The sequence below is a fragment of the Cololabis saira genome, chromosome 19 (genome assembly GCF_033807715.1).
Source record: "Cololabis saira isolate AMF1-May2022 chromosome 19, fColSai1.1, whole genome shotgun sequence".
In the NCBI taxonomy this organism is placed as follows: Eukaryota; Metazoa; Chordata; class Actinopteri; order Beloniformes; family Belonidae; genus Cololabis; species Cololabis saira.
Window position 1 is genome coordinate 24627624 of NC_084605.1, and position 116084 is coordinate 24743707.

The 116084-nt window shown below is 41.1% G+C and overlaps 6 protein-coding genes across 7 annotated transcripts; 5 read left to right on the forward strand and 1 right to left on the reverse strand.

Moving 5' to 3' along the window:
• The first annotated feature begins 13651 nt into the window (after nt 1-13651).
• Nucleotides 13652-56870, forward strand: shisa8b (shisa family member 8b). The gene is made up of 5 exons (XM_061708040.1): nt 13652-13936; nt 14480-15158; nt 38558-38682; nt 49656-49769; nt 53850-56870. The coding sequence occupies exons 2-5, from the start codon at nt 14521-14523 to the stop codon at nt 54371-54373; spliced, it is 1401 nt and encodes a 466-aa protein (XP_061564024.1). The 5' UTR covers nt 13652-13936; nt 14480-14520; the 3' UTR covers nt 54374-56870.
• Nucleotides 56871-60583: 3713 nt separating this feature from the next.
• On the reverse strand, nt 60584-64185 carry LOC133419196 (desumoylating isopeptidase 1-like). Its single transcript, XM_061708230.1, has 6 exons — nt 63901-64185; nt 63703-63724; nt 63540-63609; nt 62575-62684; nt 61827-61949; nt 60584-61720 (listed from the first exon to the last, which is right to left on the reverse strand). Exons 1-6 carry the CDS (start codon nt 63986-63988, stop codon nt 61639-61641), a joined length of 495 nt encoding a protein of 164 aa, XP_061564214.1. The 5' UTR covers nt 63989-64185; the 3' UTR covers nt 60584-61638.
• Nucleotides 64186-64358: 173 nt separating this feature from the next.
• Nucleotides 64359-72936, forward strand: xrcc6 (X-ray repair complementing defective repair in Chinese hamster cells 6). The gene is made up of 13 exons (XM_061708169.1): nt 64359-64427; nt 64763-64846; nt 66034-66146; nt 67624-67765; nt 68030-68281; nt 68368-68554; nt 68699-68885; nt 68974-69142; nt 69231-69392; nt 70648-70777; nt 70944-71044; nt 71144-71257; nt 72486-72936. The coding sequence occupies exons 2-13, from the start codon at nt 64777-64779 to the stop codon at nt 72683-72685; spliced, it is 1827 nt and encodes a 608-aa protein (XP_061564153.1). The 5' UTR covers nt 64359-64427; nt 64763-64776; the 3' UTR covers nt 72686-72936.
• A 77-nt stretch (nt 72937-73013) lies between these two features.
• Nucleotides 73014-77432, forward strand: LOC133419156 (GTPase IMAP family member 4-like). Of its 2 annotated transcripts, XM_061708172.1 has the most exons (7): nt 73016-73248; nt 73427-73476; nt 73879-73956; nt 74681-74731; nt 74876-74926; nt 75009-75059; nt 75722-77432. In XM_061708172.1, exons 2-7 carry the CDS (start codon nt 73431-73433, stop codon nt 76483-76485), a joined length of 1041 nt encoding a protein of 346 aa, XP_061564156.1. In that variant the 5' UTR covers nt 73016-73248; nt 73427-73430; the 3' UTR covers nt 76486-77432. The 2 variants fall into 2 exon arrangements, with proteins under 2 accessions (XP_061564154.1, XP_061564156.1); XM_061708170.1 differs by having other exon boundaries at nt 73014-73476.
• A 1790-nt stretch (nt 77433-79222) lies between these two features.
• On the forward strand, nt 79223-90021 carry josd1 (Josephin domain containing 1). The gene is made up of 5 exons (XM_061708366.1): nt 79223-79370; nt 79886-80836; nt 80941-81069; nt 85326-85520; nt 87472-90021. Exons 2-5 carry the CDS (start codon nt 80448-80450, stop codon nt 87569-87571), a joined length of 813 nt encoding a protein of 270 aa, XP_061564350.1. The 5' UTR covers nt 79223-79370; nt 79886-80447; the 3' UTR covers nt 87572-90021.
• A 5681-nt stretch (nt 90022-95702) lies between these two features.
• cbx7b (chromobox homolog 7b) lies at nt 95703-106110 on the forward strand. The gene is made up of 6 exons (XM_061708645.1): nt 95703-95914; nt 98709-98752; nt 103564-103629; nt 104817-104883; nt 104958-105297; nt 105703-106110. Exons 1-6 carry the CDS (start codon nt 95846-95848, stop codon nt 105894-105896), a joined length of 780 nt encoding a protein of 259 aa, XP_061564629.1. The 5' UTR covers nt 95703-95845; the 3' UTR covers nt 105897-106110.
• Nucleotides 106111-116084: the final 9974 nt, after the last annotated feature.

The window sequence follows — 116084 nt, forward strand, 5'->3', positions numbered from 1 at the left end:
TAATATACAGTTAAAAGCATCGCATTTGACCCTCTTAACAGGTATCGGGTCATAAACAGATTTAAACATCGGCTCCGACTGTTATTTCAAGATATTTTGTCGGCCAGTAGCAGTTGAGTTGTTTTAATCTGGGGCAAAGTGATGGGCTGACCAGCTAAGTGCCATTACTATCCCCAAGGCTATGCTGCTAACGTGGCTAAAAATAAACCGATTTTGAAGCGACACGGTGTACTTCAACATCTATCCATCCCCTCCCTGCTTCATCCTCTTCAGGGCTGGGCCTGTCCCAGTTGTCATGGAGCTAGAGGTGAGGCCGCCCGTCCACCAGGGCCACACAGAGGCAAACAACCACACACTCTCACGCTTCTACCTATAATTTACCATAACCATTGAAGTTGACATGCATGCTTTTGGATTGTGGGAGGAAGCTGGAGTGCCTGAAGGAAAACCCAGAGGAGAGTGTACACATGCCACTCAGAGGCCTGCCTGGCCAGCCATCCTAGTTTGTTTCCTCTTTGATACCAAGAATTACACCCGGGTCCCAGCAGGAGCAGAAGCACAGCGGCCCGTCTTTGTTCCCCTCCTCAGGAGCATCTCGAAGCAGAGCAGTACTCGGTGCTGCCTGCTCCGCTGGATTTGAGAGATCAGGAGGTTACCTGATGGTTTTGGGATCAAGTGAACGTCAGACATGCTGTAATCTGCTGATTCAGAGATATAGTTCTCGTTGTGTCTTGTCCTCTCTCGAATTGTATTCATATAGAAAGAATGACAGTTCTTCTTCATTTTCTTCTCCTTTCAGCTGTTCCCTTCACAGATCTGCCTCTGTCTAACCCAAACTTCTGGATCCTAGAATAAAACCTACTTTTAAAATGAACCTCTTCTTTGTTGTGGTTCAAATCTCTAAAACCCTCTGAATTGTTTACCCACCAGCTCCACGGTTATTTGAGCTTGTGGTGTTTTATTTTGACCATTGACCAAAGACTTGTGTCAAAATAGACCTGGAGTGCAGCAGACAGTATGCTCTTCACCAGTGGAAATGTCTGAGTATTATTATTATTATTACTATTATTATTATTATTAGTATACTATATTATTATTATTATTATAGAAGGATGAATGGATGGATGAATGGGATGCCTGTGTCTGGGGCCCTCCGTTGTGGGGCCTGCGCGGGTGTCGCCCTGTTGGGGGGTTCCCTCTCTCCGGGCCCGTCTCCGGTCCCCCCCGCGCGGTGGGGCGCCCCTCTGGTCCTGGGGGCCCGCTTTTGTGGGGGCGGGTGCTCCTGCCCGGCTCTGTCTCTCCGGGCAGGCTGGCCCCTCGCTGGGTGGGGGTCGTTGACCTGGGGGGTGAGGGCCTCCTGGTACATGTCCAGCCCGGACAGGGTGGCCGGGGTTCGCCTGGGTCGCGGTCCGCCGCCGCGGTATCCCTGGCTGCCTCTTCCCGTGTCGTGGGGGCCCCGCCCGCGGGTCCCCTCGGCCACCGCTGGGGGGGGGCGGGCTCTTCCTTGTTGGCCTCTGGTCTCTCAGGTGGCGGGGTTGCCTCCCCCCCTCCCCCACTATAGATACACTTCAGGTGGAGCTTTGATAGGATTATTACACACACACACACACACACACACACACACACACACACACACACACACACACACACACACACACACACACACACACACATCTGCTCGTTCACCTGCATGCTAGCTCCGCAGTTTTGGGGGTCAGATAGTCGCGGTAGCCTAGACTAGCTGTGATTGGGTCCCGGGACCTGGGATAGTTGCTGCTCGTGTCTCTGCCTGTTCCCGTGTCTGTTCGTTTTTTTCTCTTGCAGATTTCCAGTGCTCGTTTTTTCGCATCTTGGACTAGCAGCGGATGTCACCCCCCCCCCAAAAAAAGGGATATGTATGTATATATGTGACATATTTAAAAATATATCATATATATTTTATATCAAAAATGCACATATATATGCTTTAGGTTCTTACCAGCATGGTATTAACCATTAATATATGTGCAGACAAGGTAAAAAAAAAAAAAAGGAAATGTCTCTGAGTAGGAGGGGTAGTATTGCTTGTTGTGCCCAGCAACTTTGCATAAAATACTGTATTTTGAGCTAAAATGTTTTGCGCATTAAAACCCTAATCTGATGCATAATTTAATGAAGTTTGTGCCACCTCTTCAACCAAATTGAATTAATTGGAGCACTACCCGAAACATTAACTTGTCTTTTTAGTACAGTATGTAGCCTGCTGTAGAGATAAATTATCTCCTCCTTTTGGAAAGGTTTAAAGGTCACGTTGGCGTTCCAACTCTTTTATTCCTCATGGTCCACTGAGCAGAGCAGCGTCGCAGCTTCGCCTGGATCAACTCATTAGGGACTTGCCTCTGATGGCAGCGCGGCGTAGCGCTGCAGCTTCAACCAGAGCACTCCAGAGACTCCGTCATGCACGCACTGACAGATGCTTCAATATCAATAACTGAGATTTAAAGTTTGGTTTTCAGATGAGAAACATTCCAACTGAAAATGTCTTTTAAGCAAACCAAGACTTTGCCTTTTATCCACTCAGCTCACATAAACTTCAGATGGGTTTAGTTATCTACTCTGCTTCCTACAGCAAGGAAAAAGAACATTACAAGTCCGTATCTGATGGTATTTGAGGTAGCTTTAATAGGTTGAGACCTTGCCGCTTTTTAAGGCTTGAATCTCTATCTTTGGGACTGCTGAAATGTTTAAATCCCATATCGACTTCACTGAGCACATATTTCAGATCACTAAAACTTTCTTTCTGGACAATACATGAACACAAACTGCTCAAAGGAGAAAGGTTTCTCAGAAATGGAGTTCTCACTGTTAAATTAAGTACGAGAAGTTGATGTTAAGTCGTGTTTTAGGATTAGCCTTTTTCTTTTTTGTTTCACCCTTATCAGTCAAGGCACACAAAGTCTAATTATAAATATTTATTGACGCATCTTAATGAAATATTCAGCACATTTGGGATATTTAAAGTGTCTCTAACAAAGGGGGGGCAACGCTGCTCTGGTAAACGAGAGACTCGCAGTCATATTAAACTAAACAAGCATTAATTATAAATGGATTATGTGCAGTTGATGTGTTGACAGTAGCCTTTGTATTTAAAAATGTGTCAACATTGATCCGCACAGATGCAAATACCATCTTTGTGTTTCAATTTAATGCAACACAAAAGCTCAGTGTTGTAGTGCACCATTGCCCATGTTTTTTTTGTCAGATTAATATAGTTTTTTGGACAGTTTTGGGGTAAAGACCACTTTTTTCAGTTCGTGGTCAGCTCAGTGCTGAAGTTGTGGCGGTGATGAATTTATCAGCAAGGATACTATATCTTGCTAGTGAACATCTTCGTTTGAGTTATGAGCAAAATTAATAAAATAAAATGAAATAAGAGCTTAATATCCTAATGTTTTAACTCAACAGGTGATCGGGTTCAAGCTCTTGTGGCCTGTGTCGTAACACAATAGGCTCCTGATTATCCACAGGACCTCCAGTCTGCTCATGTTAGCCGTCTCCTGCTAAACTGTGTTGAACGAGAGGCTTTGCTTGCACCCGTGTTTGTAGACTGGGACATTTTTAGAATGACGCCCTCAGCACTGAACACTATCTGGATCATTTGATTTGTGACCTCACACCTTTTTTGCCCTGCTTAGTAAATCTACATGAAGCTACTTTGTTTGGACTTTTTAAAAATCACCTGACTGTAAATATTTTACATGCAAAACCATTAGAAGTTGTTTTTTTCCCCTGTTTGTCATCACATCAGCATTTACAAATAACCTGGGTTGTTTTTTTCCCCTGATTGTCCACTCTTCCTCCTCCATCTAACCAGCTCTTCTCTTAGTCTACCATCCTTTACCTCTCCACTCCCTTTATTCTGATCCTAAAACCCCCTCTCTCTTTCTGCCTGCTACTCTTTACTCTTTACTTTAAACTGGTCTTTTCTTTCTCCTTTCCTCAGAGTTCCCCCTCTCTCCTCGTTGGTCATCAGCCAATCTTTTTCCCTCCACCGTTCCACCTCCCTCTCCTCCGCATCCTTCCGTACTCTTTTCTATCAACCTCCTCCCCGCTGCCCTACATTAACTCCCTTTCTTTTCATTCTCCATGTTGCACTTTCTTTTGCCCTCTCTCTCTCTCTAACTTGCTGATAGCTGGCGTTTAACACACTGAGAATCAGAGGAAAGTGGAGGAAAAGATGCTTCAGAGTGACAGGATTTAGAGAGGGAGATTTTGGGAGAGGCGATTAGCGGAAAGAGAAAAAAAACAAAACGCCTCTTGTCAATCTGGCTTATAATTCCATTAAAAACTATAAATGTGGCGGTTTCTATGATAAAAGCTTTTATAATTGGCCTCAGCTGTCGTAATTGTGTGTGTGATTAGAAATGGCAGCATGAGCACACATAAACGTTCATCTGCCCACTCATTTCTCTTTTTCATTTACATGTTCTGATTTGGGGTTTGTGTGTGTGTGTGTGTGTGTGTGTGTGTGTGTGTGTGTGTGTGTGTGTGTGTGTGTGTGTGTGTGTGTGTGTGTGTGTGTGTGTGTGTGTGGTTTTGGCATCACCAACAGAAGTTGTTATTTAGACAAAAGAGGGGACAAAGCTGGAAATGGACCCTGCTGACTCCTGAAGAAAACAGATGCTCATAAAACACACACACACACACACACACACACACACACACACACACACACACACACACACACACACACACACATATACGGTATATGCTAAAACTCAGCACATAAAACTGCTAACGAGTGTGTTATCTAAGCCTGAGGCATGAGGTGAAGATGAGACATTCCTGGAAAGAAGTGATGAGGATCTGGGAGTGTGTGTGTACGTGTCTTTTGCAGATGAGAGGGGATTTTGGGAGGCGGCTCCAGAAAAGCTGGAGACAGACCTGGATGGGGGGGTGATAAGTAGATGGTGAGCCGGAAGAGCAGGAGTGACCGTAGCAGATGTTGACCGTGCTCTGTGAGCTATGCAAATATGTTTGTCATGTACTAACACACACACACACACACACACACACACACACACACACACACACACACACACACACACACACACACACACACACACACACACACACACACACACACACACACATACACAGCAGCTCCATCTTTTTACCTTGCAGTGTAAATTCAGAGATTTTGTATGAAGACGTGAAAATCTGTGAATTATGATGTACTGATATGTTGAGTTTCTCTGGTGCCAAATTACCACCAAATAACTACTATCCTACCTCCACCTTCAACAAAGAAACTTAAACAGCCTGAGTACATCGATGCATAGCAAATCAACTATGCTATGCAGCAGTCCAGGTAAATCTTCATTACTAAAACTTCCCTTCATGCCAGAACTGACTCAGCAGCTCAGGCTCCGTATTTAAATGTCATCAGAATAAATGGATCAAAAAAATACCGTCCTCTCAATGCCCACCCGGAGTCCTAAAACTGAGCCCACAGGGAATTAAGCTGAAGATCACAGCCGCAGGACTTGAGAGTTTGTGTTGGTGAGGGTCTAAAGTAGTATGAAAAGCAGGAATCTCATTGTAATCAGGCACCAGTACAACCCAAAGTGCTTCATAGATGAAAGCAAAACTCAAAATGAAACTAGCATGTGAATGAAAGAACAATTTTTTTAATTGAAGAGATGAACAACCATCCACCTGTCTATCGATCAAAAATAAAAGGATAAAAGTTTACAAAAGACAAAAATCGCACATTAAAACCTTTCTGCCGGAAATTAACACAAAAAAAGGAACTTAGAGGACAAATCAAAACCATCGAGACGGTAACCTTTGTGTCAACACTTCCACTCGTTAGTTTGTACTTCAACGTGATGGCGTAGGTGCATGAATGAGAATGTTCACCTACCTGCATAGGTGACATCAGTAATGTTGATGGTCCTTCTGAGTCAAGCAGAATGCACTGCATTTACAGTGTTTAAAGAGTGAGGTTGACTGTTACACACCACCAAATGTAGGTTGAGTGATTAAATCTCAGTTGTGTCCAGGGTGCATTTACACTTGTTGTTGAGGCTGTTGATTTGAGACCAGTCTAAATAAGTCTAAATAAGGTCTGTAAGTATCTGAAAAAAGTTCTACTCGCTATTGATTGGCTGCAGTACCTGTTTCAGTTCTTAAATGCAGCTGCTGGGATCTAAAAAAGAAATTGGAAATAAAATGACATATCTACACTGATTTGCTTCATGAATACCTCTTCTGGGTCACTTGTGGCGCTTTTGCACTAGTCTCACTTCTCCTCGGTTCTACCCACTACGGCCCCATTTTGCGCTTTCGCACTAGGGCTGAGACGGGTAGAGCCGCTCCAAGTCGATACTTTTTTCTGTAACCATTTCAGTGAGGTTCTTTGCGGGCTGAGCAGGGACTATTTCTGAAGTCACCACCCTCCTTGCCACCGATTGGTCGGGGGGCGGGGACGTCAGACGTTTGAATCAGGAAGTGGGAGTCAGAGCGAGGCGACTCGCGGCTCGCAGCGATTTTATTATAAAGCACAAAACGTCTGTTTGGTGATCCAACTCTGAGGTGCAGATGTTCATAAACCTGGTGGCTGTCGAGAAAAAATGTAAAAAGGGATGTAGACGGGCTGTTTTACTCTCAGCCGCTCGCGGCTCCAGCTGATTTCTCATCAGCGCCGACATGAACAAAGCGGTTGCGCAATCGAGTACGTCATAGCAGCTTCACCCAAACCTGCCCGCTTCTCCCCTGGCAGTGCGAAAACACACGTGTGGAACCGTGCCGTGCCGCGCCAAGCCGAGCCGGGCTGAGCCGATACTAGTGCAAAAGTGGCTTTGGTGACCTTCCCTGATTCACTCAGTACGTTTACATGCAGCAAAGAGATCGGATTTCTGATCGTATCAGATAAAGACATGCAGAAGAATGAATCACTTGTCTGAGTTTACATGCTGTTCAGAGAATTGGATTAATGGCCAGAGCATGGCTGACTCCACCATTTCAACAAAGAGCCACTTCCAGTTGATCTCCACTTAACAACAAAGAAAAAAAGATGTCGTACGACGACCTGGACCCGGCTACAGCAACGTACATTTCGTGCTTTATGAACCTCTTAGTTGTGTTTATGAAAAGAACAACGGATCTTTTGGGTGCAGTGATGATAGAAGAACGACGCCGGCGGCGAATAATACGTCAAGGGGCCAGAGAGAGCGCAAATTTGTTGATGAACGCTGGAGCCTCTCTGCTACAAAGGAGGTCTCAACGTTCATGCTGGATGCGGGTCAGGAGCATAGAGTGGTGGGAGCGAGTGGTGTTAAAGGAATTTAGCGACGAGGAGTGGAAAGAGAACTTCCGAATGACCCGCAGGACCTTCGACAAGTTATGTGGCTTGATGTCACGAGTTATGAAACCTGAGGACGTGACCGTTCGGGCACCGGTACCGCTTCAGATGAGGGTTGCGGTTGTTCTTTACAAGCTGGCCAGTTGTTCAGAGTACAGGGTTGTGGCAAACCAGTTCGGCGTGCACAAGTCGACAGTGAAAAAGTTTGTGTACATTTTTTGCAAAGGGATGGTGTCATCAGTCATCCAAAACATCATCATGGTTCCCACTGCAGAGGAAGCCATCGCCATAGCACCCCGGTTCGAGCTAAAGTTCAACATCCCCCAGATAATCGGTTGCATCGACGGCACCCACATTCCTGTTTTACCACCAGGTGATGGCTACAAGGACTTCATCAATCGCAAAGGATGGCCTTCCTATGTCCCCCAAGCTGTGGTGGACGACACGTATCGGTAAGTTGTGGGCAAACACATTTCCTCTTAACCCTTAAATACTGTGCAGGATCTAATTTGAACTATTTTTTAGAGTTGAGAGAAGAAAACACACCTCGAAAGAGAAATGTAAAAGATTTGTCTTCATGTGAACAAGAATATACACAAATGGAAATATTTCAACTTTTTGTGCAACTGATACACATTTTGTTGCTTGTCTGAATCATATTTATTCACAAATTCATTTTTGACTATTAATGATGGTGAGGGGATACTGTGAAATGCCAAAATATGCACAGTTTTTGAGCGTTAAAGAACGCTTTGTCACCCATCCCCACCCGCTGTGCAGTCTGAGTATCATGAACTTAATGCTGCTATTATGTCTTACAGGTTTTTGGAACTTAAACTGCAAACTGCCTGGAAGTGCTCACGACGCAAGCGTTCTTAGGCAGTCGGCGTTGTTCAGCCATGCACATCAGCTACCTAAAGTAAGTCGTCCTATACACTCCAGGTATCTTACTGGACATGCTAAGTTAGTATTCAGTATCACCTCCGCATATACATTTTTTTGAGACCTTAATGTGCAAATCACTGAGTAGACTACCATCAGATGCAACACACTCTGAAATGTGTTACTCATTGTTATCTTGTCTTTTTCACTAAGGGCCTAAGGGAAATCAACGGTGTTGCCATCAACCATTTTCTTCTGGGACATCCAGCTTATCCTCTCATGGAGTGGCTGATCAAAGGGTACACCTATTCCCCGCGCATCACCCCTGAGCAGGAGTCATTTAATGTATACTTAAGCTCTGCAAGGACCACTGTCGAGATCACCTTTGGGAGACTGAAGTCACGCTGGCGAGTGTTGCTCAAGCGAAGTGATTTTCATTTTACATTTCCCCCTCATGTGATAGCTACATGTTGTGCGTTGCATAACTTATGGGAAGATGAGAAGGACAGTGTAAATCCCACCTGGACAGATGAGGCTGCTGTATTAGAATCTGACCTACCACAACCTGGTGCCCGTGCCCACAACGCCTCTGACAATGCAGGTGGTCAGAAGATCAGAGAGGTGCTTACAGACTATTTGAGCGCAAACTTCCCTCTGCGCAGACCCTTGTTTTAGCATTTTGTTTTCAGTTGTAAGAGCTTCATCCTTTTTGTAATTTCATTTGTAGTTATGTGTTTCACTTTTATTACAAACAAAGAGCTAGATATTAGTGTTTGAGTGTTACATTTATTATGAACAGATACAAAATGGTATACAAATCTTAAACAAAATATCAACATGTACAAATTTGAAAAAGGTTTACAAATTTTAAACAATATTTGTATGTGCAAATTGTAGAGGTATCAAAAACTGAACTAAAACGAAATATCTTCACATGTCTAGAGGTTGCGGTAGACAGGGCTTGATGGTCCTGGGAGGACATGATGGTACCAGGTCCTGGGAGGGCATGATGGTACCAGGTCCTGGGAGGGCATGATGGTACCAGGTCCTGGGAGGGCATGATGGTACCAGGTCCTGGGAGGGCATGATGGTACCAGGTCCTGGGAGGGCATGATGGTACCAGGTCCTGGGAGGACATGATGGTACCAGGTCCTGGGAGGGCATGATGGTACCAGGTCCTGGGAGGGCATGATGGTACCAGGTCCTGGGAGGGCATGATGGTACCAGGTCCTGGGAGGGCATGATGGTACCAGGTCCTGGGAGGGCATGATGGTACCAGGTCCTGGGAGGGCATGATGGTACCAGGTCCTGGGAGGGCATGATGGTACCAGGTCCTGGGAGGGCATGATGGTACCAGGTCCTGGGAGGGCATGATGGTACCAGGTCCTGGGAGGGCATGATGGTACCACAGGGTTGGAGGTCATTGGCCGTGAGGGGCTGGATGGCGACATCGCCTGTATGGCCCTGCCGCCTCCGACGAGGTCTCTGGGCACCTGTCTCTGAAGACAGAATTGGTGTAAAACGTATTACATGTCCTAACGTGGGTATATGTTTAAACATAAAGAAGCATTGGTTGTTGCAGCCAGCATATTGCAGAACTTACCTGGTAACTCAGAGTTCCTCGGCAGCGGGGAACTGCTCTACCATCGCTGCTGTTGACTCTCCCCCATCTCTGTTGCTGCTTCTGCAGAGGGTTACAAAAATGAAAAAATATTTATATCTTCATTTTATGTCAGATATATGGATTTCTTTTGTCTAGTTGTCAGAATAATCACATTATTGGTTACATATTATATTCTTTGCAAATATAATCATGACTACTTTCATTAAACAGTGTTTTAGGTACTTTGTTTTATAAACAGTCACACCGGCTTAATTTTGACCCAGGAAAACAGCTGTGATTGGTTTTAAATCAGTATTCTGATTAAACCTGATCAGTGTGTTATAATATAAACGCATTTTCATTAAAGTCAGACAATAATGCCCAAAAAGGTACTGCAAAGTTGGAACGCAGTTGGATAATAACACATTTAACGCAGAATTAGGTTATAATTCATGTAATGTGTTATTGGTAGTCAAACATAACATGAGCATAAGTTACATTGAATAACTTCTCACCCCCGCACGCTTGAGGGTTAAATGTAAATGTACAGGTAAATCGTTATTTAGCAGACGCTTTCATCCAAAGCGACGTGCCTAACATTACAGAACATACAGAACAAAACATTCTTTGAACAAAGGCAACAAGTTTTAGCAACTAAGTTAGCAACTCTCCTTGGTCGGCTGCCTCGAAACCGATATCCACCCCGTGTTGTCCGGCTTTGGACAAAGGTCGACTCCCTAGCAGGTCATCGCCGTCTCCTTTCACTTCCGGGTAATTGCCCCCCAGAGGAAATTCTCGAGCATGCGCAGACTGCAATATCCGATGTCTCCGTATACATGGCGTTGACATTCCGACTGTGAACGAATTATCTAGTTGTTGCTACCCGATTATTAAATGTCCGATATAGGTCCGAAATAGGTCTGAAGTAGATCGGATTGAGGTGTTTACATGCAGTTTAAAAGTCCAAACGATGTCTTATACGATCAGAAACCCGATTGAACTGCTGCATGTAAACGTACTGAGGGTGTTTTCACACTGTGGTACAGTTGTCAGTGATTATTAATGTGGATTGTTTGCTGTTTGAAAAGCTTTGAAACCTCTGATTTCCTCCACAAATGTGACATTTCATGCACACTGCGGTGTTACTGGCACATACAGTAGCAAAACTAACAGACCATCATCCCAATATCTGCATGCACCATGTCAAATCAGCTGTCTGACGGCTTTTGGACAAGAGATCAAATGTCTTAAAACCATGAATAAAGAGGTCCATTCGCCTCTTATTCAAAACTATTATAAGGGTTAGAACATTTGGGTACATGCTCATGGCACAACGTATCTTTTCCTTGTTTTTCATATGGGCAGCCTTTAAAGATGTGTTAGCTCTGTTACTGCACTGGCGGCCCTGCTGCTAGCGGTGGTTTCCGGTCTCGGCCAGATCACCACCTTCATTCCAACACGGCAGTGTGGGTGACACGAGCTGCCTCAAGCTCTCCTCTAATAATGCAGCGCTGCCTTTTGCCCTCTGTCTACAGCATGTTTCAAACACCAAGGCCGCCTGTTTGCCATTTTTGACTCACCGCTGGGCATCCCCACCGCCCTGTCAACAGGGGATGACGTTGACACCCACAGCCAACTTTTCTCTGGCCCGGGCTACGATTGCTTAAATCTCAGGTCAGCAAAGAATATGAACATGTTTTCCAACGTGCAGGGGAACGGCCAGGAAGGCTGGGGAGATGGATCCTGGCCGGTGTTTCCTGCACTCTGCCACCAGCATCATCATCGAGAAAGTAGAAGGATCTGGTACTTGGAACCTCCCACGTTCAGTCACGATTGACAGGTTTTTCTTAGTTTTTATTCTGGAGAACCCCACTGCAAGCATCCCCCTCGGAGGCAAGATCAACTGTCCCAAAGCAATACAAAGGTGCAAATGTACATAATAAAAGCCACCACGTGTATCTTATCATGATTAAAATCTGTAATGACTGTTTGAGCACTTGTGTCATTTCAGGAGAATTTATTTCTGGGTTCAGAGAAAAACCTCCCAGACCTCCTTCACATTGTATTAAATATAACATAAAATACATCATTCTTGTATTAAGGAACTCTACAACCATGATTTGATGATTGTTCCCCGTTTCTGGAAAAAATCCTGTTTTGTCCATTATATATCCTGGTAGGATCACTGTAATGAAAACACACAGGTGTCATCACTGTAGTTTATCTGTCAAGTGACCCACAAGCTTTGACTGACACGACAAGTTTTGTTTAACCTGTCAACAGAGGAGCTGCTGCAGTCGTTTTAAAGGATTGGTACACTCCGACTACCTTTTCAGCTTCCTCCATACAAGAAGTGTTGCAAAGAACATGAGGAAGATGTATCTGAACCAAGGGACATCAGTTATCATAGCTGAAGCCATTGTGGAAGTCAGGAAAAATGCAGTTCATCAAATGACCACTAGGAACTGGCTTCAAAACCAGCTCAATTTTCCTTGAGCCCAATGGTAAACCGTGTAACTTTACATCTGAAACAAACATCCATCAGTCAAAACTATATTAAAGCATAGATTTATTCAACATTATGGCATGTTTTCTGGGGGGAGGTGACATCATGAGTCATCATGTCAGTCCATCAATTCAAATGTCCTGCCGTCATCACTTTAGCTACCTAGCAGTTTTGGTGAACGTGACCTCTAACCCCTGAGTAGACCTAAGGCAGTATCATTGTTCTTATTATAAGGGTCATATAGCTAGTTGTGCTATTAATTTTGTTACCAGTCCACTAAGAGAGGATTGGCCTGGAAGGGTCCAGTAGCAAACACGAATCTGTAACTCGTATATATTCAGTCATATGAGTCATGAGAACACATTTATTTTTCCGTCTCACATTTATATTCAGTGATTTACTATTTGTATCCACGGGGATGACATCTACCATAATACGACTCTGTAAATAAATTAAGGTCCCCGCAATGTGACTGACACCAGCACAAAAGACATAACCACACATGCCTTGTTTCGGAAACGACTACAGTTAAACAGTTTTGTTTACATTTGAAAAACGGTGTTTACGCTTACTTGTTGTTTTTTTTTTTGTCAGAACAGTTGTGCTGTCTTCAGGCAGATGGAAACGCCTCCCCTTAATTGGTTCTGGTTGTGTGATCCTCCTCACCGCTGACACGGCACGACTGATCACTTGAAACGCATTCCTAAAGATCTTTTTCCACTTTTTACTTCTACTTCTGGTTTTGATTTGTACTTTCTTCCTTTAAGTACTGTAATACATTCACCACTATGTGTGGTGACTTATAGCGCCACCTAATGATCACAGCAAACAGTCTGGTGTATTCGCTCCAAACCAGGCTATAAAAATAAACCTGACATGAATTCCCTACGAAGCTTGAATCAAATGTTCTTCCCCGCTGGAACGGATCCCATTCATTGGCATAATTCACTCCCAAACCTCCCACCCTCAACTCCAAATCGAATTTCTTATCCTGACATAAATCTAAACGTAAAGTTTACTCTCTTTAAAAATACTTATTCAGATTCAACAAACATTTGAATCCTTTTCTCTTCTTTTTTTTCATTCCCATCCCTCTATTGCTTCCTCCCTCCTTTCAGGATTTTCTTCTTTCCTCTGGGGATGATAGGAGATGCAGCTGGATGTGCCCCCCCCCCACCCACACCACCATCACACACACACACCAACACACACTCGCTCTCTCTCCTCTCCCTCTGTCTATCTGGCTCTGTTGAGAGGTGGAGGGAGTAGATCTCATTTAGTTTCTAACTGTTGCAGTGCTCGGTGCAGCCTCACACACCCGCAGCCGGGCATACCCTAACACACCTTGACCGGTCAGACGCTTGGCACCTCTGACAGAGCAGATTTGAAAAGAGAAGAAGACAGAGGGAATAAGAGAAAGAGGAGTGCGTTGTTTTGTTTTTGCCCGATGCCACACACTGGGCTCGCAGACATGGAGAACACTTGAGGCAGAAGTGCGGGGACGTACGGAGGAATTATGCTGCTGACTAAAGTTTGTGGATATTTCTAAAAGAATTTTTCGTTTTATTCATATTTGCAAGAAATTACAAGGAGTGAACAGGTGAGAATGTGTATTCAGTTCATCAATTTTGTTGGTGCTTATTCAAAATAAAAGCATCTGCATTGCAAATCTGAATTTTATTGTTTTTTGGCATATTAGAGGTCACATAGGTAAGAAGTCAGCTCATGCTGATCTGCCCCATCTGAAATGTTTAAGTTGGATGCGATTGTTTATAATTGTTTATAAAAGCTAGGTGATCATCGTGTTTTGCTTCATGAATAATCCAGTAGTGGTTCTGAATGGCCTGTTTAGAAAATGCTCTCTGTCCTCGTTTTGTTATTGATTTCATTAGCAGGATCAATAAGCGTGGTTTTTGAGCCACTGTTGCAGTGTTGTTTACTTCTGCCTAAGTAGATTTTTGTATCCAGAGAGAAAAAAGACATTACATTCTTTTGATTTTGGTTAGTTACTGTTTTGGGGATAACCGGAAGCACAGCATCCTTGTTTTAAAAAGCATGGAAATGTCATCTTCTATGTCTGCGACCTTTGTCTGACTGTTACACTCTCCTGTCTGTTTCCCAAATGTCACCTTCCTGCTCCAAGTCTGCAGATGAGACGCTGAAGACAAGAGCTCCCCCAGAAGCATGGCGGCCATTAACCCTTCGCCCTGCCAACTTTTCTTCTTCTTTTCCTGTCTGGTGGTCCGGCCAGCCGTCGCTCAGGACACTCTGGCCTTCTCCACTGTGACGGTAGCGGAGGGAGACTCGGCCGTCGTCCCCACCACGTTGGCCAACCAGACGGTCAACACCTACGAGGAGACGACCCCGAGTGCTCCTCCAGAAACCGGTCTCTCCACTCCCAACAGCGGTGGAGACGGAGATGATGAAGATCTGCCTCCATCAGGGGGGACGCGTTGCCAGGGTTACTATGACGTCATGGGCCAATGGGACCCTCCGTTCAACTGCAATGCCGGCGTCTTTCTGTACTGCTGCGGCACCTGCTTTTATCGGTTCTGTTGCCAGTTCCGGCAGCAGCGGCTGGACCAGACCATTTGCTCCAACTATGACACCCCCATCTGGGCCAACACCGGCAAGCCAGTGGCCACCATCACGGACAGCAACGGGGACCAGGACCGGGACCGCACACACCTCATCGTCTACATCATCTGTGGTGTGGTGGCCGTCATGGTGCTGGTGGGCATCTTCACCAAGCTGGGTCTGGAGAAGAGCCGTGGAGGAAGCGGCGGGATGGCAGCGGTGCCTCAGACTGACCTCAACTCCAGGTGAGCTGTGTAGGGGGGCTGTTTGTTGTCATGTCTTTGTAGAGAAAGTGAAGAAATGGGTGGGAGTGTGTGTGATGTGTGTTTTATGTGTATGCAGAGCTGGCTCTGGCCATTTTGGTGCCCAAGGCCGTATGACAGACCTTAATGGGGGGACCGATACGAAATGTCCTTTTTTTGTTCAATTTTTTTCAAGTTATTGGTCTTTTTTCTGCAAATTATTTGTCTTTTTTGGGGGGGGTTGCCCCCTCCTGCAGATGGCGCCCGAGGAGACCAGAGTTCTGCTCTGCGTGTATGCCCATGTTTTTGTATGCCCACGTGTTTTCATATGTTTCATGACACTCTGCTGATGTTGGAAAGTAAAAAATCTTGAAAAATTCTCAGCCAACAAGATACAGTTGGCATTTTATTTGATAAACCTTCCTGCTTTCAATGTAAAACTTCCTGCTCTGATTTCATATCTGTAGACCAAGCGTGCGCATGTGTTTATGTTTTTGCTGCAAAACTGGGATATTTTGTTGCTAATTTAATTTCCAACAGAACACTTACCGAATACTTACCATAAAGATAGATAGACATTCAATCGGAGACGATATGAACGATTAAAAAAAGATTGCTATAGCGTTCATTGGTCATAACATGGACTTTTTTAAAGTGTGAAGTATCATCTTTTATTGCTTTGCTTGTAGTGATGATAGACTACACTTAAAGTGAACAATCATATATCTACATGTCCACTTATACACATAATGACTCTTTTATCCATCACTTGTTTGTATTTCTGTCTCAATTTCTTGTTTTTTTCATGACCTCTTACATATTACCTCCCTGTCTACCGCTGGTTTTACTTATATTTAAGACTAATATTTGAATACCCACCTGAAAAGAACAATCGTTTCTGCAGTAAAGCACTGTTAAAGGAGGAACATCTTCTGTTTGAGTATTCCTCCTCTAACGTTTTACATTGAGGACAATTTAAATCACTTTTTTAGTCAAATCATTTTTTTAAAACAAGGTAAAAAAAAAATGTGTTAATGCTGATCTGTCGATACTTATATATGCACATGTTATAAACACACAGAGGCTCCTGCCCCCCGGTTAAAGACATGGCCCCGAGTTCAATCTGCTCGCCTCAGGAAATCATTTCAGCAAACAGCACATGAGCTCAGATCTCTCTGCTTTCATCTGAAGCGATCAAACCCTTGCTTACCGACTACGTTGTGTGGTCGTTTAATCTGCAGTGGGATCTTGTGCCATTATGTTTCTTTGTCATATTTTTGGAAAAAAAATAATTGAAATACCTCCAGACTCTTTTTACTATCCTCCTCTGGATTTTTATCCCTCTCTTCTTTCACATTGCTCCCAAGGTTGAAGATCTAAAGCGCGGGTCATTTTTGATCCCGCCGGTCTTAATTCTTTCCTCAAGCTTTTATGATCTTCTTTTCCTCAGTCGCACCTTCCTCACCTCCCTTCTCCGGCAGCCTTTCTATCATTGTCAAACATTTTAATTGAGAACGTGCGCACGCAAACAGACACACTCTCTCAACTCAAACCTCCACAGAGCCGCAGCAGCTCTGCTTGTGTGCGTCCCATTAACCTGAACCTGTGGTGGCAAAAATTGTTGTTCAAAAGAATGTCAGGACACCTCAGCTGTCTTTCGAAGATTTAATGGAAAGAGGACAAACATTCAATTGAACGGAGCCACACAGTCCAACCGGTCACATGAACCAACAGTCCTGAGTGAGCTGAAGAAGATTAGCGACAGGTTATTTTATAGTTGAGAGCAGGAAAAGACAAAACATCACCCATCACCCTGGCAACCGTGCCATGATCTGTGTCAAAGGAACATGACCTTGGCATAGGAATGAAAACAGGCAACAGACAGTGTTATACCAAAATTTTCCATTACATTCCACCCCTTTTAGCATTGTATGCTAAACCATAATAAAATAGGAAATTTTGCACTGACCTACCCCGCGACCAATATGCTCTGTCGCGCACCAGCCAAACGCTAGCACACCCCTTCTCCAACGCGGGAGTCACAGAAAACCCCGACAGAGGATCTTAGGTCACGGGTACAGAAGAGCCAAAACCTCTCCCTCCACTAGGCAAAAGGGGAGAGTCAAAAGACTCAATCTGTCTAGCTACCCTATCATAGATAAGGAAGGAAAAAACCCCCGTAGGGGAAAAACCCATCATGGAATATAAACTAATCTACTTCAAACAATACCAAAACAAATCACATTCAGCACAATAGTCCATGAAGGGAAAAGGAGAAGAGAAAAAAAATCAAAGGCACTGTGTGACTATGCAGTTCAAGGATAAAATGAGATAACATGTAAAATAATAATAATAATAATAATAATAATAATAATAATAATAATAATAATAATAATAAAAAAATGACAAAATTCCCCACATGTCCTGGCAAAACCCTCCATGGTTTAACCCACCGTACCACAGGGCTAATGCTTGATTCCCTCACAACCTGTCAACAGGACATAACAGCTCATAATCAGTTCAAAACAGCATAAATGAAAAAAACATCATCAACCTGAGGAAGGATTAATGCAGAATATAAATTAAAGTAGCCCTGGATCCTCCATGGAAGGAGGAACCCACTCATGATTGTGGTCCATCTCCTGGGCAAACCGTCGAGGTGCGGTGGGAATGGCAGAAGCTACTAGTTTCTTCACCCATGGCACAATAAAATACAGAAAAACACACAAACCCAAAAGAATAGTCAGTTCAGGGGCAAAGAGGTTGAACAGTGCAGTTTTCCACCCTGAAATGGAAAACCAGGACCTCCTCTGCAAATGCAACAATTCATTCAGGTGTCCGACAACATGTGTCACATCGATCTCGTTGGTCAGCTGCCTCGTCACAGTGGTCATGGTACGGAACCATATGTTGTCCTGTAGCCGCAACGCCGTGTTGGTCATGTTGGTCGTGTTAACAGCAGCCCTTCTCACCAGCCAAAGAGGGGTAGGTGCCGCCTCAGAATCGTGGTCAGGGGGAGGTGAGATTGTCGTGCAGTTGGTCTGTGACGTGTGATCGTGCAGGCTCTCCAACAGCAGCAGAAGCAACCTCACCCCTATGGAGACGACCAGCAGGACGCTGGTCGCCACCCTTAGGCCGCATCCGAGCCGCCTAAGGGGATGCCATCGGCTGTGGCCTCTCGATCAGGTGCGTGGCGTGCGCGTGGATCAGGAACCCGTCGGCAGTGGCTGGCGTGGATCCACGTGGTACGTCCCTCTGCAACCTCGACTGCTGTCTCCATCACCAGAAGCACTTGGAACGGTCTGTTCCACCTCCGAGCTTTCCAGTGTTTACGTCTGAAGTCTTTCACCACGATGTAGTCTCCACTCCGAGGTCATGGAGTTTCGTCTCTGCCAGTTTGGGGAGGGTCGCCTTAACCTGCTTGTTAATATCAGACAAAACAGACGACAAGGTTGCACAATATCGTAACATTTCGTCTTCACAAAGGACAGTCTCCTGCTGCTGCCTCTTAAACGGGCCCAATCCCTGTTTAAAGGTCTCTTGAAACAGGATTTCAAAGGGGCTCAGGCCATTTTTTGCTTCTCTGGCGCGCCACATTAGCACCACATTAAGCTGGGTGGTAGGAGCAATGTTGTCTTATATCCATGCCCATGTACTCACCGACCTGTTTCAGTGCCGCGCTCACAAACGGAGCGCCATTGTCTGAACTGATTTTTCGCCAGAATCCCCCGGGAATCCCTGGGAATTATCAGGTGCATCAAAGCCTTGGCCACTGCGGCGGAGTCCTGTCTTGTTGTGGGAAAAGCTTCAATCCATTTAGAAAACATGCAAATGATAACCAAAAACAAACCTTTTGCCTTCACTGGGTGTAAGTTCAATGAAATCCATCTGCAAATGTTGAAACGTCTGTCTGGTGGGGGCGAGTTGTGTCTTCATATTCACTCCTATTGCGTATTTCACTCACCATCCCCCACCCCTTGACACATGAAACCTTGTGTCAATTAAGCAAAGTGAGGGAAAAAATTCTTGGGGAGACATGGCCGGCCGTCGGGCCCCATTCACACCCTGTTAATTACCCTGCAGTCCGCATCCTCCCAGGACCATATTTCAGTGTGCAAAGCCCTTAGTTACAATTCACCAATCTCAACCGAGGTCACAGCCGAGGACGGAAGTAGCAGGGAGACAGATCGTACTTTGAGAGACAAAGGTTGTTTGGACGCAGTTTCTTTTGCAGCTGCGTCAGCTTGAACATTTCATTGAGAGACAAAATCAGATTGTTAGTGTGATCATCACATTTACACACAGCAATTTGTGTAGGCAGGAACATTGTATCCACGTGATGCGCTATGGGTCTACCTGTGGAAAAAATAAAAAAAACGTATCGGGGACAAAAGCCCCAAAAGCAAAACCTGCAATGTTAACTCACGTAGCAGGAGCCCTGGAAGCAGAACCAACAACAAAAAGATCAAAGTCAGCATTGTCAATTGCAACATCACTCAAATTCAGGTCTTGGGGAACAAATGGATGTTAGCGTTGCGAGTGGTTCTCCATCATCCGCTGTTGGCAAAAGGGTAAGGGTTAAGAACTTGCTGTAGCACTTGAAGTCATGTAACCCCCCTTTCCGTCCACAGTCTGGACGAAAAGTCGTGAACAGTCAGGCAGTCCAGGTAGTGGAGGCGTCTGTAACGTCAGTTTCAGGTCAGTGAAGGCGTCGTCAGCCTCGTCAGTCCAGGTACCAGGGTCTGATGCTTGCCTTGTAGGCCTTCTCCATGGGCAATTGCTGCCAATGGTGCCTCAATTTCCGCATAATGCGAGACCCACTGTCGACAAAAACTGGTGGAGCCCAGAATTTACATAATTTGTTTCTTAACGACCAGTTCCGGCGTTTCTCCTTTTGAATGGCCGTAATTCTGCCAGGTGAGAGGGATCTGCCCTCCCCCGAAATGACATGACCCAGAAACGCAACCCTTGTGGCAACAAACTGCAGTTCGGACAGGCCGGCTTGATGCCCCTGTTCAGCCAAAATGGGTCAACAGGTCCAGAGAAGCTTTAACGCATTCGTCTCAGGACTCACTCGCAACCAAGATAACAACAACATACTGCAATAAGCACTTCCAAACTGCCTCTCAGAGCCAATGACAGTAGGCTCATGAACACTATATGGGTCAACGACATGGCATGCATATTTTGGTGTCCGGGTGCATTATTTCCCTTTAAAATGATTTTAATCAATTTATGACATATATCACTTTATTCTATAAAACCTATTTAGTTTGAATACCTCTCAGGTACATTCAGATAATATATGTTACTTTACATTTTGGCATCTCAAACCCCCAAAATGTCAAACGGTACAACCAATGTAAAACTAGGAAAATGTGATTTTATCATAAAACTCTCTATTCTATTTAAAAATGATATGTATGAACTTGACAGCCAAGGTAGCCAATACAGGTGTCCAAGTAGAAGCCCGTCTAATTTAAAATTAGCTGTAAAAGTCAGGTGGCACAACTGATGTCAGTTGGTGCGACCACATAAACCATTCATTTAAACCAATAAATAATAGGTTAAAGTGAACGAATGGTTGACAACTATGATGTGAATAGATATTGTATTAAATGCATTCATTTGTATATTTGTATAATTATCATTCCGTCTTCAAATGTAAAATTGGACGCTAAAGATACCAAATACCTGGCCACTGGAATGCAATAATCTTAAAATATTGTAGATACAACAGAGTTCTTTTAAAAATACCTTCTGCGGAAGCCTTATTTGTCATTGACCCATATCCAAAAAAAAACACAGGGCACTCATTTTACGGGACGAAACCCACTCCTGACGAAACCGTCAATCAACAGTATGTGACTTCACGACAGACAAAATAAAGGAAAATGATTGATATGTAACACGCTTTTCACAATCATACACAGCTCAACGGCAAGAATCCAATTTCCATACAACAAAAACCAGGGTCATTGCCCTATAGATGTAGGTTTAAAAACACTAAAATACCTTTGTTTGAAGCTTTCACATACATGTACGTGTACACTACATTTCAAATGTTTGGAAAATGGCCAAAAATATCTATATTTTAAGTATTTTAAAAATGGGCTACTCAAAGGCCTTATACGTCCTTGACCCACAATCCGGTTCAAATACAGTATCACAAAAGTGACCTGCAACCATTCGAACGGTAAATCAACCCAATTCTGACAATTCCACATCATCAATTCCCCACACAGGGAAAAGAATGAGTAAAAAACTATTTTACTTGTATCAATTTAACAAAAAAAAAATGTCAACAGAAAGGAAAACGAGACAACATCTCTCTCCCATTCACGCAGCCTCACGTGAACGCTCCCTGCGTGAACGCGCAGTCAGACAAGCGACACGGAGCTTACACACCCACACACACCCACGCGTTTACACACGCACACACAGAGCGCAGGCGCATCAGCAGGTAATGCTGAATTTCACATACATTTCACAACCTCAACATCTCTGTTTATGTTTTTCAGGCCCATGTCAACATAGTAAAGTATCAACATAGTATCTTCACGAAGCCACGCCATCAACATCCAAGTTTATCTGGCAATTTAAATCCCTAGCTAAAAAAGGGGGGGGTCCCAGACCCCCGAAGGTCCCTGACCTTCAACTCAACCCCTCAGCGGGACTCAAACCCACTTTAATGCATTTACAGGAATCCCAATTCAATAAACAGTTCCAGTCATGAACACTAGACAAAAACATTGGACAGGAGAACCATTAGCCAAAACAGGCAAACAAAAATTCCCATTCCACTAGATCCATCGAGAGGAGTGTCTCTTACATCAGTTACCCCTCCTCCTTGCTGGTCACCGGGTCTCTTGACCCCCGGTCGAGCCGACCCCACACGAGTGAACGTATAACATATTACCATCAAAACAAACGTGTAACATTTTACCATCAAAACAACAGTGTAACATTTTACCATCAAAACAACAGTGTAACATTTTACCATCAAAACAACAGCAAACAAAATTTTAGCATCAAAACAACAGCAAACAAAATTTTACCATCAAAACAACAGCAAACAAAATTTTACCATCAAAACAACAGCAAACAAAATTGACTGTTAGGATGGACTGGAATGCCGAGCAAAAAATAAATAAAACTAAAACGTTCTACCGGAACCTGACAGAAAATAGTGTGTGAATTCAGGTCGAATCCATTTCACTTCTAGTCCATTTATATCACCTCATCTTATTTGTACCTCATTTTTAATTAACCGGGAATGAGGCGTACCAGTCTGGCATGTGATGCAGGAGTTTTCCTGCTGCAGAATAAACAAAAAGTCCCCTGCAACAATGTTCTAACAGCCGAAAGTATTATAATGAAGCCTTTAACTCACTAACAGTTCGGCATGAGTAAAATTACCGATACTTATTTAATTTTACAATTGTTTTCACGTAACTTGAAGTTTTTTATTTATCAATAACCACGTCTGAGACGATACCAATCACGGGAAAGCAGCTACAACAGCATTGGGGTGTGTACCCACACGTCATGAATAACCTCTCCTGACACAATACTCAATTCCAACGTCTATTAATAAATTACGTTATAATCTTAAATCATAACCTAATCTTAAACAGACAAGTGCTGATTTCCCTTCCATTCGGACATTAAACATAAAATCCAGACCTATTAAATGAAAAACAAGGTTCTTGTGTGTATGTGTATTTAGTATTCAGGTGCTCACGTGTTCTGCAGACCTCACAGCACAGCCGGCCTCTGCGTTTCCACCGGACACCTCACCGGCTCTCCTCGCCACCCCTAGACAGTCCGGCCCCCCTTTTCGCGTGGGCCCTCAATGTGTTCTGCCCCCCCGTTGCACTCTTTCAGCCTTTTGCAGCAATAGTCTCACAATTTTCCTGGCGAAACGCAGGCTTTCTGCCAGTCAAAAATGTCCTTGAGACAGCCAGTCTTCCCAGCACTTTTCCTCATCTGTCCGATGGGTGAAACGGGTGAAGATGGGGGAGGGGTTCTCCCACGGGTGGAGTTGGGGGCAGTGGGGGGCAAACGGACGCAGCTGGTTGAAGTCCAGGCGCTGGTGAGCTCTGCCTGAGGTCCCGGCGCTAGTTGGGGGGGCGGGTGGGGCGGGGGGCGCAGAGTCCAGACCGGGTCCAGCTTCACACACTGGGGCACAGTCTGTTTGGGTGTCTGCCTCACTCAGCAACATTCCAATCTATCTAAATTTGTTTTTCATTTTTCTTTTTAGCGAGTGATAACTGGCCTCTTAAACCTGCAAAGCCTCCAGCTGCTTAACGCTCAGGCTTCCTGTTTCTTGTGTTTTCTTTATTTTGGGAATTTAAGTTGTCTGACCCACAGTTCCGACAAAGGTTGTGGGTTCTATTCTTTTCCATAATTAACTATCATATATCTCACATTTAGTGCTGAAAAATCTGGTCCTTCGGAAAAATTACTCCCAGAAGGCTTGTTGAAAAACTGGCCTCCACAACTGATTATTTGATCCTCTCAGACATGTTGCGAGTCTAAATTTTCAGAAGGAGAGAGGAAAAAAAAAAAAAAAAAACACAAAAAAAACAACACCATGGCTAACCAAGGTCTTCCGCTTATCAGGGTTTGTGACGTCACAACAGCCGGAAACACTCGCGCAGCTCTTTCACAGAGAAAGTTGGATTAAAAATATATTAGAAAAAGTCACGGTTCAGATTTGACTGGAGTCCTGCATCTTTTAAATCCTACAGAAGAGTAGTACTTCGGATTACCCGTTTGCTTCCAAATGCTGCATCTTTTAAATCCTACCAGGTATACTTCGGATTACCCACTTAACTCAAACCGGATTCTAGACGCAGAAGCCCACGACATAATCAACAGGAAAACATTCCAACTCCAATTATTTCTCAAAATTATTTGTTATCCTCCAGACAGTCAAGATTGTTAGCCAGACATTAACAGACAGCTCAGAGCACAAACACAAAACCTCCGCTCCTTCTAGGATTGAATGAGGCATCCTAGCCGCCCCCAGATCCCGTCTGGCATACTCGGATTCCCCGAATCCAGAGCCCTCAAGTTCCCGACTTGAAGTAGTCTTCCACTCTCAAACCACGGCTACAGGAGCACTCGTGATCCGTCACGTCTGGCGACCCACTGCTGATGTCGTACCGAAAGGCGAGTCTTTTTCTCTTAAACAAAATTCCTTCATCCACTAGAATTGATAGGCATTCTACCACGCCCCCAGACAAAATCTGGCCCTTCGATCACTAACTCCTAGGTCAGTAACAAACAAAATTCCTTCATCCACTAGAATTGATAGGCATTCTACCACGCCCCCAGACAAAATCTGGCCCTTCGATCACTAACTCCTAGGTCAGTAACAAACAAAATTCCTTCATCCACTAGAATTGATAGGCATTCTACCACGCCCCCAGACAAAATCTGGCCCTTCGATCACTAACTCCTAGGTCAGTAATAAAACAGCCCAAGGTCCTCAGACCCTGGCTGGACCAGCCCTCCCCGGTTCCAAATACTTGGACTACCGGCAACATCAGCAGTTTAGGCAGAGAGGAGACGTTAGCGCGCACCTTATTTCGGCCGTTTTCTTTCCAAAACTCACCCAAAAGAACAGCGAGGCGTTTCTGAAGCCACCGGGTTCGTTCGACCCCAGTCGGTGCGGGGACCTTCCCAACCCCCCTCCGGACGAGAGGCCCTCACTCGACCTTCACTTGATGGGGGAGTACGAGGTTGTTGCATGCTTAAAACACCTTCAATTCCGGAGGAGAGAAGGAAAAAATCCGGCACAGATGAGGTCCCTTCGTGGTCGCCAAATTGTGGTGGCAAAAATTGTTGTTCAAAAGAATGTCAGGACACCTCAGCTGTCTTTCGAAGATTTAATGGAAAGAGGACAAACATTCAATTGAACGGAGCCACACAGTCCAACCGGTCACATGAACCGACAGTCCTGAGTGAGCTGAAGAAGATTAGCGACAGGTTATTTTATAGTTGAGAGCAGGAAAAGACAAAACATCACCCATCACCCTGGCAACCGTGCCATGATCTGTGTCAAAGGAACATGACCTTGGCATAGGAATGAAAACAGGCAACAGACAGTGTTATACCAAAATTTTCCATTACAAATCACGCAAAACCCTCAGCCGGGATTAATATATCCTGCATTTTAGCACCTCACTGAAATAGAAACAGTCTGGCTGCATAAACATCCTCCCTCCATGAGCCCATCTTGACAGATTACCGCCCCTCCTTGAGATTAAACAACTTTCACTAAGATTACAGCTTCACATTTTCTGGACTGTTCTGCCTGCACGGTTGTTTAGCTATTACCCTGCTGACATAAATCCCTTGTCCAAAAGTGAACATGCAACTAATAAGACCTCATGGACTGCATGCACTTCCTGCAGGACAATGGGATTTTTTGATTTTTTTTTTAATGTTTGCTCTCTGCCATGTACCTGCATTTCAGTGCTTTCTTTAGAACTCATCACCTTTTTCTCTCTCTCACGATCCTGCAAGCGCGAGATGATTAACACTGAAATCCCACCAGTTCTCTTAAAGCAGCTTGAATGTTAAAATCCAGAATGATACTTCTCAGATCCCCCCAGTCTCTAAAACACAAACACACACACTGCTCCACTTGTTACAACCATACAAAGTTCACTGTGTTTCAACATTACACTGTCCAGTAATAAGAAATGTAGGGCGCCGCCTTCGGTCGTGAATGTCGCTTCTCATAAAAGGCCCCAACTGAAAACAGGTTGACTTTACACCAAGAGATGAAACAAGCGTGCTCACAGGGATTGATAGTTCAATAAACAACAAAAATAATATTGCAGTCGGATAGCAGTGGCATTAGTAGTAGGGTGTGAAAGGACCAACGTGGCGGCAACAGAAGTCACAAGGTTCAAATACAATTTTCATATGTGGACAGATTTGACAGTGAGCACATTCATTTGTCAATAGCCTCATTTTAACAAATATTCTGCCTCTGTAGCACCACGGTGCAGGAGGCGTAACAGCGTAACATCTCCTCCCGCAGCTGTTACACCTTGGGAGGTAGCAACAGGTCCATGATGGGGTGTAGTGAGTGTTGTATGAATTGACATTGCGGAAAGAGGATGTGAGGATGGCCGCAAACTCCATCGCAAGGACAGTGAGACGCAGCTTGGCGGGCTGTATGACAGCAGCGTTCAGACCAGACAAAAAAGAACAAGGAAAGTGGGCTTTCAGCCACAGTGGTCGAAGGTGCAGAGATCGATTACACAAGCTGTATTTCAACTTTTGTTGCTCGATTTAAAGCAATAGTTGCTCAGTTAACCCTGCTACGGTGCTCAGCAGCCCTGCAGGAGTGTCTCCCAGCTAAGCTGCATCTCTCTCTCACTGAAGCTCCGGCGTGCAGCTGGGGTAACACCAGGAGCTGTGGCTCCAACAGGAACACACACAGCAAAAACTTTATATTTTACTGACATTTGTTAACAGCTGGGTTTTATTAGTTACCGACTCAAATAAAGCAGTCAGTGACCAGAGACTTTAGAGAATTGTTTGCTGATTGTGGGCTGCAAAGTAAAGAAAAATGGACCATCTTCAGATTGTGCTATAATGAGTTGTGGAGTCACACACGGGGGACCAGATATTTCACCTTCCTGGGATCGCTAGCCCCGTTCACAGCGACACTACCATGGGGACGCACTGGAGATCCTCTTCTCTATCTGCCTCCTCTCCCCAGACGTGAACGGACCTAGCATGAATGCACAGCTGGAGAGAGTGAGATGAATGAAGAAGGTATTTCTGTAAGTCTTTCTAGCACTATTGAAGTTTGAAATCCGTTGATATGGGTGCGCACATAGGTGTAGTCCAGCTGCCGTCAGAAGGAAACCCGTGTATCCCCAACTATTCAAACAAGTCAACCAATACTCATCAGACTGAGTTTCTTTACACCTCATTTGTGAGTTAACAACCAAAACGGCGTCACAAAGTGATTTTATGGTGAGAAAACATGGTCAAAAAAGCAACCAAAACTGCCCAGGATTAGTCCTGCTTTGGTAAAAGGATGCTTTTCTTGTTTTTTTTCTTGACATAACAAAGGGAAAATTTTTTTATCTGCACTCTGATCTACTGTATATGTGTCTGTTTTGCATGTCATCAATATCCAGCATGTGTGTGAACCGCAGTAGCCCTTTTTTCCTGTCATGTTATGTAACGAAGGACACTGCCACTTAAATGGTTTGATTGCTGTGCCCTGGATCGAGGCTGATGAGAGACAGATAGATAAGCAGGAGTCAATATCGCGTAGAGACACAGATGGGCTGTCCCTGCATTTAACAAATGGGTTCAGGCTTTGTCATGTGCTTTCATCGATCAGGAAGAGGTGAAAAAAGTGTCATGCCTCAAATTGTATGTTTTCTTTTTTTTCTGGCTCTTTTTTGTGACTCTCGGAGACGGTTTGGAGCTTTTCAGGGTAGCTGATAGCGTTTGCTTGAATGGAGAAACATGGAGAAACACTGCCTCACGTTGTGCATCTGTATGTTAGATTCTCTCTCTGACGCAATAACTTCAGAGAGGGATTTATGTTGCTATTTGCTGCTTCGTTAATTGCTAATAAGTCTATGGAAAACAATAACAGGCCTAAATGAGAACATCTTTCGGTTGTGAGACAACCGACGCTACACGAGTTCTCTTTGATGGATTTCCAAACTACCCTCGCAGCTTATTAGAAAATGAGAAATATGTGATGCTTTTAATGGTTTGCGTTTATAACCACTGACTTTATGGCTTGCAAGGAGGAAATAAGTCCCTGATAAAGATGACAAGTTTCTCAGTTTCTATGCACTTATCAGGCCTGCAGATACCCAACAGAGCAAACCATTGTTCAAAAGTTCCCTCTTTGCAACAACCTGCATCATGTAAATAAAGCCTGACATATACTTGCAGTTCAAACCGCGTACGCATCATGGCCGCCACGCGTATCCTCGTTCATTTGACGCGTCGACGTGCAAGTTCTCAAAAAGACACTGAACACGTACGCGACCTGCAGTTCTCGCTGTGGCCGGGAGTGGCGCTGGTCCCGGTCTGATACCAGCTGGTCCCGGTCTGATACCAGCTGGTCCCGGTCTGATACCAGCTGGTCCCGGTCAGATACCAGCTGGTCCCAGTCTGATACCAGCTGGTCCCGGTCAGATACCAGCTGGTCCCGGTCTGATACCAGCTGGTCCCGGTCTGATACCAGCTGGTCCCGGTCTGATACCAGCTGGTCCCGGTCTGATACCAGCTGGTCCAGGTCTGATACCAGCTGGTCCCGGTCTGATACCAGCTGGCCACAAGTGACGACGTGGAGGTCGCTGGCGCCATTTCCTTTGCCGAGATCGCAACCAAAGCAATGTTATAATCTCCTACATAGTCCAATGGTTTCATGTAATCTTGTTTGTTGTTCTAATCTGCTACTGCTACTACCGCGACTACTAAATATTTAATCACTTTTCCAACTGTTGCTCTGCTTACTGCCCCCTATCGGTCACCGTCGGTATGACGCGCTCTCCTTGCATGCTACGCGAGCGTTGTTGCGGTTGGTGGTGCAGGCGAACGGATGTGAAGGGACGCAAACGCAAGCACCAACAGCAAGTATATCCCAGGCTTAAGAGTTATAACAGTAATTGAAAGTTTGTCCTCTGAGGGAGGGTGTTGTGATGATGAGGTTCTCACTCACAAGTTATTAATAGATTGATTTTCATTACAAGCTGATAACTGCGACACCTGGAAGACAAAAAAATTATAACTCAGTGATATACTGTATATCTTCTACTACGTATCTATGTTCATCCATCCCTCCTTTTTTCTTTCCTTTCATCAAAATAACTCAAACCTGGTCTGTGTTACTTCAGATCACGAAGTATAAATCTGACACTGAGCTGGTGTGTCACCCCTCCAACGCCTGCTGTGTTTCTCGTTCCGCTCTTCCTCTTCTTCTTCCTCTGTTCTCCTCCTTCTCTTTCCACCTCTTCTTCTTATTCTGCAGTTTCAGGAAGTAGCTCAAATGTGCTACATCAGTAGTACCCAGAGTATAACCTCCTGCTCAAACGTACACGTTGGAAGCATCAGCGGCGTTGACGTCACCGTGCCTGACAGTAAACACACTTGTTGCAGTGTTAAGTGGAGAACTATCAGAAATAAATGTTTTATTATTTAGTTATTATTTAGCAGGCTTTGACCTTGAGCAAAGGCAGCTGCTGCCTGATGCTTGGTGCTCAGACCCTTCCAGGACAACAAAGAGTCAGTTGAAAGCACAACAAAACATTATCTTTAAATTGAGAAGTTAGGCGCATATTAACACCTAAAAAGTCAAGTCAGGACAGGGCTAAGCGCTAAGTCGCTAAATTGCTGACAGCTATCCATTAAGCATAACCAGCCACCTCTTAAAATGGATAAGTTTGTCCATTTACTTTTATCTGATGATGTCACAGAGTTAAGAGCTGTCTGTGGAGACTTAACCGTGCATTCACACCAAAAGCGTCATGGGCGTCATGCAGCTGCCATTCATTTTCTATGAAAGCGGAGGCATCGGAGGCATCGGAGGCATCGGAGGCATCGGAGGCATCGGAGGCATCGGAGGCATCGGAGGCATCGGAGGCATCGGAGGCATCGGAGGCATCGGAGGCGCGAATCGCGCGATGTTTTTTGGCATATTAAAGGAGGCGGGATGGAAGCGTCTGGAGCGTCAATTTGAAGTTCAGAGAATCTCAACTTTATGCAAATGAGTAGCAGCGTCGCCGAGGCAGCGTCCAATCACAGACCGGGATTCCCAAAGCTTTGGGAATCCCGGCAATCTGCATTGAGTCAATGCAGATTGTACTTTCATAAACGTACACTCATTCACATGCATACATGAGGATAGTTGTGCACTAAAAAACTTATTTTATCAGGAATTAATATATTCTATCTAAAACTGACATTTTTGCTGATCTGACTGCCGTTTTTACCTGAACTCTGCTCATGTGAAACACGTAACTGATGGTTGAGGAGCTGTATGGTCTGAACAATTTTATTTGCTACATCGATCCAAACGCAAAATAATAATAAAAAAAAAAGTGCTTATTAATCACAAAGCACAGTTTAAATATTATGACCAAATCCGCTACTACCCAGTGTGTCACCGGCATTCGGTGTGAATCCACAGTAAACCTTCTGCCACAAAGTTGGTGTTCAGTAGAGATTGAGTCACTTTGAGAACCGGCCCCTAGTAGTCAAACTGTGAACTGCAGTTTCCTTCACTCCCCGGTATCTTGACTTGATAAACTTGATAAAAGTTTTGTGTATGATTTGTGTATGAATGTTGCACATGTTAAAGTGTCCGTGACAGCAAAGCTGTTTGAACTTTACCCTCTAAGGAAGAGGAGTGACAGAAGAACAGTGATAACGGAGAAGTGGAAGAGTCATTATGGCACATAAAAGTCTGCTTTGTTTTTGTTAAAAAGTAGTTAAGAAGATCTAAAAATCTGGTTTTCAACAAAGACAAATGGTGGATCTTTTGCATGGGAAAAGTTAGAAAAGATTATTAGGTCATTAACAGAACTGTTATCATTAGGAATATTATTCTTTCTTCTTTTCAATATATTTCACGTTTGAATTAAAGTTTTCAAAGGTTGATTTTTGTTTCTATGTAGAAGATTTACAGCATACCATAGACTTGTAAGAATAGAGTGGATGCCTTGAGAGTTAGTATCTGTGATTTTGGTTGTAACCAGTCTGCTCTAATCTTACTGATCAGGGTGGCGTAACCGATTGTTACAGAAGATTAGGATAGCCCCATCTCCGTGAAGCTGTAATGTGATGAGAAAGCATGGGGGAACCACTGAACTGACAGAATCATGTTACATAATATGTTACAGATTAATAAGAAAGCAGAGATTTGATAAATGTAGGCTGAGTAGGTTGGTTTGTCCACTTTGACAATGTGAGACAAGTAATAATTAGTTGAGTTAATTAAACAGTTTCCCTCCGGGGATTAATAAAGTATTTTAAATTGAATTGAATAACTATAGATTTGCTACACCACAAATGCCCAAAGGATATCAGACCACATTTGAGGTTGTTTTTTTTTTTACAATTAATTTCCTATTGCTTGATGTTGGGGAAATACATTAATAGAGCAGTTTAAAAGTAAGAAAACCTTTGAAAAGTCCAAATATGCCACAGTTTAATTCATAGGTTTAAGGATCCTAACAAACATCTGGGAAATCTGGACCACTGGATGGAAAGTAACATAACAGCAGAGGTGGAAAAAGTACTGAAAAATTGTAATTGAGTAAAAGTATCTTTACTTTGCTTAAATCCTACTAAAAGTAAAAGTAAAAGTACTCATCTAAAAATTTACTTGCGTAAAAGTACAAAAGTACTTCATTTAAAATGTAATTTGAGTAAAAGTTACTTTCAGTTACAAACCCAATTCCAAAAAAGTTGGGACACTGTACAAATTGTGAATAAAAATAGAATGCAATTATGTGGAAGTTTCAAATTTCAATATTGTATTCAGAATACAACATGGATGACATATCAAATGTTCAAACTGAGGAAATGTGTAATTTCAAGGTTAAAATATGTTGTTTTTCAATTTCATGGCATCAACACATCTCAAAAAAGTTGGGACAGGTAGCAATAAGAGGCCGGGAAAGTTAAATGTACATAAAGGGAACAGCTGGAGGACCAATTTGCAACCCATTAGGTCAATTGGCAACATGATTGGGTATAAAAAAAGCCTCTCAGAGTGGCAGTGTCTCTCAGAAGTCAAGATGGGCAGAGGATCACCAATTCCCCAAATGCTACGGCAAAAAATAGTGGAGCAATATCAGAAAGGAGTTTCTCAAAGAAAAATTGCAAAGAGTTTGAAGTTACCATCATCTACAGTGCATAATATCCTCCAAAGATTCAGCGAATCTGGAACAATCTCTGTGCGTAAGGGTCAAGGCCGCAAAACAATATTGGATGCCCGTGATCTTCGGGCCCTTAGACGGCACTGCATCACATACAGGTATGCTACTGTAGTGGAAATCACAAAATGGGCGCAGGAATACTTCCAGAAAGCATTGTCGGTGAACACAATCCACCGTGCCATTCGCCGTTGCTGACTAAAGCTCTATACGTCAAAAAAGAAGCCATTTCTAAACAAGATCCAGAAGCGCAGGCGTTTTCTCTGGGCCAAGGCTAATTTAAAATGGACTGTGGCAAAGTGGAAAACTGTTCTGTGGTCAGACGAATCAAGATTTGAAGTTGTTTTTGGAAAACTGGGACGCCATGTCATCCGGACTAAAGAGGACAAGATCAACCCAAGTTGTTATCAGCGCTCAGTTCAGAAGCCTGCATCTCTGATGGTATGGGGTTGCATGAGTGCGTGTGGCATGGGCAGCTTACACATCTGGAAAGACACCATCAATGCTGAAAGGTATGTCCAAGTTCTAGAACAACATACGCTCCCATCCAGACGTCGTCTCTTTCAGGGAAGACCTTGCATTTTCCAACAGGACAATGCCAGACCCCATACTGCATCAATTACAACATCATGGCTGCGTAGAAGAAGGATCCGGGTACTGAAATGGCCAGCCTGCAGTCCAGATTCTTTCACCCATAGAAAACATTTGGCGCATCATAAAGAGGAAGATGCAACAAAGGCGACCTAAGACAGTTGAGCAACTAGAAGCCTGTATTAGACAAGAATGGGACAGCATTCCTGTTTCTAAACTTGAGCAACTTGTCTCCTCAGTCCCCAGGCGTTTGCAGACTGTTATAAAAAGAAGAGGGGATGCCACACAGTGGTAAACATGGGCTTGTCCCAACTTTTTTGAGATGTGTTGATGCCATGAAATTGAAAAACAACATATTTTTCCCTTAAAATTATACATTTCCTCAGTTTGAACATTTGATATATCATCTATGTTGTATTCTGAATAAAATATTGAAATTTGAAACTTCCACATAATTGCATTCTATTTTTATTCACAATTTGTACAGTGTCCCAACTTTTTTGGAATTGGGTTTGTATTTAATGCAAAAAAACGATGAGTCACGAATCAAATTAATCAACTTCGAGGCATATTAAAGTACAGATCCACACTTGTTTGAGTACATTTTTTTAGATGTTGATGTCTTGAATGCTGAAAGCTCCGTTCTGCAGGGCAGGCACATTTTACACTGCATTATAATGTTGTTTCTTTTTGTGCGTTTGAATGCGAATAAGGCCACGTTCACACGTAGCCGGGTATTTACAAAAACGGATATTTTCCCCTCTACGTTTTCAAAAATATCCTTGTTTACACGGACCCGCATGAAAACGCTGTTAACGTCATGCTAGCCAATCAGAATCCTGGAAAAAACATCAACAAATGACACGTGTAACTTCCAGTTAAGGCTGATTTATGGTTCCGCGTTACACCAACGCAGAGCCTACGGCGTAGGGTACGCGGCGACGCACACCGTACGGCGCGCATCGCCGCGTACCCTACACCGTAGGCTCTGCGTCGATTTAACACAGGACCATAATTCAGGCTTTACTTCCAAGACGGAACGAGAATCTTTGGTTTGGAGTGACAGAGAAGTGGAGTTACTTTTAAGTGTGACTTTAGAATATAAAACAGGTAAAATACAAGAAAATATTGACGGTGGCCAAACTAATTGTAAACACAGGTCGCACACATGACGCTGGTGGTGAGTTTCTGGTGCATAATGTGACGTTCTGAAGCCTAAATCTACGTTTTCCTCCGTTTTCCTCCGTTTAGACGCAAACGTGAAAACTGAGTTTTTGAAAATCTCCACTTTGGCCGGAGTTTTCAGAAATGATCGTTTTTGGGGGCTTTGAGCTGCGTTTTCGTGTAAACGAACGGCCAAAACGCATGAAAACGCCTCCGTTTTTGCTCCGTGTAAACGGGGCCTAAGTCTTCCAAGTTTGGCCAAGGGTTTTTGTTGTTTTTGTGGCTGGTTTCTGCCCGCATTTAATTTTTTCACCATAAATTTTGTACTCAGTAACGTGAGGGGGTTCAAATGTAGCGAAGTAAAATACTTCGGTCAAAATGTACTCGAGTAAAAGTAAAAATTACATATTTCAAAAACTACTTAGAAAATTACAAATTACTCATAAAAAGTACTCAATTACAGTAACGTGAGTAAATGTAATTTGTTACTTTCCACCCCTGCATAACAGATGTCCAATTAGTGACAGATCAGCCTAAAATCAGTCAGTCAATCACCCTGCACATCACTGTCAGTCCATCTCATTTCGCTGTGTTTGAACTTTTTCAAGGCTGATGACACAAACGGTTGATTTATAGTCTTGATTTGGGCCGATCCTGCTCCTTCCCGTTTATTGACCAATAGTAGAGGAGCTGTCATTTGCATAATGAGGCAGAAATGCATAAAGTAAAGTAAAAAGAGGAGACGAGGGAATTTGAAAAAAAAGGAATCCACATATAAGGAAATGGAAAAACAAAATATATGGCGTCATCTCTGTGCACGCACTCTGTCCTCCGTTCAGTGAGCTCTTCAGCCGTATACTCTGGCTCAAAACGGTAAGGACGTCCATCATATTCAAAGTCGTCGTCCACAACCTCAGAATTTGACAAATATTCAGACATGTTTCAAATAACTATCAGTAAAGTAACAGTAGCGAACTCCAGCTGTACACGGAGCTGTGTCTGGGACGCGCGCACAGAGATGACGTCATGAGTTCAGAGGTCTTGTTTACAAACTGATTTATTTGTTACACACACAGCCCCGGATGTAGACAACAGGTCCTGGAAGCAGATCTAGTGATTCATAAAATAAATGAACGAGTTTCGCGGCAATCATGTGTTATTTAGACGCTGCATCGTCTGTGTCCCGCGGTGCCCCGTTCACTACCGTTATATGGAGAAGCAGCTCGCAAAAAAACCCCTAATATCTTCCGAAGGACTCCAAATGACACCAAACTTGCCTGGGTGAGTATACGACCATAAAAAATGCCAGAAATAAGGTCCAGGTTGTAAAAAAACGAACTTTCCCTTTAAGTGTCTCCTGATTGGTTGAATTTCTGCATGTTTTCCGCTAGGGACAACACTCCGGTTCTGTTTGCCATTCGGCACAGGACACAGAGCTTAAAACCATGCTTCAATAAGCATAACTTAGAGAAATTTTCCAGATATCGACCAATACATGACGGAGCGAAAATTGGATAAAGAGTATGAACGTTATCAGCATTATCAACCACAAAAACTAAGATTTCACACCGATATCTCCGTTTAGGATGCCTCTAAAAGCAGACCAGCTCATTCTGGAAATTCTTCCACAATATTACCAAATTTTAAACAAAAACGCTTTGTGTGAAGCACAAGCTGCTCCCAGATGCACTGTTGAAAACTTGCACTTGAATACAGTCTCCATCTATATCCCCCGTATTTTCCATTGTCTGAGCCGATGACATGGAGATTCATGGCCAAAAGCTGTCCTTTCCATGAAAAGGCTCAGCTCCTTTAATCTAGGGTAAAATTTGATCAATCAAGGCAATCCCCACAGTTAGATGAAAACAATCCTTGTACTTTAGAGTTAAGGAGATTTTGATGGAGAGATAAAACAATATCTTTTGCACATCTCTTTTTGATGATGTCTGAAGTAATAAGTCATTGATGAAACACTTTAAATAAGTCCAAAAATGCAAAAAAGGAGGAAGGAAGAAGTCACTGATCAGAGGAGCATTTTTTTCAGATGTCATCATTTAAAACTGCCTCTGTTCCTTACATCTATCCAATCAGAAAGTCTTAACCTTTTAACCAGCTGTATGACCATCTTCACTCTTTCCAAAGCATCAGCAAAAAGCGTTGAAGCCCAGCCAACGCTCTATGACTGCTACATACCCTGGAGACAGGTGTAGTTTTTTTGTTTTTTTTTTGCAGATTAAAAGTCAGAATCAGGAAGTCATTTGAGCAGCGAGTTAAGAGAGGAGGTGGCCAGAGGCGCATGGAGGCGATGAGTAGAAGAGGGAATGAGGAGCAGAGAGAGAAAGCAGAGGAGAGGAGGGCAAACGGTACTGTTTAAAAAAGATGGGGGGAAAAGGTTTATATGAAGTGGGGGCAGGGGGGAGAGAGAATGAAAAGACTTTAGATAAAGCTGTAAACTGAAGAGAGAGGAGAAGGAGGGGTTTCAGGAGGCATTGAAGTCTTTTTGCTGTGAAATGCAAACGTCAAGCACAAAGAGCAACTGACGCCTTAATCTGATTCAGACTTTCACAAAGAAACCGACCCATAATGCTGCATATCAAAAGATTTGCAATAGGTTCAGGATTTAAACCGCGTGAATGAATAAATATAGTTTTCTGTTTAAAAAGAAAAACCTGACGTAAATATCGTTCATTTAAATATGCAATTCAGGCAGTTTTGAGTGCTCTGAGGGGAAATCTAACGAAGGGAAACTTTTGAACTACTTAATGTTATGTTAGAGATTTCCTACTTTCACATTATGCCTCGATCCAGCCCCAAGGCCCCTAAATAAGACTCAAAAAGCCCACGTTTGTAATTGCTTTATCAAGAATTAACTGCTGAAGCATTAGATTCAATCTAGCAAATGCACAGGGGGCAGAAATGTGTTTATCGACAGTGATATGCAAGACAGGACATGTGCTCGTGTGTGTACCAGCAGTGAGAACGGTGAGGTGGTCAGATAACACGCACAATAAAAATGAACAAATGTCCCAGCGCAAGGAAGAATGTGAATATTGTGAATCGTAAGGTTCATCAATCAAAACGTAATAAAAATCCTTACCAGGTGTTGTATTGAGGTGAACACACCTCAGATGAACAAAACTTGAGATTTTGCACCGTGCAATTAATAAATGAGCCAAGATCAAGAAAAATGCAGGAGTGTGTGAAAAATGAAGCACACTGTGATTAAATGACTTGTGCCAACCTCCATCAGCAGCAGAAATGTTGGCCTACACTCATTTACAACATTGTTTTAGTTCTTTGAGGGCTGCAGACTCATTTTATTATACATAAAGTGTTTCTTAAGTATTGAAATTAAATGTGTATATTTATATTATATAAATTGAAATTACATTACATTACTCTCAAACACACCTATGCACAGAAAAAAACTAACATCTTTAAGATCAAAATTCATATATTATATATTTAGGTTTTTCCAAATTATGTTCAGAATGATTCATTTATATGAAGGTACTTTTTTGTATTCTATTTATTTTTCAGATTTTTTTCCATAGACTGAAACGCTTTTTTAATTGTTTTGATCATGGATTTGGTGCAGAGGTCTCAGGAATTTCGGCATCAAATATGATACATCAGGCATTAAGAGGTTACGGTCCAACCACAGCATTTCAAGCATCTCAAGCATCCCTCCTTTACCAGTTTGCTTGACCGTTGAAGAGTTTATGCTGATACGCTGTATCTAGTTTTCATGAAGCTGCGTATTATAGTTACACATCTCTACGTTGGTCTCATCTGTCCAAAGGACATCGTTCCTGAGGATTCTGGTTTGTCCGGATGAACTTTGCACCTCGAAGCCACACTGCCATTCTCTTTTTAGAGAGAAAGGTTTTTCCTCCTGACAACCCCCTTCCAGACAAACCATTCTTGATCAGTCATCTTCCAGCTGGGCTGTCATGAACTTTAGCATTTAGCATTGCCAACTGAGACCTTTAGAGTCTCAGATAAAGAGTTGAGTTTTATCTTTTTTGGTAATTTCTTTTTAAGCATTGCACAGTCTGACCTTATGAATTTGCTGGGATTTCCACTTCTGGAAAGATAAACAGCTGACTGCTCCAGACCAGAAAACTGTCAAAACGTGTATTTACTTATATATAATTAAGGTGATCACGTTTAATGATTTTCCTTAAATTAAGTGCATTTGATTTGCAGCCATTGGCTGTTACATTGTGAACTGTGAACATGACTGCCCACCAGCCTGTTTTGCAGTTGACAGCGTTTCTTGCATTTATACGTATCCACAGAGCCCACATAAATATTACACATGAAGATGTCAGCAGGCGACTGTAATTTAGCTTGTTTGAACAGACTTACAACTGCGAAAAACAAGAGGTTACAACCTGCAACAAAGGACAACACCAGGACAGCAGCACTTCGCCCCCCACCTTATCTTTAAAAGACCTCTTACACTACCCACTACCACTAGTGACTATACTACCCACACTTTGACCATAAGTGAGGGTAGGAACAAAGATCAAGAAGCTTGCCTTGTGCTAATCCTGAGCCCATCACACTGGACCTCTTTCCACCACTTGGTTGGCCTGAAAATCTTCATCTTCTATAGACTGTAATGAAAGTTGCCCGTCGTCTTCCCAACTTACAAGTAGAGCACTAATTACAGTCTGTACATGTTTGTGTTTTGGTCTCCAGGACATTGACAGACCTGCTGAAGCAGCAAGGAAGCGAGGTGAGCTCAGTAGAACACGCTGTGACCACTTCACCCAGCAGAGGGAGAGCCAACGGCACCTCAGCCAGGATACTGCGCAGTCGGAGCGGTGAGTGCAGACACACCGAGAGGATGTGGCAACACGTGCACAAGTAATGCAGTTGAAAAACTGAAAGGTTGATTAACTTTCAAACTAAAAATTCCAAACGTACATTTTTCTTTGTGTGCTTTCAAAGCCAATGAAAATGTAGTGCCCATACCAATAATACATGTTTAAATACATAAAACTCAACTTTAAAGGGACTTGTCAAGCAGCCTCCACACAGGAGATTAGCCTTCGCACATTTTGCAACAGTTTCATTTTGTCTTAAATGAAGAGCATTATGCAGGGTCACGCTGGAAATTAATTAACTTCATCCAGTTCTGCATCTATAATTAAGACTGAAAGATTCTGAGCATATTGGAAAGTATTTCAACTAATTGAGCTAATTATCTCTGGGAACCCCTCATTACTAAACCATTTATCCAGTGCAAAGTTGCAGGGTTGTGTTCTTTCCCCAGACAGCCCTTCTTAGATAGACTCTTTTATTTACTCTTTTTTTTTTTGCTGGTCTGAAAAACAATCTTAAAGAAAATGTTTGTATAAAGCTTTATATGGATAAAGAGTTTTTAGAAACAGGGGGCTGCAATATTAAAATGTATGGGCATGCAATTTAAATGTTTTATTCTTATCTTTTTTGTTTTTTTCCGACATGATATATCTTTTATTGCTTGTATCAGAAAAAAAGTAGATATGCAATGTTATTGATATTAACCCTTTGAACCCTGAATTTGGATTGGAGGTCACGCAATATTGTAAGACCACAGAACCTATACTCTGGATAAATTCAAAAGAAACATATGAGCACAATCAAACTACATTTTCATACATATGCCACATGACGGCTAAACCAAACCTGCATTTTGGTTTTTTCCACCTTACATGATCTCACACACATGTTATAAACATTTGGTTATTGTTATTATTTGCAGCCATGACAACAGTAAAGTAGTCTATATGTGTCTACCGGTCTCTTGTGATCACTCTTTCTTGTGATCGGACCTCCGACCCCTGGCCCCCCATGGCTTCCATCCTTGAGTCTGGTTCTGCTGAAGGTTGTTTTTCTCCCTCTTAATTGAGGTTTTTCCTCCTCACTGTCTCCTCATGCTTGCTCACAACAGAGGATTGCACTGAAGTGAAGGTTGAGCTCTTTTGCTCATTTGTTTTTGTAAAATTGGTACCAGATAAACTTTGAGTCTGGACTCTGTTGGCAGGATTTGGCTTTTAAGTGTATTAAAGTTTATTGGAATGATTTGGATTATAATTGGACTGGACCGGACTACATCACGCTTGTTTGCCTTTGTCCTAAAGAGCCTTGGGAAGACATACAGTATGTTGTAAGTTGGTACCACGCAAATTAAAGCAAATAAAACTGAATGAAGAACTAAAATGAAGAAAAATAATAATTAATTTTAATTTAAGAAATACAGAATGTGGCCTCTCATAAAAACAGATGTTCCCGCCATCTCTGTGGGAGACAAAATCATAAAAACATATGAAACAGAAACCAAAAACTGGTTCACACTGGTTTTCAGCTCAACCTTCTATAACTGTGACATGCATAAAACTACTATGAGATGCTAAAGTTTCACAGTATTACATACGGCTGACTGCATTGACCCTCTGGCCCCATGTTCATGGAAAATATTTCAAAACTCATTTGGGTTTAATTGCTTATTTCAGTCTCATGAGGAATAATTGAGCCAACTTTTTCCCACAACAGTCTAGCAAGAGTGATACCTGCTTGTGTTGCAAGTCACGTTATCTGTTCCGTATGAACACAACCACCCAGAGATAAATGATCTCTGGAGATCTTAACCATGCCTCTCTCTGATACACTTCCACTTTGGTTACGGACACGTTGTGTTAGCCTCAGTTTTAACTCTCCTCATGTTGCTTCTATTTTTTTCTTTCACCTGAACACAACTGCCAGATGTGCCCAGTGTTTTACTGTTCTCACGACAGACTCGTTTTATTGTCTGCATGGTGTCAGCTGCAATCTTCGCATTTACATTACACCCTTCTGCAATGCCAATTCACACAGCACTCATTTTGCTCCCGTTACAACCTACTATCTCATAACGGTACGGTGCAGAGTTACGATGTTCCACCTCCTTTGCCATTTACAGAGCGAGGAGGGGAAAAAAGGGGCTACAGAGGTTGGAATGAACTGGCTGTGTAAGCAGGGCTTATAACTGCAATATTGAACTGCAAAATCCAGTGAAGTCTTACAAAAAAAGTTAAAAAAAAGATGCCTACACATAGAGAATAGAGGCATTCCCGTCACACAAGGTTATAAAACATGTTTGAAACCCCATTTCATCTATAGATGAAGCATGTCCTGTAATGCGAGGACAGATTAAGCTTCAAGCCCAGGGTTTTTTTGTTATGAGTTACTCTCCAAATCTATTAATCCATCCATTTTCTATACCTCCTTCTTCTTGTCTTTTGCCACAAGCAACTGGAGGCTCTTCCAGATTTTTTTTTTTTTTCGTTTTTCTCGGGTTTTTTTCTTCCTTCTTCCGACGAAATGAGGGCCTTTTTGCCCCCCTAAACGTGCCCCAAAAGTCACCAAATTTTGCACGCAAGCCAGGCCTGATGGCTCAACAGCGCCCCCTAGAAAACTTCGTGCCTCAAGCCCCACAATACGGTTTGACGTACATGCACGAAAATCGGTACACACCTGTATCATGTCGCAACTTAAAGAAAAGTCTCCTGGCGTCATGGCCGAAACCGAACAGGAAGTCAGCCATTTTGAACATTTTGAATTAATCGTCGTCATTTTGGCAAAATGTATGCCATTTCTTCAGACGCTTCAGAGCCCGAACCCTAATGTGCACCCAGGTGTGTTAAATATCAGAATGTGCGTCTCCATCCTGCGACGACGCGCATTACTTTTCTCTTTCAAAAGCGTTATGCCAAAAAGCACGCCCCCCCTTCATCTGATTGGTCCATATTTGATAGTTCCCCAAAAGTCACCAAATTTTGCACGCAAGCCAGGCCTGGCGATAAATTTTATATTTAATGGTTTGCATTAATGGGCGTGGCCTAATGGCTCAACAGCGCCCCCTAGAAAACTTTTCTCTGCCATAACTTTTGAACGGTTTGTGATAAAGACATGTGGGTGGTGTCAGCGGACTCGGTATTGAGTCCTTGACCTTCATTGGCCTGAATTAGCCCCGCCCCTTCTTCTGATTGGTTATCCCTTTTTTCTGTTATAACTTTTGAATGGTTTGACATAAAGAGTCGTGGGTGGTGTCATCGGACTTAGTTTTAAGTCCTTGACCTTAATTGGTGCAAATTGCACGCGTGAGGGCCCGTCCATCGCTGCTTGCAGCTTTAATTTATCTTTTTTATTGTAATGTCTTTATTTAGTAAAATGAAAGCCCATGTATTAATTAGACTAACATTTTCGTATAAACAAATGAGTAATTCATTTTTATTTAATAGCCCTAGGTCAGTAGCAAAGACTAAAAACAAGTCCAAAACTGAATCAGCCAATGTTGGCTTCTCAAATTCATTTGCAGGACTGAAAGAGGTGAACATCTCTAGCTCTGTTTCTGACTGGAGTTGGGAGCGGCTGCTGCATCAACAAAAAGCCACCTTGAGAGCGCTTTGGTGTGAGGAAGCAGCCCACGGCAGCACCAGCTTCTCACTGAGAAACGAATGAAAACGCTACGTGCTTTTACATTAGCGTCTCCATTAAAACCCAAAAAAGTGGCTAGATATGTCACCAGAGAGGTCTGAAAAGCTGCATTGTTGGCAGACTTTCCCCACCAGTGAGGCAGTGACGTAAAGATGCCATGACAAAGGGTGAGGGAGACGGCAATGACAATGCAGCATTTTGAAAAACTATCAGGAATATCAGAGAATTTCTTTGGGATACAACTCAGGAAATAAGATGCAGAAGAATCATTGTCAGCTGGAAATGAGACTGCATGTAGGTCTGAATCAAGATTTTTTAAGATCTATTGTGCAGCACTACTTTATTGGTTATTATACGACATAAATGGCAGGTCGTTGTAACAACAACAGCACAGTAACAAAGTGCTAAAAATGCAAAATAGTAGTGCGAGAGTAGTGCAGGGCGGATAGACACAAAAAAGGCAACAGGGTGGAAACTGGAGTAGTGCAACGCATGAATGAGTTGGTGTACATAAAAGAGTTACATGTAAAGTGCAGGTCCACTTCAGTCTAATGTGCATTGAAATGCTCTGAGGGCTCAGTGTACACAGTACGTGAGGAAAAGGTCCTAAGCACCACAGTCGCCCAAAACCACATAGGGATGCAGCTTGTAAGGAAAATCTGAGGTCTTCAGAGATGTACACACTGAGGAACTTGATGGTTCTGACTCTCTCCACATCAGGGCTGCTGATGAGCAGCGAACAGTGAGTCAGAAGTTTCGTCAAAAATAAGAAAAGACAAGGATTTGAGTCATTGTAGAAAAGATCCTTTCATGTCTCAGTCCAGCTGAGGTCTGCACTGGTTCTTAGTATAGTTGCTTGTTAAGTATGTGGATGAAGTTGTTTGTTTGTCCTTGCTTTTCTCCGCTGGCACCACACCTTATTTAGATGAGTATGTCCATTTCCAAGAAAGCAAAGACGGTTTGGTCGAAACATAACTCCGGTTGGCCTTGACTGCCGGCGCTGACTCAAGATGAGTGTGGCTGCCTAAACTCAGACACATCTGGCCCACACAGCTGTTGTGCCACACAAGGAGATGCTGTTTCAGTTATCAAGAGAGTTATTAATAATTATCCTTCAACAATTATTAATAATTAATAAGGTAGATTATTTATCAAATTGAATTATCAAAATGACTTAATCAAGACGGGGCACCACCTGAGGTTATCAGGAAAATGATAACTACAGCAAAATCAGTCTCAAGATTAATTATTCTACAGAATAATTCTTGACCGTGAGTCTGAGACGTTACCGTGTTAGTCAGAGGAGAGAAGGAGGAGCGGGGATCACAGTAAAAGTATTACACTCTGACGACCGCCGGTCCGTCTGCGGAATCCTCGATGCGTCACACAAATGCACAGCTGCAGATGATCACGTCCACGGCCGTGGAAATCAAATAGGTGTGAACTCTCACGGCCGATTTGATTGATCGTTCGGGTCCCACTCAGGAGTCGGGTCGGGGTTGAAATCACCCGCCCGCTCTGACATTTAACAGGGAAGCCGTGGTTCGATCACCTCGGCAGTGAGGGCTCACGTGACAGGCGAAAACAGCACAATCGACGCGTCACAGTAATGTATGAAACCCAACAAAACGAAATGAAACACCACGCAAAAATGCTCTAAACTAAGTCTGCCCAGACAGCTAAGGCCTCTTCCTTGGGGTCGGACCGGTGGTAGCGGCAGCGTCTTGGGGGGGGGGGGCTTTAAAGCTCTCAGGCACATTCAGTTCCGAAGCGCGGTCTACGCTCCTAAGTGAACCGGGCGACTCCCGTCTCACTCCGTCTGACTCTGGAAGAAAGGAACACAAGCGGCGTTGCAGGACCGGGGGCGATCCCGTTTACCAGCGCTGGCGAACTCTCGCGGCTTCTCTTTGCGGCCGGGGCCCGAATCCCTGAGTCAGGATGCTGCGGGGAATCCGTTAACCGCGGTGAGGGGTGAGTCAGTGAGCCAGCTGGCGGGCACTCCGGGGCTGAATGCGCGTTGCTGGTTAAAGGGAAAAGAGTCACGACCGTCCCGTGTGCAAGAACGGGATCGGAACGGACCCGAGTCGTGACGGAGGACCACTCAAAAACGGGTCGTTGAACGGGCAGCAAAAAAGGAGAAGAGCAAAAAAAAAAGAAAAATGAAAAGCGAAGAAAGAAAAGACCCAACTTTCGGGGAGCCGCCAGTATTTATTTGCTCTCTGACGTCACACAGCCCTTGCAGGCTGCTCGACTGTAAAAGCATTGCGCGCATCTTCTTCTGCGCGTCTTTTCCTGATTCCGCCCCCTCAGGGGTCCACAGACTGGGACTGTGGAAATTCCATTGTCTTTGTTCTCCAGGCCACGCTCCCAGGTGTCATAAAACTTTAGATCTGGTCTCAGTCGGAGGGCCAGAATCCGACTGTTCACATAATCACACATTTCATATGAGTCCATATACATTCATAATAACCCCATGAGTCTATAATCACACCGTGAGTTCCTGATCACACATGAATTGATAATCACATGGGCGGTGTCCCAACACGGCGTTTGCTAAGTGAGGCTCAGCTCAATACCTTTGGGCCATGTCCGGCCCACATAACACTTGCTAGGGCCATAACTGAGCCTGATGTGACAAAAGTGCCCCAGTTTAAATCCAAATCTGTGTACTTTTTGTAGTAGCCAATCTAAATGACTATTAGAGCCATAGTCAGACTGCATAGCGGTTTGTTAGCAGATATGTCTATTTTGCTTAACCGAAATTGGATTACATAGGATAAAGATGCCCTAACTAACCGTTAGGAACTTTCACTGTGATTATGAATGTCAAAAAGTTACAAGTGTTTTAAGTCCCATCCTACAAAATTCTTGGAGACAGGAAGCAAATATTTGGTCTGAAAGGTTCCAACAAACATGAGTCACTGCAGAAAGAAGGCTTCAAGCAAAAAAGCACTGACCTATTTATCAAAGATAACTGCAAAAGTAGTGTGACCCACTAAGAAATCACTCTTCATAACATAAATTCCACCTTTTCCTCTCTCGCATCATTTTTTTTTTTTACTCTCCCAGCTGTCAGAAGACCTTTTTTGATTGCTTGTCTTCTCTGAAAGGTTACCCGGCACTCCCAAATCACCAGAGACAAAAGACCAATTCCTTCAAATTCATGGTCTTAGTAAGAACCCCTTGTCATCCCAATTTGCTTATTTTGACCAAAGGCACTTGGAAAATCCTGCCGACATAGCTAATAAAACATGTAGACGTGACATAATGTCTTTATTTGCAAAGATTCTGCTGCAGCAAGTGATGCACAAACACTTTCATGTATGATCTTGCTGTTGACAGACTATACACGTAGCCTGCTGTCGCGCTTTGTCTCTTCACTTGAGTCGATTTATTTGTACCGTCACTCTCGCAGAGATATGCGAGGATGCTCTCATTTCATCTTCCTGATGACAGACACTATGCAAAGAACTCTGCTTCATTGCCTACGGCACTCATGCATATAACACACACCATACAGAAACAGCATTTCATGGTCATGAGCTTTCACAAAAGCATACCAGTTTAAACCATAGGCAGATGATGTGGGTGTGTGTTACAGAGAGAGGAAACAAGCACAAATCCCATGCATCTAAAATTCCTTTAATTCTTCCTAAAGATATTTACGCCTCTGATGTTTCTAATTTGACGGCGGTTCTCAGTCTAAATGCCTTTCATCTTGTTGCAGCATCATTAATGCTTCTACTAGTTCAAAATCAACCTAATGATAGGAAGATGTGGATGGATGGATGGATGGATGGATGGATGGATGGATGGATGGATGGATGGATGGATGGATGGGTGGGTGGATGGATGGATGGATGGATGGATGGATGGATGGATGGATGGATGGATGGATGGATGGATGGATGGATGGATGGATGGATGGATGGATGGATGGATGGATGGATGGATGGATGGATGGATGGATGGATGGGATACCAGTTTTTAGTCCCTCTATTTGATTAAGTAAAAGTTTCGATTCAGATACACAACAATACTTTTCTACATTTACATATAAAAATTCAAAATTATTCACAGCAACATGTAGTAGTATTAACTACATGTAGTGCATTTGAAGCCTCTTTCCCCCTGAAACTGCGAGGTGGAGCCACCTCTTAGTAACTGTCAAACACGGCAGTGGGAGGTTGATGATTTGGGGTTATTTTTAGCACGTCAGAGTCTGATCATCTTGCTGTCACTGAAACTGCATCTACATTAGTCGACATTCTTTCCAAAATGTTGTTTTGAAACAAAACTGATCTCTAAAAGATCTCCATCCGCGGTACACCAACATAAAACAATGCTCACTGGGTATCGATGCATGAGAGAAACACTCAGCTGGAAATAACTAAGATTATTCATACGGCTCATTGTGGCCTATCGTCAACGCATAGACAATTGCAGTGTTAACTACAGTATTTGTCTGCATAATACCCAGAAGCTGTTACTAAATCCAGACACAGCTGCATAAAGCTAGTTGCACTTCCTGTTCTGTCTCTGTGCTGTTGTTCACACCATTGTTACGGTGCATCTGGAAACAAGACTTGCAATGGATGAAAATGTTTATTTCTTTCCTTCTTTCTGTTTTGAAGGCTGAATTCACTGGAGTGGTGTGGTTGTACTACAGTAGGTGTAACTGTAACAACAGTTTTAAAGTGGAAATGCATTAATGTGGACGTAGCCTGACTCAGCAATGAACATCAATCAAACATGAGGTCATCCGTTCAGTCGCTAAAACTTTGCTGAAACTGGGTCTAGAAGCAGGACAATGATATCAACAACAGAAGCAAATATACAGCAGGATGGCTGGAAAATGTTCACGGGGCTATCATCAGGTTCCAGGCATCACCCTGATTTAAATGATGGGATGGGACCTTAAGAGAAAAATAAATGTCTGCAGACCTCAAAAAATTGTGTGCTGATTGTATTTTTGACGCCCTGGTTACTTCATAGTAACAGTTCCTGCAAATGTGCACCACAGGCACTCACCTATGCACAAACTTGGTTTGTCCATGCCAAATCAGAACGGCAACCACATCAGAGGACCTTACAATTTTGTTAAGTCAAAAGTTCATTCAATTAAAAAGCAAACTGGGACGAAAGGAAGAAAAAAACATCCTGTAAAACTGTAAAACTGTAAAAACAAGAACCCTAAATTCTCTCCTTCCATCTCTAGTGACCTGATAAACCATATTTTTGGAAGATCTGTATGTCCCTGTGAACATCAGTGAGTGCAGCATGTTTGTTCATACATCCCTGGGGCACACATCAAGTGCACTGGGTGCATCGGTGGACTTCATTAATGCTAAAAGCCAGGGCTCTTCTCTCTCACTTGTAGATGTCCCCCCTGTTCATTAACCTCAGTTCATTTAGCATGTGACTGGGTGGCCATGGGGGATGCCACCAACATCTCACCCTATAATTTCCAGCATCAAAGCAAAAAGGGCAGTCTTTTCTAATTCAAGTTAATCCAGCATTTATGGGATGTTTCTCTGGCCCGAAGCTCGTCCTGGCTGATTTGTGAGCAGTGGCAAGGAATGAGCAAGCCCTTCTGGAGATTTATCATCTGTTCAAATTTGCTTTTGGGCCGAAAGCCCAACATTTGTTCTAGTGAAAGATCTAGTGTACTAGGGGAATACAGAAATAATGATCACTTTATGAAATCAACAGCACTTTTTACTGTAAACATAATGTTCAAACTAGCTCGTGCAACTGTTGCAGATAATCTTCTGCCCTGATAACTCGTGAGATTTCAGGCAAATATTCCCATAAAAATGAATGGTGGAATGTTGGCGAGCCAGAGAGGAGCAGCATTCAAAAAACTGAAGACTGCTCCTCTTTATTTAAGAAATATAAAGGAGAAACGTTTTTTCTTAGAGACCTCAATAACAAGATAAAGAAAAATCTGTCACCTATTACACATAACTATATAACTCCCTGAGGTGACAGACTTGTCAGGATATCAACAGCTTTTGCTGAAGAAACACAAATGCTCCACAGGTGTTTACAGGAACTTCTTGTAGCTTCTACAGCACCAATGGAATTTAATTTTGGAGTTACAGTTTGTCTTAAAATAGCAAGTGGTTCAGATCATTTTTCATGGTAATTTCAGCCTGAATCAGATGTAACTTTTGGTCACCATGGAAACATTGACTCTCAGTCAGAGCTGCTTAAGTGACAGTAAAAACTCAGGACCATGGAAATATATCACTGAAAGTCACAACTCACAACTGACGAGACGTTGTTCTGTTTTGTGCTCCAAAATACAGAACCTATAAAGATTCTTCTGAAACCTTTACAGACACTTTGATAGTAAAGTTCAACTCATTCCAAAGTATAGTTCAATTAATACAAAGCCAATAAAATGCCAATAATAGTTATTGCTTCGCTAAGGGAACCAACAGATGGCATTAATGTGATGGAAAATTTAGCCTTGGCCACTTGATTAAACCGAAACTGCTGAGAGCAGCAAAATTGGCCCAACTAAGCGTGCAGACTGGTAGTCTGCTCAAAAAAAGATTAACACTGACCTTAAAGATGTTTTTGTCTACTCGAATCGTAAGAATGAATCATCCTTTGTGCCTTAAAATCACTATGCTCCCTTGGTTTCATTGCCATATTGCATCGAGACGCCATGTATGTTTTGACCCTATTGCATGCAACTGTTTAGTTAAATCTACTGAAATCTGGATCCTCTCTTAAGTCTTATTCTTGGTTATTTAGACACTCAGTTTCAGTCCAGTTATTCAGCTGAACGTATTAAGAACGTATTAAAGAGCATTTAATGGATTTTCCACAACAATCAAAACTTTTGTTTGATTCAATCCCCCGTCCTGAGCTGGTACCAGGAAAACCTCCCCGTGAACGGGGAGACACCTCTGGCAGAACAAGACTCTTCTGCCTCAACCGGGTCGGGGTTAAGAGGATTTCTCAACTCTTTAAGGAATTAAGAAGAGACTAAGGATAGGCAGTAGCAACAATCCCATTTCCCCAGGAAATGCTTAGTCCAGTTTTAGATAAGTATTCATTTCAAATGTGTAAAGGCTGTGTTGAAGGAAGGAAAAGTCAAATAGATATTTGAAATATGTTGTCTAAGAAATATTTGAGCAAATTTGGTGACTCCAGCCACAACAACAGTAAGAAAGTTTGGTGTTTTGTCGTTGAAACCTAATGAAACCTTGTCTCCATGGTGTGGAAGGTGTGCTCCGTGTCACAAATGATTTTCTGTGCCCTGCTCTTTTTGTAGTAAACGTTCTGTAAATAACACTGACTCTTTCCATCTGCCTTTCACCAGAACAATACCAACTGAATAACTCAGCCTACGGGCTGCTTGGACAGGGGCTCCCGCACCCGCAGAGCAACCACAGCACTCTGGGACTGAACAAATATACTTCGCTCAGAGCTGTGGGTAAGTCGTACACACACACTCATAAGATGATGCTGACTCCGAATGACACAGTAACCTTTAGAGTGCCGTAGGTTGGCGCTACAGGACCTGCCCAATGCTGAAGTTGTCGTTGCCTCCCGGCAAACAGAGAGATGATCTCACAGACGCGCCTCAGCTCTGTCTCTGTCTGCTGGGTTAAGTGTTGCAACCATGAATTCTTGCCTTTGACTTGATCGATCTTATTCTACCATAGATTAAAGGGGACAGCTTGTCATGATGATGTCAGTGCCCCAGCCAGTGGAAAATAACGATATATTATTATATATTATTCTCAAGATCTGATTGTGGTTTGAGAATATTTCCAAACTTGTTGTTGTTAAAAGCATACGTAATCCCTCAACGTATTATCACAGCTTGGTTTAAAGCTAAGTTAACATGCAACAGGGGTTTTGTATGCTCATCAGCCTCCCCCCCCCCCCTCACAGACGGCTTCCAGCACAACACATTTTCAAAAGGAGTTCTGTTACTCATTGTATTTTTCTTAATCGTTGAGAAGTCATTACAAACTATGATGGGTGTGAATCAAATGCAGAGGTACGTTAGACAAAGTTAAAATGACTGGAAATGGCCATCTGATCTCTATTACTGTCAATCTTTGTCAATCTCTTCACTTTTATGTTGGCTTTAAACTGAGGTTTCAGTGAGGTAAAGTGAGAAATTATAATATTCAATCAGAGCAAAGCATCACTGCTGTGATCCATGTAAGAATTTGGTTTTTATGCGCCTTTAAACACAGTACAAAGCGATAAAAGTGCCAGGTATCACTTCGCACTTCCTTCAGAACAGCTCAAATTGTAATTAAAATAATTTTTTGAAAGGTTTTACTACATTAACGCCACAAACAATGAGCATGATGAAGCATTTGCAGCATAGCTTATAAAACTGTTATTTGGTTGTGTTTTTTGTAGGAAAACAACAGTTATTTTTCAAGATAAATCTACAAGTCCAACAAGTCTCTGAAATTTATTAAACTCACCTCGTGCCCTGCAAATAGGACATCAAGAAAACGTGTTAGTTTTATCGTTTTCTGACTGGTTTTTCATTTACAAATCAAACTAAGTAGAAGAAAGCAGGTGAAACAAAATAACTTTGGGGGAGAAAAAGATGATTGTTGATGAACTGAAATGTCTGACAAAATAATGAAAGCACACAAAGGACAAGGTTATTGCATTTGTAGCTGCGAAGCTAGCGGCAATGACCTCAGCACTTAGTTTATTTAAATAATTCCCTGCGACATTCCCGCTTTCCCGTGACATACACACATATAGTCACTCTTTAGACTCAGGGCGAGGGTATTTATAAACTGCTTCTTTTTGCTTTATCCCCTCATTGTAACACACATACCTTTACCTCCATCACCTCAGTTGAACCCTTCTCTTCTCATTCGCTCCCGGCCATGTGCCTTTCAGGTTCCTGGTAAAGTAACAATATCCAGTAACTACTGTTCACTTAACTCGGAGGGAAAATATCTAAATGCCCAGCTTTCCCCTTTAATCTTCCTCAAACCCTCTCCGCTCATGCTGACCTTCGTTTGCCGTCTTTTGACTCTCTTACCGTTTCACACTCTTAACGGTATTGTCTTCTGAATTTAACAAGGCCGTAAAAGTTCCATTTATTCACAGTGAGAGGGGGAAAAAAAGATAAAAAACCTTTTGTAAATGTTCCCGATGACTCATACTTACCCTCTTATTTTACCCCCTGGCTTTTTTTCAACCGTATCATATCATTTAATGCGTTTTCCTTCAGGTTTTCACCCACTGGGGTCAACACTGTTGATCACTGCAGATAAAGTAAGACTGAAGAAGCGAAATATCAAAGAAAATGAAAATTGAGGCGACCCGTGTGTCACTTCCTCTGTCAAGAGTTTTCTTCTACCCTAGTCCCCGATAAACTTCAGGAAGCTGACATTGCTCACAGGTCGGAGCCACAAGGTTTGAAACTCAGTGCATCAAGCATTAAGTTATGGTTCAGATGCTGCTGTTCTTCCAGTGATGGGACGTTTTTGCACATCGCCCGTTCATTTCAGGCAGTTTCCATACGTGATTCAGTGCTGCATCAGATTGTGACAAATTGAATATGACGCCGAACCAGAGCCCAAATGAAACAACTTTTCTCCTCTACTGGCCTAATTATCGAGGGAGAATTGACCCTTTTCTCTTAGTTTTTTTACAACTTCTTACACCATGTCAATCATGTAATTAGTTTGAAACACAGTTTGAAAACACATTTCTGAGAATCAATCTATTTGTTGGTTAAGAGTGAATATTTTGAAACAATCTCATTCATGTTGCAATCCCCTTTCTAAACCTGCTTTTCTAGACTCTAGACTAGACCATTTCATTTTTTTTGGACAGAGATTATGATATACTCAGGTTTCACCTTTTTAGATACTTTAAAATTTGAGACTTTGTACAGAAATCTTTTTCCATCATTTCCACATTCTCCACCTGGCAGCCCTTTAAATGACTCTTGATCCCTTCTTGCCAGGACGTGACTCTAAACTTTACAACATAATTCAGGGTATTTCAGAAAAAGAGAAAAAATTTGGCAGGCAGAAATTAAGAAAGTGGTCAAGTAATCACTCCGCTTCAGTTTAAAGTCCTCCATCGATTCAACCTTTGTAGAAGCAAACTTGCCAGGATCTATCCTGACACGGCGCACCTGCCACCCTGTCCCACATCTTCTTCTCACGTCGACCGCTTACCCTCTTTGGTCTTTCATTTTGGACATGGATATCTCAGCTGTGGCCACAAAACTACACCAAACCCCGTGACTGCCATCTTTGGTGTGCTCCCAGATAAGATAAACCTTCCAAAGAGTCAGACACGAGATGAGGCCTTTGCATTTCTCCTAGCCCGTCCACTCACGCTTCCCAAGCTCCCGCCTTCACATGGTCTGTGGGTGAAGGATGGTATGGCGCGCCATGGACTACGATAGCAGTTTGAATCTGAACAGACTCGTGGACTAAAGTCTTAATTATTCTAAAAACTGATCTACACCTGTGTGTTCAATCATTTTCAATTAAAAAATGAAATATATACATGGGGATATGTATAGTTCACTTTCAGTGTATCAAGCATGTATTTTTGACCATGTTTTTTTTAATGTCTCTTCAACAAAAAAATCCTTTCTGACTTTGTCTTTAAAGAAGACAATGTCAAGATAAAAGAAAACAAATGACTTGAAGTTCTTCAGACTTTTGACTTTTTTCAACATTATAAGAAGTCAGCTGATAAAAAACTATGTTTGCTATTTTTTTTCACGAAAATTACAGTAGTCACAATTAAATGAACCTCTTTATTTTATTTAACTCTGACTACTGACAAACTGGGGATGTGATGCAAAATAAACATGAACTTTGGCCGTTCGTTTACACGAAAAAGGAGCTCAAAGTCACCAAAAACGATCATTTCTGAAAACTCCGGCCAAAGTGGAGATTTTCAAAAACTCTGTTTTCACGTTTGCGTCTAAACAGAGGAAAACGGAGATTTAGGCTTCAGAAAGTCACATTATGCAACAGACATACAGTCACCAGTGTCATGAGTGCGACCTGTGTTTACAATTAGTTTGGCCACCGTCAATATTTTCTTGTATTTTACCTATTTTTATATTCTATTATATTCCGGCGATGCGTGACGTACGGTGTGCGTCGCCGCTTATCCCTAAGTCGTAAGCTCTGCGTTGGTGTAACGCGGAACCATAAATCAGCCTTAACTGGAAGTTACACGTCACGTGTCATTTGTTGATGTTTTTTCCAGGATTCTGATTGGCTGGCATGACACTAACAGCCTATTTATGCGGATTCATGTAAACGAAGAGATTTTGAAAACGATCTCGTGTAAACGATGGAATTTTTCAAAACGTAGAGGGGGAAATATCCGTTTTTGTAAATACCCGGCTATGTGTAAACGGGGCCTTGATATGAAAACCCTTTTAGAAACATCTGTGCAATTTTAAAAACCGACACGATCATGTGAGGTAGTGAATGAGTGAATACTTTGTGCTGGATGTTGACATCCTCCTGGTCTTTTGTCTCTGCAGCGGAAACGGCATCCCGCGGCTATTACAAGAGCTTCCCTGTCATGGACTTCTCCCAGTACCAGCATGTCGGACCTCCTGCCTTCCAGCCTGTACAACACAAAGAGAAGTCATACATCCACCAGCCCCTACCAGCGCACCACGACATCCACGCCCCCCTCTCTATCTCCATCCCCTCCAGCCACCTGGAGCACTCACGCCTCCCCAAGACCACCACGCACCCATTTATCTCCAGCTCGGCCTTCAAGGCCTGGGAGCCGTCCGACCGCCACGTCCACAGGCAAACCTCCGTCCCGTTACACAGTTCCTCGTCCGTGCACGGCTCCTCCCGGAGACACGGCTACTCAACGCGGAGGCAGCAGAGCATAGAGAACATGCCAGATGTCTTTAATCTCCCCTATGGGGGGATGTATGGGAGAGCTGGCGGAGGAGCAGGCCAGGGGCAGCACACGTCTCAGCCCCCCTATTACCACCACTCCAGGCAGAAGAGCTACTCCACCCACAGTGCGACTGAGGTGACGGTCTGAGTGTGTCAGAGAGAGCGGCCGGCCACAATGTCAAACTGAAATAGCTCTGTTCTTGGCCAAATACCAGGCTTCGAGGCAGTTTGTCCAACATGTAAGAGATCAAATGAGGGAGACTTTTCCAGATATTCATAATGATAGGGGTGTTTACATAAGTGGTAACAGTCCGATCTAAGCAGAACCACCCCTTTTACTGATAATGGACTCAGACTAACAGACCCGGCTCTGCATAAAAGTTGTCTTGAAAGCACTTACATGTTCCTCTAGGTCTTCACAGACGGTCCTCACAGACTCTTAACCACATAGCGGCTTCGCATCTGCAGTGGCGTTTCAGCATGGTTGATAAGACCTCCTGGAGATGTATATGTGAAAAAAAGAAAAATCCTATTTCTACCTTTTCAAGACTGTTTCTTTGCTTGTGTAACAGTTTGATAAAACTTTTGGGTCTAAATATTGAAACCAAAGCTTAACGTGTACTATTTCTACTGCCAACCTTTTTTGACACGAGCACTAGCCCTCGCTTACATGTACGCATGGGAAGCATCATCAGCATTTCTGTCTATAGACTTTAAAAGAGGTGACATGAAGCGTTCCCAAACTAGGTCTGTTAGATGGAAGTGAACCTCCTCAATCTCTGGCGTTGTTGTGAAACTTTTCCTTCCGGTTTGTATAAGCGTTACTTGCCTTCAAATCAGAGTAGATTTCAGAGAGAACATATTTTTTTCAGTTGTTTTACTACAGTATGTAGTGAAATTTAATGGCCGTAATAAGAATAGCTGGACTTCCTTACGTTGAACATCAAGTTCAGTGTTTCATACAGACTAACAGAGGCAAATGCAAACGGGGGCATTCGGGAAATTGTACATGGGGGCGGGGCCGTATCAAAGCACCAGACAAACTTACGTGTAAACTTAGCAGGAAAAACTTTGATTAGCTATTTGTTGGTGCAATGAAAGCACATCAGAGAAGCAGTGCCAAGCACTGCTGCAACACGGGTCGAGAGTACCCTGTGAAACCAAGTATGTTCTTTATATTGGCTCCATAAGTATTTCATCTAAAGACATAAGAATGATGACATCAAAATTTAAGGGCAGTGATTCTGTGTATGGATACTCTGGATGTTTCCAGTTGTATTTTGTATTTTTCAGAGTTTAATCATAAATAATGTCAAACCTATTACGGTCTCTTTACGGATGACGTTTTTAAGTTACCTCCTGTTTCCACTTGTTAAACACCTCTATTGTTCTGAGTCTCTCGGTCTACCTCCACGCAGAGCTGTTTTCTCATTCCTTTCTCTCCTTTTTTTGACCCTTTGTGCCAAATTTCCTACTTTGCATTCTTTGCCATCAGGCCAAGCGTACAGGGACAACATCCCCCCGGGTCACATTAGCTCCACGGTGAGGACAATGCCACCATCATGTCAGCTTCCATCAGCCTCCATCCCAACCAGAGAGACGCAGGCGAGGAGAGGGAGGGCGGGCCATCGTAAGACCCAGAGGCGGGAAGTCTTTAGAAAAAAGGAGAAAAAGAGCGGAAAGAGAATAGAAAAACAGAACCTACATGGCTACGTGTTTTCCTTCCTCGAGGGAAGGGAAGGGAAAGTCAGCGTGGATCTGAGCCTCTCGCCACTGAACTATCTGAGTCACAACTAGACGCCTCTGTGTGATTTCTTACTCGCAGGCCTCTTTGCTGGGGAATGCGCTGAGGCACTTCTGGGCCCGGGGCATTTGATATCTCTAATTTCAGCTCTCAGGCGTGGATAGCAATGGACACTTGATGAGAACGTGCAACATTTGACGCAACACTTACGATGGACGTGTTGGTGAAGAGCTGCGGCTGAAGTACCGTCAAGAATTGCAATCCACATAAATTGGTAAAAGGAAAAAAAATGTTTGAATCCAATCCACTTGGGCAGAAAAAAAGAGCAAGAAAGAGCAAGACACATAAATACACACACAGGGATTATAGTCAATATTACAGAGCCCATATAATGCACATGTGTTTATCATAAAAGTGTTTTTCTCAACATCTTTTTCACAGCTTTTTATGTGGTTCCTGTGTCTTTAAGGCGCACCTTGCAGGAGTCCATATCTAATCCCAATAGTCAATTGATTTATCAATAACAGCACATCAGCTTACTGTTGTTTGAGGTGTTCAAAACTAGCAACGTCGCAGCAGTTGTGCAAATGTGTTTAATAGTGAAAGAGACAAATCACCAAAGAAAGGCTCCACTGCTAACAAGACACTTCGGTTGCAGCTTCACGTGGTACGAAATAACTTTAATTCATATGCTCTCTGGGTTTTGTGACCTTTCAGGACCAAAAAGTCCAAAAAGCATGAAGAAGCTTCTTTTAAATAATGTTCAGTTATTCAATGAGAGGCACAAATGTCCTGATGATGCTCCAGACACAAAACACTGCAAAGATGATATTTTTCAAAATGCAAAATGTCTCAGATTCTGGAAAAGTGATAACACTCATGTAAACTTGCATTAACAATTTTTTTTTTTTAAGAAAAGAATGAACAATCACAAATATTCACATTATTTAAATTGTCTGAGTTGTCATTTTTACAGGAACCCAGCCAACATTTGCCTACGAGTCCATTTGAAATATAAATGTGCTGCAAATTGTGGCCCCTGCACGAATTTGTCTGCTTGTTCACTTACGCGGTTGGCACAAGCGGGACCCAGATAAGACCCATCCGTGATCCTTGTGCCTCATTATACATTGTTCCCATGGATAATCCTCACCGGTGGAACAAACTTCCTGTAGTCCCATTTTTCAGCCCATTCATATCTCAGATGGGCTCCACATACAAATGTTGACTGGGGGGCAGATATAGAGCAACGTTAGTGGTCACTTGGAGTAACGTTTTGGCCAGATGATTAACTAACAGCAGTTTTTCAGTAGCATAAGGGTTCAAATCACATCACACTTCCCATTTAACCTCTGTTATGTAAAAATATGAATTATTAAAAGCCTTATGAACGTACCCTGTGTTGCTTTAAAGAAGCTATGACATGAACCCCCTGCTGTAGCCGTAGTACTACTGTAGTACGTGTGTTTTACAGTAATGCTATGATACTGAAAACAAAGTCAGTAATGTTGAAAAATAAACTCTAATTTTGTGATCTTGGTTGAAAAATTTCACATGAATAACAATTAGTTTACATTGCTTTTTATATAAAAGCGTTAAAAATCTAATGGGCACATTCATTCCAGGGTTAAGTTTTGTTCCAACAACATGATCAAATTAGATATCATATATCAAATTAGAAGGATGAAATAAAGACACAATGTGATATTCCTCCCTAATGTCCAAATCTAAGACTTGTCCGCTGTGCACAGAAGCTGTAAATACTTTGCTGTCCAAACCAAAATCAGCTTTCATTGAATAAATAGAGTTGAGGGTGAGATTAGGACGTTATAGTGTCATACTGACCCCCACAAACCCCCAGAGCCACACTTTGTAACACGGCGTCCAGTCAAGGCTGCATCTTCACAGCTAATGTTGATGCCTCTTCCTGCAGGCTGAGACCCTTACGTAGATTCACTAATACACACACACACACACACACACACACACACACACACACACACACACACACACACACACACACACACACACACACACACACACACACACACACACACACACACAGACAGACAAACCTCCATAGTCTAAACATACGGTAGATGGTGTGCTAATAAGTGACTTGAATGTTGTAAGTCAAAAAATCAAACACTATGTGAGCGTTCACTCCTATTCCTTCTCGTTTGTTCATTTTCTGGCAGAGATGTTCACCGCGCCTGCAAGAACCCCCCACCCCCCCCATGCTTCATGTTTCAGCTCTGATATCTCCTGGTTTATGCATTTTTTCATGAGCAATAGTGATTCAGTTCTTTGCGATGCGTGTTTCTAATATTGACTTTTATTTTCGTATGAAACCGCACATTTAACTCTCCCTTACCTGTTTAAGGTTTTTAGATGACAGAAATCTCTTTTCTCGTGTAGTTATGGTAAATATTTTTCATCCTTTGTACATTCTCATTTATTCTATTTGAGCAAAAGTTTTTTGTTTAATTAGTTTCATGTGCTACAACGTTATCTGAAAATCATTCTGTTCAAGTTAGAATAATGTGTAAATGTTATTTAATGGCATTTCATGTATTTTTTGGTTGATATGTCTGTAAAATAACTTATAAATGTCAAAAATTATTATTTCATGTCATTGATGACATGAAATGATATGATTGGAGTTTATGTGCTGTAACGACTGACTGCTCGTTGCAGAAGGTTTTTCTTTCTACTCCCAAAAAGTTTTTAATTGAATCAAACAGCACTAAACAAAACTCTTTAACATTTATTTTCTGTATTTACACAGTCGTAATGATTTAGAAGATTCAGGCTGTGAACCAACTTTGTTAAGAAATTGTTTATAACTGGAAATGTGGTTCATACAACATTAAAGAACTTAGCTCCCACTGTTTTCAGACACGATGAACCGCTGCAGATTAAAAATATATGTATGAGAGCAGAACTATAAGTACATACTTACATACATGATCTAAAATGTGTTGGTATTTATGACGGTATGTAGAAAAAAGTGTATATATTTAACGTATCTGTACTTCTTACATCTGCGACACAGCTAATTTATACCCAAGATGTTTTAGAAATGTTCTTTATAAAGGTTTGTTTAGAAAATTATGCTACTTTTTAAGATGAAATATTAAAGATTGGAAAATCAGATGTGGTTTCTGTTTTAACCTTTGATTCTTTTGGAACAACTTAAGAGGAAGTGGTTCATAGTCAGAGCAGGTGACATTCACCTGCCACATGCCATCATGGCTTTATTGTTCGCATTGACACTCAGTTTGAGATGGCTCAGGGTTAAAGGTATGGTATGTGGTTTTTGGTTGACACTACACCCGTTGATATTTGGTGCGTCTCCACTAGCAGGAGTTCTGGGTAGATTATTTAGGGCCGGTGTATGTTTAACAAAAAGAAAAAAAAGAACAGTAGCATTTATTCTTTACGTGTTTCTGCTTCTCTGTATTATTTTGCTGCAGTCTCTTTTCATCTCCTTTTATGCTGCTGGAGGTTTGCAAACGTCATAAAAAATGTGCATCGGCGCCACCCGGTGGTCACCTGTGCTATTTTTCAGTCAAAGGTTCTTGCGTGGCGCTACACCTATGACTATTTCAAACCTATGACGAGACTCAAAAATGGTATTCCACTTAACCAAGATCATTTTAACTTTGCATCTGTACAAAAGGTATCTATTCGTACAGGCATCTCTGTCTGGATGCTGCTGCCGTGAACTTACAAGTCGGCTTTGAAAGTTGCACAACTGTCAATAGACGCAAAAGGAAGTTAATGGCTGGATAGGGTCTAATATATTTATTAAAATCAAACTCTTTCTCATTTTTCCATTTATAGTAATTGTGCTTATTGGTAGTTGACTTTTGTGGACTTAAAACAAGATAAAAGCAAATGGCTGGAGATGCATGTACAAGCAGTCCTTTGTGTTCAAAGTTAAGACTACCTGGCTTTGTCTGTAGCAACACCATCCACAGCGTCACTCAAGTAGAATGACATTTTTGAGTCTTGTCAGACTTAAAGTAACTATTAAGTCTGCAAACACTTATTGCTACTTGGCTGGATAAAAATATTCTGTTCTCCCTCACAACTGCTTAGATTCACGTCGCATTGGTCCCTAATGAAAGTTTACACTCCATACCACCTATAAGTAGCTCTTGGGGCGTTTTAACTGTGAAATATACCTTTTAAACATGCAGCTTTTCTGATTACCATCTGTCTAAAGGAGTCATTGTTTTAATACTGATGGGGTAAAAACGTACCGTTGCACTGATCCTGCCTTGCCACCTTGTGGCCATTCCTGCTACTACAGGAACCCAAACATCAAGTTTTCAATGTCTACATCAATGTCTCAGCTTTATTAGCAATCTTTAAAAATCTACAATATCTATCCAAAAAAAAATCTCATAATAAAACAAAAAAACAAACCAAAATATGGCTGCTAAACTACCGTAAATGAGAGAACAAAGAGCAGACGGACATCAGTTCAGGAGTGGTGCTTTTAATGTGGCATTAATGTATTAAGAGTTTCCAATGTCCAAGGTTAACAAAGTGCTTAATTTAAATGTGAATACTGATTATTCATTTCAGAAAAAAAAAAAAAAATAACAACTAATAAATTATTAATAAAAAAATTAATAATTGTAACTGGGCATAAACCTTTTTAACATCAATGTATGACTTTAAATTTGAGAATAATTTGAAAAACAGTTGAGGCCTTTTGCATTTAGCTGCATAAATAAATGTAAAACAATAGTGTGTTTAAAATAACATTGATCCTATGGAAACATAATCAGGAGATGGACTCTCCTGGGTGTTGTTGTAAACAATGTTTAACCCCAACTACAAAATAATGGAGGTAAGGGGCTTTAAGACCCTACAGTACGCAAGATTTACTAGACCAGGTTTAGTTTAGTAAATACAATTCTTCATTGCTTCGTGTCATCAAACGTCCATTGAGATGCGAAACACTCTGCCTTTACGACATGACAGACAAATCAAATAGTGGTCTACAAGCTGACTGGTCTTGTAATAAAACACTTTTTTAAATCCTGCGTTTACTTATATCAGATGCAACAAATAACACAAGCAAATCAGAAGTTAATCTCACTAGACAACAGGTGAAAGTGTATTTCTTAAAAGAGAAATGAGCCAGCAGAGCAGTTTTAACTGGTTCTGGTGTCTTGGCATAATGACCAAAAAGGGGGAGTAGAAATAAATAAATATCACAATGAGCCAAGTTGAAGAATATTCATTAGACTCGTTTGGCAAGTAATGATCACATAATTACCTGTGCAATAGAAAATAAATACTTAAGTTTACATTCAGAGGACCCTAAACTCTTTGTTTGAGAACAAGAAAAAGAAGCCCTGATGTCTCATTTTAACAGAACTGTTGACTCTGCCTGAAAGACCATGAGGACTATGACAAAAATGGGACGTATAAGTATATAAAAGAACTTAGAAATATAAATCCTCGTTCCAAGGCACTTTCAGCTGTTACTTACATGGGAACAAAGAGGAATAAAAGACAAGGATGTTGCCTTTAAAAATAAAAGGCAAATATATGACAGAATTACTCAGGATTACTTTGTACGGTGTTGGTAAGGTAACAAATGGTTAAAGACAAAGTGCTCTCTTCATTTCCTCTACACATGGCTCCTTCTAGCGCTGTCCAGTTATGTTGTTGCCTCCAGGATTAATGACGACTGAATCCAATAAAGGGCGGAGAGCCTGTCCAAATGGCCTACGATCAAGCACAACATCATCTCTCATAAATATACAATTGTGAAAATTACTTGAAGCAAACTTGAATCATACAAAACCATCTACGTCAAACTGAGGTCACTCACGTGGACAGTACTTCAGATGGAAGGTCTGTGATGTATGATGGGATCTTTTTGCCCGTAAGGAACTGGGCCACCTCATTGCTGAAAGAGTTACAGTTGTGCTCAAACAAGTTGTACTTGTCACCACTGTGTACAAAGAAAATAAAGAGGAGAGATGAATGAGACATTAATTCAGAAAAAAAGAGTAGACTGTAGAGAGAGACGAGTGAAGTACATGCAAAGACAAGAATGAGACATTTTGACACTCAAATAAAAAATGTTTAAAGGCTTCATCTGAGGTTTTGCAGTACTACAGTAGCATGAATCATGAAAATTCCCTCCTATAAAAAGGCACTGATGGAGTGGGCAGTGTTAGACTAAATCTCCATCAGATCCCCTCCACTTCTGTACACTGAGAGCGCTGTGACCGCTGTCTGCTGGAGGTAAATTACTTACTCCTTATATCACGTACTACTCTTAAGCACTTAAAAAAAAACCACCTCAAAAGACAAAAGACAACGTTTTTCTTTTCTTTTTTTACAGCGAAAGCCATAGTATGCCGCAATTCCACATCTGGCCACAAGGGGGAAGCATATCACAAGAAAGTTCATGTGTCAGCTGGCATACAGCACAATGAAATTAACCTCTACTGAGACATTACAAGCAGGAGTGGAGCCAGATTAATCTCATCTGTCCACATCTGCTAATGTTGTCTGGCACATGATCATATTTGGCCTCAAAGTCTTTGTCCTGCTCAATCCTTTGTCTTTACCTGTAAGTGGACTCGGCTAGGGAAGTTAGATGCTCCATAAATATCTCTGCAGGCACCTCAGTGACGCCCAGGTCCACCACAGAGCCCGGCTCACCCAGAGGAGTGCCACCCTGAATATCAAACACACACACTTACTGGATAACTTGCTTCAAAACACACACACACACTGGCATGAGTTTCCTCAGCCACTGCTGCATGTTGCAAGCAGGGGCGAAAATCCCGGGGGGGACAGGGGGGACAAGTCCCCCCCATTAGTAAAGCTGTCCCCCCCTAGAATAATTTGAGACAGAATTAATAATTTTGGAACAATGCAGTAGTATTTAGTAGTGATGCACCAAAATGAAAATTTGTGGCCGAAACCGAAATCGAAAATAATAATAAACAGTAAAATCTCATTACACTTAAAACAAGACTCATGACTGGAAAAAAACAACAATTTTCACCTGTTTCAAGTAAATTTTCACTTGAAATAAGTAGAAAAATCTGCCAGTGGAACAAGATTTATCTTCTTATTACAAGCAAAAAAAATCTTGTTCCATTGGCAGATTTTTCTACTTATTTCAAGTGAAAATCTACTTGAAACAGGTGAAATTGTTGTTTTTTCCAGTGATGAGTCTTGTTTTAAGTGTAATGAGATTTTTTTAAACTAAAAATGAGACATTTTAACTAGAAATAAGACAAATATTCTTGTTAAGATTTTGGGTTTTTGCAGTGTATTATGTCAGATGTGCTGTATTATTGCCACCTTCCACCTAATACCATTGTTTTGTATTGCTCTAAGAAAGGTCTTCTGCCTGTTTGCGAGATAGAGATGAAAATGTCAAAATGCTGTATTAAAGGAAGGCTAAAACTTTTATTCCTTGTCCCCCCCTGGATTTATTCTCTAAAATGTTACTGTTTATTGTCCCCCCCAACTATGAAACGGGATTTTCGCCCCTGGTTGCAAGGATGAATCAGACTCTTACTGGTGGACAATTGCTGATGCCTTCTCCAACAAAGAAGAACTCCTTTCCGTGGACCACAATAGCTGTATGCCTGTCACAAAACCAAGGCCATTAAATAGTTAACTACAATGTACTGCATCACTGAGATCAATATCACATAACACTTGTAGTAGGGAGTACTCACCATATCCCATCCAACTGTTTCCCTGTTAAGATAAACATAATTAAATAAGCATATTCCCATGTCAATTATGTGCCAATTATCTTAAGCAAGTTATAATAAATAGCTTTTAGTTTGGCTTTAGTTTTCTCTCCACTTTCTCCTACTTTCTGTCAGTGCTGATGGTTTTCATCAAAGCTGTCAAAGTGAAATGAGACTCACCAAGCATGAGAGGACTCAGCTGTCTGGCCATGCCTCTGGACAGGTCGTAAACATGTAGTTTCACTGGATAGGAGCCCGTTTGGTCCATGATCACACAAACACAAATGTGTCTTTAAAATTACAGTCACCAAAAGTTGACAGAAAGCTATTTACAAAGTTTTTTTTTGCAAATATAAATACGTTTCAAACTATTAAATACATAAAAGTAATAAATACAGGAGTAAATGTAAGTTTTTCTTGAGGTTATCAGCTAATTAAAACACAAGTGCTGCGTCACTGTCTCACTTTATTGTAACAACAAAAACATTCACATCAGGAAACCTCTTCCGGTCTGTCTGGGGCTCGGCGGAGAAAAACCACGCCTTCTTCGCCAGGATTGGCCAGAATATTTGATTGACAGACAAATCATCCAATAAGAAACGAGTAGTCAGCTCGGGAGCTGACAGCGTGCTCGTTCCCATCCTGAACCCGCCAGTCATTGAAAGTAGCCCGGACGTGTGTTTTTGCAAAGTTGCCCAAAAAATAAGGCAAGTTAACGCTGCAATGACATCACACTATCTGTTTAATTTGCACTGAAAGTCTGTTTATTATAGTTTAAACCTACTCTTAGTTTTGGAGAGTGGTTACTTAAGCTGCAACATCTGCTAAATTCGAGCTAAGCTATCTGTTGAGACGTCTGGGGCCGTAGTTAATCACCAATCAATAATATTCCCTCTCTATTAACATCGTGGGATTGCAGATATGTATGAATTGTTACATATCTCCCATCTTCAAGGGAGCAGATTATGAATGCACTGGGGCATAAGTAAAGCATTGTTGTTGCAGTCTGCATTGTTACAACCTCATTTGCTTCCTGTTGCAGAACAATCTGTGCTGATGGCTGAGTGGAATGCTTTCTACCAGAATGAGGATGAGGAGGAAGACCAGGAGGAAGACCAGCCTGGAGGTGACATGAAAACATCCCCATTGCACTCAGTTAACAAGTATTTTATGCTTAAGTCAGCCCTTAAATCAGCTACAGCAACCCTGTGTACATTGAAACTAGTCTTTTCTGAATCTTCTGCCTCTCACTACTTTCCAGGGTACTTAGATTGAGCTAGTTACATAATACATATACGTAGGAACTTTGATTGACAATGCTCTCTTTTGTGCTGCATGTTGAACACTTAACTAAAAAACCTAAGTTGAAATTGGGCTTTGTCTTTAAAATCAAATCTTGCCTTTTTTTGTCTCAGCTACTTTTATGTCTGCACTGGACTATGGTGATGTGATTTATAGGCATGCCTCCTCACTGTCTATATTTACTGGATATAGTCTTACAGTTCACCTTTGAGCTTCTACACTGATTTTAAAGGTTTTACTCACCACTTTGTTTTTGTACTCTGATGGATGGTCTTCATTTACAAAGCAAATCTTCATGATCTCTCATACTATGACTTACATGATTGAGAAAAGTCTCTAAGTTATTGTCTTCTCTACCAAGACTTGATTCTTTTAACTGTACCTGAGGTCCAAAAATGGTCAAAAAACACTTGAACTTCAAAGATCTAGACTCATCACACAATTTTGAACATTATTTGAGTATTTTATATACATCCACCTCTGGGTGCAGATGTTATTACTGATAATCATCAGCTATGTTTACAGGGACTTTTGATAACTTAAAAGAACTCAAATAAGTAGTGCTTTTAAACCTTAATGTTTGCAATCTGTGACGACATTGTTGGCGTTTTGTGTTGCTTATGTACATATTTGATTCATACATGGTTTTTATTAAATGTGTTTTGTAACTATTGTTCTCTTAACTGCTGCTTGTCTTGTGCAGGGGACTCAAAAAAAAAAAAAGACATAATAAGATTCAAACGGTATTAGAAAGTCAGATGCATCACTCTGACTTCATCACATTCTCCCCTGCTCAGTTTAATACCCATGTTGATAGTTTTGTACATCTACTGTATTTTAGGTAATTTTAGTGACAAGATGGACACTCAAACGAAACGCCATGTAGTTGAGTGTTTTGGACTCATTAATAGTGTCTTTAAAATAAACAATTAAAGATGTTATCAAATAGTAGTTGACAACAAAAGTTGAAAACTGAACTGTTAAAGTTAACCAGGTCTGTTCCATCATCAGGTAATTACAAGATCACGGGAAGAGACAGTCTGGTCTTCTTGGTTGATGCCTCCAAGGAAATGTTCATCAAAGGGGAAAATGGAGAGCCTTCTAACTTTGATATGACCATGCAGGTAAGATGGGTTTGGGGAAGGTCTCTGTACTCTGAATGCTGAGAATGTGTGTTTAGGTGTGATTGTCTCACAAGGGCCTGCTGTGTGGTTGTTGATATATAGGTTTGAATACAGTTTGGTTTTGTATGTGCATGTGTGGGTATATATGTATTTATTAAAAAAAAAAATGTGGGTGAATTTTGGGTATAAGCATAGAAATCAAATAGGAAGGTTAGTATAAGGGCAACGAGAGTGAGAAGGGGTATGAATTAAACAGTTTTGCTTCTTCATACTCCTTTTCAGACAATTTGCATCAATCAATGTCATATCTGAAGGTGTAAATACTTACAAGTTTATTCAATTGGAAATTTTATTGATATTATTTTTCTATCATGTTAAAATGTATATATGAATATATATTGCAACCAAGAGCTAATACTGGTGAATAAAATGTATATGTTGTTTGGGATTGTTTTTTTGTAAATAGTGTTTACCAATCACTTTTGTTGTAATTTTCTGAAATAAATTAATTAATTCATATATTCATGCAGCTCTTAGTTTCCTGTAGACTACATGTAGAAGTTGATGAGAGTAAAACATCCGGTACTTTGCCTTTTTCCCCAGTATCCTCATCCCTTTTTGGGTGAACACAACCACCGAAAGAATGGTGGTCAATATAACTTTTTATGTGTTTACTAAGATAAAGATGTTGAATAAGATAACGCTGTTTCTTAGCTGCTTTTCAGTCTCCAGATCACACTGCCTGTCAAGTGAACATTTATATAATGGTGCTGCAGAGACACAATCCCTCTTAATGTATTGAGAAAATGTCCTTTCAGTCTGCCTCCATCAAAGTGGGCGAAAGATGCCACCAAGTGGTCTATAATCTAAAATTACCTTTTTGAATCAACGGGTGATGTATGTCAGACACAGTCCTTTTTAAATGAAGCATCACAGTTGACGGGTTTAAAAATGAAAACCAATTTCTTTTTCTTTTCTTATCTTTTTACAATGAGCACAAACCTATAACGTTTAGTCGCACCCCACAGTTTTCTCTTCTTTTATTGTTCTTCTCTATTCTCTGACGGCATTGACAACATTGTAAACTGGGATTTGAGAAAATAATACTGGTTTAATGAGCAAATGCTTTGGAGCAGCTTTGATGCATTATTCCTGCCACTAATAGTTTTACAAAAAATGTTGTTTTTTTTATCCTAAAGGGCTTGTGGTCATGAAAAAAAGAGCAATGTGATGCGGGGATGTTACTCATCTGTTGCTTTGTTGAGCATCTGTGCTACCTCTTTTGTCAGTCTGACAGCTGTTCATCTATCTTAGACAAAAATGATTGGAAATCTACAACCTCAGTCTCAAACCTTCAAATGTAAACCATCCTGATAGGAAAAAGACATTTTGAAAGAAGCTGTATTGGGATGGTGAACCCACTTTACCTGCTCCATATCACTTCCAAACCGTATTTTTAATCTCACTTTCCTTGCAGGTTGTGCGCACCGTGTACACCAGTAAGATCATCGGTAGTCACAGGGACCTGGTTGCTCTGGTTTTCTATGGTACAGAGCAGAGCAAAAACCCCAGGAACTCATTCAAACATGTTTACGTGTTCCACGATCTTGACGAACCAGGTAAGACACTCTTCAGGTGACACACTTTGTGTTTAGTGCTGCTCTTTTGGTGCCAACAGATTGATACCTCAAATTTATTGCTGTCATCACAAGTTATTTGACGTAAACACGAGTTGGCATAAAGATAATAGTGCAAACTTTCATTTGATGTAACCCTGGGCAGCTTTTAGTTCTTCAAGTCGAAGGAAAACGAATGCTCACAATGCTTAAAAGACATTTAAGCACAACTCCTAATCTGCCTTTGTACTTCCATGCCTTGCACAGGTGCAAAACGAGTGCAGGAAGTGGATGCTCTACGAGGGGAAAAGGGGGCCAAACTGGCTGCAGAAACCATGGGCAGCGGGGAGACGTCGTTGGGTGACGCTCTGTGGTGCTGCGCCAACCTCTACAGTGACATCAAGCTTCGCCTGTCGCTCAAGCGGCTCATGATTTTCACCTGTCGGGACGAACCGCACGCGGGCGACAGCGCCAAAGACCGACAAGCTCGCACCAAGGCTACTGACCTCAAAGAGACTGGTGGGTTACAAACTAAGGCTGCTCCTCCGTGTGATTCGTCCTAATGGTGTGTTAATTCTCCGTATGTTCTCTCTGTGCGTGTTTAGGTGTTGTTATCGATTTAATGCACCTGATGAAACCAGGTGGCTTTGACGTCTCACTCTTCTTTCGTGACGTTGTAAGTCCTCCAGAGGATGAGAGTGAGTTGGGGCTGCAGCTGAAGCCTTGTGACAAACTCGACGACCTCCAGAAGCGGGTGCGAGCAAAGGAACAGAAGAAGAGAGCCCTGGCCAGGTAGAGAAGAGCTGGCTTTCCATTTCTAGATGGACCGATAGATACGGCCTTTTATTTCTTCCTCATCCAGATGTTGTCAGTCTTCATATCTTTGCAATCCATAAATCGTCCTGTGCATCACCTGAGCCTCTCTGCTGTGTTTAGGTTGAGCTTGTGCCTCGGGGAGGGCCTGAACGTCGCAGTGGGAATCTATGCACCTGCTGTGTCCGCTCGGAAACCGCCTCCCGTCAGACTTTACAGGGAAACCAATGAACCAGTCCGCAGCAAAACCCGCACTTTTCACACCCAGACTGGCAGCTTGCTGCTTCCCAGTGAGATAAAAAAGGCCCAGGTACGAGGAGGTTTAGTTTACATATGAATGAGCTTTTCTTATGTGTTACAATTTAAATGGTACATATGAAACTCTGTGCGTCTCTTAGGTGTATGGAGGGAAGCAGATAGTGATGGAGAGGGACGAGGTGGACGCCATCAATAAATTTGACGACCCCGGACTGTTTCTGATTGGATTCAAACCGATGGAAAAGCTCAAACTGCATCATCACATCCGGCCCTCCGTCTTCATCTATCCTGAGGAAGATGACGTGAAAGGTGGACATGTGTGGCATGATGATATGGCTTTTGTCAAATTAATTATCACTATTTAATCTTCTGCTTTGTGTTTTTTTTGTTACCTCAGGCAGTGCATGTCTCTTCTCTGCGTTGTTGAAGAAATGCAGCGAGAGGAACGTGTTCGCCTTGTGCCGCTGCATCGCCCGCCGAAATAACCCGCCCCGATTTGTCGCCTTGGTGCCCCAGAAAGAAGAGGTCGATGAAGGGAACGTACAGATCACGCCACCAGGTAGTACGCTGTTGAGGTCGGGGGCATTGTCACTGGCATGTTAAAAAAATTACAGACCTGCAATGCACTTCTTTTCTATCACATGGTTGTCTTTATTATCTAGCTTTAAAAAAGCACATGGATGTATTGTATTTTGAAAGACGTGTACAAATATATGAACTAAACACAGTATCAGTCAGAATTGTTGTGGTGTCTAAACATGTAGTGAAAATGATTAAATCAATGTCAATATATCCCACAATGCATCATAGAAAGAAGTGTACAACTGATGGTCACTCCTCACGGGATTAGTACCATCATGCATTACGCACAAGCAAGCAATAAAAAAGATGGGCACACAAGAAGATCAGTGGTAAATGATCTGTTTAAGTAAGTATCAGCTTAGCTTTCAATTGTACCAAAAATGTTGAATTTGTAAACATAAAGTTCCCGTAATGATTTATCTTCCACGTTGACCACATTTTGCCAGGACAGTAGCACATCTCAGTCGTCTGACTCGTATTTACATCACATTTAGCAGACGCTTTTATCCAAAGGGACTCAGAACGGAGGGATCAATCAAGCCACAGCACCATGGTCGATCATAAAGTACATGCAGTTAGGTCAGCATTCACATAAGTGATGCCGACACGACATTCAAGAGCAGTTCAGCAAGTTGAAGACGGACTGCGGTTTATGTTAGAAGGCGTCCTTGAAAGGGGAGAAGAATCTACGCTTCTAATTCATCTTCTTTTAATCAAAATCATTTGAATGATCGTCAGAATAAAAATGAAAAGGTTTATATTCAATCACAAATGACCGTCCTGCAAATTGTAAATAATATAAAGTGCAGTGAAAAGATCAAGTGCTGCCTGTTTGTCACTAAGTTTCTTGCTTATATTCAAATGAGAGATTGCGGTTTGTTGTAATAAACAGGTTTGGACTCTGTCCTTGCTCTCAGTTGTTCTCAGTGTGATTGACAGGACCTTGAGTTGCTCACGTGTACAAACAAATATATACAGTTTCTTCAGTTTGTAGTTTAGTGTTTATTTTGATTAATTCAATGAGCTCTTATTTTCTTGTATCTGTTTTCCTAGAAATACCATGTAATGGTCAGGCTGCCCTGGAGAGAATAGACACATACTTTCTAATGAAGTTACCATATTCATTTCAGATAAATTTGTACTATTACAGTGCATTAAGATGTTGGGGTTTTTTTGTGCAAACTATTTTCGCACATGTTGTTTTTGATCTTTCTTCTTCTCACCCTCATCAGGTTTCAATGCCATCTACCTACCGTTTGCTGATGACGTGCGACCTCTGGATACTCCTCAGTGTCCGACAGCCTCACAAACTCAGGTTGACAAGATGAAGAAGATCGTCTCGAAGCTCAGCTTCAAATACAGGTGAGCTTAGAGATACCTGAGGAGTGCTGCTTTGGAAAAACTGAGGTCTTATGCTAAACTCTAACCACAATAGTGTGACTGATTTTTCATTAACGGTGGTTTTAAAATGTCATTGATCACTGCTGATAAGAAGTAACATGTTTTCATTCTTCCTCATGTCTTGCAGGAGTGATTCTTTCGAGAACCCAGTTCTCCAGAAGCACTACAGGAACTTGGAGGCCTTGGCTCTGGATATGGTGGCTCCGGAGGACTCAGAAGATCTCATCAGTGAGAAGCAGAATAAAACCCAATCTGGGTAGCTTTTGTGGCACACGTAGTCCAAGTTTCTATTTTTTTCTTACTTGTTTTTTTTTCTTTTTCCCTCAGTGCCCAAGGACGAACAGATTGACGGCCGTCTAGGTGTTTTGGTCCAAGAGTTTAAGGATCTAGTTTACCCTGATGACTACAACCCTGTGAAGCCAGCTGCTAAACGCAAAACAGGTATAAACACAAAACCTATACATATATATTTTTAAATGTATTGTTATTTTATTCAAAAGGGCAGGAAGTAGTTGGATTTCTTTATTTGCATCACATGTTGTGGCGCTACTAAAACTCCCAGATCTGGTAGAATTCCAAATAATATAAAGCCAGAAACAAACAACCACCAGATAATATACAGAAACTCTTTACTGATAGAGAAGGGGGTTATGATTACAGCTGAAACCTTAACTTCAGAACCAGGAGTGTTCGAACAACCATGAAGAGAACGTGCACCTCAGTCAGTGGTTGAAGGTCTGGAGGAAACTCAGGATTGTTCACATGAGTATGACTGTATTTGTGGGTGTGGTGTTGGATATGAAAGTATCTGAATGTCAATTTATAAATCTGAAATTAAGCATTAAAATAATATTAGATGACTTTCTGCAATACTTTATTTGTAGATATGTTTGTTTTCTTTATTAATTTATACGACTCAGAAAACCGGATGGATGTAAAGTGTTATTATGGACTACTGGAGAAGGAGTAGGATTAAATAAGTTGTTCTTCTTGCAGACGTGTTAAACAGGATTTGTGTGTTATGTGTGTGCATGTATGTATGTATGTGTATATATACATAGGTGTGTGCACATTGGGTGTAGATTTATTTACAAAGGTGTGTGTGTGTGTGTGTGTGTGTGTGTGTGTGTGTGTGTGTGTGTGTGTGTGTGTGTGTGTGTGTGTGTGTGTGTGTGTGTGTGTGTGTGTGTGTGTGTGTGTGTGTGTGTGTGTGTGTGTGTGTGTGTGTGTGTGTGTGTGTGTGTGTGTGTGTGTGTGTGTGTGTGTGTGTGTGTGTGTGTGTGTACTGTATATAGATTCATACTAGAGTTAGCGTTTGTAGCAGGGCTAGTGCTACGGGGGCCGACCGACAGGACAGAGGACACAGGGTTTTAGTGCAGGAACTATTCAATCACACACGTGCAGTCGCCCTCCGAAGCTTCCCCCAGCAGCAGCCTCTCTCTGGAGTGCAGCTGCTCCTTATGAAGGCAGGCAGGGTGGAGAGGTTGATTGGGCACACCTGTACCCAATCTCCTGAGTGGCTGCACCTCCACCCTGCCACAGCGTTGTCATGCTCTAAACAAAGTTTTGACATGTCTGGAATGGATCAATAAATAACATAAAAAAATGAAATGGCACTGTGGATATGTTGTTTGAATAAAAATGTCTTTGCTATTTTGACTCTGCGTAGCCGATAGCGGAGGTGGAGCTGAGAAGAAGCCCAAAGTTGAGGTGACCGAAGACGAGCTGAAGGTCCATATCCGAAGCGGCACTCTGGGAAAGCTGACCGTTCCCGTGCTGAAGGAGGCCTGCAAGCAGTTCGGGATCCGGACCACCGGCACCAAGAAGCAGGAGCTAATGGATGCTCTGATTGGTCAGCTGCGCCCGTGAGGAGTCACCAACAGGAACCTTTGTCTGCTGCTTTGACCAAAATCCAGTTCCTGTAAATGTTCTGATGAATTTTCATGTGGAGCTCCTGTGTTTGTGCCCAACTCAGTCCGGCCTGTTTACGGATGAACATAAACTTTCTGCACTGATTTCATGCAGTGATTGTTGGTGCTTACATTGGCAGCTGGTGTGTCAGTCCCACTCTGCAAATTGATTAAATACTCCTTTGCAGTAATAAAGCTTTTACCCTATGCCTCCAATTCGTCTCATTTTAAGCACCTGGTGCATCTTGAGCTGCTTTTCCAGTTCTGCTTGAAGCTGAGAGGAAGGTGTGCCCTGTGAGGCCTGGCATTATCTGCATACTTGGACTTTCTCACCTCATTGTTTTGCAAGATGAAATAGAAGCGGTTTTCCTGCTGAGGGCAGGCCAGGGCAGGCAAATGTATCAGCCGCAGCAGGAAGAAGGATCACACGAGACTTTGACCACGTGCTGTTTGCGTCAGTTTGGTAGTGATTGAATTAAAAGTAGCAGGACTTCCCCGCAGAGGTTACTTGGACCTCATCAGGTAATGACTCGCTGAATACTTTGCCAGTGATAGAGTAAAGATTTATTGTTTCCTTAACTCTTGCTTGGACGTTTTGCTACATATTGAACATTTACTTGTGAAGAAATCCTTTCCTGTTGCTTTAACTTTCTGGTTTAAAGTATGACGTTACCGACTTTGTAATGGTGTTTTTGAACAGAGAAATGGAGTGTCAGTGTGAACACGAGAACGCTGGGGATGCTGCTCCGGGTGAGACGGAAAGTTTAAGAAAATCATTTGCACCTCGGCTGACAAAAAGACTAATTATGACTAATATGACCAAAAAATTACTTTTTTTTAAAAAAAACTCACCCGCTAATATTGTGTCTTTATGGTGGCAAAAATCAAACGATTCTTCTATTTTTAATGTGTAACATAAGTTTTGAAATAATTATAAGCCTCTAAATTTCAATTTCAGGATATTGAAAAGAAGCATTTTGTCTTTTTTTTATCACTTTAAATGTAAAGGCTGAGCTTTGGTTGTACAAGTACCTTCTTTCTTTTACACTCTTTTCTTAGGTCTTTAAGGTCATTTTACATATCAAATGTGGGTGAAAGGTAAATCCAATGATGCTGTGACCTGCACAGCAACACTAGTGTGTTTTTGTCCAGATTGGTGGTTGAGCAGCAACAACGCGCAGATGGGAGCGTTTGCCGTGGTGGGGTATTTCCTCTACAGATTCTCTCAGAGTCAGTCACACATCCACACCGACACTCAGTTTCACCAACAAAAGATGTTCATGCACTTTTTATCGAACACTACGGTATTCATTTCAGTGAGGACAAACACAACATCTTAACCAGCATCTTGCAGACCTGTGCACATTCACCCTCCGATCCAAGATCCCATTACCAGCACAAAGATTGTTCAATGCTTTATTCCCACAGTCAGTCTGGTTTTCAGTCATTTAGGAAGCTGCAGTTGTCAAGGCTTGAAAATAATTTCTTTAACACGGCTGTATAGACTACACCATCCATATCTCCATGGATTACTTGTATAAATGTAATTATATGCACTTCTAACCTGTTATTTCACCTGCAACCTTCCAGATATTAAATACAGGAGGAACAAGGAGTAATTAACCTTAAAGGGGCTCCAAGTAATGGGGATTTATAATCTAAATTTACATAATAATAATGAACCTCCATCTGTAAACGCAGGTTATAAACAAAATGTTTTAAAAATAAATTATTTTAAATAAAAGAGATTTTAATAAATATCTGTTGATGTTGGACAACATGATATAAATCTGCAGAAATAAAACCGTAGTTGCATTCAGGTTTTTGCCTTTTCTTTTAAATATCAGTTTTGACCGAACAAGTTTTTTTTTTAATCAACTAAGAATCATCATATTGTATTAAATGAATGAAAAATCAATACAGTAATATCTTTCTGGGTCTGATTTCCTCGCAGCTCTCCCAGCTCTGGTCCGGTGGCCCATTCGTGTCTTCTGCTCTCTGACTGGTCAGTTTATTTACACAGACCCTGTTTTTTGCTGCTTATAAGGTCTGATTTTGTGCCGTTCACATCATCAAAACGAAGCCAGTTAGAATACTGATGGTTGCGTGTTATGAGATGAAATAATGGAGCCATGTGCGTCTCCCTCAGGTCTGTCGGCTCTGTGGGGCTGGGTGAGCCACCTCGTCAGGACCCTCCGCGGTACCAGATGCTTTCATTTCAAGGTAGCACACAAACAGCAATTTGTCACTTTATGAAGCTGATTTTTCCACTCTTGTCTCAGGAATCCAACGCCTGATGAAATGGCTGTCTCGGATTTGGCGTTTTTTTGCCCGTGAGTGCGTTTCTGTTACGTAATCTTTGCTCTTCACACTTTTAATGAAGCTAGACAGATGAGTGAAAATGATCAACAACATGACAGCATGTGGAAAGGGGGTTAAATCAAAATGAAGCATGAGGATTGCTTTGTAAAGCCTGACATTTCAATTTTAATTCACTGCTAATATCCTGCTTCTGCAGCATTTTCCTCCAGGCTCAAGTGGTTGGTTGCTATCACCAAAGCCATCACAGCTCATTTCATTTGCTCATTTTTATTTCCTTTGTCCCCCCCCCCCCCCCCCCCCCCCCCCCCCCCCCTCTCTCTATCTAACCCCCCAAATTTCTACCTAATTTTTCCATCATTGTCTCTTTTTAACAGAAATAAGTCTAATTTTGTTGTCAGTCTACACCGTCAGTCTCTACATGTCTCATAATACACATATTTCTTTATATTCAAGTATCTATTTGCCAATAAATGCTTAAGATATAATGGCTTGCTCAATAAATGAGATGCTCCACCTCTTACTTTAGTTAGACTCTAAATTGGCATCAGTAAATTTGATCATCCAGCCTGACAAGAAAACAGATCAAAGAAGAATTTTAATACAATGGCTCTGATAACACACTAACGTAGTTACTCATTTTGCTTGTTTTTTCTTCTAAAAACAACCTCTGTAGGGTCCATAGCAGGATTTTCGGAGTCTCAGAGAGATCCGACGAGTGGCAGTGCTCCGAACCTAACAGGGGAACCTTCCAGCACCTCCAACAAACCGGGCCTGAGGTTGATCCTCCTGGGGCCTGCAGGCGGAGGACGGACCTCTCTAGCAGACTCTCTGTTGGGCAGTAGAGAGGTGAGGGCATCTGTGGATGCTCTAATGGTGAGCACTAGACGGAGGGGAGTCATGGACGGACGGGAGCTTACACTGATTGACACCCCAGATGTTTTGGGAACATCACTGGAAAACGACAGAAGAGCCAGGGAAGCTCTCAGAAGTCTGCAGCTCACGAGTCCTGGCCCACACGCCTTTCTGCTGGTGATCCGGGCTGCCGGCTCCAGCGTGGGAAGTGATGCCGTCCAAGCCGTCCAAGCCACCATGAAGCTGTTCGGAGAGGGGGTTACAGGACACATCATCCCAGTGCTAACTCATGTAGACCGCCTGGGTGGGAAGCAGACTGTGGATGAGCTGATGGAGTCCGATGCAGGGAGTCTGAAAAGGGCCGTATCCATGTGTGGCCAGACACCAGTGCTCGTGGAAGAGGGGCCAGACCTCCCGCCACAGGCGCAGAGCGTGTTGCGCAGGCATCTGGTGGGGCGTGTGATGGAGATGAAAGAGCTCCAGGGGCTTTTTGTCCATGAGCTGCAGAGGAGGGAGGACCACCTCCAGGAGGAACTGCTGGCTGACATGTCCTCTACACTGGCCGGAAAACTGGGACACGTTTGAATAAGGGGGAAGAAATAGGTGATCTTTGTGTTTTCATGAGTCTCTGTAAAAGAAATGCTGGGTGGGATCAAAATATGGTTTAGGATGAATTGAGAGAAGTGATTGTCAAGGAGGTATTTTTGTCGGTTTACAACTGTGTAGATATATATGCCACAGGTTGCCGTACAGTTTTCAACATGCTGCAGATACTTTGGTTGGGTATTGTTGTTGTTCAATGTACTTTTATTCCTTTTTGTGCTCCTATAACTTGTGGTTCTGCAGCATGCATCTCTGCCTTGCCCTCCCACAGAGTTCACCACAGACTTCATTATTTATAGGCTTTAAAACTTTAAAGATGACCAGAGAAAGCGAACTAAATTTATATAGGGACTTGAGTTCAGTCGTGCCGCTCAGATTATTGTGTTTATTCCAATGTCTCAGGAATAGCCTATAAATGGTTCAAGAATAGTATATTGAACACAAATTTAATCTTATCTGTTTCATGTAGATGGAATTATCTTTAATAATAAACTAGCTTCATTGGCTGGCCCCAAACATGTATAATAACATTATTATGGATATAACAGTATGTGGAGCTCGGAGGTGCAGGATTACGTGGAGCTGTCGGCTGTCAAGTCTCCTTTTACCTTTAAGTTATCAAAATCAAAACACACAGATTTTTCATCCCTTCACACTATCAAACAGTGGGGCCATTAATACCGTCTCTGAAAATGTGGTTTAAAATGACAACATGAACACCATTCATTTGATGTTAAAAACAAAACTGATAGAACTTTAGGTTTTTGTGATTAATCTGATTGCAAAAAATCTGATTATTTATTTCTCGGACGTACATAGAGTAAATAGGACTTGTTTGGAGTCACTTTTCCAGTTGCCTTATGAGTAAAAGAAAGAGCTACTGTTTTATTTATATATTAAAATGTTGAAATGTGTATTGCGATGTGTTGTTGATATCAAATTAAAAATATTTCAATGTTTTCCATGAATGATATGTTCTCATTGCATTCGTTTTTTGTTTTTTCTATTAATATTTTACACAGCGTCCTAGCCTTATTTGGGGTTGTACATACATACTGTATACACATATGCACACTTAGGTAGGTAAGTAGGTAGATAGGTAGATAAATAGACCTTATTCATCTGCAAGGTGAAATTTTGTCATAGCAGTCGGGTATGAATTCAATAAAGTACAATAGAATAAAATACTGAGGTGGAAAAAAAAAAGAGAATGGAACAAGGACACTTGAAAAATACAAGATAAATAGGTAAGGTGCTGTGCAAAGGTCAGAGTGCAAAGGTGACAGGCAGATTTAGTCCGGGTGTGAGATTGTGGCTGACAGAGGTGGATGAGTTATAAAGCCTAATTGCAGTAAGTAGGAATGATTTCCTGTATCGTTCCTTTTAGAGCAGCGGGGTTGAATGAAACTGTTGCTGAAGCTGCTCTTCAGCGTGTCCGGTGTTTTGTACTGGAGGTGAGAGGGATTGTCCATGATAGCCAGCGGTTTTGCCAGAATCCTGTTCTCCACCACCTCCTCCAGGGTGACAAGTTGAGTTTGTTCACTTATACATATGTGTGGATGTGTGTGTTTAATAGCTGTACTACATATGCAGATCAGGAGGGTAAACCAAAACGATCACCCAAATAATAAAGCTAATTAGAAAAAGGGTTGTCAGTTATTGGAAGAGCCAGATAGTGATGATCAGTACTCAAATTGAGGGGGGATGAGGGGAGATGGCATCCCCCCTGAAATAAAAACGGTCCAAATCATCCCCCTGTAAAACTGCCATCCCCCCTTTCCATCCCTTATGTCATTTCATCAATGAATGTGGTATTAGTGTTATTTAACATTTAGAGTCATCACCAGAAAAATAACACCAGAAAAATAACTTATTTGACAATTTTCACCTGTTTCAAGTACATTTTCACTTGAAATAAGTAGAAAAATCTGCCAGTGGGACAAGATTAATCTTCTCATTACAAGCAAAAAAGTCTTGTTCCACTGGCAGATTTTTCTACTTATTTTAAGTGAAAATCTACTTGAAACAGGTGAAAATTGTTGTTTTTTCCAATGATGAGTCTTGTTTTAAGTGTAATGAGATTTTTTTAAATAAAATTAGACATTTTAACTAGAAATAAGACAAATATTCTTGTTAAGATTTTGAGTTTTTGCAGTGACCCATTTTACTTATCCTGTGAAGGACAGAGTCATATTGATAAGTTCAGAAAACTGTTTTTTATTTGTGTCTTTTGATGTATTTGATGTGATGTAAGCCCAGTGGATATTTAAAACTTACAGAAGGCTGCAACTCCTCCTATGTCATTCCTGCAGTATTCCTACAGGTGTTTTGGTCAGTGCTATTATTTGTAATATATTATATTATTTGTATTCAGCACAAATTATCTGTCCCCATATGATAAAATCCACCATCCCCTCTGATTTTTTTTTACAACTCGAGTACTGGTGATAATTATCTCTGAATTCATTAGGAAGTGGTTTATTGGTAATGTGATCTGTTTAGAATATATATGTATGCGTTTCTAGATCAAATTTCATACAACTTTTTATTTCTTCTTTTTTTTTAAGATGAGTAAACCTCAATGTGAGGAATGTTTTATCTCCAGTGAGGATAAGTGTGGTTTCGCAGTCTCAGGGGAGGGACTTCTCCTGACGTCCTTGCTGACAGTGAACGCACCTTGGAAAACGCCACTGCGCATGTCCGCGACTGCACAGACGGAGAAAAGAGACGCCGAGATCCACAACAGGAAAAAAGTGGTCAAGACGAACAACTAAACAGCTCTTTTAATGAAGACGGAACCAGCAGACTCCGTTTTAACGCCGGTTTACAACACTTCGGCTGTCCAGCCATCGCTGGCAGGCGGTCGGGTAGGTGGTCATGATGAGAAAATGAAGTTAGAGGGCGTAAAAAGGAGGTGTTGTGTTAGTGTTTGCCCAGTAGACGTTAGTCACGTAGAAGAGCCACAAGACTAAAAACATCCAAACAGCTTCTGCCAACATGGATTATTGGCACTTCTACGTGTGTGGTTTCAGTATTACAGCCCGTTTTAACACGGGTGTTAGCTCTCCAGTGTGTGATTGGTGTTGTCAGATTTAGCGAGGACACTGAACAGCTTGTTTCCTCTATTTAGTCCTGTAAATGTTTACTTTCTGCTCTTTCTGGGCTCTGCTGACCAAGACCAGACTGGAGATTTACGTAATGTTGTCTTATCCATCTATCCCCATCAACAGCTCTGATTTGAAGTGTCTTAACCAGCAAGGCTGTTTTTTAGGATCTCCTTTAGGACTTTCTTTGAAGTTCAAATGGGGATTTGTGAGGATTTTAAGTGATCAAACCATTTCAGACTAAAGTGAGGATGTAACTTTTCCTTTCTGTGTTTCAGGGCTTCATCAGGTATCCTCCTCTGATCTGTGTTAAACCTTCGTAACATCCGTCCCAGTGGAACTGAAGCTCCATGGTCAGCAGTCTAATGAGGGAAAGAAATGCAAAACAGCCGGCTTGCTGATTGGGTGGAGAAAACTGTCAACACGCACACGCAGAGGATGGAGGAAGTACAAACACACAAGGGAGTAGTGACAGTTTGATGGATGCGCTGTGATGCTGCTGGAGGACTAATATCTCATTAGGGAGCATCTAGAATATCTTTCTATGCCGATAAGCCTGTCCTGAGCTCCACTTTCCATAAATACATATATATATACTTTCAAGAGAGCCGGTATTGCTTTCTTCTTTTTTTTTTTCCTTTTTTTTTTGCAGCTTTCCCCCTTCACCCTTCCATCCCTTTCCCAAGACTGTGCACAGCTAAAACACAAGCTCCTCTCTTCCAAGAGGCTGAGAGGTTGCCATGGCAACTGTTGTTGTGCTACCGATGTAGAAGTCCAGAAAGTGGCAGTTGTGGCGGTAGTGGTGGAGCCGGAGGAGGACGCATTGGTGAATGTCCAGGGATGGGAAGTGCTCCGTATCCTGCCGGTGAGTGGAAAGAGAAGGGGCGAGGTGGCCTGCAGGAGCTGGGCTGCATGCCGTGGAAGGTCAGCAAACAGAAAGGAGGAGGAGGAGGAGCAGGAGGAGGAGGAGGAGGAGGAGGGGAAGTTGCAGTGGGAGAAGGAGCAGAGAAGAGGTGCAGGGATCCCAAAGATATTCAGCAGCCTCAGCAAGAACTCTCATCCTCCTCTTCCTCCCTCACCGCACCAGCTCCTCCCAGACCTTCTTTGACATCTCCAGCAATTTATCATGAGAAGCAGCGGAGGGAACTTTGCGCACTACATGCGCTTAATAACGTCTTCCAGGATGGGACAGCCTTCAGTCGGGACACGCTGCAGGAGATATACCAAAGGTGAGGAAGCTGGCAAACCAACGCACTTCTTAACGTATATATTTGAAATGCTTGGGGTTTTTTTCTTCAGTATGTGAATGATTCCTGTTGTCAACCTGTTGCAGGTTATCCTCAAGCACTATGGTGACACCTCACAAAAAGAGCATGCTGGGAAATGGGAACTATGATGTGAACGTCATCATGGCTGCACTGCAGACCCGAGGGTTTGAGGCAGTTTGGTGGGATAAAAGAAGGTATGTAGGCATGTTCCTTTTTTATTATTGTTCATGTCATATGAAAAATAATATTCACTTTTTATACTCTAAACCTTTTCATGTTAAGATATCTTGTCAATACCTGGTGTTATAATTGCGTAAAAACAGCATCAGATGAATAATTACACTGTAACAAGTAGGAGTTGATCAAGGTGAGCAAAATTATTCACAAGCAGGAAATATTCAAGACAGTTGCCAATCTTCTCTGTAGTGGACGTACCAGGAAGTTAGCGCCCAAATTTAGACTATCAACCAATTAAATGTTGAAGTTAATGGCACTACAATTAGGAACAACTAGAGTATGCAAGCATAGCTTTTTTTTTTGTGAAGAAAACAGGATGCTTGTATACAAATACTCGTAAAACTGCTTGATCTGAAGCAACATTGTGAAGAAGTGCCTGAAATTCATTCATAATAGTGTGGGCGACTGATAAGATCAAACCGAAAACGTCTTTCAGGAACTGCTGCTGAAGTGGTTGTACGAATCATGATCTGTGCTTAGATTTTCCACGTACTACTTTTACAGTTTGGCTAAGCTTTTGTTAAATTGATGATGCTGTAATATCTCATTACAGTGCAATAACAACTTAGGAAAACATAATTGCATTGTGTTGTTGTTCATAGGTTGTATTTACCTAATTTGAACATCTGGTATGGATAAAGTGATTTTTTTTTTTCTTTAATTGTCTGATACATACAACTTTAACTCTGAAAGAAGGCTACTTTGAAAAAGGGTTGCTTTCTTTTTCACATGACTCTAAACGGGGTTGGTCAGGGGTATCGTATTTGAAGATAAACAATTTTACTTGGCTCCCTAGTCTTTTGCTGCTTGTCTGCTGTTTCTTATCACGTATAAGTACACATGTAGACAGGACATTTTCCAAACAATCCTGAGATCTACGGTTCAGCGCACAAACTCAAATGTCAGAATGTAAACATGAGGTCAGTTCTTTGAAGAGTTTGCTGTGTCTTCTGCTGAATGTCATCCAGCTAATCGGCTGCGTTTTGAATGATATCTTTGATTAGTCAACAGTTCCATCAGTTGACAAAGGTTTAAAGATAGTTTTATCTTCATTATCAGTCTTATATGACCGTTGACAAGAGCACGTCAGACTTGCTGTATTGATGAAATGAATTCCTGTCTTTATGGTTTGGCCCAAACAGGAGCTAGATCACTGCTATCCTTAATCAAGTGACCAAAAAAGAAGCAGCATAACTATTTTAATGCGATCACAGGAGGATTTTACACGGCTACAATGTTGGCTGTTCTTGGGAGACGAGGAGAACACAGAAAAACATTGAATGCTGTCATTATCCTTTTTTAAAAGAATTTAACCTGGCAAAAACAGCTCTCCAGGTCATAAATTAGTTTAGACGCTTGTGCTAGTTGATGCCTTGAAAGTCAAATTTTATTTAGCAGTAGGTAAAAAAGAAATAGTTAATTCAACAAAGATGTAAGTCTTTTCTTGCCGCAGAGGTTTGAGACATGGTTTGATACTGCAAATGATACTGTCTTTGATACTGTCTTTTACTGCAAATAATAGTACAGAAACTCTTGTCACTTTTTATGTTTGAATTTTGATGGATAGAAGATTTGTGTTGCTTCACAAACTCTGTTTCAAACATCAGAAAAGATCTTTGCTGTTTCAGACTGGATTTGATCACAGTTGTGTGTGAAGACTTCATTTAAAAGTACTGTAGGTGCAGTAGGTAAGAATAGCCTCCCAGACCAGTTGGGAGTACATCCAGTTCTTTGCAATATCACTGTTGTCCCATATTTTCTTCTCCTGCTGATAACCACGGCTTTTGCTCTAGCAGACAACCGAGTAAATGTCAGGAAAATCCTGCGAGGAGCACTGAACTTTATTTGCTGTTAATCAGTCTCTTTAACTGATGCTGTGTACCTAAGAACACTGAATGCTGTGATTAAATCAAAAGGTGCTTCAACAAAAGTTTAAGGCTGTGTACGCTTACACAACCAGCTTAATGAATGTTCTTTGTTTTTTATGTTTTTCCCAACAAAAGATTTATTTGATCTTCAGTTAAAGTGTACAGGTTATAAGTCACAGGGGTGGGGAAAAGTTTTAACCTTTTAATGTCTGAAATAGGAAATAATAAAATCCTTTTTTTTAATTTGAAATGTTTAATATATATTCAGTTTCTAATTGATATTTTTTGTACCTCCTATGAATACCATACATCCATCCTATAGCTAAGGGAGAGCCCTAAACCTGCAGTGGAAACTCATTTCTGCCACTACACGCAGCTTGTGACCATTGCTGAGGGCAGGAACTTAGACTGATTAGTGAATGGAAAGCTTTGCATTTCGTCTTAGCTTTTTCTTCACCACAACAGACCGATGCAGAGTCTGCATCACTGTCGACGCCGCGCTGTTAATCTCCCCCTCCATTCTTCCCTTATTCGTGAACAAGACCCCAAGATATTTGACCTCCTTAACTTGGGTCAGGATTAGGGATGGGCGGTATGGACTAAAAAATGTATCACGATAATTTCTGGCATTTATCCCGATAACGATAAAAATGATGATTAAAAAAAAATACCAATTCAACTCCACCTTTTCAACTATAAATCTATCTCGCTCTCAGATCCGCCATGTTTGTTACACAAAAACGTCATCAACGGGAAATTATCCTTCTTTGTTTCTTTCTTTCTTTCTTTCTTTGTTTCTTTCTTTCTTTCTTTGTTTCTTTCTTTCTTTCTTTCTTTGAGGCTCATTTCCTTCCTTCCTTCCTTCTTTCCTCCTGCTCTCTCCTTCCTTCTTCCCTTCCTCTTTTCTCCCTTCCTTCCTCCTTTCTTTGTTTTCTTCCTTCCTTCCTTCCTTCCTTCCTTCCTTTCTTCCTTCCTTCTTCCCTTCCTCTTTTCTCCCTTCCTTCCTCCTTTCCTTGTTTTCTCCCTTCCTTCCTTCCTTCTTTTCTTCCTTCTTTTTTCCCTTCCTTCCTTCTTTCCTCCTGCTCTCTCCTTCCTTCTTCCCTTCCTCTTTTCTCTCGTCCTTCCTCCTTTCTTTGTTTCCTTCGTTCCTTCCTTCCTTCCTTCTTTCCTTCACGTACCTTGTGCGTGGATTTAACACAGAACCATAAATCAGCTTCACACAAAAACATCATCAATGGGAATTTATCGTTTTTACCGCGAGATGACAAATTCTTACCGTGGGGAATTTTTTTGACGGTTTATCGTGAACGGTAAAATATCGCCCATTCCTAGTCAGGATCTGATCCCTGACCCAGGGAGGGCACTCTCTTCCGGCTGAGGTGTCGACTTTGAAGGTGCTGATTCTCATCTCAGCTACTTCACACTTGTGAAATGCTCCAGTGAAAGTTGCAGGTCGTGGCCTCATGAAGACAACAGAACCACATCATCTGCAAAAAGCAGACACCCATTTTCATCACCAAACCCAACCACCCACACTCCTCGGCTGCACCTAGAAATCCTGTCCTTAAAAACAATGAACTGAATCACTGACATAGGGCAGCCTTGATGGAGTTCAACCCTCACTAGAAACTAATTCAACTGACTGCCGGCACTGTGCACACCGGATGTATGGGGATTGGACTATGAATAAATATGGTAAATGGCTTACACTTATATAGCACTTTCCAGCTGTACTCCTACAGCCCCAAAGCGCTTTACACTGTACACATTCACCTATACATTCACACAGCATTTGTCTGCGGAGCTGCCATATAACGGTGTTGGCCTGACAGCCAGGAGCAACTGGGGGTTCAGTGTCTTGCCCAAGGACACTTTGGTGGACACAGGAAGATTTAGGGCTCGAACCACTGACCCTCAGGTTAATGGGCGAACGCTCCAACTGAGCCACCTACCCCAAAATATAAATATTATTATTGTTTTGATTGAGAGGTCTCAGAAATGTTTGTACCAGGTATGATAAATCAGGCATTAAGGGGGTAAATTATGTATTGTGCTCTCGTTTGTTTTATCATGAAAAACTTGGCATAAAAGCTGTGGGGAAAAAAAATTCTTGTCTACATTATCCAACCTTTTAATCTTCCTTAATTTTGTCATCTTACAAAAGTGCAATAGATAATTATCAATAATACAAAGGAATTTGTAACGTGCGAAATAGTTATGTAGTCTAGGAAATACACAGCATTGCATACAAATAGTATTAGCTATAGCTAGGATAGAACTTTATACTACATTATAAACACAACAAAGAGAGTTTAAGTAAATAAATCCTACCTTTCTTGCTCTAGGGATGTACGCACCATCGAGTTGTCCAACGTGGAGGGCTTCATTCTGAACGTACCGTCCAATCTGCGCTGGGGACCTCTCCGGTTGCCGCTCAAACGCCAGCACTGGATCGGAGTGAGAGAGGTGGGAGGGATTTACTACAACCTGGACTCCAAACTACGCAACCCTCAACCCATCGGCAATCCCGACGAGCTCAGGTGTGAATGAGTGTCAGGTGTACACACGTCTGCTACGATGACAGCTGCAGCCATGACAGTTTTTTGTTCTCCTTTTGCTTTCATAAAGTACAAAATAATGAGGTCAGAGACGTATTCATGTAAAGACCTCCATTTGTGCTTGATTACAATCAGTGTATTAATCAGCTATTATTTACAACTAAGGGTTACACTTTATACTTGGTGTATTTTGGTGTTTTATCACTACAAACCTCTGTGAAAGATTTATATTGTCATAAAGTAAAAAGAAAAACTAACTATAAAACTTACTTGTTCCCCACTATCTGGGTCAGATGCACCTTTTCCCTAAGATCAGGCGCTTTGAGTGAAATAATAAAACCATAGAGGAGTCTGTTCTGTGGCATTTTGGGCTGTGGCCATTGACAGCACCCTTCGTAAATTAAATATGAACTGAGAAGTTCCAGACTAAATTGGATTCACACATTAGTTTGGCAATACCAGGAGAGGGAGAAAGTGAAGTTTGACTCTAGAATATAAAAGTTGGAGAAGAAATCTTGAAGAAAACAGCAATGAAATCAATTGGAAATGCTCTATCATATAGAATCTGACTTTGTGTCATTGAGATATGCACTTCCTTTTTTTGTGGTAATGCAGTATCCCCCTTACAACCCAAAGCACCAGTGGTATTACCTTAAAACATTATTAAACATTTTCTTATAAGAGTGAGATTAAACCTCAACATGCTAAATTAGGTCCCCTGCGTGGGGCTCAAGCGCGAGAGGACTTTATTGAAAGTAGAGAGCGACAGGAAAAAGAGCAGAGAGAACGGGGAATACCTGCAGCAAGGCGTTCAGGACATTAATGGCCCTTTCGCACTAGTCCCGCCTGAGCTCGCTCCTACCCGCCACGGCCCCGTCTTGCGCTTTTGCACTAGGGGCTGAGGCGGGTAGAGCTGCTCCAAGCAGATACTTTTTCTGTAACCATTCTGGCGAGGTTCTAACCGGGCTGGGCCAGGACTATTTCCGACGTCATCACATTACAGGCAGCTGATTGGTCGGGGGGCCGGCAGACGTTTGAATCAGGAAGCGGGAGTCAGCGCGAGGGCGACTGGCGGCTCGCAGCGATTTTATTATAAAGCGCAAACGTCTGTTTGGTGATCCAACTCTGAGGTGCAGATGTTCATAAACCTGGTGGCTGTCGAGAGAATTAAAAAAGGGATGTAGACGGGCTGTTTTTTTTCTCAGCTGCTCGCGGCTCCATCTGATTTCTCATCAGCGCCGACACGAACAAAGGTGTTGTGCAATCGAGTACGTCACAGCAGCTTCACCCCAACCTGCACACTTCTCACCTGGCTGTGGAAAAACAAACGAGGACAAAACGGGTGGAGCCGCGACGAGCTGCGCCGAGCCGAGCCGGGCTAAGGCGGTACTAGTGCAAAAGCGCCAATAGTCTGCATACACAGGGCGAACGCTCATCTAATTGAGCTATTCATAGCCTCATCTGCTGTTTTGACAAAGGGGCCACTGACAATATTGTGCTGATGTCTTGTAATAACACCAGGCTTTATAAAACCCTCTGTGGCGTTTCCAAAGAATTTATTGTTAGACTGACTCTGCCCAACACCAGTTAGGTCAAAAATGGGTAAATGGGTGGAACGAACAAGCCAGTGAGCTGGAAGAAAGCCAGTTGTTTTCCAGTGAAGACACCACTTCTGTGTGATATGCTGCCCCTGTGTGGTCAGACGCTGTATTGCTACATAGTGTGGCTTTGAGTTTGACAGCATGTCAACAATGTTCTTCTACTGCCCCCAAATGGCCAAAGACATCAGTCTCTGGCCATCTTTAATCTAGTATACTATACTGTATTTGCATGATTTTAATTCAAAGTTGTTTTACTATTTATTCAAATGTGTTATTTTCAAGAACATTACCGTGACTGTGCTCTTTGCTTTTGATGTTTATCATAAATGTAGGAAGTTTCTCCACCAGCAGCTGCGAGGGAAGAACTGTGAACTCCTCTTGGTGGTCTCAGAAGAGGTGGAGAACCACCAGACGTGGCGGTCTGACGGCTGAGGGTTGGAACAGCCAGTCACAGCTTGATGTGGGCCTGTTGCAGTATGAACGGGAGCGGATGTAACGTTGTGTCTACAGCCAAACACAATGACGCACACTAGCAGTTGTTTTTCACCCCCGCCTCTTTTCTTGTGCTTTGTTTACACAGCCGTTACTGTACACTATTGGATGTAAGATACAATGAAGGAGGCAAATACAGGGAGACTCAAAAAAAAAAAAAAACACAGTCCTTTCTCGTAACACATCTAAGACTTGTAAAATGTTACTTTTTTCCTGCTTCTGATGTGTTTTTATACATATTGATGCATATTTTTCAGTGTAAGCATTGATTATTTTTCTTCTTCTTTTTATTTTTAAATTTCCAAACTTGTGGGAGTTTAGGCTTTAAGAAAAATGCTGACTTTACATGCCTGAGCCTTGGAGTGAGTCTCCCTGCTTAGGCTACGGTGTTCACTGATGTGTCCTTGTGTTGTCTTCATGTTGTGACTCAATCTCTGTTCTCACTCTGTGTTTCCTTCCTAGCATCAGTGTCACTGGATCTCACTCCTCTTTTCTATTTCCTCTTCATATTATAGGTCAAAATAGGTGGTTTATCACTTAGCCAGCGTTGTATTTCGGCACTTCCCAAACATTTCTCGTATGGACTGAGCCTTTACTGTAGAGTCTTTGTCAAAACATCAGTTTTATATGGCAACAAAACAATGCAACGCTCAGCCAAGTACTCCCTCTCGTGGATGTTGGCCTCTACCTGCTTCTAAGGAAGAAGTAGCCATTCATCCAGTCTTTTTAAATTGTCCTTGCTGGAACGGCTCCAATAAAGTGAAGTCTGTCAGTATTGCACTATTCACAATTATTGCCTATAAGTAAAAAAAATCATTCTGTATCACCGTGTGAGAATCAACAATTTAGTTTTAGTTTGTTCATATGATAATAATCCATTTACTGTAGGTTAATACTGGAAGTCTATGTATCTTTCTTATAAAAACGAATGCCCCGAAATCTAGATGATGATTTTGTAATAAGGCAAAAAAAAACAAATCTGTATAAATTTAAGCACTCTAATAGAACAGTATCAGTCTTCACCAACTCTTGACTTTTTTTGAGGTATTAAATAGTATTACATGTGGCTGGAGATCTTGCTGTTTAAACTAGAGCAGTGAATTGTGGTTCCAAAAGTAGAATAAGTTCAAACTTCTGCCCCTATAGAAGTGTGTATTCATTTTCAGATTGTGGAAAAGCCTGATTAAGCGGTTAAAAAAAAATAGAGGAAAATAACAGTCTAAAAGACAGTTTGTTAACTCATCAGTGAAATATATCAAAATCTGATTTATTTATTTTTGTTTATGTTTAAGCAAAACAAGCCATTTAAAGCCAGAAAATATACACTTGTTTATCTGGAATCATACTGAGGTGATTCATCCAGAAAATAGTTAGCTGATTAATGGATGTTGAAACTCCTTCTTCTCATTTTGTGGAGATATTTGTCAGAAACTCTGTTTTTTTGCAATAGAGAATATAATATTGTATATATCTCCAGAGTAAGTAGTTTGACTTGAAGTTTCAGCAACAAGAATTGGCTGGATAAAGACACCCCCCCCCCACACACACACACACACACACACACAGTGTCACCACCACAGCAGCCATCTGTAGCACAGGAGCTCCATGGATACAGGGCTTCTCCTCTAAATCACCTTTTGTGAAAGCAGCCAAACCCCAACACTACGAGGGAGTCAGTACGTTTTCCACCAGGTCATATACAGTAATCAGTGTTCTTTTTATGGGTGAAGCTTTAGTGTTGGGAGGATTTAAGACACATTTTGCGATTGGGTTTTGTGAAATGAGCCTTATTACCTGAGATTCAGTTTTTGTAGCTTTCATATTCATCAACTTAATGGTTAAAGTGCTTGTACAGTAGATGTATGACAATATTGGCCTTAACTTGTTTACATAAAAATGTGTTGATTGGAATGGTTTAGGGGGACTGTGCATTTTGGGACCATTTCACAAGATTAAATATACAAAGAACCACTGTATCACACGTGGAGAGGAGAAACAGCTGATGCTCAGTCATTACACGGAGCAACTCTGCTTTAATGATGTTTTTGCTTTTTTAGTCTGACTTTCATTAACAAGCAACAGTGGGATATCAGTGGTGCATGTCTTATCTGGAAATGACATTTCAATGCTCCAGCCGTGTCTGTAAACCTTTGTCACACTATGTCCAAGTAGAACTGAACCAGCAGAGCAATTGTTAAGAGTTTCGAACCCAGTCACATCATGAACTGTGTCACACATTTGCATTCAGCATTTGCTTTATTGCCATGACAATCCAGTCAGTCCTTTCTGCATAAGGGGTTCTGATTGTCACTGTATTTTATTTTTTCATAAAAATAAAATGCTCATACTGGCACTACGTACACGCTGAAGTGTGGGTATATTACATGTCATTTTATGGGTTAGTATTTATGCTCAAAAGGTCTCTTCCCTCACCATCCGTGGTGTAAACGTGTTACTTTGCTGATTAACTGCACTCAGATATTTGTTGTTTGTACTGCGTGCATGTATGTGTGTATTTACAATTTTTTACACATTTATACTAAATACTGTGGAGGGACTGTTTTGGTTTTTTTTTTCTCTTCTATTTCATTTGTCTTATGAGTTTAGTTCAGAAAATCCATAAAAAACAAGAAGTGTATTTAGCCCAGAATCTATTTCACAAAAACAGGACAGAAAGCTGTTCTCAAAGCACAATTTCAACCAACAAAATCTTTCATAAAATAAAGGACTTTGCAAAACAGCACAACACAAAGGGCATTAATAGTTAGCACATGCAAAAAAGAAGAATGAAATGCAATGCAATGCAATAGAAAACCGAAAACACTTTGGACATCGAAATAAAGAAAACTTATTTTGCAAAAAAAAAAAAACTGGAAATAAGCTCCAGCAGATCTGTGACCTTAAATATGAAAAACCATGGATGGATGGATGGATTGATTGATTTGGTGGTCTGTGAAAAGCTTTTTGTTGCATTCTTTTGGCTTTGTCTAATGTGTTGAGTTTCTTCTTCTGCACTGTGAAGGTTTAACATGTGGTTTTCATCATTTATTGACCCCTTTTAAACAAATCATAAATTCAGTTGGGGTCCCTCGTGGCAGGATTAGATAGTTCCTTAATTCATTGCTACACTTGTTTAAAGCCACTCTATCTTTTAATGCAGCTGGTTTTAAAATAATGGTGCAGTTGACCGCTTGGTTAATCTGTTTGTTAGTTAATTTAAGTTTCATTGATTTCTCTGTAAATCATGTTCCACAAAAGAAAAAAACACTGATACCCAATGTAAAAAGAAAACATACACTTGCTAAAAAAGTGTGTTAAAGACTGCACGTTTCAAATTAAGCAAACAGGTGTTTGATTGGGATTGGACTCGACTTTGACTCATTTAAATCTTTAATGACTTGGACTTGACTCGACACAAACACTGAGGACTCGAGACTGAACTCGAAGTTTGGTAACTTGGCTTCAACACTGCCAGACAATACAAACAACACCTCTATTTCTTAGGAGCGAATGGCACTGCCCCTAAAGATTCTTGAATTTTTATTCTATAAGGGTATACAGTATATAAAATGAACACATTTATTTCAATGAAAAGAGTGAATGAGATTATGACCTTTTTTAGGAAACTGTTTGCAGAGGTAACAAACTATGGGAAAGGTATGGTGTTTGATTCTTTTTAGATTTGTTTTGCAACCACAGAAGTCGATCACTACTGCCCATTAGAGAAAAATGTAAGTGTGAAACTCCTCGAGGCAAGGAAAGTTTACATGTATAGCACAATTCAACAACAAGGTGATTCAAAGTGCTTAACAGAGACATTAAAACATCATCACAAAGCAGAAAAAATGCATGATTTAAGATGTAAATGAAAAGGAAAAAAAGTGCTATAGATAAAAACAGTAATTAATCTATATTTGAGTTTTGAAATTCAAGCTTAAAATGAACAGTAACTGAGAACAGGTGAGTCGTCAACCTGGATAAACTGAGTGGTTTTGCTGTTCTGGGGCTTTCTGGGAGTTTGTTCCAGACATGTGGAGCATAGAAGCTGAATGCAGCTTCTCATTATCTGGTTCTGACTCTGGGAACTGATTTAAAAAAAAAATGATCCTGATGACCTGAGAGGCCTGAAAGCTTCATACTGGGTCAGGACATCACTGATGTATGTTGGCCTTAAACCATTCAGAGCTTTATAAACCAGCATTAGAACTTTAAAGTCTATACTCAGACGTACAGACGGCAAGTGTCTGTCTAAAACATTAATTTCATACTTTTACAAAGATTTACATGAGCATCATGCTCTAAAGATGCTTTTTAAGTGGAGCACAGAGGGGAAATTAACTATTACAACTATAAAAGTAATAATTGTTTTAAAAAGAATTAAATAATGATAATCAGACACTGCTTTTGAATTGTTGTTCAACAGAATGATTAAAAATAAAACCTAATACAACTTCCCTGGATAAAAATGATGGGACCCTCAACTTGACATTTGGTTGCACACTTTTTGGGGCAAACACTGCAATAAAGTGATTCCTGTAACTCTTAGCGACTCTTCTGCACCTGTAGAAAAGTATTTTGGTCCATTCCTCATGAACAAACTTCTCCAGCTGTCGGGTTTAAAGGATTTCTTCTCCAGATTGCATGTTTCAGCTCTTTCCACAGATTCTCAACAGGATTTAGGTCAGGGTTCATAAAAGGCCACTTCAGAATCATCCGGTGTTTTAGTCTTAGTCATTCTTGGGTGCGTTTAGATGTATTTTGAGCCATCGTGTTGTTGCAGGATCCATGAACCACAACTGAGACCAAGCTTTCAGACACTGAGCAGCACATTTCGCTCCAGAATGCCTTGATGGTCTTGAGATTTCATTGTACCAGCACGGATTAAAGACACCCACTACCAGAATATAACTGAGCCTCCTTCATGTTTCACAGAAGATAGTGATTTTTTTGGAGGGGTATTTATTTATTTATTGATGGCTTCATTTTTGAAGATACAAAGTGAACCTTTGAGTCCATTTTTGGCTCAAACAGCAACAGATTGCACAATCTGACACTGATGTACTTTGACCCTATAGTCATAAAATGCCAATGGAAAATGGTATTGAGCTGTTGAGTTCATAAGTTATTTTTTCTGTTTTACTACAGAAATTATGTCTGCTATTGTGTTATTGCACTAAAAATGTGCACGATTACAGAATGGATGTTCTGCTTGCTTTCTATTGTTTTATATTAATTTATACTTTTTTTTCACAAATCTTTTATTTTTTTTTTTCAGTTCACATACAAAAACAGTAAGCATAACTCAATAAACAATTCAAAGTGACAAGGCGTTTCCGTTGGTAGTTGTTGTGTAGTAGGTGCTACAAGGGTAGTAAACAACAGAAATGTTAACATAAGCCAGAACGGCTTCCAACAACCCTCCCTACCCACCCACTCTACCCAAATCAGAAATAAAACAAAAACAAGAAATAATGAATAGATAAGTAGCTAAATGAAATGAGAAATAAAATTTGAAATAAGGACAATGGTGAAACTGAGGAACTTATATAAAAACAAACAAAAACACAGCCACAACAAACAGATAAGGGGTGGGGGTCCATTAATTTCTAATTATTTCCTTTTCAATTTATACATTTTTAAGTTAAAGGGGACCTATTATGAAAAACAGGTTTTTTCTTGCTTTAACATATATAAAGTGGTCTCCCCTCAGCCTGCCAACTCAGAGAAGGAGGAAAGCAACCAAATTCTGCAGTGTCTGTACAGCCGTCCGGATGATCCATCCAGTCTGATGTGACTTCTACGAGCCGTTCAGATTCTCCTCCCTTTCGTTACGTAACCAAAATGCAAATCACATCCACAACTAAACACCATGTCCTAACTGCATGCGAGCGTCCAACTATTGCGTCGCACTGTGTGACATCGGACGCTCTCTGTCCATCTCCCTCCAGCAGCTGCCACTTTATTGAGGTTTTTGTAGTGAAATGAGGAGGAATCATAGAGATAACTTCTCATTTCAACTAACTGGATCAGCCGTTCCCCATCCATGACCGTTTCCTACAGCGCTTTCAACCAGCTTTCAACGCGAGTGACAGGAAGAAAATAGAAGCAGGGCGTCCGACAAATGTTCAGCTCAAAACGGCGCGCCGCATCGCGCTGCGCAGCGGCCAGTTAGGACAGTCCAATAGAAAATAAAGCAATGGAAGTGATTTTGTCGCATGCAGTTAGGACAGTAACTCCACCGGCCGGAGCTTCCGCCATTTTTTCGTAGCGGTGTATTCAGGCAGCCAATCAGAACAGAGCCTCATTATCATAGCAACTCCGCCCACTCAGAATCCTGCATAGATAATGAGGTTAGAGAATGGGAAGATAAAGACATGGCTCAGAGGCTGAATTTCTAATTTATATAGCAAAAACAATCAAAAGCTTGTTTTTAAGACATTCAAGGCCTGTTTAAAATAGACATTAGATGCCATAATAGGTCCCCTTTAAGCAGGACAGGTTTCTGTTTAAGAAAGATACTTATTTTATTCAATTCATTTTGTTATTTTGTATTAAAGTGAAATGCTGGATAATAATTTGTTTTTCCACGTGTTCATGGCATTCAGAAAGATCCATCATACCTTAGTCCCAACACATCCCCCTCTTCTGAGTGGGCAGGGGCGTCAATTCAGTATGGCAAGGTACGGCAGCCGCCACACGTTGGCTTCAAGGGAAAATGTAAATGTTTGTTTTTTTAAATACATTTATGGAATTACTCTGTGTCTATTTCTATTGATTATTCTATTACTTAATACATATAGAATAACTACAAATGCAAATCAGAACAACATGATCGATTTCACTAGTTATTATACACTGCAAAAACTCAAAATCTTAACAAGAATATTTGTCTTATTTCTAGTTAAAATGTCAAAAGAAATCTCATTACATTTAAGACAAGACTCAAAAACAACCCTTTTCACCTGTTTCAAGTAGATTTTCACTTAAAATAAGTGGAAAAATCTGCCAGTGGAACAATATTTTTTTGCTTGTAATAAGAAGATAAATCTTGTCCCACTGGCAGATTTTTCTACTTATTTCAAGTGAAAATTTACTTGAAACAGGTGAAAATGGTCAAATAACAAGTTATTTTTCTGGTGATGACTCTTGTTTTAAGTGTAATGAGATTTCTTGACTAAAAATGAGACATTTTAACTAGAAATAAGACAAATATTCCTGGTAAGATTTTGAGTTTTTGCAGTGAGCGAGACTGCATTTGAAAAAGTTCCAATTTTCTTGACCACACAGATAAGCTACATAGCAGACTTCTGTGATGAGTATTTGCTGGACGTGTTTTTTATTTATCCTTTATTTATTCAGGAAAGTCCCATTGAGATACAATATCTCTTCTGCCAGGGAGTCCTGGTCAAGATGGCAGCAAAAAAATAAATTCAGTTTCATATAAAAGAAAATACATACAAGGACAAGTAACTTTACAAAAAATAAAAAAAATATCAAAACAAAAAACAAACATAAAACATACAAGGATCAGAAAGCTAAAAAGAATTCATGACAAGAATGACACTTGATTAAAAACAATGACATTGTTCTGTAAAAACTGATTTTAACATGTGTTTGAACATGTTAAGAGAGGGTAAATATTTAAGGTTGAGTATGTGTTGTAGCTCATTCCAAGCTTGCGGTGCATAAAAGGAAAAGGCTGATTTACCCAACTCTGTTCGAGTGCTTGGGACCTTGAGGAGAATTTTTCTCTGATGATCTGGTATTATAGCTGCTAGAGTAATATTTTAATAAATTGGATATGTACAGTGGTAGTTTACCCCAGTGTTGATTGATACTCTAGTTAAGTTCTGTGACTCGTAACCTTGCCATACCTTAGCTTCCACTGAATTGACGCCACTGTGAGTGGGTAAACATTACAACCCAGGTGATGGGGCATGTGGCGCACACGCGGCTCAGCTTTTAAAGGGAGCGCGCTCCCGCTCCCGGGCGGCGGGAGCGCGCAGAGCGGTGTGCAGATGTGTCGCAGATTTTGTAAAGTCACTGGACGCACGAAAACCTCCGCCAGGAGAGGAAGTAACCCCGGGATAAAAACGCTCCCAAAAGTGTCGGAAACCCGAGGCGGCGCAGGGAAAGCGAGGGGGTGAGAGCGCTGAGCCGCCGCTGTCAGCAGCAGTTACTGGCCCGGTGTGAGCGGAGGAGACTCCGGCGCAGATGGAGCTGTCAGCGATCGGAGAGCAGGTGTTCGCCGTGGAGTCGGTGCTCAAGAAGAGAGTTAGGAAGGTAAGGGCTGCAAAAACCTGCCCCCTAATTCACCAGTCAGCGCGGGGAGGGATGTCACATTCAGGAGGGATGGATGGATGCTAATTGCGCAGTTCTCCTCATTTAATCCGTTTATCTTATTTGGGGCTTTTAAACGGGGCGGGTTAAAAGAGGGCGTCCCTTGAATGTAACGCGCTTTCATTGAAGTGCGGCTGAACTTGTCCGGGTCGTGCTTTATAAACTCCCTCGTTTCGGGCCTGCCTGCCTGCTAATTGTGTCCCAATGTTTTATATTATAATTTTGTTTACAACTCCAGGTGCGTAGTTAGGAATTAGAGAGCCTCGGAGCCTCCCCTACTATCTGCTCCATTTAACATTTATACACTGAAACTACTAGGGCAATCAATATTTATGTGCCACAAAGAATATCGTTTTCTTAGGTCTTTTATATAATTTTATTCATAAAATTCTTTAAATTTTGGTCTAAGGGGATCTTTATATTTTGGAGGACCTGCTGTGTCATGGAAATGGTAATAAGGCGGTTTCATCCTCAGTTATTTAATTGGGAAATACAAACATATATTACAAAACTGTATTGCAAATCAGTTTAGAAATGCATAAGTCTAATTTCTAAAATGTTTTTTTCAAATAATTATTGAATAATACAATTTAAAAATCTTTATTGAAAATGCCTTTTCAACTAGAAAAATTAATAGCTGAATTTGAAGATTCATTTAGGAATACATTTTCTATTCAGATGTTTTAAAAGATTATTCAGTTTTCTTTTCCCTGCTGCAAATTCAAATCCTTTTTGAAATTGCATTTACTAATTTTATTATATACTTCCCAATTTAGCTTCTTCCGTGGTACTTTGGGTCTTGAGCAAAGAGTGCTCCATCCATCCATCCATCCATCCATCCATCCATCCATCCATCCATCCATCCATCCATCCATCCATCCATCCAAATCATGACCAGGACCACATTCCTTGACCACTTAAAGCATTTTCACCAAACATAAAAACTATTACAGAGTGGTTTATTTTCATGTTTTGTTTGTTTACCACACCACATGCTGATGATGCACTCCTTCATTTGTTCGAATCAGGTTGCAGCCTGTGACTCAAGAGAGTATCATTGTACAGCCCGGTATCATGTGCATACCATTATATCCCAGATTAAGCAAATCCACGTTGTACAGTCTGAGATGTAATGATCTTATATGACTGGTGAAACCGGCAGTGTATAGGAGTCTTAAGACCCTGAGAATTAACTCTAGTTTTCTGTGCACTTTAATTTGAACCTCTCTTTTATAAGGTTTCATAATCATATCACAATCATAATACACTTGACAAGAATGTGCAAAAATGAGCTGCACTGTTTGAAGTTTACAAATGGGCTTCCCACAGCTTTGACCAAAAATACATTAGTTAAAGAAATCAGGCTAACTTCCTCAAACCATTCTATAGAGTAATGCCGCTTCTGACCACATGGGGACAGCATATCCCAAACAAGTTTACACATCAACTTCAAGCACAAGACACAATTAAGAGCACTTCCAGTGGGACAAAGTGGCATTATTAAAATGTGCCACACTGTCCGCACACACTCATTAGTTAGGAACAGTCCCACAACAAGAATTTTCATGAACCTCTTCAGGGTCAAAACACGTCCCTGCCGTAGCTTAGGTACAGCCCAGAAAACTGCTGGGTGGAGGGGATGTGTTGACGTGGTGCTGATTGGATTATGAAACAAAACCATAGCAACTGTCTCAGCTCTCTCTCTCAAAAAAAAAGAAAGAAGAGGTTTTGCTTTAAGGGCAGTTTTTAAACCAAGTCAGGTTTTTTTTACTGTGTAAATTCCCTCTTGTCGGGGACTGATGGGCATCATGAGCTGAGCCGATCTTTGCAGTGATGTAAGAGAATACACTGCATATATTTGAAAATATACTGCTTTGAATCTTCAACGTTTCCATACATTGTAATGTATGTCACACTGTTTATTTTTGTGTATGGTGTGGCTAGTTATAGATTATAAGATTTGCTTTTCAAAGCCAAGAACTGCAGTACATTCACCTTGTTTTTAATATGGGGAACTGGGTGAGTCAAGAGAAGTCGGGAAAAGTGGTGACTTCATCGGCTGAGAATACTTTTGACGTTTGAAGGTTATTATTGGGTGATGTCACTGAATGAATAATGCCTTTGCCGGTGTGTAAAAGTCAAACAGAACGATTCCAATGATATTGGACTCATACATGTTGTTTGATGGCGGAGGAACAGGCCTCTCCTCTCTATAGAGTCCATTTAACCATAAAAATATTCTAGTGAAATCTATTTATGTGGTGCTGAAAATCAAGTTTTGATGCACTTTCCACATAAGCATTAAACAAAAGGCCACTGCGTCCTGCAGGCTTCAGTGAAATCCAGAGAAAAGTGAAAGACTTGGATATTCAGTTTCAACACTATTAAGATGAGATCTGATTTGCATTCAAAATATGATACAAAGAAACCTATTCCTTGAAGTTTTGTCAAAAAGATACAACTATGAGCTGACTTCCCTGTACAGGTGAACAACTCCTAACCTGGAAGTAACAACATCTACAGAGGGTCAAAACTCTGCAGGTTCACACAGAGTAAGGAAGTTAAGGACACAATTAACCACACAGTTATTTTTCATACTTTACTCTTTGGCTTTTTACATCAGCGGCTAATTTACTTTTTCCAGGACTGTAAAACCAGTATAGTATTCTGTGACATTTATTCTGCAAACGACTGTAAACTCATTGACTTTGGCTTCTGTTCAACTTTATCTCCACAGGGGAATGTGGAGTATCTCCTGAAGTGGAAAGGGTGGCCTCCAAAGTGAGTATGTAGACTTGCGTGAGTGGTTTGATAGCTTATGATACAATAGTGTCGTTCATGATTACACTGACTAGAGCGAGGAACCATGGACCCAAAAAGGTTGGGATGTTGGATAAAATTGCAACTGGAGGATTTAATTAATATATTCTTATTTTAAATGTACATACATACATATATAATTTAATTTAAGGGCTACATCTCATTGAAAAATAGTACAAAGACAACATGTCAAATGTACAAATACCTATCCAATAGTGCAAGTAAAGCATAATAAAGGGCATTTTACATCATACTTAAGACACCTTAAAACAACCAGAGTAGTAAAACAGTAATAGCTATTTTTCCCAGGATTATACTTAGTCTATTAAACTTTAAACTTAAACTTTATTTATTTATATAGCACCAACTCATGCAGTGTAAATGCAACTCATGGTGCTTTACATACAAAATAAAATAACAATCAAAAGTACAATTTAAAACATCCCATACGACCCCACCCCCCAACCCCCCACGCATACACACACCCTCACTCACACTCATACACATGTGCATACACTCACACGCCCACACACACACACACACACACACACAATAAGTGGACTGGTGACAATGGCTTAGCACTAACGATCCAGGTGAGGAAAACACCACCTATGGGTGGCCGTCCACACTGAGAGGCATCACCGACCACGACCACAGGGAGCATCGCCACAGAGACCCCCCTAACCCGGACAGACCAGGACAGACCCCACACAGAAGGTGGAGTCCCACCCCCAGCTACCCAGGCCTGAGGGACCCCCATGACGACACCCCCATGGGCGGAGCAGACACACCTCCCAGTGTGGACGACCCCCCTGAGGAAACACTGGAGCTAAAAACTAAAAGATTAAAAGAAAGTAAAAAATGCCTAAAAAGTGTAAAATTTTAGAGAAATCTATACAAAACTTAAGATGAATAATAAATAATAATTATATAAAAATAATAATAAAATAAATAAAAAATTAATACATTTACTATCAATTGTGCTACCTAAATACTGAATATAAGTGCGCTATATAAATCCAAGTCATTATTATTATTATTATTATTATTATTATTATTATTATTATTATTATTATTATTATTATTATTATTATTATTATTATTATTATTATTATTATTATTATACATATAAAACACACATCAGTCCACCATTCATAGGAATACATGTGTCCCCACAGCCCCAACACAGACTTTGTTAGTCCTGTTGTTCTCTCTGTAATGTCCGTGGTTGGCGTCTTCAATCTGCATGACGCATTGGATGCGTTTGGACATAGATACAGTGAGTTGTTCTCAGGTGATCTGCACAATGAAGCAATCCAAACAGGAAGCAGAGTCCCCACACCAACAAAAGGAAAAGTCTGTGGGTCATCTCACCAGTGTGTTTATTCTCTTCCACAGGAGGTCCAATCCAAAGGATGCCTTGTTTTGAATCAGGTCCTGCTTAGACTCCCCGCCACTCAGAGCTTAAACGGCGTCCCGTACAGCCGATTCCCTGGCCTAGATAACAATCCCGCTTCATACTGCTACGTGTCAGCTGACAGCTTGAGCTTGTTTCATTGTAGAGGTCATGGCCATATGGAATCTTTTTAAAGCAGGACAAAGCAAACCTACCACAAGTATTTGAACACCATTATATTCAATAAGACATTTATGTTAAAATCCAAAATCTTAGTTATACGTGGAATGGTTTTGTAACATCCCAGTATCTCAGCTTAGCCACAATGTTTCTTTCACAATTCAGCGTGAGAGTCCAGTAACCCAGTGGAGTTGGAGGTATTAATTTCAGCATTGCTGTGTTGAGGCCTCAGGTCTGAATTCATACCCAATATAAAGTATGATCTCTCTCATTAATTGTTATATAAATGAACAGTGTACTGCTGAGGAGAAACTAAAATGGTGCCTGAAAATGAATCCGTTTTTGTGCTTTTGAGAAGTGCTACAGTATTTTGTGTAGTAAGGAAATGTGTGTTTGGTAGATTATTTCTTTGTTGTAACAATGCTTCTTGCCAATAAATCTTATACCGTTGGAAAGTCTGTTTATTTCCCTTTTAAATGGTGACACATTTGTAAGGAACATGCATTTGTGGGATGAGCAGCAGACCTGAGCATGTGGGTTGCACCCATGAAAAAGTTTCCAAATCTTCTCTGCCAATGCCAACGAATTTGACTCTTGTCTGGTGTTTGGTGGATTGGATGATTGAGATTTGAGGAAACAACACATATTGCCAATTTAACAATTGATCCATTTAACAAACAGGAGGCTCGTGAAGAAGAAGCATGCACAGCCCCAACAGCGGGTCACCAGCCTGGTCACACACTGCTGTGGGACGGCATCCCATCCTTCAACCAGCATTTGTCACAAGTCAGCCAACGTGGTTGTGTTGGTCACTCTGGGATGAACGGCACTCCCAATCTGACCCCACAAGTGTTCAGTGAGATTGAGGTCAGGACTGCTGGCAGGCCAGTCCATCATCCCCACTCCCAAATTGTGGAGATGGAGGTTTACATCTTGGAGTATAGGGTTCGGTCCCAGACTGGAGATATAGGACTGCCACTAGTTGCAGAATTTCAGCTCAATATCTCTCTGCATTGAGATTGCCTCCAATCATGACCAGCCTCCTATTTCCAGTGAGGGAGATGCCCACACCATCACACTGCCTCCAACCAAAGATGTTACTCTCTTGGTACAGCATTAGGCAGCATAGTGTCCGCTGCCTCTTCTCCACGCTTTGACTGTATGATCCAACTGCGGTCGACAGGATCTGGACTCATTGCTGAACTTAATGTTCCTCCACATGTTCAGGTTCCGGTGTACATGTTGCAGACACTGGCACAAATGCACCTAACGTTAAAGAGCAGCCATGACAGGCCTCCCGGCAGCCTCTGAGAAGATTTGGCAAATCTTTCATGGGCACAACCCACATCCTCAGCTCTGCTGCTCATCCCACAAATGCATGCTCCTTACAAATGTGGCCATGTGGGAAATAAACAGGCTTTCCAACGGTATAAGGTTTATTGGCAAGAAGCATTGTTACAACAAAGAAATAATCTACCAAACACACACACATATATATAACAAGAGCCCATGGCTCTCTGGGCCATGGGTTGTTTAGGATGATTTGAAATTTCTTTGTAAAGCATAGTCACTGCATCCTCCAGACTAAAAGGGCCAAGTTTCTTCATCTGGCTCGTAATTTGGCAACAGATCAAAAGCCAGCATCTGTAATGGTACAGGGCTGCAAATAGCAGGAGTAGCTCATACATCTCTGAACGCCAGTAATGCTGAATGATAGAAATAGGTTTGGAGATACATATGCTACCGTCCAAGCAAAAGGATGGATTTTGAAACCTTTAAAATGTTATTGATTTTGAGTCTGACTCACTGTAAAACATCTAACAACGATTTTTTTAAGCCTTTTTTTCCCTAAACCATTTCTACAAAAGAATAAACAACCTGAATCACCTGTAAAGTCTGATAACTGACTAACTTGATGATCATTTTAACATCCCTTTGATTAAAAACCCCAGACCCCAATTTCTTTTTCAAATTAACTGTCAATCCTAGATGCTAGACCGCTCACTCATGAAAATGATGAGTGCAACATGACTTCAACCGCTGGCATCAATCCAGCATGTGCATATATATATTTAAAAAAAAACAACAATGTCATCATTCAATTTTAGGATTTAATGATTGATGTGGTGTTTCATCCATCCATTAACTACTACTCTCCAAGCTTGGGTCGTAGGAGTACCAGAGTACTGCAAGGCCAGACCTTCCCGTTCTCAGCCGCCTCAACTGGCTCTTCTTACCGTGGAGGAGCACCATATGTGCTCTGAGTCTCTCCCAAAGGAGAGTTTCTCATGGGTAAGGGAGAGTCCAGCCACCCTGCAGAGGAAATTCATATTAGCTACTCGTACCTGTCAACTGTTTTACTAATACTTAACTGTGAATACTGACAGCTTGTGATCATAGATGATGGCAGGAGCATAGACTGACTGGTAAACACGAGCCTGGCTTTTCAGCTCAGCTCTCTCTTTACCACAACAGGCCGGTACAGAGTTTGCTTTACTGTAAACGCTGCACAGATCTGCCCGCTGATCTCCTGCTCCACTCCTCCCTCACTCGTGAACAAGACTCCAAGATACTTAAACTCCTCTACATGAGGCAGCACCTCCCTCCCAACCGTGGTGAACCAAGGTCTCAGATTTGCAGGTGCTGATTCCCATCGCTGCCGCTTCATACTCAGCTGAGAAGCCACTCCACAAAGATCTGAAGGTCTTGGCTCAATGATGCCAGCAGGGACCAAGAATGCAGAACACGAAAATGAAATCCTGAGACCACCAAACGAGGTCCGCTCCACCCACTCGCCAAGCCAAGACATTCTGTCCGTGAAAGTGGTGAAACAAATCTGCGAGCGGCCGTGGAGTAGTCCAACTCCCAAATAAAATAAATCCAATCCATTACCAACAATGTGGACCAACTCAGTTGCACCATTGCATAAAATAATGTTACCAGAGTTCTTCAAGTTATTACAGTAACGTCCATATTTATTTATTTATCTTTAAGAAGTGACAACTGACTGATTCTCTGTAGATGATACCATCCAATTTGAAGAAGATGCTGGCGATGTCTGGGAGCTCTGTCTGTAAATACCTGAAGTGATAAATGAATGACAGACTCATTTAAGTAGTTAAACTGAATAAAAAAGTAAGGAAATGATGGAGTTCATAGAAACTTAAGAAAGCTTATCTGTGATTTGTTTCAACAGGTATAGCACCTGGGAACCTGAGGAACACATCCTAGACCGGCGCTTGGTGCAGGCCTACGAGGAGAAGTAAATCCCCTTTCATTGTGTAATCGTGACACACATTGGAGCAAAAATGTGCCAAATTCATCCTCAGCACTCAGATACAATGTGCTGAGATGATGTCCCACTTCAAATGCTCATCTTTAAATTGCAACTTTACCTAAGAATGTATTCATTGATTAATTTATGTATGTATGTATGTATGTATGTATGTATGTATGTATGTGTGTATGTATGTATGTATGTATGTATGTATGTATGTATGTATGTATGTATGTATGTATGTATGTATGTATGTATGTATGTATGTATGTATGTATGTATGTATGAATGAGTGTGTGTGTGTGTGTGTGTGTGTGTGTGTGTGTGTGTGTGTGTGTGTGTGTGTGTGTGTGTGTGTGTGTGTGTGTGTGTGTGTGTGTGTGTGTGTGTGTGTGTGTGTGTGTGTGTGTGTGTGTGTGTGTGTGTGTGTGTGTGTGTGTGTGTGTGTGTGTGTGTGTGTATGTATGTATGTATGTATGTATGTATGTATGTATGTATGTATGTATGTATGTATGTATGTATGTATGAATGAATGCATGAATGAATGCATGAATGAATGAATGAATGAATGAATGAATGAATGAATGAATGAATGAATGAATGAATGAATTAATTAATTAATTAATTAATTTTATTTTTGTGTCATGTCCGAAGACCCATCCCTTTACGGGATTATAAGACACCAGAAACAGAAAATCATCAAATACACAATATCACACACACTTAATTGGGAGCTGCACAATGTACACCGGAAAAAACAAAATAAATAAATAAATAAATCAAAAACCAGAATGTATATTCTTACATATATGTTACTTTTCTTCGCCTATCCCACGCTTTCTCCAAATAGTCAGCAAGTGCAAATATTTTATGATCAAAAATCCATTTGAGTCTCAGCATCGCTTACCCACATCAAATCCAGATTCTTACATCTATCAAATAATTTTGTATGTGGTTTTAATATGTATGTATCTTCATTTATTTCATCCATTGAACAACTATGCAATTAAGTCTTGTGTTTTGTATGGAAAAATATTTAAATATAGTAGTTAAATTTCAACTAGACAAAACGCCTCAATGCCTCAACAAAGAGTAACATTTAAAAGTGATCACTGAGTGTCTGTTTGAATTATACATTGATGCCTGCCAACAGTCTGTTGTGGCTTTTATAGAGAAGAGAAGGAGCGAGCTGTTGGCTTTAGGAAGAAAGGATCCAAATCTAAAAGACTTCTTCTGCAGGTAAAATGGTCTCAATCAGGTAAATGTGCATGTATGCACAAACATTACAAATCTGAGAGCTCCCTTTGTTTCAGGATACCGTTTACACCATGGATCTCCGCAGTGCTCATAAGATTCCGGAGAAGCCTCCGCCACGCCTCCGTCTTTCCCTGACTCGCTCTCTGGGCTCCAACGATGAAGAGGAGCCGTACAGTGCCTGCAGGCCGGCCTCACAACCCGGACATCGAAAGAGCAGGCAGAGCAGATGCCTTGTGTCAGACGCTTCTAGTCCTACACATGAGGACTGGGAGGGGCTTGCAGATGAAGAGGAGGAGGTGGAGAACAGTGTAGAAGAAGAAGATGATGCTTACGAAGATGAAGACAAGGTGGAGGTTCAGAAGGAGGCACTGAAGAGGAGCACATCCATTTTAAATGGTATGTGTGTCAGTCGGTCGGCCAGTTGACTCTAATCATTGCTGCGACCCAATTTTGCTTGACTCTTTGTGAACCACCCAAGCCCTTTTCTCTGGGCGTGCAACCAAAGACTTGCCTTATCCTGAGCTGCTTAAACAGTAGCTCATGCAGAGGGCCAGTTGTAGCCAAAAAGGCTTTAATCTGCTTAAATGTTGAATGTTTTATATGCATAATGTGTAAAACGTAATCGCTTTAATGCATGTGTTTAAAACCATAGACGTGGAGTAAAAGATACCTCTGTCAAAGTTATAAATATCGGAGATACAAATCAGTTGACCTGGTCAAAGTGTGCAATTTATAAGCTTGATGCAATTGCTGTCTGGCAGTAACTCTGACTTTGTCCCTCCACGCTCCTAACTCAACCAGGACCAGAGGAGGCAGACGCCTGGAGTTCTGCGGTCGGGCCTCAAAGTATCGATACGACAGAGAATGTGTGGAGACCCCTTATCGGTCCCGTAGAGGTGACGGTCACGGACGTCACACTCAACTCCCTCACAGTGACCTTCCGAGAGTCCAGAGTGGCCAAGGGCTTCTTCAGAGACTGGGGCCTGGGTGTGTGAGTGAAATGGGAGCGGACTGGCGCTGCCAGGGGAAGACGGAAACACGTGTAAGTGGTGGTTGAAGGCCAGGGTTGCAGTTTTTGTTCTCTCTCTTTCGCACTACTTTTCCCATTACTAGCTACTCCCAGCTCGGTGAGTGATATGTTTACATGCACAGACTCACCTGAATGCAAGACGCACTCCAGGTAATATCTTACCAAAATGATCACTTCAACAGGGCTAAGATCGCTTGAAATAAGAGTATCAAGCGTCTATAACTGATCGTGACTTATACTGAGAACAAAGAAACTGGAAAAGCTTGGACACTTTAATGAGTAATCATTTTCTCCGCAGAGAAGAAGTATCTAGTGAGGAAATGATACTATATATTAGAGTACTACATTTTGAAATAATACCTGTGTGTTGCCTCAGGGCAAAGAAGAACAAAAAAAAAGAAACGTGTTCAACCAAATATGTTGGCTAGTTGCTGTTGAAGTGCATTTGCAGACACGGGAGTGAATGTGAAGATGCTGCAGAGCTTGGTGGACAGTCAGGTCCTGGTAGCAGCACCAGAGACGATGGAGTTAGGAAAATGTGAGGTAATATTCGCATAAACCAGTATTTGTTATTGGTTGACTAATACAGATAACAGATTTTCTTGCTTTAACATATATAAAGTGGTCTCCCCTCAGCCTGCCAACTCAGAGAAGGAGGAAAGCAACCAAATTCTGCAGTGTCTGTACAGCCGCCCGGATGATCCATCCAGTGTGATGTGGCTTCTACGAGCTGTTCAGATTCTGCTCCCGCCGTTACGTAACGACGGGTGCGATTTACAAAGGTTGGCCTCCGATGCGTGAAACCACGCCCACAACTAACTCCGCCGGCCGGAGCTTCCACCATTTTTTCGTAGCGATGTATCGCGTCATCGTGTCAGGCAGCCAATCAGCACAGAGCCTCATTATCATAGCCCCGCCCACTCAGAATCCGTCATAGATAATGAGGTTAGAGAATGGGAAGATAAAGACATGGCTCAGAGGCTGAATTTCTAATTTATTTAGCAAAAACAATCAAAAGCTTGTTTTTAATACATTCAAGGCCTGTTTAAAATAGGTATTAGATGCCATAATAGGTCCCCTTTAAATAGCTCTCCAATGCTGTGACACTGATTGTGTAAACTAATATGTCACTTTCAATCTTTTTCAGAACTATTCATGTTGATTTAGGTGTAAACCGATGCAACTCCAAACACAGACTCAAGTCCTTACCCAATGAGATGTATATGCCATAAATGATGCTCCAGAATCTGTGTTCATACATAAACACGTTCACCCTCATGCATCTGTAGGAGTTACGGAGATGGGTGCAGCAAAGTATTTTTTCACTGAGCTCCACCAGACACTGAGTTCCTTCATATTCAGCATCTAAATGAGTTCATGTAATGCTCAGTAACTCTTTATTTAAAACATGCAGGAATTGAAAAATCAAATAGTGAAATTCTTCACACTTGCACTTTAATCAGTAATCAGAGTATGTAATAATAATAAAAAATACTCACAAATAGAAAAATAATACTTTCTTTTTATTTGAAAGATCAGCAACAAGAGAAATAAAATAACACATTTGAAAAGAAGCGGGAACAAGTAGACTTATCAAATCCCACCCTTTCTCGCAAAGTACCAACATTTAAATATCAAATTGCTTAATGAGTTCTATAATGATAGCATCATCCTGCTTCTCTGCAAATCATATGTACAATTACAGTATTAGAGGAGATGCTTACAAGTGCCAACCGTACATAACTTGTTCAACACCTGCTAAAAGTCAACCTTGTTCATTATTATTATTATGCATTGTGAGAATCATATCCTTATTCTTTTTTTATTATTATTTTATGTTTGGACATTTCTTGAACTGAAACACAGAAACCTTTTCTTCTTGTGTGCAGCCTAGTGACATTAAAATTAAAATTTTACATAACTAATATGTGATTTCCAGCTCATTTTATCTTTTACCAAAACACCTACAAATTTAATTTCACTCACTCTTTCAATGTTTGCCTCATCCAGTTTAATTTTGGTGTGTGAACTAGCGCTATCATTTCCAAACACTAATAATTTAGAATTTTCTTAACCATCGTTTCATGTTTGCCAACTTTATATTTATCTGCTGAACAAGCAACTGAAGATCACTGCCAGAAAATATATATATATATTGGTGTCATCATCAAAAAAATTTACTTTACAGCACTTGATACTTTGCATAAGTAATTTATGTAAAGAATAAACAAGTTGGGTCCTAACACTGTCCCCTGTGGCACTCCACAAGAAATGTCCAAATGAGTGGAGCAGTTTTCCCTGAGTTTCACAAATTGTTTTCCCCAGTCAAATAACTCTTAAGCTAGTCCACAGCTCTTCCCCTAATCCCATACCTTCCTGATTTATTTAGTAAAATTATATAATTAATGGTGTCAAATGCCTTCTATAAATCCAGAAATATTCCAACTGTATTTAGTTTTTGGTTGAATGAGTTGGGGATTTCTTCCATTGAGTCCATTAATGAAAGTGATGTTGATCTGTTTGATCTAAACCCGTATTGACTTTTGTTAATAATTTTATATTTGTCGAAGAATTTCTCCAACCTGGTAATGAAGAGTTTTTTCTTTATTTTGGAAAATTGTGGGAGTAATGAGACTGGTCTGTAGTTTGTGAATTGGTGATTGTCCTCAGGTTTATGTAATGGGATGCCTTAAGCTATTTTTGTTTGATTGGGAAATGTACCAGACTGAAATGATAAATTACAGATGTATGTGAGTGTTTTGGAAGTTCCTTCAGGAACTTTTTTCACAGTCAACTGAAGTGTTATTCTTTCACTTTAAAACCGTTTCAATGACTTCTCTCTCCTCCACTGCTGAGAGGAGCATTGACCTTAAGTTTCTATCAATAAAAATATTGCTATATTTATCATAATTTCCTGGATCAGAGATATTTTCTGCCAATTCTTGTCCAGTAGTCACACAAGAAAGTGTTAAAACAATCAGCCACCTCAATCACATTATAATTATCTTTATTATTCACAATAAAGTATCAAGAGTAGCTTAACTGGCAGTATTTTGGCAGAAATATTTTCTATTTTTCTCTAATATTTGTTTTATTATCATCTAATATTGTGTCTTGACTCTTCTTTGAATATTTATAGTTTTTATATTTACTTTCTGCCACTTTAGTTCTTTGCTTTATAAATTCTTTATGCAGTATATTTTTCTAATCTTAATGAACGTCCGGAACACAAATGGAATAAAACCTGTATCCATGTGAAGAAGACGCGTCTTCTGTGCATGTAAACACAGGCACTGCTTGTCGTCTCATCCACATCTCAGACTCAGACGTCCTGTGCAGCCGTCAGTCCCACACCAACATGTACTGTAGTGCTGCACCCGTAGCCTGTAAACAGACTACTGTACATGTGGCTTCATGTATCCATGTCAATATCCTCTGAGAGATCCGCCTGCATGCCTTTCCTTCTGTTAAAGTTATATCTGTGCAGATTCAGACAGTGTAGTTTCCTCTAACAACCCAGCTCTTCATATTAAAACATACAGCAACAAAATAACCCTGTATGAGTTTTAAAGGCAAAAACCAGTGCTAGTGAATAGTAAAAACCTGCAATTGTAGATCAATGTTTAGTAGGTTTTAATTGGATCGAGTTGCTCTCAGATAATAAAATGTTTCTTAATTGTTGCAGCCATTATATACAGTATGTTTGATTATTGATTGTTTGATGTTTATTTGCTGTTGTCATTTATTGAACGCTAGGTGGTGTATGGGTGCAAGAGGTAATTTAGGTGAGCTCACGGGTGCAGGTGAGATTGATTGCAGGTGATTGAGACCGGGATGAGCACACAGTTTGTGACCGTGTAGCCATGCACACGTTCTTTGGATTTTTATACTGGAATAAACTCTGTTAAGATGTGGCAGAAGTCATGTGTATTTGAGTTCACACGTCCAAACTTTTATGTCCCAGTAAAGCAATCCCTGAGGGACTTTTTTAGTAGCAATAGTCATCACATTAATTATGCCTAAATGTACCAGACTAATATGTTTAGCGTTGTAAGCTATTCAGCTAAGGATCACAGGGTTTACAGGGCTGATATCTGTTTCATAAAATACAATGTAAAGTCTTCCATTTATGAAGATGCTGTTTTCAGTCAAATATATTTCAGTTACCACACTTGAGTCCTGAGTAACACAGGTAAACCATTGAAATGGGTGTTGTTTTTGTGTACCGTGTGGATAAATAAAGGCGTGAGGATAAACCATGTACAATATGAATACAAAAATCATTAAAGGTTAAAAACATGAATAAATCCGACCAAGATAGATTTCAAAACTCTGAAACAATTTTGTTTGTGTTGTTTTTTTTATTATAATATTTAGAGTTTTTGCTCATCTTTCCTTTTTTTGTTGTAAAGTATTTTAGTTTTAAACTTGCAAGTTATTTCTCATGACAGTGTGAGAGATAAAAGTCAACATATGGGATAATTGCATGTAAATGGTCATAACACTTCTGAAGTCTGTGATGTTTTAAATTCTCAAAGACTGAATGAAAATAAAGACCTTAATACATGTGACGACCCAATCCAAGAATAAAAGGGGTTTGTATACTCTTAAGTACATTACTAAGTTTTGTTTAAAGGTTTTTGTTAAGGTTTTACAGCTGTTCGGTTATAAAACCTTGAATTTTTTCCACATTGTGTGCGGACAGACTATTTTTCTTCTTCAAAAATGACATTTCTTAACCAGCGCTGGACTTCGATATCCAAATATTTGTTTATCAGATGGACCTTCATATTATCACGCACATCCTGATCCAGCGTTGTCACTCAGTGAGGGAAGAATGGAGCGGGAGATGGACAGACGGATCCATACAGCACCGGTAGTGAGAGAGTTGAATCAAAAGGCAAAGCCCTTTTACGGGTTAATATACGTTCTTACCCCCACCTGTGGCCAAGAAGTGTGGATATTGACTGACAAAATAAGATTGCGGACACAAGCGGCTAAAATGAGTTTCCTCTTCCTCAGAGATGGGGGGAGAAGTTGATCCATGAGAGGCTGGGTGCAGAGTTGATGCTCCTCCAAATTGAAATGAACCAGTTGAGGTGATTCCAGCATCTGGTGCAGGATGCCGCTTGGACACCCCCCTTGGGAGGCCTTTCAGGCACATCCAGCTGGGAGTAGGCCCCAGGGACTCCCTGCTGGGGAGCTGATGTTTCTTGGCCGGTGTTCTGAGATTTCTTCCTACCTAAATTTTTTTCCTACCGTAGCGAAAAATTATAATAAATAAAATCAATCAAACCTTCTTGCTGGATGCTGCAGTTAACCTTTGGTGGTCTGTCCATTTCCTGCTCTACCTGTTGATTTCCATCACTGCTTTTGGCACAAAACTGAATAACTTTTCCAGCTGTTTAATACAGCTGGAAAAGCACATTCACTCACACACAGGCATAAAGACATGCATTTGATTTGTCCCTCTAACGTATATGCATTAAATACTGTCCATACAAAGTATTAAAATACAAGAAACTAACCTTTTCTCTTCCGCGGCGATCAGGTAGCAGGATATTATGGCCTTCTGAAGTCTGAAGTTGCTGCTATACGCATGCGCAGTCAACTCGAGTAGGAAAAAATGATGGGGAGGAAGAAATCTCAGAACACCGGCCTGGTATGCCTGAAGGAGGTTAGAGACAAGAGAAGCTGGGCCTCTGTGTAATGGATGGATGGATGTATGGACAGTTCTGACTCACTGGTGGTAGTGAACGTCACCTGGGTGCATCTGACACCCAGGTCTAATTCAAAATGCAAAAAGCTGATCAAATTTCTTACCACACAAACACAAAAAGCTGCATTGAAACAGTGCAATTTCAATACGTTTGCTTGTAATGAAACACATTTAATTTCAAGCTGTAGTAAATCTGCCCTCTCAGGTCAGGTCCGTGCACAGGCTGTTTTGTCACAGTTTGATTGACCGATGCCCATGTCAAAGCCTGAACAATTGGAAATTGTCAGAAGCACCACTTCAGTTTGGTTCAGCAACGTTTGACATCACCTCATTCAGAGTGAATGAACAACAAAGCTGAGGACACTTCCAGCGCGGACATGTCGGCGATAAGTAGCCCAATGGCACGTCAGAGACCTCAGGTGTGTGGTACAATTTTTAATTGAGTGACAAATTGGCAAACACCTAACCCACTGCATTCATTTCTACGATGGGTATGCGATAGGTACCGGTATATAACCATTGAGTTATTTTTCATATGGTGCACATGAAGTGATGTGGTTGTGGACATCTTGATCTGCACTGGCAAACAGGAAGAGTCACTCTCCAAACTCCAGCTGCTGCATTTCCAGACTCATTCTGGAGACACAAAGACCGCAAAGACTATTATTTATCGTAATACATCTGGAAAATCAGGAATCTTAATTTCACTCCTTACAGATAAAGGCTTAGCGAGAAGGTAAAGGGTTTTAAATGACCATTTTCTTTGAATATTTTTTGCTTTCTTTACCTTACATCTTGCTATTAACACTTACTGACGTTGAAACCAGAAGTATTTTATTTAACCAGAACTGGTGGGACATTCAGCTCTACTCCCAGTCGCCACCCTTCACAAAAGACAGTTACTTCAGTATTAATGACATAATTATGGAGGACTAAAACTGACATAATAAAAATAAATGCAGAAATATATATAGCCTATATATATATATATATATATATATATATATAGTTTTTCCTTTTCCTTATACATGCATTCCTTGTTTTTACATTTCCTAATCTCCTCATTTTACTTTACGTTATGCATTTCTGCCTCAATATGCAAATGAAATATTTGTGATACATTTCTTGACGAAAATGCAGGTGTTTTATCCACTGCTCTGGTTCCCGAGAGACGTAGATTAAACCTGACGGAGTTTCTAACGGTGTGTGAGCATCATGAGCCACAGGAGGGCGCTGTTTACTTTAATATGAAGATGAAAGCTGGAGAGGAGTCACTTACAGTCAATGGGTCTATTTGGATGCTGTTTTTTTATTGAGGGAGATTTCTGAATAAACTAACCTGAAGGGTTAGTGTGGCAGTCACTATAACAGCTGGTCAAATGCTGTAAATGTAAAGTAAAAAGTAAAGAAGCTTCAATGCCTCCTTTATTGATTTATTTTCTCAAATTCATTCAACAAAAATATAATCTGAGGACTCATCTTTTATTCATGAGTCAAAATATTAATGAACAAGTAAAAGTCCCAGCAAAAAAAGTCCCTTAAAATATCATTTGTATCCAAGTCTGGGACTCAAAATAAAACTTCAATCTAAACCAAACACACCTTAATTTTCTAGACCTATTTCCATTTTGCTATTTTATAGATAAACTGCTTGCTATTGTTGTTGTTTTTAAAAATGCACTTAAAAAGAAATATCACCACTCAGGTAAATAATACCGTAGGCTACCATGTTCACTAAAGGTGTATTTGTTACTTTGGGAGAATTATGGGCTCATAGTTTGACCTTGAGGTTTGTATTGTTAAAACTCCCAAACTTTTATTGGTATTATTTAGCAGCACAATTAAGAACTATTATGTTTTATTTTTCCTCTAGAGAAATTCCGTCATGGGTGGATATGGAGTCATGTTCCTTTAAGATACCGCTCCATTTATTCTTGTATTCAGACAAGTTAAATGATCTAAGAACACATACCACTCACCCTATAGTTCTGAATATGATTAATATATGGTATGAGGTAAAAAAAAAAATATGAATATACCTGATTCCTTGTCACAGTTCAGCCCAATTTGGGGCAATGGTACATTTAAACCAGGCAAGCAGGATGCAGGATTCCAGAGTTGGGCAAAGAAAGGAATAAATAAAATAGGGGTTCTAATGACTTTTGAAGAAATTTCCCTAATTTACGCATCCCAAGGAAACATTTTTTTAAATATTTGCAAGTGAGGAATTATATTTCTTCTTTGCAAAACCAATCAGTGGGTATTCCGGTAGTATCATCCCTAGAAGAAATAATCACAAAGAATTGCAATAATAGGGGATTGATTTCATCAATATACAACTGGCTTGCATCTGGCTCTAAGGAATCATCACTGACTAGACTTGTGACATGGAGGACGGTCTTAAAACAGGACATTTCAGAAGATGACTGGAAAAACATATGTGAAAAATCTCAGAAACAAACAGCAAATACGAATCTAAAACTACTTCAATATAATTGGTTAATGCAGACATACATAACTCCTATCAAATTAAATAAATATAACAGTAATACACCTGACAATTGTTTTAAATGCAATGAGGTTCAAGGAAAATTTTTGCATTGTGTTTGGGAATGTGATAAAATTAAAAAATTCTGGAGGGAGGTGATTATTAAAACTGTGCTTATTCTGTCCTGCATGAATATCCCACTGGAGCCTACCTTGTTATTGCTGCCTTTATATCCAAAAGATCTTAATTTGAAACCCCAAGAACATAAATTTATTGATTTCGCTATATTGCAGGCAAAAAAGATCATCGCTCTTAATTGGAAGAAAACGGATGCTCCTACAATTGGTGCGTGGTTCAAGGCAATGGCACAATGTAGGTCAATTGAGAAAATAACTTATACACTAAAAAATAAACTTGGGATGTATGAAGAAATGTTTGTAAATGAAAAAACAATAAAGATATTGTTAAAAAAAAAAACTCCCAAAATTACATAAATGTGATACATTTACTGCTATAAATAAAGAAAGCCCACCATTATACTTATCTCTTGACAGAAAGCGCACTCTTCAGATAGGTTTGTTGACTTATGCATTAAAAAGTTAAAGAGTTTAAAAGCAGAAATCAAAAACAGACTGACATAAGTTAAAAATAATAAAACAAATGAGATGCATGAAATAAAAGTTGTGTGTATTATGGTGGATTACTGAAATTCTGCAGTAAATAGAAAAAGGTTTTCAACCTTGACTTAAAGGGGTTGAGAGTTTCAGCAGCTCTGGTGCTCCACAGGTGAGGAGTGTAAAAGCTGGAATCTTCCTGCAGACCCCTCACACCCTGAGTGTTGAATATTTGTGCAACGTCTTTGTGACTGTAAATATTGGTTCTGTCTTGTATGTAGTGTGCATATTTTTTGCTGGCTATGGTTGTTTATATCTATGTATTTGTTTTTATGGATTTGAACCATGAGAGACAAAGTCTGACCAATTAAATCTGTGGTTTGTTTGCATGAACCCTGCGAATAAAGTTGATTCTGATTCTGTCATTTATTTAGTCACCATAAAGGTGTGTGCAGTCTGGCAAAGTTTCATTTTATTGTTGATCTCTGTTCCTTCTGTCATTCAGCAGATCAAGATATTTCATGTTTTTAGGATTGCTCACAGTCAAATCTTCTGGCGTGATGTGAATCTCTACCTTAACAGGAAATCTGAGTATCAAGTTAAGGTGAAAATGAAATGTATTTTTTTTAGCTGTTTTAATGAACAACTTCCCTACAAAATAAGATATGTTGTTAATCTATTTAATTTAATTAAATTAGTTAATTTTGCTGATCAAGACCGAATCTATTCATATTCCTTTGTAATGTTGATTTATACGTGAAATCTTTGACGTTTTGCACAAAACCTGTGAAAAAACCAGAATGCTGTTTGATGCTGAGCTCTAAGTTCAGGGTTTTTATCTCTTATCTCTATCTATTTGTACTGTGAATACATTTCAATTAAAAAAAAAAAAAAAAAAAAGGAAACGTACATTTCTAGTGCCCCAACAATTTTTTTGTTTACATTCTTTGTGTTATCTTCCACTGATGTTTCCATGATTTGACTAGACATTAGAGGTGAGGAAGATTTCTGTGAATTGGTGGAGGAGAAAGAGGATTCAATTACATAGCAGCAGTTTCTGTAATCGAGCATCTGCAAGATCCTTAGATGCAATAAAACCTGCTGAGTGGGGTGATACCAAGTACTGATCGTGGTGGGTACTCAAACTTGTGTCTCAAACCCTTACTTTTATGGATGTTTAATTTTAAATTGTAGAAATTGAGGAATGTTGTATTAGGTTCTAATCGGTGAGGTGAAAGGTGTTTAAATGTCTGTGCAGTGACTGATGCCAGTGACTCCAGAGTCTCTGCACCGAAGCTCACGATTACAGTTCTTCACCGTATAAGTGAGTTA

What these genes read in the sequence shown, in the direction of transcription:
- shisa8b (XM_061708040.1), top strand. Translation starts at nt 14,521, where the DNA reads ATGGCGGCCATTAACCCTTCGCCCTGCCAACTTTTCTTCTTCTTTTCC. An exon ending in CAGACTGACCTCAACTCCAG is followed by an intron (nt 15,159 to 38,557) that starts GTGAGCTGTGTA and finishes TTTGGTCTCCAG; the next exon opens with GACATTGACAGACCTGCTGA. An exon ending in TACTTCGCTCAGAGCTGTGG is followed by an intron (nt 49,770 to 53,849) that starts GTAAGTCGTACA and finishes TTGTCTCTGCAG; the next exon opens with CGGAAACGGCATCCCGCGGC.
- LOC133419196 (XM_061708230.1), bottom strand. Translation starts at nt 63,988, where the DNA reads ATGGACCAAACGGGCTCCTATCCAGTGAAACTACATGTTTACGACCTG. An exon ending in GCTGAGTCCTCTCATGCTTG is followed by an intron (nt 63,725 to 63,900) that starts GTGAGTCTCATT and finishes TTATCTTAACAG; the next exon opens with GGAAACAGTTGGATGGGATA. An exon ending in CTAGCCGAGTCCACTTACAG is followed by an intron (nt 61,950 to 62,574) that starts GTAAAGACAAAG and finishes CTTTGTACACAG; the next exon opens with TGGTGACAAGTACAACTTGT.
- xrcc6 (XM_061708169.1), top strand. Translation starts at nt 64,777, where the DNA reads ATGGCTGAGTGGAATGCTTTCTACCAGAATGAGGATGAGGAGGAAGAC. An exon ending in GGAGGAAGACCAGCCTGGAG is followed by an intron (nt 64,847 to 66,033) that starts GTGACATGAAAA and finishes TTCCATCATCAG; the next exon opens with GTAATTACAAGATCACGGGA. An exon ending in AAGCTCAGCTTCAAATACAG is followed by an intron (nt 70,778 to 70,943) that starts GTGAGCTTAGAG and finishes CATGTCTTGCAG; the next exon opens with GAGTGATTCTTTCGAGAACC.
- LOC133419156 (XM_061708170.1), top strand. Translation starts at nt 73,410, where the DNA reads ATGGTGTTTTTGAACAGAGAAATGGAGTGTCAGTGTGAACACGAGAAC. An exon ending in CGCTGGGGATGCTGCTCCGG is followed by an intron (nt 73,477 to 73,878) that starts GTGAGACGGAAA and finishes GTTTTTGTCCAG; the next exon opens with ATTGGTGGTTGAGCAGCAAC. An exon ending in CCTCTACAGATTCTCTCAGA is followed by an intron (nt 73,957 to 74,680) that starts GTCAGTCACACA and finishes ATTTCCTCGCAG; the next exon opens with CTCTCCCAGCTCTGGTCCGG.
- josd1 (XM_061708366.1), top strand. Translation starts at nt 80,448, where the DNA reads ATGGGAAGTGCTCCGTATCCTGCCGGTGAGTGGAAAGAGAAGGGGCGA. An exon ending in GTTTGGTGGGATAAAAGAAG is followed by an intron (nt 81,070 to 85,325) that starts GTATGTAGGCAT and finishes TTCTTGCTCTAG; the next exon opens with GGATGTACGCACCATCGAGT. An exon ending in GGCAATCCCGACGAGCTCAG is followed by an intron (nt 85,521 to 87,471) that starts GTGTGAATGAGT and finishes TCATAAATGTAG; the next exon opens with GAAGTTTCTCCACCAGCAGC.
- cbx7b (XM_061708645.1), top strand. Translation starts at nt 95,846, where the DNA reads ATGGAGCTGTCAGCGATCGGAGAGCAGGTGTTCGCCGTGGAGTCGGTG. An exon ending in TCAAGAAGAGAGTTAGGAAG is followed by an intron (nt 95,915 to 98,708) that starts GTAAGGGCTGCA and finishes TTATCTCCACAG; the next exon opens with GGGAATGTGGAGTATCTCCT. An exon ending in GTGCAGGCCTACGAGGAGAA is followed by an intron (nt 103,630 to 104,816) that starts GTAAATCCCCTT and finishes TGGCTTTTATAG; the next exon opens with AGAAGAGAAGGAGCGAGCTG.